Source organism: Sciurus vulgaris (genome assembly GCF_902686455.1).
Source record: "Sciurus vulgaris genome assembly, chromosome: 3".
Classification (NCBI taxonomy): domain Eukaryota; kingdom Metazoa; phylum Chordata; class Mammalia; order Rodentia; family Sciuridae; genus Sciurus; species Sciurus vulgaris.
The window spans coordinates 5,066,606-5,182,327 of NC_136463.1; the positions used below are offsets into that span (position 1 = coordinate 5,066,606).

General features: G+C 50.8%; 3 protein-coding genes and 1 pseudogene across 8 annotated transcripts; 2 read left to right on the forward strand and 2 right to left on the reverse strand.

Annotated features, from left to right (window-relative positions):
• Positions 1-22,680: 22,680 nt before the first annotated feature.
• LOC306658503 (inactive rhomboid protein 2-like) lies at positions 22,681-29,321 on the forward strand (the record flags this gene model as incomplete). The annotated part of the gene is given in 18 exon segments (XM_079135560.1): positions 22,681-22,696; positions 22,699-22,787; positions 23,158-23,194; positions 23,197-23,272; positions 23,405-23,464; positions 23,466-23,597; positions 24,651-24,762; positions 24,991-25,007; positions 25,009-25,063; positions 25,238-25,399; positions 25,713-25,822; positions 25,961-26,024; positions 26,113-26,207; positions 26,353-26,428; positions 26,606-26,706; positions 26,880-27,033; positions 27,722-27,974; positions 27,977-29,321. Coding segments are annotated over 18 exon segments (1,773 nt in total). The 3' UTR covers positions 28,141-29,321.
• Positions 29,322-29,565: 244 nt separating this feature from the next.
• LOC306656787 (serotonin N-acetyltransferase-like) lies at positions 29,566-31,038 on the reverse strand (annotated as a pseudogene). The gene is made up of 3 exons: positions 30,877-31,038; positions 30,476-30,630; positions 29,566-30,139 (listed from the first exon to the last, which is right to left on the reverse strand). The product of its transcript is annotated as a serotonin N-acetyltransferase-like (transcript).
• A 13,826-nt stretch (positions 31,039-44,864) lies between these two features.
• On the forward strand, positions 44,865-106,532 carry UBE2O (ubiquitin conjugating enzyme E2 O). 3 transcript variants are annotated; one of them, XM_079134679.1, is made up of 18 exons: positions 44,865-45,342; positions 93,078-93,137; positions 93,302-93,412; positions 95,910-96,007; positions 96,556-96,619; positions 97,228-97,371; positions 97,711-97,820; positions 97,960-98,110; positions 98,363-98,835; positions 99,262-99,416; positions 99,626-99,738; positions 99,836-99,964; positions 100,592-100,681; positions 101,529-102,225; positions 102,523-102,659; positions 103,991-104,194; positions 104,283-104,340; positions 104,451-106,532. In XM_079134679.1, the coding sequence occupies exons 1-18, from the start codon at positions 44,920-44,922 to the stop codon at positions 105,119-105,121; spliced, it is 3,888 nt and encodes a 1,295-aa protein (XP_078990805.1). In that variant the 5' UTR covers positions 44,865-44,919; the 3' UTR covers positions 105,122-106,532. The 3 variants fall into 3 exon arrangements, with proteins under 3 accessions (XP_078990805.1, XP_078990807.1, XP_078990806.1); XM_079134681.1 differs by having other exon boundaries at positions 97,960-98,035; XM_079134680.1 differs by having other exon boundaries at positions 97,270-97,371.
• Positions 106,533-107,429: 897 nt separating this feature from the next.
• SPHK1 (sphingosine kinase 1) lies at positions 107,430-114,631 on the reverse strand. Of its 3 annotated transcripts, none has more exons than XM_079134683.1 (6): positions 113,168-114,631; positions 109,640-109,846; positions 109,152-109,304; positions 108,976-109,070; positions 108,777-108,892; positions 107,430-108,502 (listed from the first exon to the last, which is right to left on the reverse strand). In XM_079134683.1, the coding sequence occupies exons 1-6, from the start codon at positions 113,175-113,177 to the stop codon at positions 107,719-107,721; spliced, it is 1,365 nt and encodes a 454-aa protein (XP_078990809.1). In that variant the 5' UTR covers positions 113,178-114,631; the 3' UTR covers positions 107,430-107,718. The 3 variants fall into 3 exon arrangements, with proteins under 3 accessions (XP_078990809.1, XP_078990810.1, XP_078990808.1); XM_079134684.1 differs by lacking the exon at positions 113,168-114,631 and adding an exon at positions 111,937-112,068; XM_079134682.1 differs by lacking the exon at positions 113,168-114,631 and adding an exon at positions 110,143-111,240.
• Between the last annotated feature and the right edge of the window lie 1,091 nt (positions 114,632-115,722).

The following is a 115,722-nucleotide window of genomic DNA, read 5'->3' on the forward strand; positions in this document are numbered from 1 at the left end:
CCCGGTTCCCACTCTGGGCCAAGCAGAGTCCACCTGGAGGAGACCAAGAGTCAAGAGCTGTGGGGGAAAAAGCCCCAGGGGTGTCTTGATGATTCCTCTGAGACCCCAATTTTCCATGCCCAGCAGTTGAAACATCCCTTTATCCAGGCACTTGTGCAAGTAAGTGCGTTTTCTTGTGGTTTTGATGGTGTCTTTTCTCAGCTCCTCCTCTGCACTTAAAGACTGCCTCACAGAGCGGCATCCCTGTGTTCTTCTTTCTTGCGCACTGGGTTCCCGGGGGACAGCGCTGAGCCTGGAAATGCAGGTAGCAGGTGCCGAGGGAGAGCGCCGCAGCGACCCCTGCTGGAAGCAAGGTAGCAAGCCGGCAGAGAAAGAGGGGCGGTGCTGGCCTCGGTCCCTCTCTTGGGAGGGATCCGGAGCTGGGGAGCCTTGGAGATCAGGACAGGTTTTGTTGTTGTTGTTGGTGGTGGTGGTGGTGGTGGTGGTAGTGGTGGTGGTTGGGTTTTTTAAATTTGTTATTTTTGTTTGTTTTTTGGTACCAGGGATTGAACTCAGGGGCACTTAATCACTGAGCCACATTCCCAGCCCTCTTCAATATTTTATTTAGAAAAAGGAGGCCGGGGGTCTAGCTCAGTTGGTAGAGTGTTTGCCTCACAAGCACAAGGCCCTGGGTTCAATTCCTACCACTGAAAAAAAAAAATAGAAAAAGGGTCTCACTGAGTTGCTCAGGGCCTCGCTAAGATGCTGAGGCTGCCTTTGAACTGTCAATCCTCCTGCCTCAGCCTCCCTCGCTGCGGGGATTACAGGCGTGCACTACTGCGCCCAGCAAGGACTGTGTTTTTGTCCTGCACCAATTCGGGGTGAGGCAGCTTCTTCCAGCTGAAGGCAATTCCTGGAGAACACAGCTGGGAACCATCAGCCTGGGGCCAGCTGGGAAGAGTGGTCTGGAATCCCTTTCTCCAAGTGTTCAAGAGTCAAGTTAGGCCAGAGGTAGTGGCGCTCACCTGTAATCCCAGAGGCTTGGAGACTGAGGCAGGAGGATCGCAAGTTCTAAAGCTGGCCTCAGCAATTTAGAAAGATGCTGTCTTAAAATTTTAAAAAGGGGGGTGGGGTTGTTGGGGATGTGATTCAGTGGTTCAAGCGCCCCTAGGTTTAATTCCCTGGTACAAAAATATAAATAAATAAGTAAATAAGTAAACCAAGTTAGTGGTGTGTTCACACCAACGGGCCATTGCTGGGGTGATAAACCGTGTGATCCTGAACCTACCCATTGTCCTCCAATCCTGGCCCACACTCTCCTGTTCCTGCCTGGGACCTACCTGAGCTCTTCCAGGGGAGAGCCTCCTGCAGGTTGTACTGTGATTGAACCCTAGTTGCTGGTCTGTGCAAGGAGGGGAGGTGGAACAGATACCCTGGGAGGGGACAGCATGTGTCTCCCTAGGAAGACTCCTTGTCTCCAAGCAAGGAGGGGGCCACACCATGAGGGTCCCGAAGGTTCAAGAAGACCCTAGCACTTTAAGACTCCTGAGTGTGGCCACCCAGCTACCCTAGGTGTCTTGGAGTCTCACTTTTCCCAGCCAAGGTCCTCCCTGGTGCCATGGCCGCCCTAAGGTTCAGAATGGCTTAATAAGTCATTCTTATGGAGACTGGAACCCTGTTCTCAGCTTCCCTCTGTGCCCTGGCGGCCCTCTGGCCTTTACACTTTGCTTTCAACTGGCAGTTCAACATCCGCAGTCTGTTGTTGTCTTTCTCTGATGCCCCAACAACAGCCATGGACTCTGCAGTCCCTCTAATTACTGTGTCGACCTTCGCTTCCCAGCCCCAGATGCTGCGCCCTCCCTGTCTTCCCTCCCACCCATCCCCACTCACTGCTGGTGACAGTCAGCATTTGTATGCTACAGAGTGTCAGAATGATCCATATTGTACCTGCCACTAGTGACAGGTCCTTGTTAGCTGGAGGGTGATCCAGCTCTGAAACTCCGTCTAGAGTGTTTCCTAGGCCCAGGCACCTATGGTTATGTAGGTCAGATTCCCCAGGAGGCAGACTTTAAGGCTCTGAGATTTGCCTGGAGGAGCTGATTGGAGAGAGCTGTCCAGTCCTCACTCGTGAGGGAGTGAAGAGGGGACAGGGAGAGGTGGAACTGAGATGAGGTGTTTAGCTGCAGCAGAGGCCTTGCTGAGCCCGAGAGGTGCTCTGAAGTCCAGACGGCCCTCCGCGGAGGTCCTGAACGGGGCAAGGGGGCCAGGCTTTGCTTGGGTAGGTGAGACATCGGCTTTGAGCCAAGGGCAGTCCTTGGCAAGAGGTGCAGCTCGGGGCTACCAGCAGCACACGCTGGCTGGGCGGCTGGGGAAGCAGTTCCTTAAATCTGAAGGGGTGGGGGTTTGTGCTGGGTATCACAGGGTCTACTACATGCCTGTCCCCCAGTGAGCTTTCAGCTCCCCCAAATGGAAACCATGTTGAAAGTATGGGCCGGATGTAGGGATCTATTAGCTGGTGCTGATTCTTCTGCGGAGGAGAACAGCACCTAGGGCTGGGTGGGGACCTTCCCTTACCTGCCTCTTCAGGCAGATTCCTCAGGAACCTTCCAGAATCTCCTGCAAGGGAAGTGTCAAAGGCAGGGAAGGGTTGCTACCTTCTGAAGGAAGCTGAGCATGTGCAGCTGCTTTGCCCAATAGGAGGCTCATCCACAACCTTAAATTTTCTAGTAACCCCAAGGAGAACCAAGAGGACTGGGATGTAGCTCGATATAGTGCTTACCTAGCAAGCACAGGCTCTGGGTTTGATCCCCAGCACTGCAAAACAAAGCAAAACCAGATGAACTTGATTTTCATTTATTTTATTTAATAATGTGTATATAATATTGCCATTTCAACAAGTAATCAATTCGCAAACTAATTGGATGTTTTATATGCATAATATATAGATGTACATTTTCTTACGCTTACGCACATGTCAATTCAGACTGGTGTCATTGTGAGCGCTCTGGAGCCACAGGTGGTCAGAGCAGCAGTCTGGGGGAACAGGGATCTAGAGGCTTAAGGCAAAGGGAGCGACAGGACATGTGTGTTTGTGCACATGAGTCTTTCCAGGGTGTGGCTGAGGACGCTGAGAGAAGAAACCTGACGTGTGAGGAGAAGATGGCGTGTACTCTGTCACCCAGGAAACACCCATGAGAAAGAGGCAGTGCTGGGGACAGGGCCCTGGCTTGGCGCCTTGGGAGTTGGTAGCAAGTCGGGTGGCACAGTCAATGAGCAGGTTTACCGACTCCCTGCATCTTGTGCCTGGATCTTCAGGAAAGAGCCGCCAATCCTGGGCTGCTTCTACTGCTCCCCCTTTTTGCTGTTGCCCCGGCACAATGTTTTGCCGGGGGGATCGCAAGCCATCCTCACAGCAGCAGTCAGAAGGGCCAAGCCCTTGATCTGGGCTCTGATCTGAATGGGCTGCTGAGTGACCTTGGGCAGGACCAGTGGTTCTCCCAGGGCATCGGTACAAGGAGGGATGCAACTCCAGGAGCAAGAAGAGCCCTTTTGACTCTAAAGCCCATGAATCTCCAGTGCCCCCTGGCTGGAGCCTCAGGAGAAGCATTTCTCCTGCCAGCCACAGGGAGGTGTGGGGGGCTCTCCTCCCACTTCGCCTTCCCAGCACCTTCCCAGCAGAAGTCCCAGGTGCCTCCTAGAGGCCAGACACCTGCTTCAGGGTGGGAGGAGCTCTATGGGCTGACTGGACTCAAGAGGCGCGGCCACCAAGCAGGCTGTGGCTCCTCCAGGGGGCAGTGTAGCACCCTCTGGAGAGGCGCCCGGTGGCTAGTTGAGATAGGGACCTGACCGGGCCTGCTTCCGCCAGATCAGCTAGCTAGGCTGCTGTCCTGCTGCCTACTGCACAGGACCTACCCCCACTCCACCCTCTCCACACCCACGCAGCTGGGGCAATAGAGAATGGCTCTGTTTCAGGCAGGCACATCTGTAAATGAGTAACATTCTCTGTCTATGGGCTGGATGTTGGGGTCCTGAGAGGAGGGAGTCTGTTCATTAGGGAATGAAGCTTTGTTTCTCCTTCCTATACCTCAACAATAACGAACATAAAAACTAAGCAGCTGCTTCAATCCACACTCACTCCACTACCTGGGTAGAGGATTGTGGCTGGGGGCTCAGGATCTGAGAAGGAGTCTTAAGCCTTGTCCCAAGCATCTCAGGTCTGAAAGGCACCAAGGAGAGATTCTCTCTTTCTCTCTCTCTCTCTCTCTCTCTTGATTGGAGATTGAACTCAGGGGCACTTTATCACTAAGCTACATCCCCAGTTCTTTTTTATTTTTATTTTGAGACAGGGTCTGACTAAGTTGCTGGCCTTGAACTTGCAATCCTCTTATCTCAGGCTCCTGAAGTACTGGGATTTCAGGCATGTGACACCTGGCCCAGGGAGGCTCTATCTCTAAAGTGGTTCAGATGCAGCTCAGTCAGGGAGCAAATGGAAGGTTTTGAGATCGCACAGCAGGGGAAGGCCAAAGAGTACTAGTCTCCAGCTTCAACTCTCTGCATATACGTGGGGGCAGGGATGGGAAACTGACCAAAGGGAGGTACAGGAATCTTAGGCTTTGACATCCACCAATATGACGCATCATCGAGTGCCAGTGCTTTGCCAGGCACTGTACTAGGCACCAGGGTCCTTATACACACAAATACGACGTGATCCAAATGATCAGTTTAGTCTAGTGAGGGAGAGATCAGCATCTGAAATCAAGGACTCTCACCTCCCACCTGGCGGGTTCCTGATGATCTATACAAAGCACTTAGTATAGTCCCCCGGCATGAAGTTACAGCTCAATAAGTGGCAGCTATTATTAGCCATTATTACCAGAAGCCACAGAATAAACACAGCAAGTCTTCCTGGAGTGCCAGTTTTGCTCAATGATTAGGGAGGAAAGGACATTTTTTTTTAAAGTATTAAAACAACCAACACAGGCAAAACACACAGGTTTTTGACATCAAACACAGATTGGGGTCTGCCTTGCCCTAGCCCATCAGCCTATTTGCTTACTCCACCCCCAGGGACAGGTGGACACATGAACTTCATTTGGGAGGTCCTCAGAGGGAATTCTGAAGAAACAGCCAACTAGAAAAGTCCCTTGGAGTTATCACTATCCGCGATCTCAGGCACTGGAGTCCTGGGGTCCTGTGTTGGTAAAATGGGGCTAACAATGCGGTATGCACAAGAGTGATAACAACTGAAGTCACCTATGTGACAAGAGCCTGGCACAATGGCTGGTCAATATGTGTTCTTAATGAACGTTAGGTTATCAGAGGTTGATGAAGCAGGGCTAAGGGGCCCGGGAAGTGGCCCCGGAGCTGCTGTTAGAGCTTAAACCCTCCGGGGTTTTGTGGGGTAGGAGCAGGGAGCTGTGTCCTTCCTGCAATGGTTTCTTACGGCCATTCTAGACTGTGGTCTTGTGACTAGAACGAAGGTTTCACAGCTCCAGCTCTGCTAAAATTCAGGAGATGATGGAAGGTGAAGAAAAGCAGGTTTATTCAAAGCTGGCCTTGAGGAAGAAAGCAGAGACCTTTTTCTGTCTTGAATCTTCATCTTCAGGGGGCACAGGCACATGGACAGCCTTTATAAGAGGAGAGAGGTTTGGTGCAGCAAAAAAGCAGGGAACACACATGTGCGGATTTAGCTAGGCTGTGCTAGTCAGAAACCCATCACAGTCTCAGTTTCCCTGTGGTCTGCTGGTGCAGAGGACAACCTCTCAGCCTCCATCGTCAGGAGGAAACTCCAGGTACAGAAAAGCAGTTATTAGGAAGTTGCTTTCAATTTTGAAGGAGCTCTGTTTCAGTCTTGGTTGAAAAGGCCAGGATTTGAGAACCCAGATTTCCTCTAAATCATATTCAACCCCCTCTTCAGCTTTTAGTCTCTGTTTTCTTCTATACTTATGAATTTTCTAAGATTTGGGTTCATTGGCAACCTGCCTAAGCCCAATATTACATCAATGCTCTATAAGTACTTGGTCTAGGGCTTCTTGTGTACCCAGGCTGCCATCTGTGCTTTATGCATGTTCTTTTAATTTTTCTATGAATGTAGTTCTGTATTCCCAGCAGCTTATAAAGTACCCAAAGAACAGGGTTCTGCATCTTTTGAAGAACCTAAATTCTGTAATATCAAACCACCTCTAATCTGACATTGATGGTCTTGTAGAAAAATGTGGAAAAATTATTTTGACTAAGAAAGATTTGGGCCAGTTTTTGAGTCTTTATTATTATTATTATAGCATTATAGTCATGTACAGTAGTTGGGTTCATCCTGAAAAACTCATACATGCATGGACATCAATTTCAGTTAATGATTGAGTTTTCTTGATTTCTTTTTAAGAACCCATTATGAATCCTTTCTCTAAGAATGTATCTAAAACTTTTAGAACTTACTTAAGTGATACGTTGAATTAGTAGAATTACTATTTATATTTTTAAATGGCAATATGGATCCTAACATAAGCATAACTGAATAACAACAGCTCTGGCAGTCTGAAATTTAGTTTAGGCAGAGGGTTTTGAAGCTTTTTGGGGGGAGTGATATGCCAGGTATTGTTCTACTTCATTTAATCCTCCCAACTGCTGCTATTACCCTATTTTACAGATGAGAAAACCGAGGTAAAAGAAGTTAATTTTCTTGCCTGCCTTTATAGATTGGTAAAGTAGCAGTGCCAAAAATTGGAATCCATAGCTCCTACACTCAACTACCTCATATTCTGCCTCTTGTCATGTATAGGAGGCCTCTCAGAGCTTTGAATTCATCTAAATGGGTTTGAAGCCAACCACTGAAGCTGATACTTGCTTTTATTTATTCATTCTCTCTCTCTCTCTCTCTCTCTTTCTCTCTCTCTCTCTCTCTCTCTCTCTCTCTCTTTCTCTCTCTCTCCCTCCCTCTCTCCCTCCCTCCTTCTCTTTGGTATGGGGTATTGAACCCAGGGGCATTTTACCACTGAACTACATCCCCAGACTTTTTCACTTTTTTTTGAGACAGGGTCTTGGTAAATTACAAAGGACCTTGCTATATTCCTGAGACTGACCTCCAACTTGTGATCCTCCTGCCTCAGATCTCTCAAATTGCTGGGATTACAGGCATGCCCATGCACCACCGAGCCCATCACTAGCTTTTCTTTCTTAATTGTTGTTGTTGTTGCTCAGGATGGACTTGAGCTCAGGATCCCCCGGCCTCAGCACCCTCAGGCATCACCACGCCTGGCTCCTTTTCACTTTTCTCTGGGCCTCTTTCACCAGCCCCTGGACCTAAGAGGTCATGACCTTCCCAGCTTTGCTGGGAACGCCCTAGTACTCAGCATACGCTCTTCACAGATTTATTATAGCTTACAAGCTGCCTTAGAGTTGCTTTTTTGGCTATTTAATGTGCATTTTCTTTGTCCTTCCAATTAGACTGTAAACACCTAGAGGACAGGGACAATATCCTCCTTCCTTAACCTTTGCTGTACCTAGGACTAGGATGGGACGCCAAGACAGCTCATTAAAAGTTGTTGACAGTCACTTGACCGTCTTCCTCCCCGCCTCGGCCACGCCCCTTTTCCTCGGTGGCCACTCCACTTCTGCCCCGGGTCCCCGCCCCTTCACGCTCCCCTTACTTTTATCCCCAGGGCCTCAGCCCTCCTTCGTGGAGTTCATCCTCCCAACAGCCCCCTCCCCTGCCCCGCAGCATCTTCAGCGTCCCCTAGCGACGAGTTGCCGGCTCCTAGCAACCGCATCCCGGTTCCCTGACGACGGCGGCACGTAGGGCCACGTCAGCGCGCCGCGGCCACGCCCCCGCGCCGCTGGCCCCGCCTCCTCGCGCCTCGTCCGCCGCCGCCGCCGCCGCGCCCGAGACTCGCGCAGAGCAGTTATGGCGGATCCCGCAGCCCCCGCGCCCGCAAGCTCCCGCGCCCGCCCAGGCCCCAGCCCCAGCTCCGGAGGCGGCCCCCGACCCCGGCCGCAGTCCCCGCCCCGGCCCCGACGCCGACGCCAGCCCCGGACTCGGCCTCCGGGCCGTCCTCGGACTCCGGCCCCGAAGCCGGCTCGCAGCGCCTGCTGTTCTCTCACGACCTGGTGTCGGGCCGTTACCGCGGCTCGGTGCACTTCGGACTGGTGCGCCTCATCCACGGCGAGGACTCGGACTCGGAGGGCGAGGAGGAGGGCCGCGGCAGCTCGGGCTGCTCCGAGGCCGGGGGCGCCGGCCACGAGGAGGGCCGGGCCAGCCCGCTGCGCCGAGGCTACGTGCGCGTCCAGTGGTACCCGGAGGGCGTCAAGCAGCATGTGAAGGAGACCAAGGTGCGGCGGGGGGCGGGGACCGGGCTGGAGGTGAGGGAGGAGGGGGTCGGCTGCCGGGGCGCGCGGCCGGAGGCTCTGCCCGCAGCGGTGCCACTGCAGTGGCCGCGGTGGGAGGACAGCCTCGGCAGAGGGTGCGCCCCATGCACAGTCACTGCGCCAGCCTGGGCGCACACGCCAGCTGGGCACCGCCGGCCTGGGACCCGGCCCTGGGCTTCCCGGCTCGAGGGGGAGGGGAGTTGCGATCCATGAGATGCTATGGTGTCAGCCTCTGAATGATAGACGTGGACCGGCTCCCGTGGGGACCTCCTCAGGCTCTGAGACGCGTTCGGCATTACACCAGTGCGGCGTTTTGCTGACCCCCAAGGAGCTCGGTGCTGCATTGTGCATCCAGAAAGGAAGGCCGTGCTGGGTCGGTGCGGGAGGGGTTGTTGGCATTCCAAAACAAAGATAGAGGTGAAAATGCCAGTCGATGTAAAAACCCAGGAAGTTCTCTGAATTGCAGAATGCATGATGGGGAAGCAGCAACCCAACCTCTTTTTGTTTTACCTTGCTGCCTCATTGTAATTGCTGCGGGGAACTTTGTGAGTGAAATCATTTACAATCAGAACCATGATATTAATAGTGCTGGGGAAGACTGTGACAGCTGTGACTGGGATCGATGACTCCTAGTGCATTTGGACTTCTTGAAAAAAAAAAAAAAAAATTATAGAATCATGGATAGAGAAGGATGACCAGTTTGGAAACCTGCAGGGTTTTTCTTGGCCTGAGACTGTTAAGCAAATATCCAACTCTCATAAGGCATCTGAATGAGGGTGGTGAATATAGCAGTTTTTACAAACAAAGAGGTTTATGTCATACACCTGAAACCTTGAACTAAGGTTGGTTTGGTGGCTTGTTTTCCTGATTGTGAATTCCTATCAGTGATTCACACCACACAAACACACCTCTGTATCTCACACCCCCTTCTTCTTCTCCTCCCTCCCCTCTCCTTCAAGAAAACATGTTTTTTTGTTTGTTTGTTTTGCAGTGCTGGGATTGAACCCAGGACCTAGCACATACTAGGCAAGTGCTCTACCTCTGAGCTGCACCCCCAGTCTCAAGAAAACATTTCTCAGCATGAATCAGGCCTGCACTGTATTAGGTCCCTGGGAGGTTGAGATGTCTGATTTCAAGGGAGGCACTTTAGAAGTGCATCTGGGTTTCTCATACTGGGAGACAAAGGCTACAGAGGAATAGGGCTGAGTGCCACACTACAAAGGGAGTGGTGACAACAGCTTGGACAGGAAAAAGGCCCCACTCCCTAGAAGAGCCTGTAACCCATTTCCTAGTGGCAGAAGTGACTGCTGACACCAGCAGGGTCTCTTTTGCACTAATGCCCATACATCCACAGCTACAAGTTCACACTCCCGAACCAACTTCCCTTGAGAGAAATACAAATCACGAAACAACTTCTCTGACTGGGAAAGAAAATTATAAGTTCATCCATAAAAGTATTGGAAAGTATAACATTTTGCAGTAGAATATATATTAAAAATCGCCACAAGTATTGTGTTGGGAAAAGATGATTATTGCTCCTTATACTGTGTGTGTCTTCCGAGCAGATGGTCACTGGTAGTGACTTTCTTAGATTTTAAAATGTTTTTCACCCCCCATCTTTAGAGGTTTGTGACTTTTGGAACGCAGCTCATTTGACTTCGGAGTCCTGTGCCCTGTGTGCCAGGTCCTCCTACCCTGGAACTCAGAGAGACCGGCCCAGCCCACTGCGGGGAGCTGCAATGTTTATCAGTTGTTATTCCTGTTCATCTTGACTTTAGTGGTTAACTTTGTTTACAGTTGTCCACATCCCCCCCACCCCATGTGTAATTATACAAAGTTTGGCTTAAAATGCCCATTTTGGAGTTAAATAGAAAACAACTTTAAGGGATCTGCATAAATAGATTTCTTTTTTTTTAAATTTAATATATATTTTTAGTTTTAGATGCATACAGTACTTTTAGTTTATTTATTTTTATGTGGTGCTGAGAATTGAACCCAGTGCTAGGTAAGCCCTCTATCACTGAGTTACAACTCCAGCCCCCTAGATGGATTTTGAAGCTGCCCTTTGGTGACTTGCTTTGTGTTTGTTGGAACCTATTCTCTGTCTCTGGTGTTGGTATTTTCTTTGCCTTTGTAGTTTCTGTAGCGTCTGCATGTAAAGAAAGCTAAGGGACATGGGGATTTGCGGGAAGTTGTGGAATGTAGTGCCCAATTAAGGGTGGCAGGTCCCAGATCTTTCTTTAAGGGCTCGAGAGTAAGTTTGTTTTGGTTCTTTAAAAAAAATTTCTTTTTCAGTCGTGTGTATGTGTGTGAGTTTATTCCTGGTAGGTAGCTGTCACCATAATCTATAGGCACAGATGACTCTGGTCAGCTGAATATCCTCTATTGGCCACTAATCAGTGTGGTAGCGTGGGTCCTGGGACCTTGCAGCACTGTGGTTCAGGGAGATTTTTCTTATCACCTCCCTTTCCTTGTGCATCCCATCAAGGTGGCAGCGTGCTGTGAGGAAAGACAGTAGCCCAAGACAAGCATTTAGGTCCTGGTTCCTGCGCATCAATCTAGGTTATGAGATCTGAGAGCCAGCAGTCAGTAGAATAAACTAGTGATATTTTGGAGAAACTTGTTTTTTATTAAAGTTGCCACTTATTGGAATCTTTTTCAGTAGTGTTCATTTGATGTGGAGTGTTCTTAGGTACTGGAACATTTTTGTAGTTTTCGTGTTCAATTGAAGGTAATGAGTAAAGGCTTAATTTTAGTTTTTGAATATAAGGGTTGTGTGTGGTGCTGGGGATTGAACCCAGGACCTTGCATATGCTGGGCAACTGCCCTACATGCCCAGCCCAGTTTAATGTTTTAGTGATCATTTTTACAAAGAGAGATGAAAAGATGGCAGCAAGCCCTACTCTTCCCTCTACTTCCATGAAATTGAGTAGCAGAAACAAAGTCAGTTCTTCCACGAAGCTGTGGGATTTATAGTTGTGTTCCTGAGACTTCTGGTAGCCAAGGTAAAGCTTCTGGGACTTAAAAGAAGTCTGCAGCCAGTGCCTCTTATACTCTCTCTTCCCTCCCATCTTCTGACCCCTTCAGCCTGATAGCCCTTCTGTCCACTTGAAACCCTTCCCATTTGGCATGGATCTCCTCTTCAAAGGCTTGTCCCCTCCCCATTGCTGGTCATCCTTTGAGTAAAGTTTTGGAATAAAGCCAGATGCTGACAGCTTCTTAAACCATCCTGAGCACCAAGTAGACATGGCGGGTCTTCGTAGTCTCCACCTGCTTTGCTTGGTCAGAGCAGCCACTTCTGAGGAAAGAACAGTAGTCAAGGTCAGCTTTCCTTCTGGAGGGGCCTGTTTGTGCTTTCACCTTTTGCTTTTCCCATCTCCTGTGCATTGTCTTTTAAGTTGCTCAATATTTAGGGTCTCCCCAGGTTTAAGTGTCTAAGTTAAAGCTATTTGTGATCATCCTGCTTTTGTGAGGAGGCAGTGTGTGTGTGTGTGTGTAGCATCCCTGATGACAAGTCCCTTGGGAATTGGCTTTTAGTTTATTTTTGGCTCCTCCTCAGGCCAGCATTTCCATGGGGAAAGCTATTTAGGTGTGGCATCATAGCATGAGAGGTTTGTCTCATTTGTCCAGGTGCTGGGCCCATTAAAATCAATTGTTCTCAGTGATATAATAGGAATAAGTTATGTAAGGTTAACCAAGATGCAGGACTAAGTGCTTCTAAATTGCATTTTATTCAGATAGGATCACAGCTTGGAGACTCTCAACAGCTGTTCTGTGATTTTATTCTTTGTCCCTTTGGTTTCCCCTCTTCTAATTCCTAGGCTCAGTACCCACATGGTGTGTCTGCCTGACTCAAGGGCCTTTTCACCTGATGAGGGTGCATGTATTATCTGCAAAACTCTTGGGTGCTCTTCTGGCTGGAACTGCTCTGAATGACCTTGGCCAAGTGTCTGCTTCATTTTCTCCTGCATTGAAATCTGAGGTCTCTCTTCTAGCCCCTGAAATGAGCCTGCACAGATGGGGTAACCAGAACTGTAGCTGTGTTGCCCCTGGAATGGCCACTTGGTTATCAGCAGACAATTCTGACGTGGACCATCTGAATCAGAGCTAACCCTGTCCCTCCAGGACTTTGCTTCCCTGCATCACAGGGTGGTGCTACACCAAGAGACACCTTGTGAAACGGAATTAAGCCTCTGCCTAGTAGTACTCACAAACCTCATACCTCTGCTACTTTGTAAGAAATATAGTAATGCACCTGTAAATAACACCTGCCACCCTCCATCCAAGAGGGAGTGGAATGAATATTTACCTAGGTTTGTTTGTATGCTTTCCAGTGTACAGCAGACTTCTTTTGAAATTCCCTCAAAGACAGATAATGAGATTATGAATTACCAGGATGGCAGAGTACTGCTTTTAAGGGAACAGGTCTAACATTATAGACTCTACTATGTGCCAGGCACTCCAAGTGTCTTGTATGCTTTATTTATGCTCACAACAACCTTAACAGTGAGGTGCTGTTGTTAGCCTCATACTTCAGAGGAGGAAACTGAGGGATGAAGAGGTTAAGTAACTTGCCCACTGTCACACCGCTGATAAGTGGAGGAACCTAAACACAAGTTGAAGTAAACATTGCTTGTTCTCACCTGAGAATAATTAGGTTCAGGATTCATACATGCTTGCTGTACCTGACCAAGTACCCTGATCAAACAGGAGTTACAACTGGTCGACGTAGTCATCCAGTCTTTAAACATGAACGTCTTAGTAGAGCAGGAGGCAGCCACAGGGGAGGAGGGAAGGAGGGTGCGAGAGACTGGGTTGGGAGGGTTGGTGGTGGGCAGGAGGGGGAGATTATGGGCAGGGGCTGGCAGGGAGGAGGGCCTATTGCCGCCACGTGCTGCTGTGTCCACACTTTCCATTCCCTGCCCTCATTCATTTCAGAATAACTGTCAAAAACTCATTTTATCTCTTGACTGCCCCAGAACACTGAGTGAAAGCAGCTCTGGTTTGATGGATTCCAGCACCGGCCTCCACCTCCACCTCCTGGAGCAAAACTCACACGAGTGTGGAGACGCCCAGTAGCTGGCGTTGCCCGGTCAGTTGGAAGTGGTCCAGTGCTGGCTGGTTGGTAGTCCCGCCTGCCATCGCAGCACTTCAGGAGCCTGGGGCAGGAGGATCACAGGTTCAAGCCCAGCCCGGGCACCTTAATGAGACCTGTCTCAAAAAAATAAAGGTTGGGGACTGTGGCTCAGTGATAGAGCACCTCGGGTTTGATCCCCAGTAACAACACATAAAGTAGTCAGTGTCAGGAACTCCAGCTTGACCCCCTGTCCCCTCTGCCGCTGACGGTTATCATCCTGCTGGGACTGCTGAGTCATGGACAGGGCCAGAAGGATTCCTGGAGAGGCTCCCCCACCTCAGCTCGCCAGCTCGCGTCCCTTTCCTTCAGTGTCCTGCATTCTGCGTGTTTTTGCTTCAGGACATTTAAGGTCTTTTTGTACCTTCCCTGTCCCATTTCACTGTTGTTCCTGTTCTTGTTCCCTTTTTCATTTTCCTGTTTTATCAAGAGGAACTTTCTCCCTCTCTCTGTTTCACTCTTTAAACTGTTTACAGCTACTGGGCCTCATGGAATCCCCTGGAACCTGTTCAGGGTCAGTACTTTTAAAAGGGGTGCAGTTGTCATGTGTAATGTGAATTGCCATTACAACAGCGCTGGCACATGATCAGTGTCAGCTGCCCCTGGTGGACCCTTCCTAGTTGGGGTCAGGGCATAATGTGAGCTTCTGCTCTGGCCCACGGGAGCTTTCCCAGTGTTGAGCCTGCTTCTGCTAAGAAATAGCAGAGCCAGCAACTAGTAATGTTTATTGAAGGGCTTGCCAGTTTGACGATGTGCTATCGTTGGCCTATCCTAGTAGGATTTTGGTGTTTAACTATTAGCTCCTTCAGGTGGACTCAGTTTGTTTGGGCAGCAGCCACCAGGCCCAGGAAAGGTCGGGGGGCTTCAGTGCTACAGCATCCACATTGTAGCGGTTTCTTAGCCCATTCAGGATTGCTTCTGTTCTGACATCTCAGCCACCGTCAGGGGTCTGTTGGGAACCACCTGGCATATGCGTTTAGGGAAGAGAGAGCAAATGCTTATTGGAATGTTTTTGTACTCAGAAAAAAATTGAGTCATGTTAATGGATAACTATCTGAGATTATCTGCTTTCAGGGTCATTTGCCTTTCCACCTATTGTACTGACTTTGTTGAATGGAGCCTCTTCACTTTGCGTTCAGGTGACCCAGAGGTCCCCTGGCACAACCGTGTTCTTTTAAAGCAGGATTGTGAAAAGCAGTTTTCTACGTTTTAAAATATTTTGGACAAATGATAAACCACTTAAAAGTATTCACCTGGCAATAAGTATTGAAAGTTGAATGTCACTTTGGGGTTAAATCTTGTTGATTAATTTGGTCAGGGGAATTGTTTGGCGTTGTTTTTGCCCGTTTTGAGAGGACTGCATCAGCAGCCTTTACTATTCTGCAGCTGGGTCAAGGGAGTGAGACACTCGCCAGGTCACTTTTGGTTTAAATTGATAGCATTGCCATATCTGGGAAACAGTCTTGACTGGCAATTTCAAGTGAAAAAATTAAGATACTGAGTCATGCTTTGGAAAGAAAGAGCCAGTTAATCCTATCTGACAATAAGATGAAAATTCCCAGCCAGCACTGACAGAGATTTCCTGCAGGCACCCTCAAAAAAGAGCGTCCTTCATTTGCATCCTGCAAGTGAGAGCTGGTCTTTGACACAGTGCAACTCTGACAGTCTTCCTCTTGGTGTAATTCTGATTTTTTTTTGGAGGGGGGAGTTGCGGCTGGGTGCGGGCTGGTGAGACTGTTCGCTGGACTGTGTTTGCTAGCCCCTGAAGTGCAGGTGGGAAGTTTATAGACCTATCAAATCATGTCTCTCTGTGTGGCTTTGGAGAGCATCAGACTTGGCACATGCAGTGCTAGAAGCATCTTGTATTTATCTGCTTCTTTAATTACTTAAGGGATTTTGAGGGCCCTGAAGGTTGATGACATCATCTTCTAGCCGAGGAGGGAAAGCATCTGTCCCTGCTTTGGGGGCATCCCAGGTACTCTGCAGGTAGAAATGAGTATCTGGCTCCATTTCCCCATGACCTGCACTCCCTTTGACCTCTGATACCCTAAACTGTACTGGCTTCCTGAGGGTGTGAATGCCTGCTGTCTTCCTGGTCCCACTGCCCTTTCTGACATTTTCTCAGCCCGGTTCTTCTTTGGACCTGTCTCCGTCTTCTGGGGTTTCATTTTACCTGACTATACCAAAGTTTTCTTTTTGCCCTTATCTTATTCTGTTACCCCAGATGTGAGATTTTCCCCAGCATCTGCCCTCTCTTTCTCATCTCTCCCTGTTGTTGTTCGATTTTTTTAGTGCACCTGCTGCCTGCATTTAGATGACTCCACATCTGCATCACATTCACAGCTGCCTGATTGATAGCTCCATCAACCATCTAGAACTTCACATTTTTGTGGTGTACAACTGGGATTGTGCTATCCTCCCCAGCCCAAATCTGTGGAATATTTTTTTAAAATCCCTCAGCTTTTTAATATGAAAAAATTCAAACTACAGAAAAATTGAAAGACTAAGCCACTGATTACTAACTGCCAACCATCATGAAGTCAGCAGCTGTCGACATGCTGTACAGCTTATCTGTGTGTATGTGTGTAAATATGTTTCCTCCTGAGCCGTTTCTGTTAAGAGCAGGCATGATGCACATCACCCCTCAGCACTTAAGCTCACATCTTCAAAAAATCAGAACCATCTTTGGCCCCCCTTATAATTTGCCATCAGTGTTTTTTCAAAATGCCTCTTACATCCTGTGCTGTGTTCCCCTTTCTAGAACACTGGTTTACTCTGACTGCTGGACTGGTGTGACCTTCTCCCTATCCAGCCCCTCTTTTAGCCCAGTGACTGGAACCACCCGCTGACCTCCCAGATGGCTGCTTGGTCCCTGTCAGTACCCCTTGTCCATTGTTGAGGCCCGCTTACCTGTAGTCCTGCTGCATCCTGCCTCTTCATTGACTCCAGCTAGGCTGGCTGCTGTTCCTGCCTGTATACCCTATGGCACCAATCCATGTTCTCTCTCCTGGACTGGGAAACTCTTGAGGAGGAGAGACAGCAAATCTGAAATTATGCACGTGGAGAATTCTTTTTTTTGGGTGCTGGGGATCGAACCCAGGGCCTTGTGCTTACAAGGCAAGCACTCTACCAACTGAGTTATCTCCCAGCCCCAAGATTCTTGAGAACATTTGAAAGACCAGAGTTTACTCCTTCCCGTTTACCTGTGAAGTATTCTTTTGTAGCATCATCTTTGTCTTCTTTCAGACACCTGTGGTCTGTGCTGGAGTTGTGTGAACCCCTTAACAGCGGGCCCTGCCCCTGGTATTGGTAAACTGACCCTTGTCAATTTGTTGCTCAAACTGTGCTCTTTTGAGAGCACAGTGAAAAATAACACTGCACATATGGGCATCTTAATACTAGGAAGAGCACATTAATCAAAAACATACTGTATTGTAGTTTACTATTTTAGCAACCTCTATCAGGAGGCTCCTAGGCCTAGTGTGTTACACAGAGGGCTAGGCCAGGGCTGGTTGAGCTGAGAATGCACCCATGTTTGGAGTTAAGCTCCAGCAGAATTTGAGACACTCTCCTAACCACAGGGCCAGGAGCCTGGGCTGGGTGACAGCTGAGGCTGTGTCCGGTGAAAACTCTGCCTGGTTGTCATGCTCTGGGTCACCAAGTCCTCAGCATTAAGCTCTGAGGATCACCAGTTTGACATTTCAAGAAGCCCAAGTTCTAGCTCTTGCAGTAACTGCCAGGTCCAGGTGGGAGCACCCAGCCTCTTATCCAGTGGGGAGAATGCCCGTCTGTTGTGCCGAGCAGTCATAAACCCTCCTAAAAGCACTTGGCAGATGCACGCGTGTGTTCCGGAGGGGTGATCACCTAGTCCTCACCTGAGGGGCATGGTGCCCCTGCTGGAAGAATACCAACCCAACTGCAGGTGAACCAGGGCAGTGTCTGGGGCTTCGTGCTCTGCTTGAGTCAAGACCCTGGTGGAAGGGCTGGGCTGGGGCTCAGCGGTAGAGAACTCGCCTAGCATGTGTGAGGCACTGTGTTCGATCTTAGCACCTCATAAAAATAAATTAATTAAATAAAGGAAAGACTCTGGTTGGGGCAGAGGCAGAGAGTGCCATCAAGAGTTGCAGTGGTTATACCAAGCCTGTCGCTTTGAAGAAACCTGGAACCATGTATTTAAAATCGGGTGACATGGTTTGGGACTGATGCTCAGGGGTAGGGCCCCTTGTCTAGCACCTGTCAGGCCCTGGGTTCAATCCCCAGCACTGTGCAAAAAGGGAAAGATATAACCCCCCTGTTTATCCATGTATCAGTGGTGGGAGAAGTGAGGAGAACATGTATAAATACAGTCTAGACTAGCACCTCTCCAAGGCACTGTCCATACCATCACATGGGGCTCTCTTTATGTCTAACAAGCACTCAGTGCTGCTGCTGGTTGGGACTGCCCTCTGAATGCACTGATCATGTATAGTTCCTTCAAAAAATAGGGACTGTGGCCAGGCACAGTGGCACCTGCCTGTAATCTCAGTGGCTCGAGAGACTAAAGCAGGAGGATCGTGAGTTCAAAGCCAGCCTCAAGCAATTTAGCAAGGACCTAAGGAACTTGGCAAGACCCTTTCTCTAAGTAAAATACAAAAAGGGCTGGGGAGATGGCTCAGTGGTTAAGCATCCCTGAGTTCAATTCCCTGTACCAGAAAACACCTGGGATGACAGTAGGTGTTGGTTTTTATTTATCTTCCCCCAAATTCTAGTAAGTAATTGATTTGAGGTCTTCTCTTCTTGTTTTCCCAGTGCCAATTTAATGAACCAGAAATTGTCAAAGGGTCACAGAAGGGCAGGAAATTGATGAGGTGACCCTAATAATCAGGCGGCTCTTTCTGCTTCCTCCTCCCCTCCCCATTGCTTGCTGACAGTTATATTAATACCCCAACTGTTCCTAAGAAGGTTCACTGAATTTCATTTCTTTTTAGGATTGGAACACTGAGCTAGTATTAGCAATATAGTGCGAGCAATCCAAGAGGAAAATGTTGTTCACCATTTTAGTGAAATTGCTTGATCCAACCAGTCTTGGTGGACTCCTGCTTGAGGCCACGTTAGCATTAACCTGTGCTTCCCATGTGCCCCATTTTAGAGAGGGAGGGACTGAAATCCGGAGAGTGCCTATGACTGCCCAAGGCCACGGAGCTAGGAAGAGACAGAGCCCAGATTTGAACCTAGGATTGTTTGTGCTGCAGAGTTCACTAGCTATACAGCTTCCCCTTGCAACAAACCAGATGCTGTGGAGAGTGGAGATACTCCTCTCCCCTCTAGGTCAGAGACCCACCAGACTTTCTAGAAAGGACCAGTATTGTGAACATTACAGGCTCTACTGTCTCCTTCACAGCGACTCAACTTTGCCATCATGGCACACAGGCCCCAGAAACAAGCAAAACAGTGGCAGGCTATGTTGCAGTAAAACTTATTTTTAAAAAAAAAAAAAGGTAGCAGCTGGATTCAGCCTCCAGGTTGTAGTTTGCCCACCTCTGCAAACTACAGTAGAAATGTAATGTGACCAGTAGAAATGTAATTGAGCCTTGTCTGAAAAAGTAAATAGGAATGGGCAAAAGTAGTTTTATTATTTTGCTTGGCCCAAAGATTTCACGATATTAACACTTAATCCGTATGAAAAGTGCTAACAAGGTACTGTACATTTGTTTGACCACAGTGGCTGCTGTATTGCACAGCACTGCTCCTCAACCCTAGTCTGGTAGGAGCGAAGCCACCCTCTGATCCCTCATTCAGCCTTACTTCCTTGATAGCACCTGGCAGTATCTGAGATGGTACTGCCCCATGTCTTGCTCACTGTCCCCCATCCAGAAGGCAAGGGAAGTGCTCTGCTGCATACCTGGTGCTCTGGAGACCTGAGTGGGTCAGTGTGTGGCCACACACAAGTGGCAAGAGCTGAGTCCAGGTGAAGGGTGTTAACATGGTGGAGGCGGTTAGGAGCAGTTTTCTTGGGGGTGGAAGAGAAGTGCCTGGAAAGCAGTGGTAGAGGGACACACACCTAGACCAGAAGATTAGTTTGCACAAAGGCAGCTGAGTCCAGAAGTTGGTGGGACAGGGTGGAGAAGTGGTGCACTTGAGCACTTCCTCACTTGGGCCCCAGAGCCTCTTCAGCTTGCAGATCCTTGAGGACCCCAGTGCACTCCCATTTCACCGTATGAGGAGTTGGGACAAGTTCGGAGCCCAAGACCTCCAGCACACTCTGTTAGCTTCTAGCGGTGGTGTCGCCACTCCACACGTTGTGAGGTCTCTGAAAACAAGCGCCTGGGAACTGTGAGAGAATGGAGTGTGAAAGACAGCTGCCTCTTGGTGTTGTCTGGGAAGAGCTCTGACTTCAGACCTCCTAAAAGGTCTCTGGACCCTGAGCCCAGGTCTTGAGCACCACTGAACTGGTGGTGGATGGAAGCGGGAGAGTGCAGATGACAGTCTTCACTGACACTTCTGGGTGCTGCTGTGTTACAGGCCCTGTGTGCACTTTTTAAAGCTTCACTGGCAGAGCCTGTGAAGCAGGTGTGTTGTTTCCCAGATGAGGAGAGCTCTGAGCTCTGCCCAAGGTCAGGAAGTGAGTGGAAATGCTCAGGTCAAACCCTGGCTGCACCCATAGCCACCTGATCAGCTGACCCTACATCGGATCATATTTGCTGTGTGGCACGCGGGTCTTTGATGACAGGCACAGGAGCTAAGGATTGTATTTTTACAAAACAAGATGTGTCTCCAAACTTGCTGTCAGTGATCTGACTGCAGTTCACAGGTAGATTGGGTGGAGGAGCTGGGGAGACAGCAGATCAGTTAGGAAGTCTTTGTGGTGTTAGCTGAGCTTTTTTAGGTACCTTTATTTGCATGACAGCACATACCTGCGTGGCATGAAGTGTTAGAAGTACTGATTTTTCAAATGCAGTGGCCCTAAGTGTGAACCAACCCCTTTATCTAGTATCTAGTGGAGAAGTGACCATCTGTTCCAGAGCAGGAGGAGAAGCTGAACTTTGTTGGGGGTTACTGATAGATTGAATGGGTTTTTTCAAGCATAATTTGATGATGCTCAATTTGACCATGGGATCTTAACTCCCCAGTAAAATTGGGACTGTGTAGAATGGAAGACAATTGTAATCAAGCTTTGAATTAGAGCAGTGTGTTAGAGGTAAAGATAAGGTGGTTGGGAAGGTTTTTCAGATGGGCTCCAAGGCATGAAGGGTGTTTAGGGACTAGCAAACATTTTGCTGCCTGGCGCGCAGCACAGTCCAGGAGTGTGTGGAGAGGAGGGAGACAGGGCAGAATCATAATGCCATCATGCTGGGCCTGTTGACAATCAGGAGAGAGATGAGGAACCCCAAGATTTCTTTTCTTTTGTCTTTTTAATTCTGTTAAAATAAATGAAACAAAATTTACCACCTTCGTATGTGTGTATGTGTGACAGAGGTGGGGGGACAAGAGGGAAGGGAGAGAGAGAGAGGGAGGGAGGGAGGGAAGGAGAGAGAGTGCTGGGGACGGAACCAGCGGCCCTGCGCACGCTTGGCAAGCACTCTATCCCCAGCCCGCTTGTTAGCCATATTTAAGTGAAAAGTTCAGGGGCAAAAGCAAGTGGTTTCTTGACATTGCTGTACAACCGTCACACCATCCCCAGAACCTTTTCATCATCTCATCTGAAACTCTGTAACCATTGAACAACTGAGCAAATCACTAGTTTATATCTTTTAGAAGATATAAAGTAGGAGATGTTCATGGTAGACACGTGGTCATTACCATAGGGAGTGACACAGGGAAACACAGCAGACTCCGGCTGTAGTGTGTGGTCAGGTTGGTGTCCCATAGAAACAGCAGTGTGGTCAGAGGACCAGGGCAAGTGGAAGCTTCTGTGTGGAATGTTCTGTGAACCGATGATCTGGAAACCAACATGATGAGAGTTACCTTCCTTGGAAATGGGTGTTCATTGCGTGCCCTGCTTTCTTCTTATTGCTGTTCTGTTTCAAGCCCTAATCATTGTATTTTTTAAACATTTTTTTAAATTTATAGAAGTTACAAAGATCCTACAGAAAGTCCTCGCCCAGCTTCCCCACATTGAATTCTTACATACAGTGGTGTCTTTGTCAAAAGTAGGAAATTAACATTGGTCCCCCACCATTACTGAATTGCACACTTTGACTTGGATTTGTGTCTGCTGTTGCCCTGTTTCTGCTCCAGGATCCCATCCATGATGCTGCATTGCATTTAGCACAGTTGCCTTTGCATGTGGGGAATTACCCTCCTAATGGCTCTTTCCATGTCATACTCTGCTTTGGGAGTTAGCTTTTCTGAAGACTTGTTCAGGAAGGTGGGTTCTGGCCAGTAGCTTCGGATGCCAGAGAAGGGGTCATGTCAGACACTTTCTAAGAGGCACATTAGAAATTTCAAGCAATCTGGGTCCCAGTTTGAGGTAGGAAGTGGCAGCTAGGGTTGGGACGTGGGCCTTGCTCTTGGAACCTGGAGTCAGCAGGCCAGGAAAGCCCAGGTTTAAGGGACATTTTTCAGTATCTAATGATCTAACACTGAAAAAAATCCTGAGATCTTTTGTCTTAGGCTTGTAATTTTTTTTCCTGATTGCTGAGTTACTTTAACACCCATAATACAGGTTGAGTATCCTTCTCTAAAATGCTTGGGACCAGAAATGCTTGATTTTGGAGTTTTTTGGATTTGGAAATATTTGCATCTATGCAAAATATTCATTGAACATCCCTAATCTGAAAAATTCAAAATATGAAATGCTCCAGAATCCAAAACTTTTTTTGGGTGGGTGGGAGGGGGTGTACTGGTAATTGAACCCGGGAGTGCTCTACCACTAAGCCACATCCCCAGTCCTTTTTATTTTTTATTTTAAGCCAGGATCTTGCTAAGTTGCTGAGGCTGTCCCAGAGCTTGTGATCCTCCTGCTTCAACTTCCTGACTTGCTGGGATTATAGGCACATGCCATAGAATCCAAAACTTAAGTATCATGCTAGTATTAGAATTTCAGACCATTTCAAATTGTGGGACTAGGGAATTCAACCTGTATAAAAAAAAAAGAAAGCATCTACAAAAATTGGTTTTAAAAAAAGGTACCTATAATTCTACATTCAAGGATAAGTGGCCTTTTTGTATGTGTGGAGCAGGGTGGTACTAGGAATTGAACCCAGAGCTTCATACATGCTAGGCAGATGCTCCAGCGGTGCCGGTGATCAAACGCAGCTTTGCCTATCCCAGCTTCCTGGAGGAGGATGCAGTCGATGGGGCAGACACTTTCGACTCCTCCTTCTTTAGTAAGGCAAGCATGGCGTGTGGGCCCTCAGGACAGGGGATGGGGCAGCCTGGGAGCTGGGAGAGGTGACCTTGGCCTTGATGTGTCCTGCCTGGAGCCCCTAAAAGAGTCAAAGGCCCCTTGGTCCATTAGTGTAATGGAGTGCATCCTGCATGGGGCTTGCTGTTGGGCCCCACTTTCTGTCAGCCAAGCAGGGACTTTGGTGGGGACAGTGCCCTCTGGGAAAGTCCCCCTTAGGACTCACAGGCACATGGCTTCCTCTGCCATCCTGAAGAGCCTGTCTGTCCAGCCTGGTTCTGCCCTTGAACTGGCATGTGGGGGGACAGTAGTTTGGACAGTGACTACTTACACTGTCTTTTTGTGTCCCTCCCCCCAGGAAGAAATGAGCTCCATGCCCGATGATGTGTTTGAGTCTCCCCACTCTCTGCCAGCTACTTCCGAGGGATCCCACAGTCGGCCTCCCCCGTCACCCCCGATGGGGCAGATCCTCTGTGAGTCCCTCCCCCAGTCCAGCAGCCCAGCAGCCCAGCTCGGGGCTTCACCAGGCCTTGTCCGGCCCCTTTGAAGCCCATGGTGAGAAGGGGGGTGTGGGGATGTCAGGCTGAGAGCCACCGTCCCCACAGGAAGGAGTGTGGCCGAGCCCCAGTTGTGGCCCCCAGGCGTGGCAAGCGCATCGCGTCCAAAGAAGCACTTCGCCTTTGACCGGAAGAAGCGGCACTATGGCCTGGGCGTGGTGGGCAGCTGGCTGAACCGCAGCTACCGCCGCAGCATCAGCAGCACGGTGCAGCGGCAGCTGGAGAGCTTCGACAGCCACCGGTGAGGCTGCGGGCAGCCAGCAAGGGAGAGGGGCAGGATTCCCGGGCCCCAGGACACTTCCCTATTCATTCAGCAAGTGCTTTGTGGCGTCTTGGGGCCAGGGGGGTGGTGAGCATGCATGCAGCCTGGGGGGCCCTCAGAGCTTCCCTCCTCTCCATCTCCTGCTTCTGGACCCGTGTCCTGCGCCCAGCTCCAGATGGCTGTCCATCAACTAATGTTGATTGAGGGCCACCACACACAGGCCCCAGAACAGAGCCCCCAAGAGAAGGGGTCAGAGAGGAAAGGACGGGTCAGGGGAAGCGTTAGACGCTGGAGCCAAGCTCAGCATGGTGGCGTATGCCTGTAATTCCAGCAGATCCAGAGGCTGAGGCAGAAGGATCACAAATTCAAAGCCAGCCTCAGCAACTTAGCAAGACCCTAAGCAACTTAGGGAGACCTTGTCTCAGAAACTAAAAAGAGCTGGGGATGTGGCCCAATGGTTGAGTGTCCCCTGGGTTCAATCTCTTGTACTAAAAAATAAAAAAAGAAGCAGCTGGAGCCCAGAGTGAGGCAACTAGAGGAGGCCAGACATAGACGTCTTGAGGGAAGCCAGAGACTGGGGAAGGCAATTCTCTCGGTGTGTGATTGACAGTGTGATCTGATAGACATTGGATCCCAAGTGTCCTGGAGAAGATAGGGAGTGGAGGTGGACAGCTGGTGGGGAGGGTGCCATCAGCACGAGGTCAGCAAAGAGAAATGGGTAGGGCCTCCCAGGCAACAGAAAGGGCACATGCAAAGGCCCTGGGGCTGCAGGGACCAGGTTGTGTTCCTGGAACTGCAAAAGGTGGGTAGACAGGCAGGAGAGGTGGGCCTGAGCCACAGGGCATCATCGTCAGCAACCGGCTGATTTTGGATGTTATCCCAAAGGCAGTGGGAAGCCATTGAAATTTTTAAGCTGGAAATGCATGTTACAAGCTGCTTTGAAGGGCGAATTGGGTGAAACAAAGTCGAGAGCCCAGTGGCAGCCCCCCAGAGCAGTGGGCTGGGCTGAGTTGACCTGGCCTCTGTCCACAGGCCCTACTTCACCTACTGGCTGACCTTCGTCCACATCATCATCACGCTGCTGGTGATTTGCACCTATGGCATTGCACCCGTGGGCTTTGCCCAGCACATCACCACCCAGCTGGTAAGTCGGGCTCCTTCCTGGTGTCCCAACCTCCCCAAGAGGCTTCAGCACAGTGGGCACCAAATCTGTCCTGCCATAAGACCCTGGCCTAGGCAGGAGGGGCTTGGGGCTCACCAGAGCTTGGCCTCTTCCCAGAGACTGTGCCCTGGGGACACTGTCCCACTCGTTGCCCTCCCGGCCACGCCAGGGCGCTTGCTCTTCTGACCACCTCTCGCACTACTGCAACAGGTGCTGAGGAACAAAGGTGTACGAGAGCGTGAAGTACATCCAGCAGGAGAACTTCTGGGTCGGGCCCAGCTCGGTGAGGCCCCGGCTGGGCGGGACCCCCCGAGCAGGAAGCCCGCGTCCTGTCACCCCAGCTGCTCACCAGCTTGCGGCCCCCTCATCAGGGGAGACTCTGAATGGAGTGGAGGTGCGGTGGCGGGCCCCTCCTGTGTCTGGGACCCATGTCACCAGCTGCCGCCTCCACCCACAGATCGACCTGATTCACCTGGGAGCCAAGTTCTCTCCCTGCATCCGGAAGGACCGGCAGATCGAGCAGCTGGTGCTGCGGGAGCGAGACCTGGAGCGGGACTCGGGCTGCTGCGTCCAAAATGACCATTCAGGCTGCATCCAGACCCAGAGGAAGGACTGCTCGGTGGGACAGCCCCAGGGTGGTTCTGTACCACTCTGCCCCTGCTGGCCTGGGGCAGGGGCCCTTTAGGAGCAGTGACACGTTCCCTCCATCCTCTTCTCCGCCCCACCAGCCCTGCACCCCCACAGGCGCTCTGCCAGCACAGGGGCATCCCCAGCCCAAGAGGCAAAGCCAGATGTCGAGGGCTAGCGAGAGCGGAGGTCTGGGAGGTGCACCTGAGCCCTGGGGAAAGGGAAGAAGGCCCTGACCTGGAAGGTCCCCTGCCCGCACCGATGGGCTGGCCTTGCCACAACATGACCAGACCTCCACCCTCCAGGAGACTCTGGCCACTTTTGTCAAGTGGCAAGATGATACTGGGCCCCCCATGGACAAGTCTGACCTGGGCCAGAAGCGGACATCAGGGGCTGTGTGCCACCAGGACCCCAGGTACAGCCTGGAACCACCCACGGGTCGAGAGTGGCCCATAGCTAGGCTGTCTGAGCTTCCTGCTGGGACACTGGTTAGTGGACATGACTGGTTCCCCAGCCCCTCCCTCATCTTGCCCAACCTGGCCTCTGCCTCCAGGACCTGTGAGGAGCCTGCTTCCAGTGGTGCCCACATCTGGCCTGATGACATCACCTTGTGGCCGGTGAGCATCCCTGGGGAGAGGTGGTCTGGGAAGGGCTGGGGTGGGTTCCAGTCGATCAGACCTGCTCCCCCTTGGTGCTCCTTTGCAGATCTGCACGGAGCAGGCCAGGAGCAACCACACAGGCTTCCTCCACGTGGACTGCCAGATCAAGGGCCGCCCCTGCTGCATCGGCACCAAGGGCAGGTGAGCCACCCGCCCAGAGCTGCAGCTCCCGTGCTGGGCTGAGTCTCCACTTCCTACCTGCTATGGCCAGTGCCGGGCTCCAGCCTAGGTACACTGGGGCTCTTCAGCGTCCTGATGTCCCACTTTTTTCTTCCTGTCCCCACAGCTGTGAGATCACCACTCGCGAGTACTGTGAGTTCATGCACGGCTATTTTCACGAAGAGGCGACACTCTGTTCCCAGGTGGAGTGAGGTCTTGTGGGGAGGCCCTGGGCTGGGAACAAGGGCTGTCATCCTGGGCAGAGGAATCTGGGCTCTGCTGCCTACAGAGGCCAGGCCTGTGCACTCCTTCCTGCTCTGGGGCCTCAGACTCAGCCTGCCTCCGGGGACAGCACTGACCCCCACGTGCCCCCACCTCAGGTGCACTGCTTGGACAAGGTGTGTGGGCTGCTGCCCTTCCTCAACCCCGAGGTCCCTGACCAGTTCTACAGGCTCTGGCTGTCTCTGTTCCTCCATGCTGGGTAAGAGGCTCCTGACTGCTCCCCAGCCACAGACCTCTGTGACGGCTCCCAGCTGGCCCCCAAAGAAAGGCTCTGAGCCAGGGCACAGCGGCCCCCTGTAGAGCTGCTGCTCCCCATGTGCTTGGCACCTGTGCAGACGTGGAAGGCTGATGCCTGATGTGTCCCCGCCCCAGGGTGGTGCACTGCCTCGTGTCTGTGGTCTTCCAAATGACCATCCTGCGGGACCTGGAGAAGCTGGCTGGCTGGCACCGGATTGCCATCATTTTCATCCTCAGCGGCATCACAGGCAACCTCGCCAGCGCCATCTTCCTCCCATACCGGGCAGAGGTAGGGACTTGGGGGACAGGGACAGGGAAGTGGGACAAGACCCCCTTGTAGAGCCCAAAACTTTGTGGCATATGGCAGCCAGCCCCGCTGCTCCCTGCCCCCCCACCTGGGATCAGCTGGAGGGACACAGGGTCCCTCCTGTGCCAGGCTTAACAGCAGATGGACAGCTAAGCTGGGGGCTTATCAGTGTGTCCCTTAATCCAGGGAACAGTGATACTCTTGAGTCACCAGGGATCACAACCCCCTCCCTGCTCAGCTGTCACCTCCAGAAAGACCTTCCTGAGCTGCTGTCCCTCGTCCTGTCCCTTACCCTGTCCGTCCTATCTGCTTCATTTCACCTTCTACCGTGACCTGCCTGATGGCGTATTAAGAATCCACAGACCTGAGTCTTTGGAAATGTCCGTGCATGGCTGTTCTTGACCTGCAACTGTAGCTGTCCTTTGACCTGTTCAGCCTAACTGTTCGCTGCTGCGCTTGGTCACCCCCATTGCCTCTCCCTCCCCTCTGTGTGCAGGCCTGTCCTGCTAACTGCGCAGGCCCATGCCTGGCAGGGACACAGCAGGTGCTGTTTGCTAAAAGGTGAAAGTGACCGGTCAGCCCTTGAGCTCCCGGCTGGCCTGCCTGGGAGTGGGGTCCTTGGGCTGTGCTCCCTGCCTGGCACCGGGTGACATGCCTCCGGCCTGCCCAGGTGGGCCCGGCCGGGTCGCAGTTTGGCCTCCTCGCCTGCCTCTTCGTGGAGCTCTTCCAGAGCTGGCAGCTGCTGGAGCGGCCCTGGAGGGCCTTCCTCAACCTGTCGGCCATCGTGCTCTTCCTCTTCATCTGCGGCCTCCTGCCCTGGATCGACAACATCGCCCACATCTTCGGCTTCCTGAGCGGCATGCTGCTGGCCTTCGCCTTCCTGCCCTACATCACCTTCGGCACCAGCGACAAGTACCGCAAGCGGCACTGATTCTGGTGTCGCTGCTGGTCTTCGCCGGCCTCTTCGCCTCCCTGGTCCTCTGGCTCTACATCTACCCCATCAACTGGCCCTGGATCGAGTACCTCACCTGCTTCCCCTTCACCAGTCGCTTCTGTGAGAAGTATGAGCTGGACCAGGTGCTGCACTGACCCCGGCCCAGCAGGTCTGGGCGCACCTGCCACCCACTGGGCACTGACAACAGGGGCTGCAGAGCCCTGGGGTTACTGGCCCGGGGCCCACTCCACCTGGCAAGGTGGCTGTGTGGACAGTCGGCAAAGGCAAGCTTCCTGGGAGGGAGACCCTCGTTTCTCGGGCCTGTGTTCTTGGCCAGGGCTTAGGGACACCCAGGACACCTGTTTCTCCAAGGTTCAGACCCCAGCTTCCTCCCCACTCCCTGCTATAGGGTCCATCTACATGCTCGCCTGGAGCCCAGGGCCTTCTCCCCATGGTCAGTGTGTGATGCCCTCCCGGGACATGTGGCTGCTCCCTATTGTCCCCAGGGCTGGGGGCCCCACCACAGCCCCCCTTCCTGTTTCTCCCCGCTCCCTGCCCTGAGCCTGTCACAAGCTCCCGGGTCGGGAGGGGCTATCGTGTGGGGCAGAGAACAAGCAGACGCACGTACATGGGGCCCCAGGACCCTCTGCTTGTTCTCGGCAACAGGCTGGACCCCCAACCCACCCTCCAGCCCACGCTCCACTTCCTCATGCTGCCCTTTAGGTTGGCTCTGATGACAGGTGTCCCTGCTGCTGCCGGGCTCCTGAGTAGGGGTGGGACTGAGCCACCACAAAGGCCGCCTCCCAGGGCTCGCTCAGGTCTGTTTTATTGTTTTTTGTTTTGTTTTTACCAATTTATATTATGGTCCTAATTTTTTAAAGTAACGCTAACTTTATATGGATGATGTCTCAAATGTATTAAATGAAACTCTTCATGGAAGCCTTGTCTTAACGGAGACCTCAGGTAGAATGGAATCTGGAACTTTCAGGGGTGAGAGCATCAGCCATGAGCTGTGCAGAGGCAGTGGCTTGGCCCAGGGGACAGTAGGAAACTCATGGGACTTCAGGGACTTAGTTACCAAAATCCCAGATTAGGGTCACGAGGAAGATTTAAGTGGGGCCTCTGTGAGGACCAGATCACATCCTTAGACCTCAGGGCTCCCCACGCCAGCCTACTCTGATTTTGGTCCAGGGCAATGAGGGGGCTTTCCATGTAGAGCATGGCTTGTCCTGGCAGAAACAGTCCTGGGAGACAGCAGGACACTTGTCCATCACTCCAGGCAGAGGACAGGTTCATTCACTGTGCCTGTTCCACACCCACAGACTTCACACCACATCAAAGCCACCAGGGAGGCAGGGGACATAACTGCTTTATTACTAGGGGCTGAGGAGCCAGTGTAGGTGCTGGTGGGCGACTGAGGAGAGAAGAGAACCTAGGGAGTTGGACACACAGAGTGCCCAAGGACTCGGGGGCAGGGTCCCCGTGGGCTGTGCTCCTCACTACTCCCATCCCAGGGGTGGAGGGCAAAAAGGTATCCATGAGGCTGGGGAGGATAAGGACCTCAAGCGTCAGGAGGCTAGGGACCTAAGAACACCTCCCACCACTCCATTTACCAACCCACCCTCCTCTTGGGTCTTGGGCACAGAGTTTGGAATGCAGAAGTTCTAGAGGGTCCCATGAGGACCGAGGACACAGCATTCCCTGCTCTGAGCAGCCGGGACCAGGTGAATCCACTCCCGCTCCTCAGGCCTCTCCCCTCCACACTGAGTTTGGAATCACTGTCTCCCTTCACTCTCGGGTGAGAGCCCCCAACCTGCCTCCCACATCTCCCACAGCCACGCGGGCAGCCGCCTCAGCAGCCGCTGTTCCTGCGCAGGGAGGCGTGGCCCCGCAGGGAGCACTGCAGCTCGGTGAAGGCGAGGGAGCCCGCGGAGATGGCGCGCCCACGGACTGGAAGCCAAACTTCTCGTAGAAGGGCACCAAGGCCTCCTCGCACATGAGCACGGCCCGGCGCACTGCCGGCTGACCGCCCAGGTGGTGCAGGTAGCGCCACAGCAGGACGGAGCCCTTGCCCTGCTGCCGGGAGGTGTGGTGCACAGCCAGCACGTGCAGGTGGGCTGTGCGCCCCCCGGGCCTGTGCAGCCTCAGCGACTCCTGGGGTAAACAGGGGTCGGGGTCCACGTCACCTCTGCTGCCAACTCCCCCCACCCCCTGACAACCCAGCACAGGCCCAGAGCTGACGTCCCCTGAGTGCCTCTGGTCAGGGATTCCTTCCCATCCATGAAGGACCCCAAATTGGGAGCTACATCCCCAACCCCATGCAGGAAAATTCAGAAGTCCTCTGAGGCCCCAAGGAGCTGGGCTGGGTGCTCTTGCCTTGGGAGGGGTCTGTGGCTTGTACTCCTCTCTGGTTCTGGAAGAAGACAGCCCCACCCTGGCCAACCTCTCCTAGAACCTTCTGGAAGCTGGGCATCACAGCTTGACCCTCACCTGAGTGAGCCTCTCCTCATCCCACAGTGAGCCGATGATGAAGGCCACAAGGCGGCCCTCTTGAAACCAGCCCAGGGACAGCTCTGGACACAGGGTCAGGAAGTGCCGGATCTCGTCCAGGTACAGGGGGCAGATGCCCGAGACAGAGATAAAGGCTGTGGCAGGAGGCACGGGTGGGTGACTTGGTGTTCACTATGCCACTTGCCCACTGTCCACCACACATCCAGTGGCCACTTGTGCACCCAGGAAAGCAGGTGACTCAGGGCTGTTGTTTCCCCCACTTTCTGGAATGCACGCACATGGTCTAATCCTCTGGGATGCAGCCCATAAGACCAGGACACAGGAGAAGACAGCGGGGCCAGCTTAGAGCATCCACCCTGACCCCACGTGGGACTGCTCACCTTCACGCTCTATCTCAAACACACTGACTGCATCCTCCAGCGTGAGGCAGCGAAACTCGCTTGCTGGGATGTGTGTCGCCGCTGGCAGCCTGGGGACTCTGAGGCCCCAGGTGGCAGGCTCAGGGTCTCAGGTTTTAGGTGGCAGATGCTCTTGATGGACATCCTGGCTGCTGGCACTTACCTGGAGTGTCCCAGCTTCAGAAATGGCCTACTCAGCTGAGGAGGGTCCCCACCTATCAGGGAACAGTGAGGGTTAGGGGTCTGGTCCTCATCTCCATCTCCAAGGGGCAGGTCAAAGAGGCGGTGCATCTGGCCTCCTTTGTAACTGAACTCAGGTGGAGCCAGCCCCCCAAACGATGGGCTCCTCCCTCAGGTGCCTGGCCCTGGAGCCGATTCCAGAGACTGCAAATATTTCTCTCCTCCTCCCTCCCTGCAACCAGAGTACACTCCCAGCAGTCCGCCAAACCTCCAGATCCTGGTCTCCCTGTCCTCCAGGTGCATCTGAGCCTCAGGAGACCATGGGAGGGATGGGCAGGGCTCAAAGGAGTCTGCTGCCCAAGGGAGTGGGGGTGGGAAGGCTCATGATACCTCTGACCCCTTCTGCAGCTGTGGGGTGGGTGGGCGCCCAGTTCTCCCACACTGCCATCCACTGGGCTTGCCTTACCTGCCAGATGGGAATCTCTGGCCCGTTGGGGTGAAATCGGGAGACTAGGAGCTTTTTAGGCAGCCTCAGCCCTCAGTCCTAGAGAAAAAGCCCTCAAATCAAAGCAGCCCCTTAGGGAGCCCCATGTTTACCCAGATGGCCTTAGACTGGGCCAGCACACACAGAATGGGGAATGTGACTGGCTGAGGGAGTCAGGGGCTGCAGCGGGCGAGGGGCCACCAGCAGGCATGGATGGTGCACCTCCTGCCCCCACCCCCAGCTCACCCAACATGCTTGTGTGGGCACCTTGCCTTTCTCCCCTGACGCCCTGCAGATACACAGTCTTTAGAGGAGCTCATCTCTTCCTTTGCTGCAAAGACACTTAAAAAGCCCAAGACTGAGAGCCAGGGGCAGGAGGCCCACTTACCAAGACTGTGGGGAAGGGCCCCAGCATCACCTCCGCAGAGCCAGTCACCCTGGGGCCCGGTCACAAGCACAGAGACCAGGAGAATCCAGGACTCCTGGCTGCAAGGCGGTTGCAGCAGGTGTCCTGGGGCAGCATGTGATCTCCTCTAATCCCTCAACCCCACCTCCCGCATTACACCAGGCAGGACGATGCCAGCCGGGCTCCGCTGCTTCAGGGTGGCCATGTCCTGCAGAGGGCAAGCGTCAGCACTGGCACGGTGGGTGCAGAAGGGATTACCAGCAGCCAAGTGCACCCTGGGGTTTGGGGAAGAGCATCGGGCTGAGCCCCAGAGGTCCAACTCCAATCCCTGCTCTGACCCAACCTGCTGGACACCGACTGACCGGCACTGACCCTCCGTTCCTCAGAGGCCAGCTCTCCTACACCTCCAAGGGACCTTCCTGTTTGGGCAGCTTGTGGTCTGTGCTACCATTTATAGCACCACTTGGGGCTGCACCCTGGGTAAATGGCTGCTGCGAATCACTGGCAGCCCGGGGTGAGCACTAACCCCATCTCATAGAGAGGGAAACCGAGGCGCAGTCCCACTCCTCGTGTGCCAGGCTGAAGGCTGAGAGAGCAGGAAGGTTCCCAGCAGCACTTTGCATAAAACTTCCAAACTGGAAACAACCTAAATGCCCATCACACCTCACGTCCTGGTGTTCCATTCCGCACCCCCAGTCACACCAGCCCATTGACAGGAGCCACACCGAGGCTCCAGGATGGAGTCCGACCCACATTAGGACCATGGGGGGCGGCCACACAGAGGGGATCCTGGTAAAGTTACATAAATATTCAGGAAATTGCTCTGTCTCACATCTTGACTCCAAAACTGTCTGACTGCCTTGACCCTGGCTCCACTTGCTCAGTCAGCACCTGGGGTTAGCTTTCCCTCTGGAATCCAGGCCCCTCTCTCTGTCCTTCACATGGCTCTGGCTCACACTCCATCCTGCCTCCCTTCTCTGTCTGGAGCTGCTCCTGTCCCTCCTTCCATCAGCTCTGCCCCCTCAGTGCAGTGTGGATCCCCTGGCCACCCCAGGTTCCCCCCGGGGCCCAGAGCTTCCTGTCCACAGGTGCATTCCCACTACCCACCACAGAGGGCGCACCTTCCTTAACCAGGATCCTGAGGAAGGGACTATGGCGCCAACCCTGCTTGGCATAGGCTTAGCTCCTGAGCTTGGAGATACCCAGGACCAGTCCAGACACTCCTTCCCACCCTCCACATGCATATTTTCTCTCTGTGGGGTCTCTTCTCCCAGGACCACTCTTGTTGTCAGTCCCACCAGAAGCACCCCCACCCCACCTGCCCCAGGTACTGCTGGAACTCATCATGTTGACCACTGCGGGCTACCTGGCTTCCCATCTTTCCCCTGCTGGGGATCCTCCGACTTCTCAGGTTGACCAGAGACCTCCTCAGACTTAGCCTTTGGGCCTGGTAGGGGAAACACATTCAGAACCTCAGTTGGGCACCCCAACTCTAACCTCCAGGGTCCCCCAAAAGGCCTTTGTCCTTTCTTAGTCCCCAGTTCCATTGCTCCCCAGGTGGCTGATCGCAACCAGTCAGAGATGCCCCCGGGGGACACTCTTCCTCACATCCCCTCTCAGGGACCAGCCACATAGCCCGCTCTCTCTGGTAAACACCTCCAGACACATGGGACCTCAGAGAACAAAATGAGGCAGGATATTAAACGTGGTAACACTGGGAAATCCAACCTCACCAGGGGCGGGAGAGGGGAGGAGAGGGCTGGGGAAGGGAAAGCGATGGGCAGGGCGTCCTGGTCAACAGAAGAGAGCACACGACTGACAATGGGGGGGATGAGAGGAGCGCAGGTGATACGTAGAGAGACAGGGTGCTCCCAAGTGCGATGACCTAAGGACTCTCCACGTCAGGATGACAGCACTCCTCTCTAGCTCTGAGGCACTTCGGCACAGACGGCCACCTCCCAACGCTGGGGCACTGGGGCGACCTCCCCACAAGGGACTGTGATCAGATTCATCGGACCCACGAGTAGGCTTGCTGGATTTAGCAAATAAAAAGTACAGATGCCCAGTGAAACTTGAGTTTCAAATAAGTGATGAACAATCTTTTTAAGTAGAAGTCTGTCCACGCGATACTTGGAACATGCTTGAAAGTACAAAATTACTGTTCATCTAAAAGACAAGTCCCACGGGGCTCCTGTAGTCAATCCGGCAACCCTATTTGTGAAGTCTGGGAAAGGGAAAGGCAGTAGAGAGCAGGGCGAGCGTGGTGAGGAAGACCGGAAGAAGCTGTGGCACGTCATGGCTGGAGGACTGAGCCCTGGACGGTACCTGTCGCTGCAAGTCCTTCTGACCTGATGCCACGCCAGCTCTCCCTACTCCAAACCAGTGGTTCTCGCTGCAAGTTGGAATCACCTGGGAGCTTCAACAAGTTCCCACACTTGGGTCACCCCCAGAGATTCAAATTCCAGGACGGGAGCTGGGAGCTCCCCAGTGACCAGAAGCTTGGCGGGGCTGAGAGTCCATGCTCAGCTCTCCGGCAGCCTCCTGACTGCGATGGCATCCTGTTTGTCTCCCTTGTTGGGAGACAGAGTCTCAGTCACCACAGGTGCCCCAGCCACCGTGCACACAGCTGGGGCTCCAGACTTTTTAGTCTGGGCCACTTTCTCCGAGTGGAGTCTGGGGTAGAGGTCGAGTGTATGAAATGCACCAAGAGTCACCCAGCTGATACACTGCTGCAGGTTATGTGGGGTACCCCAGAATGCCCTGCCAGGGGCAAGTGGGGGACAATGTGGATTCCAAAAAGGACCCCTGGAAGCGAACAACAGAATTCCACAGAGGTGCAGACCCACCTTACAGCACCTGTACCCTGCATTCCCCTGGGACACCATCCCTTGCAGCTGAGGGCCTCCACCTACTCCACCTGCCATGGCTGCCTAGGGGAGGGTTTCAAGGCTCTGCTCAGGCTCAGGGGACCAGAGAAGAGTGCCATTCCTAGAGTGAAGCCCGATATGCTAGGAAATCCAAGGTTTCTGTTCTTGGTGCCTCACCCACACATGCCACCTCAACCTGCAATCGCCCTCCCCCACCCTGCCCATCGGGTTTGGACAGGGTTTGAGTCTCTCCCACAAAGGCTCACATGCTGGAACTTGGTCCTCAGTGCAGGAGTGTTGGGAGGCACTGGGACCTTTATGAGGTGGGTCCTAGTGGGAAATAATTAAGTCATAGAAGGCGCTGCCCACAGAAGGAATTGATGCGGTTCTTGTGGGACCCTGTTTGTTCTCCTCGGAGGGTTATTACAGAAGCGCACACCTGGCCCCTCCCTGGTCTATCTCTGGCTTGCTCTCTCACTGTGGCATCTCTTTTCTCATATGTGCCCCCAACATGGTGTGATATTGTATGCCATGTCCTCACCAGAGGACACCCAAGTTGGACTTTCAACCTCCAAAACTGTGAGCCAAAAACCTCTTGTCTTTATACAATACTTAACCTCAGGTATTAACACAATGGGAGGTGAACTAGTAATACACTCACCACCTAAATCACTCCTGTGAGAGTCTTCAGTGGAGAAATCTGATGGACCCTGCTCAGCACTCATCATGCTCCACTTTGCTAGGGAGAAGTGCCATGGGGAACCATTCAGTGATTCCTCCAACTGGGAATGAAATGGGAAGCTCCTAATAACTGCACAGGGTGTGCTGGTAAAAATGGAACTCTCCTGTACAAGCTCCCCTGTCTGTAGGGCCTTGGGCACTGCTGACCATACCTCCCTCTTGAAACTCCCTTCTTCCCTGGTTCTCTTTATCCATCTTCTTCCTGATTCCTCTCCTGTCTATCCATTAAAATGTAATATCCCCAGCTGGGCACGGTGGTGCACCCGTATAATCCCAGACACTCAGGAAGCTGAGGGAGGCCAAGGCCAAGCTAGGCCACTTAGTGAGGTCCTGTCTCAAAAAAAAAAAAAAAAAAAAAAAAAAAAAAAAAAAAAATGGCCTGGAGATGTAGCTCAGTGGTAAAACACCCTTGAATTCAAGCCCCAGTACCCCCACTGCAAAGTTAATATTCCCAAAGTACAGAAGATTCTTAAGGCAGTGAAAATACTACATATGGTATTAAAGCAGTGGATACATGTCACTATGCATTTGTCCAACTCTAGAAGGATCAATACCAAGAGTGAACCCTAATATAAACTCTTCACTTTGGGTAATGCTGTGGCACTGTTCGTAGATTGTAATAAACACTCTGGTGGGGGCTGTTGATAGTGGGTAGTCTACAGGGAGTAGTAGTATACAGGAAATCTATGTATCATCCATTCAGTTTGCTGGGAACTTAAAACTGATCTAAATTTAAAAAATCCATTTTCTAAAAGTTAACATCTCTGGGCGTGATGGCATATGTCTATAATCCCAGCAACTTGGGAGGTTGAAGCAGGAGGATGGCAAGTTTAAGGCCAGCCTGAGGAACTTAGTGAGATCCTGTCTTAAAATAAAAATACAAAGTGCTGGGGAATGTAGCCTAGCGGTAGAGCACCCCTGGGGTCAATCCTCAGTACAAAAAAAACAAATAAATATCAAAAAGTCAACGTCCCCTTCAGGGACGTATGGATAAACAAGTCGAGGTGTAAACATACGATGGCATCTCACTCAGCCATTTAGGGGAGTGAAGTCTGATACAAGCTGCAACCCGGATAGACCTGGGAAACCAAAGGCAGCCGTGCATCGCCACAGGAAAGCTGAGGGCTAGTTTTCAGGATGCCCACGACTGGGCAGAGGAGCCCCTAACAGGAAGAAAGACGAAAGGGAATGATCAGGACATGTGCCAGGATTCAAGGGACAGGGACAGGATGGTCAGCAGCATCAAACGTGGCCACGAACGGGGAAGAGATCTCAGATTCTGAGAACAAGGAGGCCTTAAAGAGTTCTTCCAGGAGAGAGGGATGGGTGGGGAGGCCAGGTGCAGGGCGTAACCTTGTGGTGCGGGCAGAGGTGGCAGGCACAGGAAAGGCCTGCAGCCCCCGCTTCTCCTGGGCACAGATGCTGCAGCAGCTGCCCTGGAGCCTATGCAGGGGGCCAGTGAGGGAGGACTGCCCCAAGGCCCCCGAACTTCACCGGCATGTGTCAGCTGCCCGGTTCCCACTCTGGGCCAAGCAGAGTCCACCTGGAGGAGACCAAGAGTCAAGAGCTGTGGGGGAAAAAGCCCCAGGGGTGTCTTGATGATTCCTCTGAGACCCCAATTTTCCATGCCCAGCAGTTGAAACATCCCTTTATCCAGGCACTTGTGCAAGTAAGTGCGTTTTCTTGTGGTTTTGATGGTGTCTTTTCTCAGCTCCTCCTCTGCACTTAAAGACTGCCTCACAGAGCGGCATCCCTGTGTTCTTCTTTCTTGCGCACTGGGTTCCCGGGGGACAGCGCTGAGCCTGGAAATGCAGGTAGCAGGTGCCGAGGGAGAGCGCCGCAGCGACCCCTGCTGGAAGCAAGGTAGCAAGCCGGCAGAGAAAGAGGGGCGGTGCTGGCCTCGGTCCCTCTCTTGGGAGGGATCCGGAGCTGGGGAGCCTTGGAGATCAGGACAGGTTTTGTTGTTGTGTTGGTGGTGGTGGTGGTGGTGGTGGTAGTGGTGGTGGTTGGGTTTTTTAAATTTGTTATTTTGTTTGTTTTTTGGTACCAGGGATTGAACTCAGGGGCACTTAATCACTGAGCCACATTCCCAGCCCTCTTCAATATTTTATTTAGAAAAAGGAGGCCGGGGGTCTAGCTCAGTTGGTAGAGTGTTTGCCTCACAAGCACAAGGCCCTGGGTTCAATTCCTACCACTGAAAAAAAAAAAATAGAAAAAGGGTCTCACTGAGTTGCTCAGGGCCTCGCTAAGATGCTGAGGCTGCCTTTGAACTGTCAATCCTCCTGCCTCAGCCTCCCTCGCTACGGGGATTACAGGCGTGCACTACTGCGCCCAGCAAGGACTGTGTTTTTGTCCTGCACCAATTCGGGGTGAGGCAGCTTCTTCCAGCTGAAGGCAATTCCTGGAGAACACAGCTGGGAACCATCAGCCTGGGGCCAGCTGGGAAGAGTGGTCTGGAATCCCTTTCTCCAAGTGTTCAAGAGTCAAGTTAGGCCAGAGGTAGTGGCGCTCACCTGTAATCCCAGAGGCTTGGAGACTGAGGCAGGAGGATCGCAAGTTCTAAAGCTGGCCTCAGCAATTTAGAAAGATGCTGTCTTAAAATTTTAAAAAGGGGGGTGGGGTTGTTGGGGATGTGATTCAGTGGTTCAAGCGCCCCTAGGTTTAATTCCCTGGTACAAAAATATAATAAGTAAATAAGTAAACCAAGTTAGTGGTGTGTTCACACCAACGGGCCATTGCTGGGGTGATAAACCGTGTGATCCTGAACCTACCCATTGTCCTCCAATCCTGGCCCACACTCTCCTGTTCCTGCCTGGGACCTACCTGAGCTCTTCCAGGGGAGAGCCTCCTGCAGGTTGTACTGTGATTGAACCCTAGTTGCTGGTCTGTGCAAGGAGGGGAGGTGGAACAGATACCCTGGGAGGGACAGCATGTGTCTCCCTAGGAAGACTCCTTGTCTCCAAGCAAGGAGGGGGCCACACCATGAGGGTCCCGAAGGTTCAAGAAGACCCTAGCACTTTAAGACTCCTGAGTGTGGCCACCCAGCTACCCTAGGTGTCTTGGAGTCTCACTTTTCCCAGCCAAGGTCCTCCCTGGTGCCATGGCCGCCCTAAGGTTCAGAATGGCTTAATAGTCATTCTTATGGAGACTGGAACCCTGTTCTCAGCTTCCCTCTGTGCCCTGGCGGCCCTCTGGCCTTTACACTTTGCTTTCAACTGGCAGTTCAACATCCGCAGTCTGTTGTTGTCTTTCTCTGATGCCCCAACAACAGCCATGGACTCTGCAGTCCCTCTAATTACTGTGTCGACCTTCGCTTCCCAGCCCCAGATGCTGCGCCCTCCCTGTCTTCCCTCCCACCCATCCCCACTCACTGCTGGTGACAGTCAGCATTTGTATGCTACAGAGTGTCAGAATGATCCATATTGTACCTGCCACTAGTGACAGGTCCTTGTTAGCTGGAGGGTGATCCAGCTCTGAAACTCCGTCTAGAGTGTCCTAGGCCCAGCACCTATGGTTATGTAGGTCAGATTCCCCAGGCAGACTTTAAGGCTCTGAGATTTGCCTGGAGGAGCTGATTGGAGAGAGCTGCCAGTCCTCACTCGTGAGGGAGTGAAGAGGGGACAGGGAGAGGTGGAACTGAGATGAGGTGTTTAGCTGCAGCAGAGGCCTTGCTGAGCCCGAGAGGTGCTCTGAAGTCCAGACGGCCCTCCGCGGAGGTCCTGAACGGGGCAAGGGGGCCAGGCTTTGCTTGGGTAGGTGAGACATCGGCTTTGAGCCAAGGGCAGTCCTTGGCAAGAGGTGCAGCTCGGGGCTACCAGCAGCACACGCTGGCTGGGCGGCTGGGGAAGCAGTTCCTTAATCTGAAGGGGTGGGGGTTTGTGCTGGTATCACAGGGTCTACTACATGCCTGTCCCCAGTGAGCTTTCAGCTCCCCCAAATGGAAACCATGTTGAAAGTATGGGCCGGATGTAGGGATCTATTAGCTGGTGCTGATTCTTCTGCGGAGGAGAACAGCACCTAGGGCTGGGTGGGGACCTTCCCTTACCTGCCTCTTCAGGCAGATTCCTCAGGAACCTTCCAGAATCTCCTGCAAGGGAAGTGTCAAAGGCAGGGAAGGGTTGCTACCTTCTGAAGGAAGCTGAGCATGTGCAGCTGCTTTGCCCAATAGGAGGCTCATCCACAACCTTAAATTTTCTAGTAACCCCAAGGAGAACCAAGAGGACTGGGTGTAGCTCAATAGTGCTTACCTAGCAAGCACAAGGCTCTGGGTTTGATCCCCAGCACTGCAAAACAAAGCAAAACCAGATGAACTTGATTTTCATTTATTTTATTTAATAATGTGTATATAATATTGCCATTTCAACAAGTAATCAATTCGCAAACTAATTGGATGTTTTATATGCATAATATATAGATGTACATTTTCTTACGCTTACGCACATGTCAATTCAGACTGGTGTCATTGTGAGCGCTCTGGAGCCACAGGTGGTCAGAGCAGCAGTCTGGGGGAACAGGGATCTAGAGGCTTAAGGCAAAGGGAGCGACAGGACATGTGTGTTTGTGCACATGAGTCTTTCCAGGGTGTGGCTGAGGACGCTGAGAGAAGAAACCTGACGGTGAGGAGAAGATGGCGTGTACTCTGTCACCCAGGAAACACCCATGAAAAGAGGCAGTGCTGGGGACAGGGCCCTGGCTTGGCGCCTTGGGAGTTGGTAGCAAGTCGGGTGGCACAGTCAATGAGCAGGTTTACCGACTCCCTGCATCTTGTGCCTGGATCTTCAGGAAAGAGCCGCCAATCCTGGGCTGCTTCTACTGCTCCCCCTTTTGCTGTTGCCCCGGCACAATGTTTTGCCGGGGGGATCGCAAGCCATCCTCACAGCAGCATCGAAGGGCCAACCCTTGATCTGGGCTCTGATCTGAATGGGCTGCTGAGTGACCTTGGGCAGGACCAGTGGTTCTCCCAGGGCATCGGTACAAGGAGGGATGCAACTCCAGGAGCAAGAAGAGCCCTTTTGACTCTAAAGCCCGAATCTCCAGTGCCCCCTGGCTGGAGCCTCAGGAGACATTTCTCCTGCCAGCCACAGGGAGTGTGGGGGCTCTCCTCCCACTCGCCTTCCCGCACCTTCCCAGCGAAGTCCCAGGTGCCTCCTAGAGGCCAGACACCTGCTTCAGGGTGGGAGGAGCTCTATGGGCTGACCTGGACTCGAGAGGCGCGGCCACCAGCAGGCTGTGCTCTCTCCTCCAGGGGCAGTGTAGCACCCTCTGGAGAGGCGCCCGTGGCTAGTTGAGATAGGACCTGACCGGGCCTGCTTCCGCCAGATCAGCTAGCTAGGCTGCTGTCCTGCTGCCTACTGCACAGGCCTACCCCCACTCCACCCTCTCCACACCCACCAGCTGGGGCAATAGAGAATGGCTCTGTTTCAGGCAGGCACATCTGTAAATGAGTAACATTCTCTGTCTATGGGCTGGATGTTGGGGTCCTGAGAGGAGGGAGTCTGTTCATTAGGGAATGAAGCTTTGTTTCTCCTTCCTATACCTCAACAATGACGAACATAAAAACTAAGCAGCTGCTTCAATCCACACTCACTCCACTAGCCAACCTGGGTAGAGGATTGTGGCTGGGGGCTCAGGATCTGAGAAGGAGTCTCAAGCCTTGTCCCAAGCATCTCAGGTCTGAAAGGCACCAAGGAGATTCTCTCTTTCTCTCCTCTCTCTCTCTCTCTTGATTGGAGATTGAACTCAGGGCACTTTATCACTAAGCTACATCCCCAGTTCTTTTTTTTTTTTTTTGAGACAGGGTCTGACTAAGTTGCTGGCCTTGAACTTGCAATCCTCTTATCTCAGGCTCCTGAAGTACTGGGATTTCAGGCATGTGACACCTGGCCCAGGGAGGCTCTATCTCTAAAGTGGTTCAGATGCAGCTCAGTCAGGGAGCAAATGGAAGGTTTTGAGATCGCACAGCAGGGGAAGGCCAAAGAGTACTAGTCTCCAGCTTCAACTCTCTGCATATACGTGGGGGCAGGGATGGGAAACTGACCAAAGGGAGGTACAGGAATCTTAGGCTTTGACATCCACCAATATGACGCATCATCGAGTGCCAGTGCTTTGCCAGGCACTGTACTAGGCACCAGGGTCCTTATACACACAAATACGACGTGATCCAAATGATCAGTTTAGTCTAGTGAGGAGAGATCAGCTGAAATCAAGGACTCTCACCTCCCACCTGGCGGGTTCCTGATGATCTATACAAAGCACTTAGTATAGTCCCCCGGCATGAAGTTACAGCTCAATAAGTGGCAGCTATTATTAGCCATTATTACCAGAAGCCACAGAATAAAACAGCAAGTCTTCCTGGAGTGCCAGTTTTGCTCAATGATTAGGGAGGAAAGGACATTTTTTTTTAAAGTATTAAAACAACCAACACAGGCAAAACACACAGGTTTTTGACATCAAACACAGATTGGGGTCTGCCTTGCCCTAGCCCATCAGCCTATTTGCTTACTCCACCCCCAGGGACAGGTGGACACATGAACTTCATTTGGGAGGTCCTCAGAGGGAATTCTGAAGAACAGCCAACTAGAAAAGTCCCTTGGAGTTATCACTATCCGCGATCTCAGGCACTGGAGTCCTGGGGTCCTGTGTTGGTAAAATGGGGCTAACAATGCGGTATGCACAAGAGTGATAACAACTGAAGTCACCTATGTGACAAGAGCCTGGCACAATGGCTGGTCAATATGTGTTCTTAATGAACGTTAGGTTATCAGAGGTTGATGAAGCAGGGCTAAGGGGCCCGGGAAGTGGCCCCGGAGCTGCTGTTAGAGCTTAAACCCTCCGGGTTTTGTGGGGTAGGAGCAGGGAGCTGTGTCCTTCCTGCAATGGTTTCTTACGGCCATTCTAGACTGTGGTCTTGTGACTAGAACGAAGGTTTCACAGCTCCAGCTCTGCTAAAATTCAGGAGATGATGGAAGGTGAAGAAAAGCAGGTTTATTCAAAGCTGGCCTTGAGGAAGAAAGCAGAGACCTTTTTCTGTCTTGAATCTTCATCTTCAGGGGGCACAGGCACATGGACAGCCTTTATAAGAGGAGAGAGGTTTGGTGCAGCAAAAAAGCAGGGAAACACATGTGCGGATTTAGCTAGGCTGTGCTAGTCAGAAACCCATCACAGTCTCAGTTTCCCTGTGGTCTGCTGGTGCAGAGGACAACCTCTCAGCCTCCATCGTCAGGAGGAAACTCCAGGTACAGAAAAGCAGTTATTAGGAAGTTGCTTTCAATTTTGAAGGAGCTCTGTTTCAGTCTTGGTTGAAAAGGCCAGGATTTGAGAACCCAGATTTCCTCTAAATCATATTCAACCCCCTCTTCAGCTTTTAGTCTCTGTTTTCTTCTATACTTATGAATTTTCTAAGATTTGGGTTCATTGGCAACCTGCCTAAGCCCAATATTACATCAATGCTCTATAAGTACTTGGTCTAGGGCTTCTTGTGTACCCAGGCTGCCATCTGTGCTTTATGCATGTTCTTTTAATTTTTTATGAATGTAGTTCTGTATTCCCAGCAGCTTATAAAGTACCCAAAGAACAGGGTTCTGCATCTTTTGAAGAACCTAAATTCTGTAATATCAAACCACCTCTAATCTGACACTGATGGTCTTGTAGAAAAATGTGGAAAAATTATTTTGACTAAGAAAGATTTGGGCCAGTTTTGAGTCTTTATTATTATTATTATAGCATTATAGTCATGTACAGTAGTTGGGTTCATCCTGAAAAACTCATACATGCATGGACATCAATTTCAGTTAATGATTGAGTTTTCTTGATTTCTTTTTAAGAACCCATTATGAATCCTTTCTCTAAGAATGTATCTAAAACTTTTAGAACTTACTTAAGTGATACGTTGAATTAGTAGAATTACTATTTATATTTTTAAATGGCAATATGGATCCTAACATAAGCATAACTGAATAACAACAGCTCTGGCAGTCTGAAATTTAGTTTAGGCAGAGGGTTTTGAAGCTTTTTGGGGGGAGTGATATGCCGGTATTGTTCTACTTCATTATCCTCCCAACTGCTGCTTATTACCCTATTTTACAGATGAGAAAACCGAGGTAAAAGAAGTTAATTTTCTTGCCTGCCTTTATAGATGGTAAAGTAGCGTGCCAAAAATTGGAATCCATAGCTCCTACACTCAACTACTCATATTCTGCCCTTGTCATGTATAGGAGGCTCTCAGAGCTTTGAATTCATCTAAATGGGTTTGAAGACAACCACTGAAGCTGATACTTGCTTTATTTTATTCATTCTCATCTCTCTCTTCTCTCTCTTCTTCCTCTCTACTCTCTCTCTTTCTCTCCTCGCTCTTGTTCTCTCTCCCATCCCTCCCTCTCTCCCTCCCTCCTTCCTCTTTTGGTATGGGGTATATGAAACCCGGAGGCATTTACCCTGACCTACATCCCCAGACTTTGTCACTTTTTTTTGAGGACGGGGTCTTGGTAAATTACAAAGGGACCTTGCTATATTCCTGAGACCCTGACCGCCACCTTGTGTCCTCCTGCCTCAGATCTCTCAAATGCTGGGATTACAGGCAGGGCCCAATGCACCACCGAGCCAATCCCTAGCTTTTCTTGCTATAATTGTTGTTGTTGGTTGCTCAGGAGTGACTTGAGCTCAGGAATCCCCCGGGCCTCAGCTACCCTCAGGCATCCACGCCTGGGCTCCTTTTCACTTTTCCTCGGGCCTCTTTCACCAGCCCCTGGACCTAAGAGGTCATGACCTTCCCAGCTTTGCTGGGAACGCCCTAGTACTCAGCATACGCTCTTCACAGGATTATTATAGCTTACAAGCTGCCTTAGAGTTGCTTTTTTGGCTATTAATGTGCATTTTCTTTGTCCTTCCAATTAGACTGTAAAACCTAGAGGACAGGGACAATATCCTCCTTCCTTAACCTTTGCTGTACCTAGGACTAGGATGGGACGCCAAGACAGCTCATTAAAAGTTGTTGACAGTCACTTGACCGTCTTCCTCCCCGCCTCGGCCACGCCCCTTTTCCTCGGTGGCCACTCCACTTCTGCCCCGGGTCCCCGCCCCTTCACGCTCCCCTTACTTTATCCCCAGGGCCTCAGCCCTCCTTCGTGGAGTTCATCCTCCCAACAGCCCCCTCCCCTGCCCCGCAGCATCTTCAGCGTCCCCTAGCGACGAGTTGCCGGCTCCTAGCAACCGCATCCCGGTTCCCTGACGACGGCGGCACGTAGGGCCACGTCAGCGCGCCGCGGCCACGCCCCCGCGCCGCTGGCCCCGCCTCCTCGCGCCTCGTCCGCCGCCGCCGCCGCCGCGCCCGAGACTCGCGCAGAGCAGTTATGGCGGATCCCGCAGCCCCCGCGCCCGCAGCTCCCGCGCCCGCCCAGGCCCCAGCCCCAGCTCCGGAGGCGGCCCCGACCCCGGCCGCAGTCCCCGCCCCGGCCCCGACGCCGACGCCAGCCCCGGACTCGGCCTCCGGGCCGTCCTCGGACTCCGGCCCCGAAGCCGGCTCGCAGCGCCTGCTGTTCTCTCACGACCTGGTGTCGGGCCGTTACCGCGGCTCGGTGCACTTCGGACTGGTGCGCCTCATCCACGGCGAGGACTCGGACTCGGAGGGCGAGGAGGAGGGCCGCGGCAGCTCGGGCTGCTCCGAGGCCGGGGGCGCCGGCCACGAGGAGGGCCGGGCCAGCCCGCTGCGCCGCGGCTACGTGCGCGTCCAGTGGTACCCGGAGGGCGTCAAGCAGCATGTGAAGGAGACCAAGGTGCGGCGGGGGGCGGGGACCGGGCTGGAGGTGAGGGAGGAGGGGGTCGGCTGCCGGGGCGCGCGGCCGGAGGCTCTGCCCGCAGCGGTGCCACTGCAGTGGCCGCGGTGGGAGGACAGCCTCGGCAGAGGGTGCGCCCCATGCACAGTCACTGCGCCAGCCTGGGCGCACACGCCAGCTGGGCACCGCCGGCCTGGGACCCGGCCCTGGGCTTCCCGGCTCGAGGGGGAGGGGAGTTGCGATCCATGAGATGCTATGGTGTCAGCCTCTGAATGATAGACGTGGACCGGCTCCCGTGGGGACCTCCTCAGGCTCTGAGACGCGTTCGGCATTACACCAGTGCGGCGTTTTGCTGACCCCCAAGGAGCTCGGTGCTGCATTGTGCATCCAGAAAGGAAGGCCGTGCTGGGTCGGTGCGGGAGGGGTTGTTGGCATTCCAAAACAAAGATAGAGGTGAAAATGCCAGTCGATGTAAAAACCCAGGAAGTTCTCTGAATTGCAGAATGCATGATGGGGGAAGCAGCAACCCAACCTCTTTTTGTTTTACCTTGCTGCCTCATTGTAATTGCTGCGGGGAACTTTGTGAGTGAAATCATTTACAATCAGAACCATGATATTAATAGTGCTGGGGAAGACTGTGACAGCTGTGACTGGGATCGATGACTCCTAGTGCATTTGGACTTCTTGAAAAAAAAAAAAAAAATTATAGAATCATGGATAGAGAAGGATGACCAGTTTGGAAACCTGCAGGGTTTTTCTTGGCCTGAGACTGTTAAGCAAATATCCAACTCTCATAAGGCATCTGAATGAGGGTGGTGAATATAGCAGTTTTTACAAACAAAGAGGTTTATGTCATACACCTGAAACCTTGAACTAAGGTTGGTTTGGTGGCTTGTTTTCCTGATTGTGAATTCCTATCAGTGATTCACACACACAAACACACCTCTGTATCTCACACCCCTTCTTCTTCTCCTCCCTCCCCTCTCCTTCAAGAAAACATGTTTTTTTGTTTGTTTGTTTTGCAGTGCTGGGATTGAACCCAGGACCTAGCACATACTAGGCAAGTGCTCTACCTCTGAGCTGCACCCCCAGTCTCAAGAAAACATTTCTCAGCATGAATCAGGCCTGCACTGTATTAGGTCCCTGGGAGGTTGAGATGTCTGATTTCAAGGGAGGCACTTTAGAAGTGCATCTGGGTTTCTCATACTGGGAGACAAAGGCTACAGAGGAATAGGGCTGAGTGCCACACTACAAAGGGAGTGGTGACAACAGCTTGGACAGGAAAAAGGCCCACTCCCTAGAAGAGCCTGTAACCCATTTCCTAGTGGCAGAAGTGACTGCTGACACCAGCAGGGTCTCTTTTGCACTAATGCCCATACATCCACAGCTACAAGTTCACACTCCCGAACCAACTTCCCTTGAGAGAAATACAAATCAAGAAACAACTTCTCTGACTGGGAAAGAAAATTATAAGTTCATCCATAAAAGTATTTGGAAAGTATAACATTTTGCAGTAGAATATATATTAAAAATCGCCACAAGTATTGTGTTGGGAAAAGATGATTATTGCTCCTTATACTGTGTGTGTCTTCCGAGCAGATGGTCACTGGTAGTGACTTTCTTAGATTTTAAAATGTTTTTCACCCCCCATCTTTAGAGGTTTGTGACTTTTGGAACGCAGCTCATTTGACTTCGGAGTCCTGTGCCCTGTGTGCCAGGTCCTCCTACCCTGGAACTCAGAGAGACCGGCCCAGCCCACTGCGGGGAGCTGCAATGTTTATCAGTTGTTATTCCTGTTCATCTTGACTTAGTGGTTAACTTTGTTTACAGTTGTCCACATCCCCCCCACCCCATGTGTAATTATACAAAGTTTGGCTTAAAATGCCCATTTTGGAGTTAAATAGAAAAACAACTTTAAGGGATCTGCATAAATAGATTTCTTTTTTTTTAAATTTAATATATATTTTTAGTTTTAGATGCATACAGTACTTTTAGTTTATTTATTTTTATGTGGTGCTGAGAATTGAACCCAGTGCTAGGTAAGCCCTCTATCACTGAGTTACAACTCCAGCCCCTAGATGGATTTTGAAGCTGCCCTTTGGTGACTTGCTTTGTGTTTGTTGGAACCTATTCTCTGTCTCTGGTGTTGGTATTTTCTTTGCCTTTGTAGTTTCTGTAGCGTCTGCATGTAAAGAAAGCTAAGGGACATGGGGATTTGCGGGAAGTTGTGGAATGTAGTGCCCAATTAAGGGTGGCAGGTCCCAGATCTTTCTTTAAGGGCTCGAGAGTAAGTTTGTTTTGGTTCTTTAAAAAAAATTTCTTTTTCAGTCGTGTGTATGTGTGTGAGTTTATTCCTGGTAGGTAGCTGTCACCATAATCTATAGGCACAGATGACTCTGGTCAGCTGAATATCCTCTATTGGCCACTAATCAGTGTGGTAGCGTGGGTCCTGGGACCTTGCAGCACTGTGGTTCAGGGAGATTTTTCTTATCACCTCCCTTTCCTTGTGCATCCCATCAAGGTGGCAGCGTGCTGTGAGGAAAGACCAGTAGCCCAAGACAAGCATTTAGGTCCTGGTTCCTGCGCATCAATCTAGGTTATGAGATCTGAGAGCCAGCAGTCAGTAGAATAAACTAGTGATATTTTGGAGAAACTTGTTTTTTATTAAAGTTGCCACTTATTGGAATCTTTTCAGTAGTGTTCATTTGATGTGGAGTGTTTCTTAGGTACTGGAACATTTTTGTAGTTTTCGTGTTCAATTGAAGGTAATGAGTAAAGGCTTAATTTTAGTTTTTGAATATAAGGGTTGTGTGTGGTGCTGGGGATTGAACCCAGGACCTTGCATATGCTGGGCAACTGCCCTACATGCCCAGCCCAGTTTAATGTTTTAGTGATCATTTTTACAAAGAGAGATGAAAAGATGGCAGCAAGCCCTACTCTTCCCTCTACTTCCATGAAATTGAGTAGCAGAAACAAAGTCAGTTCTTCCACGAAGCTGTGGGATTTATAGTTGTGTTCCTGAGACTTCTGGTAGCCAAGGTAAAGCTTCTGGGACTTAAAAGAAGTCTGCAGCCAGTGCCTCTTATACTCTCTCTTCCCTCCCATCTTCTGACCCCTTCAGCCTGATAGCCCTTCTGTCCACTTGAAACCCTTCCCATTTGGCATGGATCTCCTCTTCAAAGGCTTGTCCCCTCCCCATTGCTGGTCATCCTTTGAGTAAAGTTTTGGAATAAAGCCAGATGCTGACAGCTTCTTAAACCATCCTGAGCACCAAGTAGACATGGCGGGTCTTCGTAGTCTCCACCTGCTTTGCTTGGTCAGAGCAGCCACTTCTGAGGAAAGAACAGTAGTCAAGGTCAGCTTTCCTTCTGGAGGGGCCTGTTTGTGCTTTCACCTTTTGCTTTTCCATCTCCTGTGCATTGTCTTTTAAGTTGCTCAATATTTAGGGTCTCCCCAGGTTTAAGTGTCTAAGTTAAAGCTATTTGTGATCATCCTGCTTTTGTGAGGAGGCAGTGTGTGTGTGTGTGTGTAGCATCCCTGATGACAAGTCCCTTGGGAATTGGCTTTTAGTTTATTTTTGGCTCCTCCTCAGGCCAGCATTTCCATGGGGAAAGCTATTTAGGTGTGGCATCATAGCATGAGAGGTTTGTCTCATTTGTCCAGGTGCTGGGCCCATTAAAATCAATTGTTCTCAGTGATATAATAGGAATAAGTTATGTAAGGTTAACCAAGATGCAGGACTAAGTGCTTCTAAATTGCATTTTATTCAGATAGGATCACAGCTTGGAGACTCTCAACAGCTGTTCTGTGATTTTATTCTTTGTCCCTTGGTTTCCCCTCTTCTAATTCCTAGGCCTCAGTACCCACATGGTGTGTCTGCCTGACTCAAGGGCCTTTTCACCTGATGAGGGTGCATGTATTATCTGCAAAACTCTTGGGTGCTCTTCTGGCTGGAACTGCTCTGAATGACCTTGGCCAAGTGTCTGCTTCATTTTCTCCTGCATTGAAATCTGAGGTCTCTCTTCTAGCCCCTGAAATGAGCCTGCACAGATGGGGTAACCAGAACTGTAGCTGTGTTGCCCCTGGAATGGCCACTTGGTTATCAGCAGACAATTCTGACGTGGACCATCTGAATCAGAGCTAACCCTGTCCCTCCAGGACTTTGCTTCCCTGCATCACAGGGTGGTGCTACACCAAAGAGACACCTTGTGAAACGGAATTAAGCCTCTGCCTAGTAGTACTCACAAACCTCATACCTCTGCTACTTTGTAAGAAATATAGTAATGCACCTGTAAAATAACACCTGCCACCCTCCATCCAAGAGGGAGTGGAATGAATATTTACCTAGGTTTGTTTGTATGCTTTCCAGTGTACAGCAGACTTCTTTTGAAATTCCCTCAAAGACAGATAATGAGATTATGAATTACCAGGATGGCAGAGTACTGCTTTTAAGGGAACAGGTCTAACATTATAGACTCTACTATGTGCCAGGCACTCCAAGTGTCTTGTATGCTTTATTTATTGCTCACAACAACCTTAACAGTGAGGTGCTGTTGTTAGCCTCATACTTCAGAGGAGGAAACTGAGGGATGAAGAGGTTAAGTAACTTGCCCACTGTCACACCGCTGATAAGTGGAGGAACCTAAACACAAGTTGAAGTAAACATTGCTTGTTCTCACCTGAGAATAATTAGGTTCAGGATTCATACATGCTTGCTGTACCTGACCAAGTACCCTGATCAAACAGGAGTTACAACTGGTCGACGTAGTCATCCAGTCTTTAAACATTGAACGTCTTAGTAGAGCAGGAGGCAGCCACAGGGGAGGAGGGAAGGAGGGTGCGAGAGACTGGGTTGGGAGGGTTGGTGGTGGGCAGGAGGGGGAGATTATGGGCAGGGGCTGGCAGGGAGGAGGGCCTATTGCCGCCACGTGCTGCTGTGTCCACACTTTCCATTCCCTGCCCTCATTCATTTCAGAATAACTGTCAAAAACTCATTTTATCTCTTGACTGCCCCAGAACACTGAGTGAAAGCAGCTCTGGTTTGATGGATTCCAGCACCGGCCTCCACCTCCACCTCCTGGAGCAAAACTCACACGAGTGTGGAGACGCCCAGTAGCTGGCGTTGCCCGGTCAGTTGGAAGTGGTCAGTGCTGGCTGGTGTGGTAGTCCCGCCTGCCATCGCAGCACTTCAGGAGCCTGGGGCAGGAGGATCACAGGTTCAAGCCCAGCCCGGGCACCTTAATGAGACCCTGTCTCAAAAAATAAAGGTTGGGGATGTGGCTCAGTGATAGAGCACCTCGGGTTTGATCCCCAGTAACAACACATAAAGTAGTCAGTGTCAGGAACTCCAGCTTGACCCCCTGTCCCCTCTGCCGCTGCGGTTATCATCCTGCTGGGACTGCTGAGTCATGGACAGGGCCAGAAGGATTCCTGGAGAGGCTCCCCACCTCAGCTCGCCAGCTCGCGTCCCTTTCCTTCAGTGTCCCTGCATTCTGCGTGTTTTTTGCTTCAGGACATTTAAGGTCTTTTTGTACCTTCCCTGTCCCATTTCACTGTTGTTCCTGTTCTTTTCCCTTTTTCATTTTCCTGTTTTATCAAGAGGAACTTTCTCCCTCTCTCTGTTTCACTCTTTAAACTGTTTACCAGCTACTGGGCCTCATGGAATCCCCTGGAACCTGTTCAGGGTCAGTACTTTTAAAAAGGGGTGCAGTTGTCATGTGTAATGTGAATTGCCATTACAACAGCGCTGGCACATGATCAGTGTCAGCTGCCCCTGGTGGACCCTTCATAGTTGGGGTCAGGGCATAATGTGAGCTTCTGCTCTGGCCCACGGGAGCTTTCCCAGTGTTGAGCCTGCTTCTGCTAAGAAATAGCAGAGCAGCAACTAGTAATGTTTATGAAGGGCTTGCCAGTTGACGATGTGCTATCGTTGGCCTATCCTAGTAGGATTTTGGTGTTTTAACTATAGCTCCTTCAGGGGACTCAGTTTGTTTGGGCAGCAGCCACCAGGCCCAGGAAAGGTCGGGGGGCTTCAGTGCTACAGCATCCACATTGTAGCGGTTTCTTAGCCCATTCAGGATTGCTTCTGTTCTGACATCTCAGCCACCGTCAGGGGTCTGTTGGGAACCACCTGGCATATGCGTTTAGGGAAGAGAGAGCAAAATGCTTATTGGAATGTTTTTGTAGCTCAGAAAAAAATTGAGTCATGTTAATGGATAACTATCTGAGATTATCTGCTTCAGGGTCATTTGCCTTTCCACCTATGCTGACTTTGTTGAATGGAGCCTCTTCACTTGCGTTCAGGTGACCCAGAGGTCCCCTAGGCACAACCGTGTTCTTTTAAAGCAGGATTGTGAAAAGCAGTTTTCTACGTTTTAAATATTTTGGACAAATGATAAACCACTTAAAAGTATTCACCTGGCAATAAGTATTGAAGTGAATGTCACTTTGGGGTTAAATCTTGTTGATTAATTTGGTCAGGGAATTTTTGGCGTGTTTGCCCGTTTTGAGAGACTGCATCAGCAGCCTTTACTATTCTGCAGCTGGGTCAAGGGAGTGAGACACTCGCCAGGTCACTTTTGGTTTAAATTGATAGCATTGCCATATCTGGGAAACAGTCTGACTGGCAATTTCAAGTGAAAAAATTAAGATACTGAGTCATGCTTTGGAAGAAAAGAGCCAGTTAATCCTATCTGACAATAAGATGAAAATTCCCAGCCAGCACTGACAGAGATTTCCTGCAGGCACCCTCAAAAAGAGCGTCCTTCATTTGCATCCTGCAAGTGAGAGCTGGTCTTTGACACAGTGCAACTCTGACAGTCTTCCTCTTTGGTGTAATTCTGATTTTTTTTGGAGGGGGGAGTTGCGGCTGGGGTGCGGGCTGGTGAGACTGTTCGCTGGACTGTGTTTGCTAGCCCCTGAAGTGCAGGTGGGAAGTTTATAGACCTACAAATCATGTCTCTCTGTGTGGCTTTGGAGAGCATCAGACTTGGCACATGCAGTGCTAGAAGCATCTTGTATTTATCTGCTTCTTTTAATTACTTAAGGGATTTTGAGGGCCCTGAAGGTTGATGACATCATCTTCTAGCCGAGGAGGAAAGCATCTGTCCCTGCTTTGGGGGCATCCCAGTACTCTGCAGGTAGAAATGAGTATCTGGCTCCATTTCCCCATGACCTGCACTCCCTTTGACCTCTGATACCCTAAATGTACTGGCTTCCTGAAGGGTGTGAATGCCTGCTGTCTTCCTGGTCACTGCCTTTCTGACATTTTCTCAGCCCGGTTCTTCTTTGGACCTGTCTTCCTGTTCTGGGGTTTCATTTTACCTGACTATACCAAAGTTTTCTTTTTTGCCCTTTATCTTATTCTGTTACCCCAGATGTGAGATTTTCCCCAGCATCTGCCCTCTCTTCTCATCTCTCCCTGTTGTTGTTCGATTTTTTTAGTGCACCTGCTGCCTGCATTTAGATGACTCCACATCTGCATCACATTCACAGCTGCCTGATTGATAGCTCCATCAACCATCTAGAACTTCACATTTTGTGGGTGTACAACTGGGATTGTTGCTATCCTCCCCAGCCCCAAATCTGTGGAATATTTTTTTAAAATCCCTCAGCTTTTTAATATGAAAAAATTTCAAACATACAGAAAAATTGAAAGACTAAGCCACTGATTACTAACTGCCAACCATCATGAGTCAGCAGCTGTCGACTGCTGTACAGCTTTATCTGTGTGTATGTGTGTAAATATGTTTCCTCCTGAGCCGTTTCTGTTAAGAGCAGGCATGATGGCACATCACCCCTCAGCACTTAAGCTCACATCTTCAAAAAATCAGAACCATCTTTGGCCCCCATTATAATTTGCCATCAGTGTTTTTTCAAAATGCCTCTTACATCCTGTGCTGTGTTCCCTTTCTAGAACACTGGTTTACTCTGACTGCCTGGACTGGTGTGACCTTCTCCCTATCCAGCCCCTCTTTTAGCCCAGTGACGGCACCACACGCTGACCTCCCAGATGGCTGCTTGGTCCCTGTCAGTACCCTTGTCCATTGTTGAGGCCGCTTACCTGTAGTCCTGCTGCATCCTGCCTCTTCATTTGACTCCAGCTAGGCTGGCTGCTGTTCCTGCCTGTAATACCCTATGGCACATCCATGTTCTCTCTCCTGGACTGGAAACTCTTGAGGAGGAGAGACAGCAAATCTGAAATTATGCACGTGGAGAATTCTTTTTTTTGGGTGCTGGGGATCGAACCCAGGGCCTTGTGCTTACAAGGCAAGCACTCTACCAACTGAGTTATCTCCCCAGCCCCAAGATTCTTGAGAAACATTTGAAAGACCAGAGTTTACTCCTTCCCGTTTACCTGTGAAGTATTCTTTGTAGCATCATCTTTGTCTTCTTTCAGACACCTGTGGTCTGTGCTGGAGTTGTGTGAACCCCTTAACAGCGGGCCCTGCCCCTGGTATTGGTAAACTGACCTTGTCAATTGTTGCTCAAACTGTGCTCTTTTGAGAGCACAGTGAAAAATAACACTGGCACATATGGGCATCTTAATACTAGGAAGAGCACATTAATCAAAACATACTGTATTGTAGTTTACTATTTTAGCAACCTCTATCAGGAGGCTCCTAGGCCTAGTGTGTACACAGAGGGCTAGGCCAGGGCTGGTTGAGCTGAGAATGCACCCATGTTTGGAGTTAAGCTCCAGCAGAATTTGAGACACTCTCCTAACCACAGGGCCAGGAGCCTGGGCTGGGTGACAGCTGAGGCTGTGTCCGGTGAAAACTCTGCCTGGTTGTCATGCTCTGGGTCACCAAGTCCTCAGCATTAAGCTCTGAGGATCACCAGTTTGACATTTTCAAGAAGCCCAAGTTCTAGCTTCTGCAGTAACTGCCAGGTCCAGGTGGGAGCACCCAGCCTCTTATCCAGTGGGGAGAATGCCCGTCTGTTGTGCCGAGCAGTCATAAACCCTCCTAAAAGCACTTGGCAGATGCACGCGTGTTTCCTGAGGGGTGATCACCTAGTCCTCACCTGAGGGGCATGGTGCCCCTGCTGGAAAGAATACCAACCCAACTGCAGGTGAACCAGGGCAGTGTCTGGGGCTTCGTGCTCTGCTTGAGTCAAGACCCTGGTGGAAGGGCTGGGCTGGGGCTCAGCGGTAGAGAACTCGCCTAGCATGTGTGAGGCACTGTGTTCGATCTTTAGCACCTCATAAAAATAAATTAATTAAAATAAAGGAAAGACTCTGGTTGGGGCAGAGGCAGAGAGTGCCATCAAGAGTTGCAGTGGTTATACCAAGCCTGTCGCTTTGAAGAAACCTGGAACCATGTATTTAAAATCGGTGACATGGTTTGGGACTGATGCTCAGGGGTAGGGCCCCTTGTCTAGCACATGTCAGGCCCTGGGTTCAATCCCCAGCACTGTGCAAAAAGGGAAAGATATAACCCCCCTGTTTATCCATGTATCAGTGGTGGGAGAAGTGAGGAGAACATGTATAAATACAGTCTAGACTAGCACCTCTCCAAGGCACTGTCCATACCATCACATGGGGCTCTCTTTATGTCTAACAAGCACTCAGTGCTGCTGCTGGTTGGGACTGCCCTCTGAATTGCACTGATCATGTATAGTTCTTCAAAAACTAGGGATGTGGCCAGGCACAGTGGCACATGCCTGTAATCTCAGTGGCTCGAGAGACTAAAGCAGGAGGATCGTGAGTTCAAAGCCAGCCTCAGCAATTTAGCAAGGACCTAAGGAACTTGGCAAGACCCTTTCTCTAAGTAAAATACAAAAAGGGCTGGGGAGATGGCTCAGTGGTTAAGCATCCCTGAGTTCAATTCCCTGTACCAGAAAACACCTGGGATGACAGTAGGTTTGGTTTTTTATTTATCTTCCCCCCAAATTCTAGTAAGTAATTGATTTGAGGTCTTTCTCTTCTTGTTTTCCCAGTGCCAATTTAATGAACCAGAAATTGTCAAAGGGTCACAGAAGGGCAGGAAATTGATGAGGTGACCCTAATAATCAGGCGGCTCTTTCTGCTTCCTCCTCCCCTCCCCATTGCTTGCTGACAGTTATTATTAATACCCAACTGTTCCTAAGAAGTTTCACTGAATTTCATTTCTTTTTAGGATGAAAATGAGCTAGTTATTAGCAATATAGTGCGAGCAATCCAAGAGGAAAATGTTGTTCACCATTTTAGTGAAATTGCTTTGATCCAACCAGTCTTGGTGGACTCCTGCTTGAGGCCACGTAGCATTAACCTGTGCTTCCCATGTGCCCCATTTTAGAGAGGGAGGGACTGAAATCCGGAGAGTGCCTATGACTTGCCCAAGGCCACGGAGCTAGGAAGAGACAGAGCCCAGATTTGAACCTAGGATTGTTTGTGCTGCAGAGTTCACTAGCTATACAGCTTCCCCTTGCAACAAACCAGATGCTGTGGAGAGTGGAGATACTCCTCTCCCCTCTAGGTCAGAGACCCACAGACTTTCTAGAAAGGACCAGATTGTGAACATTACAGGCTCTACTGTCTCCTTCACAGCGACTCAACTTTGCCATCATGGCACACAGGCCCCCAGAAACAAGCAAACAGTGGCAGGCTATGTTGCAGTAAAACTTTATTTTTAAAAAAAAAAAAAGGTAGCAGCTGGATTCAGCCTCCAGGTTGTAGTTTGCCCACCTCTGCAAACTACAGTAGAAATGTAATATGACCAGTAGAAATGTAATTGAGCCTTGTCTGAAAAAGTAAATAGGAATGGGCAAAAGTAGTTTTATTATTTTGCTTGGCCCAAAGATTTCACGATATTAACACTTAATCCGTATGAAAAGTGCTAACAAGGTACTGTACATTTGTTTGACCACAGTGGCTGCTGTATTGCACAGCACTGCTCCTCAACCCTAGTCTGGTAGGAGCGAAGCCACCCTCTGATCCCTCATTCAGCCTTACTTCCTTGATAGCACCTGGCAGTATCTGAGATGGTACTGCCCCATGTCTTGCTCACTGTCCCCCATCCAGAAGGCAAGGGAAGTGCTCTGCTGCATACCTGGTGCTCTGGAGACCTGCTGAGTGGGTCAGTGTGTGGCCACACACAAGTGGCAAGAGCTGAGTCCAGGTGAAGGGTGTTAACATGGTGGAGGCGGTTAGGAGCAGTTTTCTTGGGGGTGGAAGAGAAGTGCCTGGAAAGCAGTGGTAGAGGGACACACACCTAGACCAGAAGATTAGTTTGCACAAAGGCAGCTGAGTCCAGAAGTTGGTGGGACAGGGTGGAGAAGTGGTGCACTTGAGCACTTCCTCACTTGGGCCCCAGAGCCTCTTCAGCTTGCAGATCCTTGAGGACCCCAGTGCACTCCCATTTCACCGTATGAGGAGTTGGGACAAGTTCGGAGCCCAAGACCTCCAGCACACTCTGTTAGCTTCTAGCGGTGGTGTCGCCACTCCACACGTTGTGAGGTCTCTGAAAACAAGCGCCTGGGAACTGTGAGAGAATGGAGTGTGAAAGACAGCTGCCTCTTGGTGTTGTCTGGGAAGAGCTCTGACTTCAGACCTCCTAAAAGGTCTCTGGACCCTGAGCCCAGGTCTTGAGCACCACTGAACTGGTGGTGGATGGAAGCGGGAGAGTGCAGATGACAGTCTTCACTGACACTTCTGGGTGCTGCTGTGTTACAGGCCCTGTGTGCACTTTTTAAAGCTTCACTGGCAGAGCCTGTGAAGCAGGTGTGTTGTTTCCCAGATGAGGAGAGCTCTGAGCTCTGCCCAAGGTCAGGAAGTGAGTGGAAATGCTCAGGTCAAACCCTGGCTGCACCCATAGCCACCTGATCAGCTGACCCTACATCGGATCATATTTGCTGTGTGGCACGCGGGTCTTTGATGACAGGCACAGGAGCTAAGGATTGTATTTTTACAAAACAAGATGTGTCTCCAAACTTGCTGTCAGTGATCTGACTGCAGTTCACAGGTAGATTGGGTGGAGGAGCTGGGGAGACAGCAGATCAGTTAGGAAGTCTTTGTGGTGTTAGCTGAGCTTTTTTAGGTACCTTTATTTGCATGACAGCACATACCTGCGTGGCATGAAGTGTTAGAAGTACTGATTTTTCAAATGCAGTGGCCCTAAGTGTGAACCAACCCCTTTATCTAGTATCTAGTGGAGAAGTGACCATCTGTTCCAGAGCAGGAGGAGAAGCTGAACTTTGTTGGGGGTTACTGATAGATTGAATGGGTTTTTTCAAGCATAATTTGATGATGCTCAATTTGACCATGGGATCTTAACTCCCCAGTAAAATTGGGACTGTGTAGAATGGAAGACAATTGTAATCAAGCTTTGAATTAGAGCAGTGTGTTAGAGGTAAAGATAAGGTGGTTGGGAAGGTTTTTCAGATGGGGCTCCAAGGCATGAAGGGTGTTTAGGGACTAGCAAACATTTTGCTGCCTGGCGCGCAGCACAGTCCAGGAGTGTGTGGAGAGGAGGGAGACAGGGCAGAATCATAATGCCATCATGCTGGGCCTGTTGACAATCAGGAGAGAGATGAGGAACCCCAAGATTTCTTTTCTTTTGTCTTTTTAATTCTGTTAAAATAAATGAAACAAAATTTACCACCTTCGTATGTGTGTATGTGTGACAGAGGTGGGGGGACAAGAGGGAAGGAGAGAGAGAGAGAGGGAGGGAGGGAGGGAAGGAGAGAGAGATGCTGGGGACGGAACCGCGGCCCTGCGCACGCTTGGCAAGCACTCTATCCCCAGCCCGCTTGTTAGCCATATTTAAGTGAAAAGTTCAGGGGCAAAAGCAAGTGGTTTCTTGACATTGCTGTACAACCGTCACACCATCCCCAGAACCTTTTCATCATCTCATCTGAAACTCTGTAACCATTGAACAACTGAGCAAATCACTAGTTTATATCTTTTAGAAGATATAAAGTAGGAGATGTTCATGGTAGACACGTGGTCATTACCATAGGGAGTGACACAGGGAAACACAGCAGACTCCGGCTGTAGTGTGTGGTCAGGTTGGTGTCCCATAGAAACAGCAGTGTGGTCAGAGGACCAGGGCAAGTGGAAGCTTCTGTGTGGAATGTTCTGTGAACCGATGATCTGGAAACCAACATGATGAGAGTTACCTTCCTTGGAAATGGGTGTTCATTGCGTGCCCTGCTTTCTTCTTATTGCTGTTCTGTTTCAAGCCCTAATCATTGTATTTTTTAAACATTTTTTTAAATTTATAGAAGTTACAAAGATCCTACAGAAAGTCCTCGCCCAGCTTCCCCACATTGAATTCTTACATACAGTGGTGTCTTTGTCAAAAGTAGGAAATTAACATTGGTCCCCCACCATTACTGAATTGCACACTTTGACTTGGATTTGTGTCTGCTGTTGCCCTGTTTCTGCTCCAGGATCCCATCCATGATGCTGCATTGCATTTAGCACAGTTGCCTTTGCATGTGGGGAATTACCCTCCTAATGGCTCTTTCCATGTCATACTCTGCTTTGGGAGTTAGCTTTTCTGAAGACTTGTTCAGGAAGGTGGGTTCTGGCCAGTAGCTTCGGATGCCAGAGAGAAGGGGTCATGTCAGACACTTTCTAAGAGGCACATTAGAAATTTCAAGCAATCTGGGTCCCAGTTTGAGGTAGGAAGTGGCAGCTAGGGTTGGGACGTGGGCCTTGCTCTTGGAACCTGGAGTCAGCAGGCCAGGAAAGCCCAGGTTTAAGGGACATTTTTCAGTATCTAATGATCTAACACTGAAAAAAATCCTGAGATCTTTTGTCTTAGGCTTGTAACTTTTTTTTCCTGATTGCTGAGTTACTTTAACACCCATAATACAGGTTGAGTATCCTTCTCTAAAATGCTTGGGACCAGAAATGCTTGATTTTGGAGTTTTTTGGATTTGGAAATATTTGCATCTATGCAAAATATTCATTGAACATCCCTAATCTGAAAAATTCAAAATATGAAATGCTCCAGAATCCAAAACTTTTTTTGGGTGGGGTGGGAGGGGGTGTACTGGTAATTGAACCCGGGAGTGCTCTACCACTAAGCCACATCCCCAGTCCTTTTTATTTTTTATTTTAAGCCAGGATCTTGCTAAGTTGCTGAGGCTGTCCCAGAGCTTGTGATCCTCCTGCTTCAACTTCCTGACTTGCTGGGATTATAGGCACATGCCATAGAATCCAAAACTTAAGTATCATGCTAGTATTAGAATTTCAGACCATTTCAAATTGTGGGACTAGGGAATTCAACCTGTATAAAAAAAAAAAGAAAGCATCTACAAAAATTGGTTTTAAAAAAAGGTACCTATAATTCTACATTCAAGGATAAGTGGCCTTTTTGTATGTGTGGAGCAGGGTGGTACTAGGAATTGAACCCAGAGCTTCATACATGCTAGGCAGATGCTCTACCACTGAGCTGTATCCCTCTACCTCAAGGATAACTGTTTGTTGTTGTTGTTGTACTGGGGGTTGAACCGATAGGCCTTTTACCACTGACCTACATCCCTAGCCCTGTTGTTATTTTGAGACAGTCTCGATAAATTGCTGAGGACTGGCAGGCATGGTGGTGCACGCATGTAATCCCAGAGGCTTAGGAAGCTGAGACAGGAGGATCTCAAGTTCAAAGCCAGCCTCAGCAACTTAGTGAGGTTCTGAGCAACTTGGTGAGACCCTGTCTCAAAAAATGAAAAAGAGTACTGGGAATGTGGCTCAATGGTTGAGCGCTCCTGGGTTCAATCCCTGGTACCAAAAAAAAAATTGCTGAGGATTTTGCTAAGTTATGCAGGTTGGCCTCAAACTTGCAGTACTCTTACCTTAGCTTCCCCAGTTGCTGGGATTACAAGTGTGCACCACTGCACATGGCTAACTGCATTTTAGTACATATTTCAGTGGATGGTTACTCTCGTCATTTTAAAGCATATAAATGTTTCCGTTTAGAAAATCACATACTGTGCTAACTCTAGCCTTCTCATACGATCTCTTTACAAACTATACGAATGAGTCAGATTCCAAAAGACTGTTTGCAGGTGTTCAGGAGGGCACTTTGCACTACCTACAAAGAAGATATAGTCTTCTCTCTGTGGATTAGTGTTCTACAAGGCATCTTTCCCAAACAGACTGTGTCACCTGCATTGAAACCTGTCAGACTTATTGCAGTGCAGATGCCCCCCACTCCCAAACATTGCAGGTTACCCAGGAAAACCCTCTGTAATTGCCTGGCATCTTCCCTCACCTTGACATTACCCTGATTCTCATAGGCCTGAACCAAAGGAATCATTCCCCAGTTGTGTTTTAAAGACAAAGAACATCAGTATCAAGAAGTCCTTTGCCGCTGTGACCTTACTCAGACTGGGTCTCAGTGCCAAGCCTTCTGCAGGGCTACAGGAACAGGAAGCTAAGGGTGTGCTCATCACTGCCTGGAGCTTGGGGCTTTGCTGCTCATGGGTCACCCTCTGGCACCTGTTGAGGGTCCTGCCACAACCCTTGCAGAGCATGGTTGATACCGCACACCTGTGGGCCACTCTTTGTTGGCCACTCATCCTGCATGCTCTGGAGTTGCCGTGGTGTTCTTCCTGCCTCCTCCTCTTTTTTTTTTTTTTTTTTTTTTTTATTTTATATATATATATTTTTTTAGTTGTTGATGGACCTTTATTTTATTTATTTATATGTGATGCTAAGAACTGAACCCAGTGCCCTACATGTGCTAGTCAAGTGCTGCACCACTGAGCCCCAGTCCCAGCCCCCTGCCTTCTTGTGACATCATTTGTACTTCAGGGACCTTCATAATCAAATTCCTTCCTGGGCAGCAGTTTGAGCACACAGTGCCTTTGCTCTTTTCAGGTGCAGTGGGGTTAGTGTTTATTAAACATACAGAGTGAGTACTTGGCACAGATAGGAAAGGCTAGTGGATTGCCCTTTTTCAGGATTCTGGCTTTGGTCCTGTCCACAGTGCTCCTGAGTTGAATGTTCACAGGCGAGGTGTTTCTGTGTCAGGAAACTTCCTGCTTCAGAACAGTTGTTTGACAGACTTCTGAATGTATATCATGAATATACATTCAGAATGTATTCAGACTTCTGAATGTCTTATCAGAGGGACAACTGCAGATTTCTTTAACATTTCACTTTTTTGTTTTTTCTTTCTCTTTCTTTTTTTTTTTTTTTTTTTTTTTTTTTTTGATACTGGGGATTTAACCCAGAGGCACTCAATCTCTGAACCATATCCCCAGCCCTTTTGAATTTTTTAATTTGGAGACAGGGTCTTGCTAAGTTGTTAGGACCTTTTTAAGTTGCTGAAGCTGACCTCAAACTTGGAATCCTCCTGTCTCAGTGTACCGAGTCACTGGGATTATAGGTGTGCACCACCACACCCTGCTAACCAATCTCCCTTGACCAGTTAATTTGTTTTCAATTTTAAATAACGGGATTTTAATGTTACATTTTTATTTTATAATTTTACATCTTTGCATCTTTTGGTTTCTTAGGATAAATTCCTAGATGGAGTATACTAGGTACATTTAAAAGAACTTTGATTCGGGCTGGGGATGTGACTCTGGTAGAGTGCTTTGCCTAGCACATGTGAGGCACTGGGTTCAATTCTCAGCACCACATAAAAATGAATAAATGAAATAAGGCGATATGTCTGTCTACAACTAAAAAATATTTTTTAAAAAGACCTTTGATTCATTTACTTTCCACTGTCTCAGAACGTTTCCTGCATGAAGATGTGACAGTGTACACAAGGTCCCCAGCTAGCTGGCAACCTCAGGAAGCTGGTGGGGCCTTCTGCTGACTGTACTCTGCTCCCGTGTGCTGGGATGTTTTGGGGGGGTACAGGCTGGTCTGTTGTGCCGTCAGCCCAGGGAACGTGCCTGCACACAGGGTTGAGCCAGAAGGGGCAGGTGGTACATGGGGTTGGGATGGGCGTGCAAACCTGTGGTTGCCTGGTGTCTGCAGATAGAGCACAGACTCCTGTGGTTGTTGGGGGTGGAATGAGAGGTTCTTGGCAGAGCCCGGACCAACAGTGACTGCTGCCTAGGTAATACTTTAGCTCCACTTCCCTTTCCCCGATATGGGCAAACAAATATGATTGAAAATAAGATTGAAGGTTTAGGGGGAATACTGCTAATTTTCTGCCCCATGATACTGTGGTTTTTTTGTTTGTTTGTTTTTGTTTTTTGCAGTGCTAGAGATTGAATCTAGGGCCTTGCTCATGCTAGAGAAGTACCATCCTGCTATACACCCAGCCTTGTTTTTTAACAGATACATAAAAATATACATATTAAAGGGGTACCATGTGATGTTGCAATACATGTATACATTGTATAATATTTGTCAGGTTAAACATGTTTCTTTATACATTTATCACTTCTTTCCATCATTTTTTGCAGTGCCTAGGCAAGTGCTCTATTGAGCCCTAATCTCAATTTTAATCTCTATTTGTATATATATACATGTATCTCTATATATTTGAATAGCTAATATATGCAAATCACACAACATTCAAAAGGTTTGAAAGACTATGTAGTGAAATATTTGTCTTCTTTCTTTCATTTCCCTCCTTGATAGACACTGACTAGACCTTTTCTATGCATATTCTAGTGTGTGTGTCTAAATTTTGTTTTTGTTTTATTAATTTGGGTTGGGGTCTTGCTTTGTTGCTAGGCTGACCCCAAACTCATGGGCTCATGTGATCTTCCTGCCTCAGCCTCCCAAGTAACTGGGACTATAGACACTCTGCGTCTATCTTGTATTTTAATTTTTTCCATAAGTAGTAACTTTGGGTACAGCTCTTCTACACTTGCAGGGTCATAACGTTGGATTCAGACAAACCTGGGTTCATCTTGAGACTTTCTCTTTATTCGTGCTGTGGCAGTTCCTGTCTGACTTGGTGTATCTTGTCCTTCAGGGCCGTCTAGGCATGGTGCTTCCCTTCTCTCTGAAGTGTCACCCTTCGTGCCAGACTGCTCAGTTGGACCCAGGATACTGCCACTCGAGGGAGAGGCCAGCTCTGCTCTTTGTGGGATGGTGTAGGAATCCAGTATTCCTTCTGGGTGCTCCATAGTCCTCCTGGGACAGGGCTTCTCCACAGTCAGAGGGTATCACTCAGGGCCAGTGGGGGAATGGGACTCAGGGCTATTTGAATCAAAAGACCCTGTGAGGGGGGATTCTTAAAAAAAAAAAAAAAAAAAAAAAGAAAAGCTTAAATGAAAAAGTACTCCCAGAAACATCCCCAAGTGCCTTTCTACTTCATCTCAGCACTTTGCCCCGGTTAGAGTTGCTCACTTGGTTAGGGTTCGAGCTGGGGACACCCCTGAGCTTCTCACAGAAGATGGAGCCCCATGAAGAGGGTTCCGTTTCCTCTCCCAGGATGAGGAGTCATCCTAACGAGAGTCCAGTGAGACGTTCCTCAGCTGACACAGCTCACAGTAGTAGGGTCATGACTGTCCTTAACAGTTTCCAGGGAGACATGTAGGCCCAGTAATTACCTAGATAGGACTGTTCCTTCACATCGAGTGTCCCCGGGCCCTTAGCCTCACACTCTCTCCTCTGTGTTGCCCTCATCAGAGCAGAAGGGCATTTTCAGCTGTCAGGTGCAGCTGCAGGTGGCACCCGAGCCTGAGCCCAAGGAGCCGTGGCTGTGTATAGATGTCAGCGTTCACGATGGGACTGGACAGGGTGACTGTTGGACCTCTTTATTTTATAGTCAAAGAACTGAAGACTTCAGTGGCTCCGTGGTTTAGATGACGGTTAATAGTAGCCACGAACAGGGCTGGGGATATAGCTCAGTTGGTAGAGTGCTTGCTTCACATGCACAAGGCCCTGGGTTCTAATCCCTAGCACCACCAAAAAAAAAAAAAAAATAGTAACCATAAACAGACAAAAGACTAAGACATAGGAAAAAAGAGTAGAGGAATCCCATCAGATCTGAGATGGGCAGGTGTTAGTTGTGCTGATTGTAGTTTCCTGCTGATTTTGTTGAGATGGGTTCTGATATTTGACTTGAAACACAGACTCTAATACAGAGATTTGATGTGGCTCTATCTTAAAAAGAAAGCAGAAAACATCCTACTAAAAACCATGAAACCAGGTAGAATCACTAACACAGCTCAACGTGGATTGTCCTAAAACAAATAAATAAAATAGGTTTATTGAGATAATTTACATCCCTTTGTAAAAGGAATTTGTAAAAACTGCCTTTGTATAGTATGTACTTCAGGTGGCTTTTAGTATATTCAGAGACTCGCATGGCTGTCACCACTGTCCATTTTAGGACATTTCATCACCCGTATGCATTAGCACTTTCAGCCCTCTTCCCTTACCCTCCCAGCCCTTGGTAACCATGTTCCATCTGTGACTTTGCTAGTTCTGGGCATGTCACATAAATAGATGGATATGACACAGAGCCTTTTGTGTCTGGCTTCTTTCATTACCTTGATATCTTTTAAGGTTTAACCATGTTATAGCACAAAGCAGAATTTTATTTCTTTTTATGACCAGGTGATATCTCATTTGCATGAACATTCCAAATTTTGTGTGTCCTTTCATCAGTTGATACACATTGGTGGTTTCCACTTTTGAGCTGTTCTGAATAGTGCTGCTCTAAGCATTCGTGTACACATTTTTGTGTGGGCATGTAATTTCAGTTCTCTTGGGTATTATACCCAGCAGAATTTGTTTACCTTTTTGAGCAGTTGCCAAACTGCTTTCAAAGTAGTTGCACCGCTGTGCTGATGAAGGGCTCCTGTCTCTCCATCCTCACCAGCACTTGTGATGGTCAGTGGCCTTGTTTACAGCCATCCTAGGGGTATGAAGTGGTATTGCACTGTGATTTTTTAAAAATTATTTATATTTATATTTTTAGTTATCGATGGACCTTTATTTTATTCATTTATTTATATGTGGTGCTGAGAATCGAACCCAGTGCCTCATACATGCTAGGCAAGTGCTCTACAACTGAGCTCAACCCCAGCCACTGCACTGTGATTTTTATTTGCATTTCCCTAATAACTAATGATATTAAGCATCTTTTCATGTCTTATTAGCTATTTACATATCTTCTTTGAAGACTTGTCTGTTCAAATAAATTGTTTGCCCAGTTTTTAATTGGGTTATTTGTTGGCTTGCTTATTAGACCTCGGATTTGAACCTTCCCTGCCCTATAAAGTCTGACAGGTGGGCCTCCTCTGGTGGTAGGTGCCCTGCTAGTGTCATTGGGATCTGTTTCAGGCGTCTTGCATTATAATTGTATGTGACCCTCTTTCCTACTTAAATACACTGTAGAGGATTTCAGGTCCTTAAAAACTTAAAAGCCCTCAGTCTTTCAAGCAACGAGGTCTAATTATTTCAAATATGGGCTCCACGACCTCTCTGGGTTGAGAAAGGAGTTGCTAAATAGGCCTTAGACAGTGGGCAGACTTTCAGATGTTTACCTGCTCAGTAGTATGACAGGCACAGCTTAAGTTTTTTGAAGGCAGAGATCATACCATCTGTGTCTTTTGAGTCTCTTGTAGTGTGGATTCCGACACTTCTTAAGCAGAGGGACGAAGTCTTTGTCGATGGACAGGAATGTACATCAGTAGCTGAGTGGGTGCTGTAACAGTTTGGTGGTTGAATACATGGTTGTGCCACACTAGCTGCCATTGCTTTACCCGTCCTCTGTCCTGCTCCATCACAAGCAGTGTGAGCCGTGTGATCTCGGCTGAGGGACACATAGCACTGCTGTTTGTCTTTGGTGACTTATTCAGTGGTTGCTTTTAGTTTAGTGTTTGAGAATCTGATTTAATTTTGTAAGTGCGTAAAATGTTTATTACCCATGTCTGCTGCACAACATGACAGGTGGTCTTTTCCATCAAGAGCCCAGCTTTGTCCTGGACTGTGCTGTCATGGTCAAATCATAGCAGTATGTGGAATTTAAAATTTCCTTGACATTTGCAACAACAAGCCATTTCTAGGAGCAGACAGGAGACCCTTTCAGTGTGGGGGGTTGTCTAAAGGATCTCTGCTCTTTTCCCAGCTGTTCAGATCTCAGAATAGCACACGAAAGAGCCCACCACACATAAACAGTCTCTCCACCGAGTAGGTGTCTAAGGGAAGGGTTTCTTAGTTTTGAATTTGTGGTTTTCTGGGTTTTGTTGACTAATTACCATCTCTCTTTCATCTTCAAATATGTCCTGTGGTTTTATGTAAGTACTTTGCAGAATTAAGATTAAAAATCTCTGGTAGCCAGGCGTGGTGGCATGCTCCTAAAGACCCAGCCACTGGGGAGACTGAGGCAGGAGGATCCTTAAACCCAGGACTTGGAGACCAGCCTGAGGAGCTAGCAAGACCCCATCTCAACCCCATCTTTAAAAAAAAATAAATAAATCTCTGCTTGACATACTTAAGGCAAACAATGGATTGAACACATTGATTTATACCCATTTCCTCCAGAAAGGTATAGATATATCCTAACAAAAGAATTTTTCAAATATATAAACCCAAAAAGACAAAGAATGGGTGAGGAGACAGTACCAGACAAAATATTTCACATTTTTGGAAGATGGAGGTGAATGGAAACTGAGCAGAAGAGGACAAAGTGCTGGTGCTGGGAGGGCAGTGAGGAGCGCGGCCTGCAGCAGGGGTGCTGTGCCCTGCAGCCACCTGCCCTTCTCTGGGGCAGCGTGGGAATGAGTCTTGCTAAATTGCCTAGGCTGGCCTCAAATTCATGGTCCTCCAGCCGCAGCCTGGAGGCTCTGGGATTACAGACCTGCGCCACTGTGCCCAGCGGCTTCCTCGCTTTTAAAAAGAGTGGGCAGCCAAAGATCACTGGGTGTACTCAGAAAGCTCCCACCAAGAAAGGAATAAGTCAGAACAGGCAAAGAGAAGAATTTATCTCAGAGGAAACAGTTAATTCTGCAAGGAGAAACCCAGAGAGCATGTGGATGGTACTTTCAGAGAAATTAGAGCCATTTTTATCCAGTAAATAAACAGGATGGTGTTAAAGTCAGAATGAGCTGGGCATGGTGCCATACGCCTTTAAGTCGTGTTCGGGAGGCTGAGGTAGGAGGGTCGCAAGTTCAAAGGTAGCCTCTGCAACTTAGTGAAGCACTAAGCAACTGAGTGAGACCCTGTCTCTAAATAAAAAAGGGCTGGTTTGGGGCTGGGCTTGTGGCTCAGTGGTAGAGCACTTGCCTAGCATGCTTCAAGCACTGGTTTCAAATCTCAGCACCACATATAAATAAATAAAAATAAAGGTCCATCAACAACTAAAAAATTTTTTTAAAAAAAGGGCTATTTCAGTCCCTAGTACCAAAAAGAAGTCATAATGAGAGAGTTCTGGAAATTAAAAACATTTTGGAAATCCAAGATGACAGACTAGAGGGAGGCTGCATTCCTTGTCACTCTGTGGCTCGGGATTCAAGCGGAGCAAAATCTGTTTTCTGTGAGGCAGTCTTTGCTGCTCATCAATCCTCTGCTGTTTACCCCATTCCGTCCACCACAATTCCCCGCCATCTTCCAGCATATCGCCTACTTTTGAAGCAGATTGCTCACTGACTGCCACCTAACATCCATCATTTGCCAGTTTGCCTGCCCATCTCCTGCCTTTCACCTACCCATCACCCACTGCCCAACATCCACCTGCCAATCATCTGCCGTTAGTCTGCAGAATGCCAATGGATTGCCTGGTTATACATGACTGCGGCAATTTTGGGACAACAGCCAGGACCTGCAGGTTTGCCGTGCAGCCACCCCATCTTGGGGCATGGCCAACTTGGTCTGGGGACTCAGGCCAGGGCCTGGAGGTAAATTGGGGTGCCTGCAGGTCTGGTTGCACCTGAGGTCTTTCTGTTTGGTGTGGTAATGGCTGCCATCTGGCTGCCTCTTTGCAGGGTTGCTCCTTTGTGTGAGCACATCCCTGGTGGTCTCTCTGCAAGTTGAAAGGGCACTGAGATCTTGGGACTGCAGCAAGGCAGAGCCTAGGGAAGCTGAAGCTCAGGTTCATCAGATTGCAGCTGGGTTTGTGTGGGCCAGTTTGAGTCTGACAAGCCTATGGAAAGCTGGAGACTAGGGGCAGTTCCTTGCGGGGAGCACAGGTTAAAGAAACTGGAGAAAACGGGGCTCTCTCCAGCTTATTAAATCCTGAAGTGTACAGGACAGAGGGGCCAGCTAAAACGGGTGGGAAGATTGGAAGAGGGGGTGAGGGTGTCTTGCTATGGGCTACCCACCCAACTAGTCTGGCACCCACTGGACTGGAGCTAACATCAAACTTCAGACCACCCCACCTATTGGTGGAGAAGGGAAACTTAGAAAAATTTTGAAATCCAATGGAAGCAATCATTCAATTTTCCATTGAGACTTTCCTCTTTTTTTGTTTCCCTCTCTTTGACACTTCTACCATCTTTGAATCCAAATATTTTTCATGCATCAATTTATTGAGGAATGGGATGTCTGAATAGTATATGACAGTTTTGTTGTGTATTCTTATATTTTTACCTTAAAAAAAAAAAAAAAAACCTGTACATATTTTTTTTCTCTCACCTACCTGGATTCTCTTTCTCACTTTTCTCGTACTAACAACCATCCTTTATTAATTCATCCCTCATCCTTACTATAAATTTTTATCTCTATCTTTTCTCCCTCTCACGTAAATATCACATCTTACACTACTTCTGTTCCCTCATTTTTCATCATTTGAAATGGTAAACCTGCCTAGCAAACTTACTGTTTATATTGTAGACCATAATTGAACACTTCATTTCTGTCGATCGTGACAAAACTGTAAACACCTTAATAGGAGCCATTTGGTTTAAGGTGGTATATTGTTTGCATTGGGTGTTGTTGATACTGCTCTTCCTTAAAGATGAGGAACTGGAAGTCTTCAGGGACACTAAGGACTACAGGTAGAATCTGTACTACCTCAGCTCCATACCACTAGATGAGAAGACACACAAACAACATGAAAAAACAGGGGAACAAAGTGCCTCAAACAAATCAAGATGTTCCAACAATAGAATCCATAGGAGACACAGCAGAAGAAATGTTAGAGATGGAGTTTAGAAAATACATAGTTAGATTGATCTTCAAAATAAAGAATAATATTGGAGAGAAAATATCATAACAAAGTAGATTACTTGGAAGATAGAACCTCAGACAATGAAGACAAAATATATACTCTTGAAAATAAAGTCAGCTACACAGAGAATATGGTAAGAAACCATGAATAGAACTTCCAAGAAATATGGGACAATATGAAAAGACCAAATTTAAGATTTATTGGAATAGAAGAAGTCATAGAGATACTAACCAAAGTAATGCACAATCTTTTCAATGACATAATATCAGGAAACTTCCCAAATCATAAAAATGAAATGAAAAATCAACTACAAGAGGCTTACAGGACCCCCAATGTACAAAATTACAGCAGACCCACACTAAGGCACATTATAATGAGAATGACTAACATACAGAAAAATTATAGAATTTTAAAGGCTATGAGAGAAAAAAATCAAATTACATATATGAGGAAAACAGTTTGAGTCTCAGCTGATTTCTCAACCCAGACCCTCAAGCCCAGGAGGTCCTGGAATACCATCTATCAAACTTGGAAAGAAAATGGATGCCAACCGAGAATTTTATATCTAGCGAAATTAAGCTTCAGATTTGAAGATGAAATAAAAACTTTCCATGATAAACAAAAGAATTCACAATTAGGCAGCCTGCACTACAGAACATTCTCAGCAAAATATTCCATGAGGAAGAAATGAAAAAAAAATTTTTTTTAAATAAAATAAGAACAATGAAAACCAGCAAAGGGAGGAACTACACTAAAGGAAAGGTCAATCAAAGGAGGAACTAAGTCAAGTTAAAAGAAAAAAAAAAAAAGTGGCCAGGAACACAAATCATATCTCAGTAACAACCCTGAATGTTAGTGACCTAAATTTAGCAATCAAAAGACAAGAGACTGGTGGATTGGATTTTTAAAAATGACCCAACAATATGCTGTCTTCAAGAGACTCATCTCCTAGGAAAAGACACCCACAGACTGAAGGTAAAAGATTGGGGAAAATCATATCACTCACATGGACTGCGTAAACAAGCAGGGATTTACATCTCATATCAGACAAAGTGGACTTCAAACCACAGTCAGAAGGTACAAAGAGGGACATTTCATACTGCATAAGGGAATCACACATCAACAAGATGTAACTATTGTAAATACATATGCCCCAAACAATGAAGCATCTACATTCATCAAACAGATCCTTCTCAATCTCAAGAATCAAATAGACCACAACACAATAATACTGGGTGACTTTAACGCACCTCTCTCACCACTGGATAGATCTTCCAAACAAAAACTAAAAAAGAAACTATAGAATTAAATGATATAATCAACGATTTAGACTTAACAGACATATTTAGAGCATTTCATCCATCGTTGAGTGAATACACTTGCTTCTCAGCAGCACATGGATCCTTCTCTAAAATAGACCATATGTTGTGCCACAAAGCAACTCTCAGCAAATACAAAAAAAGTAGAAATACTACCCTGCATTCTATGAGATCGTAATGGAATAAAACTAGAAATCAACAATAAAATTTGGACACAAACCCAAATAAATACAATTTTCTCATACTAGACAAAGGTGCCAAAAATATGCAATGGAGAAAAGATAGCCTCTTCAACAAATGGTGCTGGGAGAATTGGAAATGCATATGCAACAGAATGAAACTAAACCCATATCTCTCACCATGCACAAAACTAAACTCAAAATGGATTAAGGACCTCGGAATCAGACCAGAGACCCTGCAGATTATAGAAGAAAAAGTAGGTCCAGATCTTCAACATGTCGGCTTAGGACCAGACTTCCTTAACAGGACTCCCATAGCACAAGAAATAAAAGCAAGAATCAATAACTGGGATAGATTCAAACTAAAAAGCTTTCTCTCAGCAAAGGAAACTATCAGCAATGCGAAGAAAGAGCCTACAGAGTGGGAGAATATCTTTGCCAATCATACTTCAGATAGAGCACTAATCTCCAGAATCTATAAAGAACTCAGAAAACTCTATTCCAAGAATACAAATAATCCAGTCGACAAATGGGCTAAGGAAATGAGTAGACACTTCACAGAAGATCTACAAGCAATCAACAAACATATGGAAAAATGTTCAACATCTCTAGTAATAAGAGAAATGCAAATCAAAACTACCCTAAGATTCCATCTCACCCCAATTAGAATGGCGATTATCAAGAATACAAGCAACAACAGGTGTTGGCGAGGATGTGGGGAGAAAGGTACACTCATACATTGCTGGTGGGACTGCAAATTACTGCAGCCACTCTGGAAAGCAGTGTGGAGATTCCTTAGAAAACTTGAAATGGAAACACCATTTGACCCAGCTATCCCACTCCTTGGCCTATACCCAAAGGACTTAAAATCAGCATACTACAGAGATACAGCCACAACAATGTTCATAGCTGCTCAATTCACAATAGCCAGACTGTGGAACCAACCTAGATGTCCTTCAATTGATGAATGGATAAAGAAACTGTGGTATATATATACAATGGAATATTACTCAGCCAAAAAGAATGATAAAATTATGGCATTTGCAGGCAAATGGATGAAATTGGAGAACATCATGCTAAGTGAGATAAGCCAATCTCAGGGAGCCAAAGGACGAATGATATTGCTAATAAGTGGATGATGACTCATAATAGGGGGAGGGAAGGGTTAGTGTTAGGGTTAGAGTTAGGGTTAGGGAGGGGGGCAAATATGGAGGAAGGAAGCACTGTATAGAGGGAAAAGAGGGGTGGGAGGGGTAGGGGGAAGGGAAAAAATAACAGAATGAATCAAACAACATTACTCTGTAAATTTATGATTACACAAATGGTATGCCTTTACACCATGTACAAACAGAGAAACAACATGTATCCCATTTGTTTACAATAAAAAAAAAAAAGAAGGGGGGGGAGGGGTGAACTATGCAGGAGATGAGTCAGGGCTATGCCCCCTTGTCCTTGATAGATAAGGTTCCCTGGCAGTCACCCATTTCTCAGACAGATATCTCTTAAGAGCATTGATAAACACTGTAAATAAACAGTATGTCCTGTTAAAAAAATAAAAAATAAAAAAATAAAGTAGAAAAAAAAATAAAATTTTAAAAAATAGAAACTACTCCAACCCCTGGAGACTAAATAGTATGCTGTTGAATGATGAATGGATAAAAAAAGAAATCAAAGAGGAAATAAAGAAAATACTTAGAGGCAAATGAGAACACCAATACAACATTATCAAATCTCTGGGATGCTATGAAGGCAGGGTTAAGAGGAAAGTTCATTGCATTGAGCTCATACATTAAAAAAATAAAAAGTCAACAAATAAATGACCTAACGTTACATCTCAAAGCCCTAGAAAAAGAAGAACAAATAAACACCAAAAGCAGCAGAAGACTGGAAATAACTAAAATCAGAGCTGAATCAATGAAATTGAAACAAAAGAAACAATTCAAAAAATTGACAAAAAGTTGGTTCTTTGAAAAAATAAATAAAATTGATAAACTCTTAGCCACACTAACAAAGAGAGAGAACTCAGATTACTAAAATCTGTGATGAAAAAGGAAATACCATAACAGATACTACTGAAATGCAGAAGATAATTAGAAACTATTTTGAAAATTTATACTCAAATAAAATAGAAAAACTTGAAGACATTGACAGATTTCTAGAGACATATGATCTACCCAAACTCATGCAAGAGGACATACACAATTTAAACAGATCAATTTCAAGCAAAGAAATAGAAGACACCATCAAAAACCTACCAACCAAGAAAAGCCCAGGACCAGATTCTCAGCCGAGTTCTACAAGACCTTCAAAGAAGAATTATTACCAATACTCCTCAAATTATTCCATGAAATAGACAAGGAGGGAACCCTTTCAAACTCATTCTGTGAGGCTAGTATCACCCTGATACCAAAACCAGACAAAGACACATCAGAAAGAAAACTTCAAACCAATATCCCTCATGAATATAGATGTAAAAATTCTCAATAAAATTCTGGCAAATCACATTCAAAAATATATTTAAGAGATAGTGCACCACGATCAAGTGGTGTTCATCCCTGGAATGCAAGGTTGGTTCAACATACGGAAATCAAAAAAAATAATACATCACAATAGCCTTAATAGACTTGATAATAGACTTAAAGACAAGAATCGTATGATTATCTCAATAGATGCAGAGAAAACTTCGACAGAATACAGCACCTCTTCGTGTTCAAAACACTAGAAAAACTAGGGATAGTAGGACCATACCTCAACATTGTTAAAACAATCTATGCTAAGGCCCATGGTCAACATCATTTTAAATGGAGAAAACCTGAAAATGTTCCCTCTAAAAACGAACAAGACAGGGATGCCCTCTTTCACCACTTCTATTCAACGTTGTCCTTGAAGCCCTAGCCAGAGCAATCAGACAGACAAAAGGAATTAAAGGGATATGAATAGGAAAAGAAGAATTCAAACTATCACTATTTGCCAACAACATGATTCTATATTTAGAAGATCCAAAAAATTCCACCAGAAAACTTCTAGAATTCATAAATGAATTCAGCAAAGTAGCAGGATGTAAAATCAATACCCATAAATCAAATGCATTTCTATACATAAGCAACAAATCCACGGCAAGGGAAATTAGGAAAACTGCCCCATTCACCATAGCCCCGCAAAAATAAAAATAAAATACTTGGGAATCAATCTTAACAAAAGAGGTGAAAGACCTCCACAATGAAAACTACTGAACACTAAAGAAAGAAATTGAAGAAGTCCTCAGAAAATGGAAAGATCTCCCAAGCTCTTGGATAGGCAGAATTAATATTGTCAAAATGACCGTACTACCAAAAGTGTTATACAGATTCAGTGTAATTCCTATTAAAATCCCAATGATATTCTTCATAGAAATTGAAAAAGAAATCATGAAATTTATTTGGAAAAATAAGAGACACAATCCTTAGCAAGTGAAGTGAAGCAGGAGGCATCACTCTACCAGGCCTTAAAATTATACTACAGAGCAATAATAACAAAAATGGCATGGTATTGGCACTAAAATAGACACACAGACCAATGGTACAAAATAGAAGTCAGAGACCAACCCACATAAATATGGTTATCTCATACTAGATAAAGATGTCAAAAGTATATATTGGAGAAAAGAGCCCGTTCAACAAATGGTGCTGAGAAAACTGGAAATCCATATGTAACAAAATGAAACTAAGCCTCTGTTTCTCATCTTGCACAAAAATAAACTCAAAGCGGATCAAAGACTTAAGCACTAGAACAGAGACTCTGCCCGTAATAGAAGAAAACATCAAGTCAAATCTTCATCATGTTGGCCTAGGACCTGCCTTCCTTAACAAGATTCCTAAAGTGCAAGAAGTAAAATTAAGAATCAGTAAATGGGATGGATTCAAACTAAAAAGCTTCTTCTCAACAAAGGAAACAATAATTCAAAGAGAGAGCCTACAGAATGGGAAAAAATCTTTTTGCCACAGGCACCCCCAATAGAGCATAAATCTCCAGGATATATAAAGAACTCAAAAAACTTAACCCCCCAAAAATAAATAACCCAATCAATAAATGGGCTAAGGAACTGACGAGATACTTCACAGAAGTAGAAATACAGTCAATCAACAAACATGAAAAAATGGTCATCATCTCTTCCAATTAGAGAAATGCAAATCAAAACTGCTCTAAGATTTCATCTCACTCCAGTCAGAATGGCAGTTATCAAGAATACAAGCAATAATTAGTGTTGGTTAGGATGTGGGGAAAAGGTTGACTCATACATTTTTGGTGGGACTGCAAATGGTTCAACCACTTTGGAAAGTGGTATGGAGATTCCTAAGAAAACTTGGAATGAAACTACCATTGAACCCAGCTGTTCCACTCCATAATGTGTCTATTCTATACCCAAGGGACTTAAAGTCAGCATACTACAGCCATTCCACCACATCAGTGTTTATAGCAGCTCAATTCGCCATAGCGAAACTGTAACCAACCTAGATGCTCTTCAACAGATGAATAGATAAAGAAAATGTGGTACATATACACAATGGAGTATTACTCAGCCTTAAAGAAGAATGAAACTATGGCATTTGCAGGTAAATGGAAGGAACTGGAGAATATCATGCTAAGTGAAATAAGCCAATCCCAAAACACCAAAGGCCGAATATTTTCTCTGATAAGTAGATGCTGATCCATAGTGGGGGGTGGGTAGGGAAGAATGAAGGAACTTTGTACAGGAGGGAGTAAGGGGAAAGGTGGGGTGGATGGAGGGGGAAGGACAGTAGATTGTGAGACAGACATTATTACCCTATATACATGTATGAAAAGAATTTTTTAAACAAAATATCTGTCAAAAAAAGTTAATGAGGAGCTCAAGAAATAGCTCCTCATGGAGAGCGTTCGCCTAGCATGCGGAAGGACTGCGGTTCGAATCCCAGGCCGCTCAAATGAGAAGAAAAGAAAAAAAAAAAAATTCGCAAAAAAAAAGTTAATGAAAATAAATAAAAGTTTTAAAAAATTAAAAACATTTTTCAAAAGCAAGTTGACAAAGGTTCCTAGGAAATAGAATTAAAAATCCAAAATCTAGGGAGTCTATAAAGAGAAAGGGAAAACAAAGGACAGGAACATATCAGAGAAGTAGAAATGCTTCCAGCAGTGAGAGTCACTGTTGTGAAATGGTGACTGGAAGGCGGCAGCCAGTGGGGTGGTGGGATCGAAGAACACTGGGGTGGAGCTTCAGACAGAGGAAGCCTCACCTGCAGAAGGGTGGGCGGAGCAGACCTCTGGGTCCGGAAGACTGCAGCCGAGCTGGGGTCGCAGTGTGGTGGGTGGAGCTCCAGAGCCCGCTCCCCTGTCGTCATGCAGAAATGCCCTGAAGAAGAGACAGGAGGACCTGGAGCATATACCGAGCTTATCGGAAAGAAAGGGGACAACCACCAGAAATCAAGCAGGAACTTAAAGCCAGGGCAGAGTGGGTGGCTCCGGGGTCTTCACTGGTGGACAGATGGGTCCTAAGGGTAATAGAGGCTTGGCTTTTAATGAAAGGTAAAGCCTGGGCTGAAATGTAAGTCCCCTCAAAGGGCCATTCCCAGGTAAAGCAGCACAGGAACATCTCCCCCATGCAGCCGGAGAAAAGGCCAGGGGGCGTGGCATTGGGCCACACTGGATGGGGCTGCACAGGTCCGTGAGCCAGGGAATGGTCAAGTGTGAGGTCCACAGCCACGTGCCCATGTGTCGCGGAACTCCGAGTCCGGCGGCTAGCCGCACCCTCGCAGCTCCTTGCAGAAATAAGGCAAAATCTCTGAAGAGTGAGCCTTCCACATGCGGGCCTCCGGAGTGCCGCCATCCTGCAGATGGTGACTTGTCCTTGGAAGCTACAAACTTGTGGAAACTGGAGGTCTGAGTCAGCCACCACGAGAAACAGGAAGGTTTCCAGCACAAAGGCCTCGGTAATAGAGGGGACGAGGGCTTGATGTTTAAAGTGACACAGTGGCAAAAGGAGGAATGGAAATCAAAGGAAAGAATAAGACACAATATATTAAAAACATTTTTTAAGAGAATAAAACAAAGCCCCTAACTGTAATCATTAAGTTAAAAGCCCAGTGGAAATGTTAAATAGCAAGCAGCATAAATTCTCTAGAGAACTGTGTGAGCCAGTAAGTAGATCTGAAGACGTAATGAGAATCCTGCACAGGGATGGAGAGATGGTAGTTGGGTAGAGAAGTTAGAATGACTGGCCCCGAAGGGGTCTAACAGGAGCTCCCAAAGGAAAAAGAATGTCTCTTAAAAGCAGCTTGAGAGAAAGGCAAATGACCCCGAGGTCAGTAACTCTGCGGACTGAGAGCAGAGGCCAGACCACAATGGAATAAAGTCTTAGAGTTGTTGGCTTCATTTAAGTAACAGCCTTAAATTATCATTTGGCAGTGAGGACAAATAAAAACATTTTCACACAGAGAAAAAGCTACCTGTGCACCAGCAGACCGCAGTGTAGCCAGGAAGAAGGGATCTCGGTGCTGGAGGAAGAGTGGCACGCAGAGACCTGGAGAGGTCTTATAGATCAGCGACGGTCAGTAAATTGGGGAGGGTTAAAGATTAAAGTCCTGGCAACTCGTAGAAATGAGAGGGCCATGATTTGAATTCATACTTCCTGAGATCTTTGACCCCTGTCAAGAGTGAGGAGGAGGGCCAGGAGTGGTGGCACACACTTGGAATCCCAGTGGCTCAGGAGGCTGAGACAGGAGGATCATGAGCTCAAAGCCAGCCTCAGCAATGGTGAGGCCCTCAGCAACTCAGTGAGCCCCTGTCTCTAAATAAAATACAAAATAGAGCTGGGGATGTGGCTCAGTGGCAGAGCGCTTGCCTGGCACAAGTGAGGCACTGGATTCAACCTCAGCACCACATAATAAATAATGTGTCCCATCTACAACTAAAAAATGTATTTAACGGGGCTGGGGTTGTGGCTCAGTAGTAGACGTTTGCCTAGCACGTGTGAGGCACTGGGTTCAATTCTCAGAACCACATAAAAATAAATAAAATAAAGGTCTATCAACATCTAAAAAAATTTTTTTTAATATACATATATATTTTTAAAAAGAGTGGGAGGGATATCGAGTTTCTTGAGACTTTGAGTCAAGTAGACATGTTCAGTGTTTAAGGGGACCACCTAAAAGAATAGCAGTGGAATCCAAAGCTTTCAAACCCACAGAGGGAAGAAATAGGGAATTAAAAGCCCAGATCATTCATATAAAAGAAAGAGCAAGTAAAAAGCGTGGTAGATAGAAAGCCCTAAATGTAATAGAAATAAATCCACGTGGGTCACAGAGAATAGACTAAAGGTGCCGGTTAAGACATGGTTCTCAGACTGGAGGACAGCAGAGCAAACCCCTCAGCGCTGAGGAAGTTCCATGCCCCACCACAACACAGGCAAGCAAGGGCAGAGGCAAGTCCTCTTCAGGCGTTGGAGGACTTAAGAATGGGGCCCCGTGGGCCTTTCCTGGGGTTTGGGAGGGCGGGAGGGCAGGCTGTCCATCAGCATCCAGGAGGTTCTCTGGGAACCAGGAAACAGGACCTGACGCAGGTGACCAGCGAGTGCACTTCTGCAGGAGAGGCTTCCACGGGAGAGACAACCAGAAAAACCCGATCAGCTAGGCCATGGTTAGAAAAGTTCCAATGGGAATCTGGCAAAATGGGCACTGTGTGTGCAGGCAGTGCGAGGAGGACAGTGTGTGCAGAGCGCCATTGGCCTGCTGTGGCCCTGCGGCACCACACAGACGAAGGTGAAACATCTGTGACCGGCTCAGAATTCCAGAGCAGACGTTGTTTGGATATGTGGAGGTAAATGCAGGTTGAGCATCTCTAATAATAAATTTGAAATGCTCCAGAATTCAAAAGTCTGAGCGCTGACGTGTGGCCATGAGTGGAAGAGGCCACACCCGACCAGTTGGAGCGCAGTGCAGGTGCACTGAACTCCTGCATGGGGTCCTGGGGGCGCCGGGTGCTTGCCTGTCCCCAGGGAATCTCATCGTGCATGTTGTCTGAGGGATCCTCGGCCTGTAGTCAGAAGGCTGCGGAATTCGAGGTTGCTACCTCAGGGTTGAGAGCATAAGGTGAGGGACTGCTGTCTTTTGTAATGATTTTTTTTATTTTTATGTATATTACTTTGATAGTATTAAGTAGATTCTCTCAGGTGTGGTCGCTCACGCCTATAATCCCAGTGACTCAAGCTGAGGCGAGGATCATAAATTAGAGGCCAGCCTCAAATTTAATGAGACCTTATGGAAATTTTTTAAAGATGGGAGGGGGTTCCTGGGGACATGAATTCATGGTTAAGCCCCTGGGTTAAATCCCGGTATCCCACCCCCAAATTAAGTAGATTCCTGGGTTGGGGATATAGCTCAGTGGTAGAGTGCTTGCTAGCATGCATGAAGCCATAGGTTGATCCCAGTACCTCCCCATCAAATCGAGCTGGTTCTTTTTAAAGAACTTACTGTAAGGGCTAGCGATGTAGATCAGTGGTAAAGCACCCTTTAACTGGGTTCAATCCCTGGTAGCCCCACACCACAGCCACTGAGGCTTCTGTTCACACTACCCACAGGACCACTGAGCCAAGGTCATCAGGGGTATCATTCCTAGGGCACTGGATCTCAAGTGCATGGGGCATTGCTGACCAGTCTTCCTTGACACGTCCTCATGCCTGGGCTTTTCCTCCAGGATGTCTCTAGTGACTCCTTGGGTCTATCCTGTGTTCCAGGATGTGTGGTGAGCAGTGCCCACCAAAATCTAAACCCCATGGGACAGACAGGAGAGACGGAGGTACTGCAGCAAAGGGAACAGTGAGCCCTGTGGAGAAACGAATGAGGAGTGGCTCTACCAGGGGCTGTCGGAGAAGGCTTTTCTGGGGATGACTTCTTTTTTCTTTTGGTTTTGCAGTACTGGGGATTGAACCCAGGGGTTCTACCACTGACCTGCACCTCAAGCTCTTTGGGTTTTGCCAGGTTGCCAAGGGCAACCTTGACCTTGCAATCTTCCTGCTTCAGCTTTCTGAGTAACTGGATTGCAGGCATGTGCTACCACACCCAGCTTCTGAGCAGACTCGGATGCATCTGCCTGGGGTCCATGGAAAAGCCATGACTGTTCTCTCAGGCAGCTCCGGCTTCTCCTCAGCTGGCCTGAATCCTCTCACCCTGCTCTTGACTGTGGTTTCCTGATGTTTCATTAGCACCTGGCATAGGGTCTGCCAACCTAGTAGATATCTAGTTTATTGAGTGACTGAATGACTGAGTAGATTATTGACTGTAGAGCAGGTGAACATCATATCATAAATGAGAAGAAGCCAACTACGGGGTGTGCAGACTTGCTACAGGGCAGTTCTGTGTCTGCCAAGCCCCTGGGGGAAGAGAAATGACACTTGAGCTCAGGCTCAGGTTAAATGGTAGATGCCTCCTGCTCACAGCCTCTCTCTGTCCTTCGTGTCACGTGGACTTTGGGGCACGGTATCTGCCTTTCATGACAACTCTCCCCACTGATGAATGAAGTAACTAAAAGTTGGGAAAGCATGAAGGAAGGGTGGGCATGTGGTGGGGACAAGAGGGAACCTTTGTGGCACACCCGCTGTGGACCATGCTTCTGTGCTTAGCACACAGAGCGGAACCCTGGAAGCCCTGACTGTGGGCCTGCCTACACCCTCCTGTGGCATGGTTGTCCCTTGAAGGAAGGACACAGCAGAGACATCTCCATCTGTTCCATCTTCCTGCACTAGGGGTTTGTGGTCCTATTGGTTCATTGGAGGAGGAAGGACTACTTCCATGTAGTCTGGTATTGCCTCCTTTAGACCCCACCCAGGGGCTGAGGGAGATAGATGCAGCCCAGGCAGGAGAGGAGAGCTGTCATTTACTCCATAGAAGAAGGTACCGCCCTTCCCGCCCATGTTGCCCTTCCACCCACCAGCTGTAACCTGTTAATGCATCTCAGTGGCGCTAGCTACTCCAGCCTTGGGACTGAAGAGAGTCTCTCAGAACCTGCTCTGGCAGCATCCCTGAGGATGACTCAGGGCCTCCTCTCTGGAGGGTGGAGACCATGGTGCCGGCCACAAACTTAACAGAGGCTATCACTTCATTTTACAGTGTTCTCTTGTAGTTGGACTCAGCTCTAGGGAACGAGCAGCCCTGCACCTTTCCCACGTCTGTCAGAGAGGAAGGGCCTTAGAGACGAGTGCACGGTACCGATGGGTGTTTCCTCCCACCTCTGGTTCAAAATCGGTGGTGGCGAGTCTCTCTACTTTGTCAGCCAGGCCAATCACTGTGAGCTGCTTCATATTTAAGTTTAAATTTGCTGGGAATCATAGCTTAGAAGGCAAGTACTTGACCCCTTCCTGACCTAATTCTGGTGATGTGGAGCTGAAGGAAGGGAAGACACTAAGTGAAGGTCAGTGTTGGGAGTCCAGGAGGGTGAGTGGCAAGGCCGTCCGCTGGCTCAGCAAGGTCAGCTCGTCCTTGGGCTCCTGTGGCTGGGGCTGTCAGCGGTGAGGGCAGGCCTGTTTTGCAGGCTGTTGGGACCATCACCGAGTGGTGCACGACTCCAGCTTGCTGTCCCTCCAGGGGCCTTGTGTCCCCTCTTCCTTGCCTTTCTGCGCCCTTACCAAGGAACAGAAACCCTGGTGGTAACTTGCTGCGCTGTCCTGCAGTGGTGCGGGGGGCAGGAGTGGGGGGAACAGCCTGCTTTGACCTGGTGGTTCTGGTGTGTCATGAAGCCTGCCTGTTCTTGGGTGTGGCTTCCCCTGCCTACTTGGGGTTTGCTCAGCCACCTTTCTGGGGAAAGGTCTGGTACAGTCTTCCCTGACTACTGGAACTGATCTGAAAGCACAGGAGTAGAGCAAAAGGGTCCAGGAGAGCAGGACTCCGCACCTCACTCCCTGCGCCCAGCCCCCTTCAGTGGGACCTGGCCCTGAGGAAAGCACGGCCTTGGATCAAGGCTCTCGTGTATTATTTTTACTGCCTTTTCCTACCATATTTGCATTTTTAAAAATAGCAGTGCTGAGTGAACCTTTTCCTTGTGAGTCTGTGGAAGCTAGGATGATGCATCTCTCAGATCGAGGCTATCGATTAGCCGCCAGTTTCAGCGTCTGGAGCACCCAGGGTGCAGGTGAGGCTGAGTCCTCGCCTGCTGTAGAAGGAGGCAGCAGCTCCTTGCTGCTGGGGCTTGCTGACTGGTTCCTAGTCAGGGCAGGGGAAGGAAGTGACAGGAGCACCTGTGAGGCAGGGTCCTGGGCGCTGCTGAGGATCTGGCAGCGGGTAGCATCCCCCGCCAGGGAATGCTTTCTCGGCTCTGGGGTGCCTGTGTGTGCATAGTGCCACGCTTCACGTGCTGGCTGGCCCGCTCCTGCTGGTACCCAGCTCTAAGTGTGGGCTCCCTTGGCATGGGCCCAGAAAGCTGCCTTCCCAACCATGTCCCCTGGGCTCCAAGAACTGTGCTGGCTGAACCTGCTCCCTGCCACTGAGCAAGCACCTGGCCTGGACGAGACTCTGCGCTCAGCCAACAGGGTTGAGCCTCAAGGCGTCCCAGAGCCCTGGGCTTTGTTCTTGGTATCTGCTTGGGAACCGGCCCAGGGTGGGTTTGGGGCCACATCTGTTAGAGGCTTGCTACTCATTCATTTTATTGCTACTCATGTGTTGTGTATCTGTCCCATGCGCTAAGCCACTGGAAGGTTCTGTCCAGGGATGCCGAGTTGTGGATATCGATGGAGTCTCCCTGCGCTAGTTATTTGAAGCCATTGTGCTTTTACACCTTGGTGCACAGATTTCTTTGAGCTTTTTAAAATTAAAATTAGCCAGGAGCTGTGACTCACACCTGTAAATCCCAGACTCAGGAGACTGAGGCAGTAGAATCACAAGTTCCAGGCCAGCCTGGACCACTTAGCCAGATCCTATCTCAAATTTTTAAAATAGGGCTGGGGATGTGACTGAGTGTTGGAGCACTTACCTATGACGTGTGAGTCTCTGGGTTCAATCTTCAGTACCTCAAACAACCAGTAACAATGCAGTTCCACTGGGGATTCTAATAAACAACCACCCTAAAATTTGTTCTTCCTTCCAAGGGACCTTTTGGGGGCTGCCTCCATTTTTTGCTTCAGAGTCTTGCTAAATCAAATGTATAGATTCCTCCCTATTTTCGTGGGCCTGATTTGTTGCCCTTTTGCAGACCAGCAGCACAGCAGCGTATGGTCATCCAAACACCACCTTGTGGTTGCTGGTTGCAAGGCAGGGGCAGGAAGTCTAGACGTGGGATTGTTCAAGTAAATTGTATCTGTCATTCCAAGCCCGCCAGGTCTGTGGGGAGTTCCATTGTGAGACCAAAGAGCCCTCTGGAGACCATGTACTGCCAGAGGAAGGAAAGTTTGTGCGTGATTGTGTAGGAAAAAATCATCAGAAAGCTGGGTCCTGGGGTTTGGTGCTGGAGTTTGGTGCTCTGCCTGTCCCCATCTCAGGCATGGAACTGAGTGTGAGGCTCACTCCAGGCCAACTCAGTTCTGCCCTCCCCACTGCGTGTACATGTCCTCTGCCCCTAGTGCAGATAGGACCTTCTCCTGAGGAGCCCAGGGGGTCCTGCACATGCTGTTGCTGTGGCTGAGAGCCCTTGCAGAGCTCCGTGCTGAGCAACTAAGCGACTGCAGGCACTCTGAAGCACCTTTACTCAGGCTCTGCCCGAACCCCGTTAGTGGGGTGCGTGTGTCCCTGCTCATAAAGCTGAGGGAAAGAAAATTTTGACACACAAGCAAGAAGGTAGGTGATACTCTGAGAGTTCTTGAATTGTCTTCAAGCAGCTCCCCTGGTGTGACTAAAACCCCTCTGTGTCACCTGAATCACCAGGCTGCATGTGTTCACTTTGGTCTCTTGTCTCATTCTTTGTAAATGTTATTTCCCATGCATTTGGCTTCTCCAGCCGAGCTGTTAGTTCCTTGGGAGAGAAACTGTGTGGGGTCTCGCCAGGCCCTGCCCTGGTGCTCTGTCTCAGGAACCACCTCAGGCAGTGATGACAAGAAGTCCTTTCTTTTCAGTTGACCAGCTTTGGAAATGACAGGGGACAGACTCTCCAAATGAACAGCCCAAGTATGTAGGGCACAAATGTGGCACTGAGGTAGGAAGAGGTGCTAGGCCGGTAGCAGTCAAGTCCCCTGGAGCTCTGGGACCTTGGAAGAGCTTGTCCAACCCAGTACTGCCAGTCCCTGATGAGGTATCTGGTGCCCAGGGTGGACGTGGCACCCTCAGCATATGTAGCTGGGGAGTGGCAGCCTCAACAGGACCTGGCTTTTGTGGGCCCTGCTCAGACCCTGGTTCCTTTGTGCCCCACTGCCCATATCTCCCCCATGAGGGTGGCCTCCATGTGGTTGGCCTCATCTGTGGCACCTGTGCAACTCAGCAGGTCCTTCTCCCGTCTGATTATACTTTTTAGTTAGTGTTTTCATCCTGGCTCACTGTCCTGCGATGCTTTGGTTGTGCCTTGGGAGAAATGGAGGTGACAGGATGGGCAAAGTTCCTGGACTTGGTGATCCAACAAGAAGTGACATCAATGCCCAGGAGCCATTTTGGTCAACCCCAAAGTCTCCAGGCCATCTGGTGCTCCAGTAATGCCAGTACCCCTGATGGTATTCATTTCATCGGCCTGGAAATAGTAACTGCAGGTGTTGAGAAGCCAGTAGAGGCTGGTGCAGGTTCAGGGAGGGTGCGTTTCTCCACATGGGGTCCCTGGTGCCCGAAAAGCCCTGCCCACTGAACTAGAGCATGGCCGCTGCAGGAGAATGCAGGTTCCCCCAAACGAGGTTTTCCCAGAAGCATCTCAGAGGGATGCAGCCCCATTCAGCAATTTCCTTTCTCCTCCCGTGGTGTCTTTAAAGCACCAACCAGATGACCAGGTTTAAGGTTATGTGTCAGGATCACTCTGGGAACTTTTCCCAAATACCTCTTTTCAGATGATTGTGCTGGGGACAGAGTGAGCAGTGGACCTGAAGCAAGGCCCTTAACAGCCCCCCACCATACCCACCCTGCTAAGAGCTACCACATCTGGGGACATGTGTGCACACAGATCACCTAGAGACATGCAGATTCCCAGGCAGCAGGTGGCACCTGAAAGGCTGTACTTCTAGTTAAGTTGGGAAGAGGTGGGGCTGCCAGGCCAGGGGCCACACATGTCTGATGAAGATGAGCAAAATAGGGCTCTGGTTAGTACCTGGGTGACCTTGGACAGGTCACTGACTCTCCAAGCTGCCCAGCTGCTTTTGTGGAGTGAAAGCAAGGGAGCAGTGCCTCACCAAGGGTCAGAAGAGGCAGAGATGCACAAGGGCTCTTCCCTGGCACAGTGCAAGTTCCAGAAGAATTAGTTCCTTGATTACCACCCTAGATGACCTCAGACAGGCAGGATGGGTGCAGAGGCAGTGGGCGCTCTCTGAGCCTGGGCACTTGGCCAGCCCCTGCTTACTCCTGGGGATGCCTGGCAACTGTAGGACAGCAGCCCGTCACCTGTAAAATGGTCCAACCAGGTCCTCTGGTTAGGTGCTGATAGTGCATCAGGCTGGGCAGAAATACCTGTGGAGACATGCCGTGGAAGGCCTGCTGCACACATCCATACACATATCAAACACCACAGCATTTCAGAGACCAGCCTCCATGCCCGGGCCTCCTGCTGGTCTCCTGCCAGGGGCAGCTCCCTGTCCTTCCCCTTGTTTAGCAGACAGCTGGACTCAGGCCTCTCTCTGCCCCTGGCAGTCCACACCTCCTGGCCATTCCAGCAGGTTGGCATTGCAGGTACAGTTTCTAGGCGGTGATGGCACTGTGCCACATCACACCCTACTGCAGGCTTCCAGTGTGTGGTGTGGGGCAAGAGGGTCCCTGGGGAAGGCCCTGCCCTGGAGTTGAGAGTACTAGGGGAATAAATGTCATTTTGTCCTCCCCATCTAAAATAAGTTCTCTAAAGCCAAGGCACATTCCCATTTATGTGCGTGTGGTGTTATCCTGAGTCTATAGGAAGTACTCAAAGTCCTGTGGACTCCATGGACCTCGTTCTCAGAGCTTTTGGGGGCTGTCTTCTGGAGCACATGATTGGTGGGATGTTGTAGCTGGGGACACCATTTGTTTTACTTCCTCCCTTCCCTCCCCCAAGCATGTGAGGCCCTCTGGCCACATGTTTTGCTGGTAAAGGCTTCTGTCCTCAGGTGGGCAGGTGCTGATTGCTGGGTTAGCAGAAGCTTAGCCACATGATGGTCACCTGCTCTGAGAAAGTCCTTACACTGGCACCAGCTAGAATCCCTGACCAGTCAAACCCTCAATCGTGTGAACTACAGTTAGCAAGAAGCTGGAAGAGGGGCCAGCTCCACAGGAAGCCCCATTTTCTGCACTCCTGATTTTACTGTTCTGACTGACACAGTAACATTTGAAGTAAGGCCACAGTTACAAGTTTCCACTAGTGTCTAGGTGTGAGTGTGTAGGTGCCGGTTTTGTGTGTGCTTGCCTGCAGGTGGCCTGTGTGCTGATGAGAGGGGATATCTCTCCCTTGGCAGAACTGGCCGAAACCCTAGCCAGAGAGAACTCCTGGGGCAGGACATGAGGGCTGAGCACACACTCGGGCCGGGTGGGGATTCTCAAGCTTCTTGACAATGACCCACAGTAAAACAAACATTTCTGGGGTGACCAGGGCACGTGTCCTTGGTGGATGCACCTGAGAAGGCTCCTGGCCTGCACTGCCCCACTGCACATGTGGAGCCCTGCAGACGCTTCCTTTTCTTCAGTGTTGCTCATGGCCCGCTAGCTCCATCCCATGCCCACCAAAGGGACATGGCCCATGGTTTGAAAGCTGTTGCTCAGGGACTGTCCCTTCTAGGATTTCCACCACTTTTTCAGAAGTCCACATCAGGTTAAACTTTCTGATTTGGCAAGAGTGGCAAGGGTCTCAGGCCACCGTATTGCAGGAGCACTGGGGGTGAATGACCCCACCCCTGTCTGGATGCCAGATTCTTGTAAATCCTTTTAAGACAATATACAAGGTATGTTGCTTATTGTACGTTTGTGTTCTTGTCCAGCCTGTGGTCTGTGGGTGGCACTAAAAAAGATTGAGCCTAGGCTTCAGCAGCGTTCCTGTTGAATGGTTTCCTCTGCCCACCCCACACTGAGTTGGGTGTCTCCATCAGAGGAGTGTCTGTGTGCTCTGGCACAGTGCCCCACAGCCTGTGCCGTCGGGCAGCCACTCCAGGAGCCACACCCATCTGCAGGCAGTATAGTGGGGCCCGTCAAGCTCAGGGACAGCAGAAGAACCAGGGGGACCTTCCTTGGTGCCCGCAGCCTTGGAGGTGGGAGGGTGAAGGGAGGACTGCTGGGAGCTCTGGGTCCTCTCTGTAGAAGGAAGCTCTTCCTGGCCCACTCACCATTGTCTCATGTCATCCTTCTCTATGTCTAGGACTCAGACCCAGCTCAGACTATATGGGGTGGTGGGGCAGAAGAGGTAGTGTTTCTCTGATTTTTTTTTTTTTAACCCTTTAGGAAGTAGCAAGTTGGAATTTTAAAATTCCTAATACGGGTCTGGTCTCATATTCCCTTCAGGAATCTGTGTTTTGAGGCTGCCTGGGTAAGCAGCTTTTTTCCTGTGTGTCTGCTGGGTTTCCAAGTTCTCAGGCCTGGTTCAGTCCAGTGAAGGTAAAACCTCACTCTTTGAGCAAAACCCAAACTAGGGGCCATTGCAAACTGTCCCCAACTTTCTTTTCACTCTCCAGGGACCGCGTGTGGACTGGCCGTCAGCTTGGCCTGCTGCTGGGCCTTTTGTGTTCGTAACTATTCACACTTGTGAGCTGAAGATCTGGCACTGATAACATCACTAATCCCCAGGAAAAGTAGGGTGGCTAACTTCTGAGATTGAAGAGCACCACATCTCTGGGCCTTCCCTGGTGTTTGACACAGTGGGTGACAGTGATGTGGCTGGTGGTTCCCAGCCTTGAGATACACATGCTCAGCCTCCTGGAGCCCTTCCTTTGGACTTCCTTCAGCTCTCTTGGAATGAGGAGCCCCTTCAGTGTTCCAGATGCTGGTGCTAGTGACCAGGTACAGGCCAATTCTTACCCCCGGGCAACTCTTGGCCTCCACTCAGCATGCCAGCTTCAGGGCCACCCACTCCTACAGACACATGCAGTTCAAGAACAATTCAGGTTAAGTGTTTGGTTTAACTTCCTTCCTGTCATCAACCTTGGTTTGCCTTTTCTATTCTTGGAATATAGACATAAATTTCAGTTCTGCTGTCGTCAGCCAAAGTCAGTGTTATGAATGAGGGTCTGGGCCAGAAATCACAGGACAAGCTAGCTGCTCCTGGTGTCTTGTCAGGGACAGGCCTCCAGATTGCCTCTCAGAATCAGTGTGCATCTCGTAAGGAGGTTGGTGGCTTAACAGAACAGGCATCTGATGAACTCAGTTCAAATGGGGGAAGGACAGAAGTGCCCATCTGCCCTCCTGAGTGGCCCATCTACCCGTCCCTTGCCATTCGGATTGCTTCCTTATTTAAGCTCCTCTTCTCTATACCTCAGAATGTCTCCAGGAATCCCATACTGCAATTTTTATGTGTCATTTAAAAAAATAAAGGGGAAATGCAGAAGAATGTATCCAGCGGAGGGAGGTCCTTTGACCCATCTGGTCTGCACTGTGCTGATCTTGGCACCTTTGTCCCTGAACAGCCTCAGGGCTCCTCAGCCTGGGAGTGCTGATGCTCTGGTCAGATCATCCTGTGCACTGTGAGATGTTCAGCAGCACTTCTGGCCTCCTCCAGATGTGACAACCTAGAATGTCCCCATTTCCCCAGATGTCCTTTGGGGGCATGATGGCTCCCAGTTGAAGACCCCTGGGCTAACTGTTCTCCTTGCACCCTTTCCGTGTTTGCCCAACAGCCAGATGATCTGGTTACTTTGCTCAGGCCTGCAGGGGCTTCCGCCTGCTCGGAACAGAATCTCCAAGGCCCAGGTGACCTGGCTGCACTTCGCCTGCTCTTTTTTCTTTTTTTTAATACTTTTTTTAGTTGACAGTGGACCTTTGTTTTATTTATTTATATTTGGTGCTGAGAATCGAACCTAGTGGTCGCACGTGCCAGGCCAGCTCTGCCACTGAGCCACAACCCCGCCCCTCCCGCTCTGGAAGCCCTGCCGGCCTCCAGACGTGCTCACTCTGCCTGGGTCTCTATGACTGTTCTTGTCTCTGCTTGGAAAGCTCACTCCCTTATTTCATCCAGTTCTCTGGTCAAATGTCACTTCAGAGTGCCCACTCCTGACCAGTCATTTAAAGTAACTCCTCTGTGTCCCCCCTCCCTTCCACATATGGCCTTGTTTCTCTGTACAGCTCTGAGCACCATCTGACCTGCACCTGTCGGCTTCCCTCCTGTGCTGGAATGGGGGCCTGAGGAGGGGCTGGTCTCCCCAGCGCCTGGCACATGAAACGCTCCATCAGCACTGGCCAGACAGCAGGCTCCTTGAGACCCAGCTCTGCTCCCCCACAGCAGAGACCAAATTCTCCTGCTTCAAGAGGAGGCATCAGGGACCACCAGTCCCGAGGCCCCACTGGGCAGCCCCCTTTCACAGAAGTAATCCATGTGCATTTTGAACTACCCAGGACCCTTCCCACATAGAAATAATGTTAGCATGCTAGTGTCTTGTCTTTCTTGTCCTTTTTCTGTTTAGAAACCTCTGACCACTGTGGCTGTCCAGAAAATGGTAGACAACAGCTAACCTGCTCTGAGGTTGTTCAGAATTCTAGAACCTGTGACAGTTGAAATCTACCACCTCCCACCTCAGCTCGCCTCCCCAGTAACAGTGTTTTTAAAATGACATCCAGGGTGCTCTTTAATGTAGGGTTAGGGGTTTGTTTCACAGCCTTGGTTTTACACTGGAACCTCTTTCTCCCAGAGCAGGCATGGTACCCTCTAGTGCTCACCTCCCAGGGTACCCGTGGTTTGGGTACCACTCTTGACCTTTTAGGGCATAAGGGGTAGTGGAGGGCAAACAGTCAACCCTTCCTGGCCCAGGGGTCTTTATGACAGCCATGGTCAGGGGCCACCACAACTACCTTGCAGTAGCTCCAGAAACATTTTATTGCCATAAGACTCACTTTCTTTGAGAATGTGTGGATCTTCTAGAATAAAATACTTTTTATCCTGTTCTTGTCTCTGCAGCTCTGGGGGTAGAATGAGGTTCTGTGTGTGTGTGTGTACATGCATGTGCAGATTTGGGGACAGAACCCAGGGCCTTATGCATGCTGTAGGTAATGCTCTGTCACCAAGCTGTATCACCCCCACCCAAGGATAACATTTTTTTTAATGGACCCTTGAGCCAGGCAGGCTACTGAGTTCAAGACCCAAGTCCACCCACAAGCTGTGTGACCTTGAACAAGTTGCTAGCTTCTGCTTTTGGTCTCCATTTACTTATCTTTAAAAGGGAATAAGTGCAATGATAGCAATAATACTTCATAGAGTTGTGTCAAGTCTGTAGACAAGATGCATAAAGTGCCTAGAAACTGTCTGGCATACAGTAAGCACCTGGTATCGTCAGGAGGCAGAGGACTGCCTGCTCCCCAGCTCTGCACAGTGGTTCCTTCCAGAATGGGGACTCGGAAAGGCCGTTGCAGAGCCGGGAAGCAGGCAGCACCCAGCAGGCACAGATGGGAAGGGGGTCAGGGGAACTGTGCAGTGCAGTGGCCCTGGGTGGGCAAACACAGGCGCAGTGGGGGAAACGTGTGCAGTGCCGGCATGGCAGTGAGGAGGGAGGCTTGCCCAGCCCTCGCAGACTCCTGTGTCTGCAGCCTGGGGTTCCCAAGGGGGAGCCTGTGGCCAGTGTGGTGGCGCTCATCCTCCTCTTCCCCATCATCCTTCCCACTACTTCCAGCGCCGTCAGGCATGGGGAACGGCAAGACCTTGTTAGGAGAGCCCCTTGAAGACAGCTCCCGGGAGGAGCCCAGCCACGCTTGACAGTCATGCAGGAGGCCTTGCTCCTTTCAAGCTCCTCCCTGGGAACATGCTCTGCCTGCCCCGCTGGTCTCTGGCCTCGCCCTGCTGCCAGCTTTCACCCACTGTTGTGTTCCTGCTTCTGCCTCGGTGCACAAACCTGTTTCCTCCGTGCCCTTGGGGACGTGGAGCTGGGCAGACTGTGATGTGGGAGCTCAAAGTGGTCCAGGCCGGGGCCTGGCTGCTTCTCCCTTTCCTGGCACCTTTCTCAGGTTGGCAGAAAGTCCCCAGGGGACATGCTCTGCAGACTGAGCTTGGCCCGGCCCTCAGGGTCCTTCCTGCCCATAAGACGCCATCCCTTTCCCTTGGATTTCCCATGCCACAGTTGCTTCTTTCTGTGACAGCTTAGACCCCAGTTGTGGCTTTTCGACACCTGAACTGTGATGTGGGTTTGAGATAGTATAGGGCAGCACAGAAAATGCCACACTCCAGAGCAGAGATTGGGGTGCACAGTGCTCTGGCACAGAACACTTCCACGTTAGGTAGAAAGGGACACTGGCATTTCAACACGCCCTCACAGCCTGGGGGTCTTAGAGCAGGGGTGAGAAGAGCCTGGCCTGTCGGGTGGTGGCTGCAGACAGGAGCCTCACCCATGACTTCTCAGCATCTGCCAGGAGGACTCCATTGAACCACTGGTCTCATCATCTGGAACAGGACCTGGGCTCCCTGTGGGAATTTCTGTACTGTGGTTGATGGCAGATTTGATGTTTCCCTTTACTTCGTTGTAAGTCACATCCTGCTAATAGAGTTTGTTTTATTTGTCATTGTCAAAATTTCAGTGACCTTGAAAAGAAAGACCTAAAAAAGTCTTCCTTTTGTAACACTGCGGCTCGGCTTTTGTGATGGTCGTCTTTCTGAGCTCCAGCAGCTGAGAGCAGAGACTGCTACCAAAGGGTGTCTAGTTAAATGGCATTTGAGGCAACAACTCTCCCAGTCCTAAGGTTAGGGGGGCTTGGAGGTGGGCAGATTCAGAGGCCCACCCATTCCTGTGAGTCAGTGAAGCATCACAGGAGTGGCCCAGGTTCAGGGGCCCAGCAAGAGGGAAAAGACAGGCTGGTCTAGTGTAGAACCCACCCCTGCCTAGGCTGCTGCGGGACCCAGCAGCTGGCAGCAGGAGGAGTGGCAGCTGTGGTCACACGGGTGGGTCAGGTGCCTGCGGGCTTGGCCGGGTCCCGCAGCCAGCCAGCCCCAGAACTCCTGAGCAGCCCACAGGGCTCTGCAGTGCCTTAGATGAGGAACAGGCTGCAGCTGGCAGGAGGGATAACCCAGATTAGAATGTGGTGCAGTGAGAGCCCAGCCTCAGGGTGACCCACCACAGCCCACATCGGGCTGGCCCCTCTCCCACTGTCCCTCTTGCACTAAGGTGAGGCTTTTTGTGGTCTGTCATTCAGCCACACCTAGAGATCAAGAATACCTCCCGGAGATCCCTCAGAAAACCTGGAATGTACTCACCATTTGACCCAGCTAGCCCACTCCTCAGCCTATACCCAAAGGACTTAAAATCAGCATACTACAGAGATGCAGCCACATCAATGTTCATAGCTGCTCAATTCACAGTAGCCAGACTGTGGAACCAACCTCGATGTCCTTCAATTGATGAATGGATAAAGAAACTGTGGTATATATATACAATGGAATATTACTCATCCATAAAGAAGAATAAAATTATGGCATTTGCAGGCAAATGGATGAAATTGGAGAATATCATGCTAAGTGAGATAAGCCAATCTCAAAAATCCAAAAGGCGAATGATCTTGCTGATAAGCAGATGATGACACATAATGGGGGGTGGGAGGGGGGCAAGAATGGAGGAAGGAGGGACTGTATAGAGGGAAAAGAGGGGGGGAGGAAAAAATAACAGAAAGAATCAAACATCATTACCCTATGTAAATGTATGAATATGCAAATGGTATGCTGTTACTCCATGTACAACAGAAACAACATGTATCCCATTTGTTTACAATAAAAATAAATTTAAAAAAAGAATACCTCCCATGACCTAGTGCCTGCGTTTGGGGGGTAACGGTGACTACACATCACTGGGAACGGCTGGGCGGAACACGTCCCTCTGTGGATCTGGGAGCTGCCTTAGCCGGGCACTTGGCTTGTGACTTAGCAGTGCAGGTGGTGCAGTTCAGAAGCTGAAAGAAAAATGCATCGTGTGGAGGCTTCCCCATCCTCCTCTCACGCCTGTGTTTTCTCTTTTACAGCTGAAGCTAGAGGATCGCTCTGTGGTGCCCCGGGACGTGGTCCGGCACATGCGCTCCACTGTGAGTCCGGTATTCTCACCCTAGCCTGGGCCTCAGGACAGACACCTCAGGGACTTGAGCTTCCCCGCCCAGGCTCTGTGCAGGAGAGCTGCCTGGCTCTGGTGGGGGCTGATTCGGATTGTCTTCTGTGGTGGCCTTACCCCGAATTCCTTCTCCCTCCCCAGGACAGTCAGTGTGGCACTGTGATAGACGTCAACATCGATTGTGCTGTCAAGCTCATTGGCACCAACTGCATCATCTATCCCGTCAACAGCAAGGACCTCCAGCACATCTGGGTGAGTGGCCTCTTCCTGACTTCCCAGCTTTGTGGTTCTCTCAGCAGTGGAACATCTGTGTTCCAGCTCGCTGACCTCTAGTCACAAAGCCCCGTGGTCCCTTGGCCACCTGGCTCCTGGCAGCCTTGTCACAGCTACCCAGACACCAGGTTGGGTGTCTCCCTGCCAGCCCCAGCACAGTTGCCACTGGCATTGTCTTTACTGGTTTTCTTTCTCCTCTAGCACTTCCTACCCAAAAAAAACAAACAGATTTCTTTTCAATATTTATTTTGTGAATGATTTGAAACTTACATAAAGGTATAAATTCCTGTGTTGCCCTCATCCAGCTTTCTCAGCTGACAGCACATCCCCCCTCCTTCCCCACACACACTCTTTCTAGTCTGTCTTCTCTGAACCATTGAGAGCAAGCTGCTACTGGCACGATGCCTGTCACCCCTGAACAATATGGTATGCTTTCCAGAAACCAGGACACTTTCCCGTGTAACCCCCACACAGCCCACATTGTCACTTTACTTCCATCTTCAGTTCCCGTTCACTGTCCCAAAAATCTTTTTTCCTTTTCTAAACCAGGAACAGCTCTTCGGTCTCTCTCTCTTCCACATCCTGGACAATGGTGCATTTAGTAGTGTGACCCTCACCCTGGGTCTGTGTGATGTCATCTCATGACTGGCCTGGTTCTGGCATGCTCAGTAAGACTGCCACTACCAACCTTTGGTTTCTGTGTCCAGCCACTACCACTGGGGAAGGTCACTGTGTTCCCTGGTCATGGTGGTGGTTACAGGTTCTCTCCACCATAAAGTCATCATTTGCCCCTTTTTAAGTGGTGATATTTTGTGGGGAAATATTCCAAGATTATGTCAGTACCTGGTACTTACTAAACTCCAATCCACCATCCTTAGCCTGAGTAACAGCTCCCACTAAGCCAGCCACCACTCCAGTGGTCACTAAGTGATGATTAGGAAGCCATCAGTCTCATACCAGCTGACATTCTGTTTGGAAGTGCTTCACATACTGCCCCATTTATTTATTTATCATCTTTTTTGTTTGTTTGTTTTAGCAGTGCTGGGAATTGAACCCAGGGCCTGGTACATGCTAAGCAAATGCTTTCCCTCTAAATTTCATCCCCAGACCTATTTATTCATTATTTATATCAGTGTGGACTCTGTTTTATTCAGCTGATTGTAATCCATTACTACCTTTTCTTGTTTTGTTGCCTAATTGTCCCGGATTTTGCTAATGGAAGCTACTTCAGGCTGACTTGGGGTCCTTTCGTGGAGGGCAGGACTGGGGCTTGAACTCAGGGTTGCCTTTTCACTGAGCTGCACCCTCAGCCCTTTTTATTTTATTTTGATACAGGGTCTCACTAAGTTAGGCAGTCTGCCCTTGAACTTGTGATTCTTCTGCCTCAGCCTCCCTAGTAGCTGAGATTTTAGGCACATGCCACTACTCCCAGTTTTTTTTGTATTCTTTTTCCATATCCTTTTTTTTTTTTTTTTTTTTTCTTAAAGTTCTTTCTTATTTTCTGCCACAGCAAGATGTTCCTAGCTCATTTATATATTTTTTTCTCCCTGCTCCCTGCAGCCAGCCAGGAAACCAGGAATCAACCATTTCTCCCCAAGAAGCCTGGTTCCTTTCAGAGGAGAATGGCATTTTAAAAACTAGGATCTGGGCCTGGGGGTGTGGCTCAGTGGTAGAGCGCTCGCCTAGCACGTGTGAGGCACTGGGTTTGATCCTCAGTACCACATAAAAATAAATAAATAAATAAATAAATAAAAGGCATAGTGTCCATGTACAACTAAAAAACTAAAAAAAAAAAAGGATCTGAGGTGCTGAGGTGTAGCTCAGGGGTTGAGCATTTGGCTGGCATACATAAGGCCCTGGATTGGATACCCAGGAATCAAACAACAAAAAATACCCAAGAAGCTAATGTTGGATGCACGGTGTGCTGATTGCCACAGACCCCCTTAGGAGAGTACTGTGAAATACACGTGTGTGACATGCCCATGAGGTACACACACACCTCAGTGTGTCAGCACCTGCTCTGCCTCTGCTTGGAAATGCGTGCGTTCATCTTGACACCTCCATTTCAATTGATCACCTCCTTTTTTGCCTTCTCCCCTCTGTGTTGGTGAGCACCTCCTTCAGCTGTGAGAAATAGGGTTTTTGATATCCTGAATGTACTGACCTATTTACTAAGCCCTTTGCTTACGTGTCCACTCAGCCAACCTCCCAGCTCTGTGGTGGTCTCCTGCCTGCTAAGACTCTCCCAATTCCCACACCACCGCCACTGCCTCGCTGAGAAGAGGGTTGGGGTGCAGCTTGAAACTCTTGGGGGATGGCCTGCTGATGGCACTTGTTTCATCCAGTAGCCGACTGGTCCAAACAATAAGCTGTCCAGAGCCCTTCCCCCCACCGTCTCAGTGGGGCACAGAGGAACTTGTGCCCTGGCCATCAGCAGTGTCTGCTGTCTCACTGCCCCTGTGCCCTTGGTCTGCAGCCCTTCATGTATGGGGACTACATCGCCTATGACTGCTGGCTGGGGAAGGTCTATGACTTGAAGAATCAGATCATTCTGAAGCTATCCAACGGTGCCAGGTAGGTATCTCCCACCAAGGAACCACCAGCTTGGGAGGAGCACCCTGCTGGAAGGAGCGCAGGAGGGTGTTTTCTCCTAGGTTGGACCTAGGGCAGTGGCAGATGTTGGAGGTATCCAGGCCTGAGCCCCATGCTGTCCTCTACATTTCTTGTGACCTAATTCTGCTCAGTTGCTGGTATATCTTGGTTTGGTGAAACACCTTCCTTTAGGATGTCTGCCAGGAACCAGTTTGTTTTTTTTTTTAAACTAAACCAGTTTAGTTTTTTGTTTGTTTGTTTGTTTGGGTGCTGGGGATCGAACCCAGGGCCTTGTGTTTGCAAGGCAAGCACTCTACCGACTGAGCTATCTCCCCAGCCCCTAGGACCAGGCTTTAGACACGTTAATGGCAGTGCACACTCAGGTGGGGCTTCTCAGAGGTTGAGCTGTTGTGGGAAGACAAATGGTACCATGCCAGGCGTGTGGATATCTTGGCACCTCTGTACTACCACTGATCAGTGCTCAGTTGCTGTGTTCCTGGAGGAGACCAAGCGTCTGTCCACTGTTTCAGGTGCTCCATGAACACAGAAGATGGCGCCAAGCTGTATGACGTCTGCCCGCACGTTAGCGACTCGGTAGGTGTGCTGTGCAGAGCAACTTCGCTTCCTCCTTGGCCGTCCGGCCCTAGAAGGGAGGGCTACTGGAGAAAGAGCTGGAGCTGGCCCAGACTAGAAGGGGCAGTGTGCACCAGTGCATCTGGAAGTTTGGGCATAGGCAGAAAGTATCAGAACTTCTCTTCGCATCCATGTTCACTTTTTATCTCACCCTTTTAAAGTCTGTGTTAGGCTATAGGAAGACTTAGTCCACTAAGACCTATTAGCACAGCAGTATATGGATATGGTTTACACGGGGTGGGAGTTGCTCATTTAAACAAGGCTGGGGACCCCCACTCTCTAGGGCTTTCATTTGGAAATGTGGCCCCTACCCAGCACATCAGCACTGCCCAAGAGCCTGTAAGGAACATAGAGTAGTCTGCAGCAGCACTCTAGCAAGATCCTTGGTGATTTGTTTGCACCCAGGGCTGGTGAAGTGCTGCTCCTGAGCTGCAGGACTTGTAGGGAGTGTGAAAACCTGTGTAGGTGCAGGCTTCTGCTAGTGAAGTCTGACGGGGGCAGGTACAGGGAGCACTGTCCCCAAGGAGGCCCCACTCACAAGGACTTTCCTCTGGCCCTAAATCCTGCAGGGTCTCTTCTTTGATGATTCCTATGGCTTCTACCCGGGCCAGGTGCTCATCGGCCCTGCCAAGATCTTCTCCAGTGTCCAGTGGCTGTCAGGGGTCAAGCCTGTGCTCAGCACCAAGAGCAAGTTCCGAGTGGTGGTGGAGGAGGTAGGGAGTGGGGTCAGGGCAGGGAGTCTCCCTCTGCGCCCTGGAGCTGAGCTGCTGCCCACTTCTTGCTTGCTGCTTAGCACCAGACTCTGTTGATCCAAAAGGGCTGTGAGGATAAAGGGAACCCAGGGTCTGTTCAGGAAGTGGCCAGCATGCAGAAGTCCCTCCACTTCCCCTACACAGGCTGAGGGAGGGTAGCCTCTGACCAGCATGGGGTGCTGTGGTGTGTCCACATTAGTGTCTTCCTCCTCAGGAGGTCCCGGGGACCCTGGGCAGCTGGGTAAGGAAAGCATCATTAGACCCTGCCCTGACTGTGGCCCTGTGTACCTCTGTCCCCAGGTGCAGGTTGTGGAGCTGAAAGTTACTTGGATTACCAAGAGCTTCTGCCCAGGAGGCACGGACAGCGTCAGCCCCCCACCCTCTGTCATCACTCAGGAAAACCTAGGCAGGTGAGTGCACCCCCACCACCAGCAACCCCAGGGGCACACCCTGGGCAAGCCTCTGGGCCCCAGCCACAGATGCATGGGAGGGCCAAAATACCCCTGATCTCTCAGATGTCCAGCCCAGCCCCTGCTTTCCTGTCCCCAGGGTGAAGCGTCTCGGATGCTTTGACCATGCTCAGCGGCAGCTTGGGGAGCGCTGTCTGTATGTCTTCCCAGCCAAGGTAGAGCCGGCCAAGATTGCCTGGGAATGTCCAGAAAAAAACTGCGCCCAGGGGGAGGGCTCTATGGCCAAGAAGGTATGTCCTTGGACTGGGGTTGGTGGGCATTTGAGGAACTGGCCTTGAGCCAATTCCACGGCCAGGAAGGATGGTCTGTGCTTAGGCCTTGGGGGGAAGCCCTCAGGACCGTCGAGGGCCACTTAGGTGTGTATAGCTGTCATCCCTCAAACAGCCTGAGGCCAGGCTGGCCCAGGCATCCCACAAGCCCGGGGCAGGGCCCAGCACCTGCTGCTCTCCACAGTACCGCTCCCCCCTGCTCTGCCCTTGCAGGTGAAGCGCCTGTTGAAGAAGCAGGTTGTGAGGATCATGTCGTGCTCCCCGGACACCCAGTGTTCCAGGGACCATTCCATGGAGGACCCAGACAAGAAAGGGGATGCCAAAACCAAGAGCGAAACTGGGTCTGCTAGCCCCGAGGAGCCACCTGACGGGTCTTCCAGCCCCGTCGAGATGCAGGACGAGGGCTCAGAGGAGCCCCACGAGACAGGCGAGGCTCTGCCGCCCTTCCTGCTGAAGGAGGGTGGAGACAACGGGCTGCACTCGGCAGAGCAGGATGCAGATGACGAGGCTGCTGATGACACGGACGACACCAGCTCAGTGACCTCCTCTGCCAGCTCCACCACTTCCTCCCAGAGCGGCAGCGGCACAGGTCGCAAAAAGAGCATCCCCTTGTCCATCAAGAATCTGAAGCGAAAACATAAGAGAAAGAAGAATAAAATAACTCGTGACTTCAAGCCAGGGGACAGGTAAATGCAGAGCGTGCTCGCCCCAGCCCCCAGCCCCAGCTCCCAGCATCCAGCCCGAGACCTCACAGCGAGCCCCAGGGCCTCGGCCCGTGCGTGTACGGGAGCACACAGGGTCTGTGAGCCTCCTGACAGCTCATGGTGTCCCCCAAGATGACACGCCGTGCTCGGTGCGGTTCCTGGTGGACCAGAGAAGTCTGGGATTGGTCTGGAGGTGGAATGGTGTCCGTGGCCCCAAACCTGGTCTTCTGGGACCACAGCATTGGGGTGTGGGTGGGTGCCTGTGTAGACCAGGCACTCTCACCTGCCCACCTGGGATTCAGACCTTAGAACTCCAAGCCCCATGGGCAGAGAAGGGGCCAAAAGATTCCCTGCCCTTCCCCAGAGGAGCTTTTTTTGTGGTCCGGCTCATTTTCCTGCACCTGGCAGGGTGGCAGTGGAGGTGGTGACCACGATGACCTCTGCTGACGTGATGTGGCAGGATGGCTCCGTGGAGCGCAACATCCGCTCCAACGACCTCTTCCCAGTGCACCACCTAGACAACAACGAGTTCTGCCCCGGAGACTTCGTGGTGGACAAGCGAGGTAGTGCCAGCTGTGGGGGCAGCCAGCAGGCAGCTGCACACAGGGCCTCTGGGGGTGCTAGGAAGAGTGGGCATGGGGACCTCGGGGCCCTTGCTAAGCTGAGGTCAGAGCAGAGGCTGCACTTTGAGGGCGGAGGAGGTCTGGTTTTAGATACAGTGGCAAACGGCCCCAAGGATCCCTAGCTGGTTATGTCCCCCCTGGTTCCCTAGTCCAGAGCTGCCCAGACCCTGCTGTCTATGGCGTGGTGCAGTCTGGAGACCACATTGGCCGCACCTGTATGGTGAAGTGGTTCAAGCTGCGACCGAGTGGGGATGATGTGGAGGTGAGTGTGTGTGTGTACAACCCCTGCTGCTTCCTTCAGCTGGGCTCTGGGGTTGGCGGAGGGCCCCTGACTCACCACAGCCGGTCCTATGCCCCAGCTCATTGGAGAAGAGGAAGACGTGAGTGTTTACGACATTGCTGATCATCCTGACTTTCGGTTCCGCACAACTGACATCGTCATCCGCATTGGCAACACCGAGGATGGGGCTCCCCACACAGAGGATGAGGTACATGCCCAGGTTCAAGTTTTGAACTACTGCTTCCTGCCTGTATGCGGCTGCAGTCCCTGATGGTGCCACAAGATGGCTCCTGGAGACGTGACCTGAAAGTCTGCTGGGCTCAGGGTCCTGGGCAGGCAGACCTGCTGCTCAGCCCTGACACTCAGGACTCAGGCTTCCTGAGGCCTGTGTCGTGAACTCTGGGAGTACGGAGCCAAGTATCTCAGAGCACAGGCGAGGCTTGGTAGGTGGAGCATGGGCTGGACTTAGAAGAAATCACAGGAACGTGGGATGGGGTTAGGGCAGGTTCCAGGCAGAACAGTAGGGGCAAAAGTCTGGAGGCAGGGAAACCTATACCGAGAAGGGAGAGGAGCCCGGAGAGGCCAGCATGCTGCCATCTGGGAAGGCAGCAGTGGGGGCTTATAAGAGCCATATTAAGTGCTCCCTGCCAGGCGAAGGAGTGGCCCCAGTGGATGTGTTTGGAGCGAGAGCTCCCACACCTGAGCTTCCCCCGCAGGTGCCTGTGTCCTTGGTCCTCTCCCCCTCATCCCTTCCACTGCCAGAGCTCCTTCAGAATGTTCTGACCCTTGCCTCTCCCAAAGGGCTGCCTCTAACTCTGGCCCTTTTGCCCAGCAGCCATCAGTGGGCCAGGTGGCCCGTGTGGACGTCAGCAGCAAGGTGGAGGTGGTGTGGGCTGACAACTCTAAGACCATCATCCTGCCCCAGGTGAGTCTGGCAAGACGGAACCTCTGAGCTCACGACTGCGGCCACCCAGGCTGGGCACTCCAGCCCATCTGTTGTCCTGAGAGCCTGAGATGGCTCCCCAGTGCTTCCCCATCGAGCCCAGGCGAGGGGCGGAGGCCCTCCAGACCACCCAGTGCCTGTGGGTGTTCACAGACCTCCAGGACTTAGCTGGATTCTCCCTGTGCTGAGAAAGCTCACATTACTCCTCAGAAGAAATACGACTTTCCTACAGTGCTTCAGGACACCCAACAGATAAGGAAGGGAAGGGAGAGGCTGGCCTCGTTCCAGCCCTGCTGCTGGGGCTGAGCGCCAGGGGTGACCTGGCACCCTGCACAGCCCAGCTCCCCTCCCCTGCTGCCCTTCATCTTGGCGACCTTTCCTGGAAGGGAGCGGGCCAGCTCACCCTCCCCTCGTGTCACACCTCCCAGCCCAGGGAGCAACCCTGCAAAGGCCACCCTGCCCTCTTGCAGCTGGCCTGAGTCTTTGGGACTCAGGTGGGACTGGGTTTGCTCAGCTTACCTCTGGGCCCCTCAGCCACGCAAAGATGCTAATAACCATGAGCACAGAGCGGGAGAGGAGGTTGGTGTGGGTTGGTATGGGCTGTCAGCAGGGCTTGGGGTCCCTACTGAGGGGGAGGGTGGGACAGGCAAAGGCCCCTCCCAGAGACCTGGGGACAGAGAGGCTCCAGATGCAAAGTGAAGAGCAGAAAAAGGGGGAGAGTGGAGTGGAGTCCCCACGGTCTCCTGGAGGCCCATCCGTAGTGAGGACGGGGACCCCAGAGCTCCTCCCTAGTATATCTGAATCACCGTTGCGCTTCCCTCCGCCCCAGCACTTGTACAACATCGAGTCTGAGATCGAGGAGTCAGACTACGATTCCGTAGAAGGCAGCACCAGTGGAGCGTCCTCAGACGAGTGGGAGGACGACAGTGACAGCTGGGAGACGGACAATGGACTGGTGGAGGATGAGCATCCCAAGATAGAGGAGCCCCCCATCCCACCCGCAGAGCAGCCTGTGGCTCCTGAGGAGGACAAGGGGGTGGTGATCAGCGAAGAGGCGGCCACAGCTGCCATCCAGGGTGCCGTGGCCATGGCCGCCCCCATGGCAGGGCTGATGGAGAAGGCTGGCAAGGACGGACCCCCTAAGAGCTTCCGGGAGCTAAAGGAGGCCATCAAGATCCTGGAGAGCCTCAAGAACATGACCGTGGAGCAGCTGCTGACAGGCTCCCCTACCTCCCCCACTGTGGAGCCTGAGAAGCCAACCCGGGAGAAGAAGTTTCTGGATGATATCAAGAAGCTGCAGGAGAACCTTAAGAAGACCCTGGACAACGTGGCCATCGCAGAGGAGGAGAAGATGGAGGCCGTACCTGACACAGAGCGCAAGGAGGACAAGCCTGAGGGGCAGTCACCAGTGAAGGCTGAGTGGCCCAGCGAGACCCCGGTGCTCTGCCAGCAGTGTGGTGGCAAGCCCGGCGTCACCTTCACCAGCGCCAAGGGCGAGGTCTTCTCAGTGCTGGAGTTTGCACCCTGTGAGTCAGCCCTCTCCCGGCCTTCGCCTTCCTACGCAGGACTCCCGTTTGTGTTAAAACATCTGAGGCCAGGTGGTTTGTCCCCTCCCAGCCCCCACTCATGCCTTAGGGGACAGCCATTCCTAGTGGTCACACTCCTGATGCCAGGAGCGGGTAGAGGCACTTGGGCCAACTCACCTGTCTACAGGCACGCCAGGCAGCTCTCCCTGCAGGCCACACCTCCCGTGGCAGCAGCCAGGTGGCAGCTGGAGCTGCCAGGCCTGCCCTCAGGGACTGACTGTTCTCTTTCCCCTACAGCGAATCACTCTTTTAAGAAAATCGAGTTCCAGCCCCCAGAAGCCAAGAAGTTTTTCAGCACAGTACGGAAGGAAATGGCACTGCTGGCTACCTCACTGCCCGATGGCATCATGGTCAAGACTTTTGAGGACAGAATGGCAAGTGGGCTCATGTGGGCTTGGCATGGGGGCCGTGGAGGCACAGTGCCCAGCCTTGGGTGCCTGTACCTCAAGGGCTGACTGGCACCTGAGTGACCACCTACCTGCCTTCTTTGACAGCTCAGTCAGACAAGGGCTGACAGTCATCAGCCACACGGTCTAGACCAGGTGGTTCTTTCTTTCCTCCCTTCTTTAAAGAATTAGCTTGAGATTATGCAATTACCTGAGTCTCCTCCTCTTTCTAAAGACTCAGCACATTACAGAGAAAGCTGACATGGCCGTGGGCCAGCCCTCACCCCCTTTCCCCAGATCCTGGGCCTTCTCTCACTCCCGGAGGTTGAGCTTCGGTGCGTCGCCCACACAGCCTCTGAGCAGTCTGCATTCTCGCGCTTTGCCGCCATGCATGGTGTTTCTACGACTTATATTCACAAAGAGCAATGCATCCTACAAGTCCCGTGTAACTTGCTCTCTCCACTCAGCACAGTGGTTCTTGGGATCTACCCTTGTGGTTCATTTGACCCTGTGTGTCCCTCTGTTTTGCGTGTTCCATGCCCTGCCCCTGCCCTGCTCCTGGGCGGGCCTAGCATTTGAGTACTGTTGATGGGAGGCATCTTGCGGACTGGGCAGGCGCCTTCTCTCTGCCAGCTCCCCTCCTCAGCAGACCTTTTCTGGGCCTGCAGTGTGAGGCAAGCACTGTGCTAGATGCTGACTATTGAGTCTGAGGCCCTAGCTTGGGTTGAGCCCTGTCCTGGACCACAAGGGCCAAAGAAAAAGAAACAGGGACCTGAGAGTTAGGAGGAAGAGCCTGCTCAGACAGGCCCAGGCTGGCCGGCAACAACAGCAGGGCTCGGTGCCTCTTGAGATTTTAATAACACTTTGTTGCTCTTGTGTTTAGGTAAAATTCATTTAGAAAACTCCAGTCTGTCTCAGCTCCACTAAGGGAAGAAGGGAGCACTAGTTGGTGGTGTTTTTTCCAAATCTCAGAAGCTGGTAGGGTGCCTGAGAGGACCCTGTCACTCCAGCTAGGACTTGACCCTCTCTGTCCTTCCTCACTCACCCACAGCGTGGCCTGGGCAGTTGATGCACACACACCCCACACACCCCTACCCCTCAGGACTTGGCAGCGGGCTTCTCTGTGGTCTCCAGTTCTTAGGTTCCATCCTCCTGGGAATGAGACCCGCACCCCCAAAGCAAGTGCTGAGGTGCTTGTGCGCAGCGCCTCTGGGCAAGTGTCAGCAGAGCCAGACTGCTGCTCCTCCTGGATCTGCACCGTTCCCTGGAGGCGTGAAGCCAGAGCCCCTGTGCCAACCTTGGCCCTCCCTCCCTCCTAGGACCTCTTCTCAGCCCTGATCAAGGGCCCCACTCGAACCCCCTATGAGGATGGCCTCTACCTGTTTGACATTCAGCTCCCCAACATCTACCCGGCCGTGCCCCCCCACTTTTGCTACCTCTCCCAGTGCAGTGGCCGCCTGAACCCCAACCTGTATGACAATGGGAAGGTGTGTGTCAGCCTCCTGGGCACCTGGATTGGAAAGGTGAGTACCGTGCCAGCATCCCCGTGAAAATGCGGGGGAATGGGCGCAGGTGTCTGAGGTAGACTCAATGGTGCTGTGTGTGTTTCAGGGCACCGAGAGGTGGACGAGCAAATCCAGTCTTCTCCAGGTGCTCATCTCCATTCAAGGTGCGGTTGGGCTGTGCAGTGGACAGGGACTGGTGGAAGGTGGCCCACTGGCCCACTCCTTGGGGGTGGCCAGCAGGCTTGGCCTGATGGGCTGCCCCCGCCCACTGCAGGTCTGATCCTGGTGAATGAGCCATACTACAACGAAGCTGGCTTCGACAGTGACCGGGGCCTGCAGGAAGGCTACGAGAACAGCCGCTGCTACAATGAGATGGCGCTGATCCGGGTGGTGCAGTCCATGACCCAGTTGGTACGGCGGCCGCCAGAGGTCTTCGAGCAGGAGATCCGGCAGCACTTCAGCACTGGCGGCTGGCGGCTTGTGAACCGCATGGAGTCCTGGCTGGAAACCCACGCCCTGCTGGAGAGGGCCCAGGCACTGCCCAATGGCATCCCCAAGGACAGTGGCTCACCAGAGCCTCCTGCTGCAGCTGAGCTCTCAGACTCCGGCCGTGAAGAACCTGAGGATGCTGGGCTGGCCCCCGGAGAGGCCTCTCAAGGCTCAGACTCGGAGGGTGGAGCCCAGTGCCCTGCCTCGACTAGCAGGGACCGCACAGACCAGGCCTCGGAGTCAGCGCCCGACGCGTCAGTGCCACCCAGTGTCAAACCAAAGAAGCGGAGGAAGAGCTACCGGAGCTTCTTGCCTGAGAAGAGTGGCTACCCTGACATCGGCTTCCCACTCTTCCCGCTCTCTAAGGGTTTCATCAAGAGCATCAGGGGCGTCCTGGCGCAGTTCCGGGCTGCCCTGCTGGAAGCAGGCATGCCTGAGCGCACAGAGGACAAGTAGCCGCCAGCCCCGGGAAAGGAGCATCACCGTGGGAGAGGCCAGCTGCTGCCTGCTCACTCCCCCCCCCGAACCTCCCCTCCTCCTCTCTCCTTCCATCCCCAGTGCGAGCCCCCCAACCCTCTTCTCCCCAAGGCAAGTTTGATGCTGAAGTGTAAGAAGTGTCCCGAAATGCTGCGTTTCTATTCCGAAGCGATAAATGGGCAGGTCCCCTGTGGCAAAGAAAATCGGAACCTTGTTGCGATTTTCCACTTATTGCCCAGGCAGAATGTCCCGGTACTTGCTCCCTTGCTGTCCCCTTCTCAGGTCAGAGGCGGGGTGTTCTGGGGCTCGGGGACCCTGCAGCAGGGCAGGAGAGTGGATGTGCCTTGCATGAAGTGTGGGCTGCTCCTGCAATGTCCCCGGTCCCTTTCAACCTCTTCAGTTGGACTGTAGCCTCCCCATGTCCCAGACCCTCCTGCTGCCTCCACCACTGGATGTGCCCCTAGTCCCCTAGCGTCGACTATCCCATGGGAGCTGTAGCGCTGTTGCTGATGCCCAGCTCGGCCCATTTGCCACATTATAGCCTTTAGGCCTGTTGAACTTGCTCTCTAAGAGAGGTTGGGACCGGGCTAGGTTCAGGGGGATGCCCGGGAGAGGCGGTAGTCTCACGCACCAACGTGGAGTTGGGGACAGGGAGCTGATGGGGAACAAACTGCTGTAGGTGCCTTGTGCTTTCTGTCCGTGGCTGGTGGGGCAACAGCAGCTCGGGCCCAGGACCCACCTGTGGGCACTGCGGTAGGCGCCTGCTGGCCTTCCAGCCTCACCTCTGGCGAGGGAACAGGAGCTGCAGGGCAGGCGCGAAGGCCTCTCCCCATCCCGTGGCACAGGCCTCTCTGGGATGAGGGCTAGGCCTCCGTCGGCCTCGTTGACGAACTCTGCAGGCTCATCCAGAGAGGAAGGGAGGCGGCAGCAGCGCCCAGTGCTCTCCTGAGACAGGCCCAGAGGTTTACAAGTTTTCTAAGCTTTTGATAATGTGAAGCTCCAGGTTAAGAGGATGCTGTTGAGCACACTGCAGCTATATGTAATTTCTGGTGTATGTATGTAATATTTAAGGTTGGAGAAAACAAATCTCAAAAGCAAAGATATTAACTCTTATTAGAAAAAAAAGACAAAAAAAAAAAAAAAAAAAAGCCAAAGCATGATGCGTCTTGTCAGCCTTAAGTGGGCTCCACACCTGTGCTGTGCGAGGACCACCCAGGCAGCAGAGCCACGGGAAGAGCGGAGCTGGACCACACGCGTGGCCTCACTGGGCATCCTCAGAACATCCGAGTGCCTGGTGGGGCTGCGCCTCGGAGTCGTGTGGAGATGTGAATGCCTACTGCTTACAATATCTGTATAAAGTGCTGTGTGATTAAACTTTTTTTTACTTGCATTTTTTTTTTTTTTTTTGTTTGTTTGGCTCATTAACAAGACAAGGTGACACCATTAAACCTGCCTCTGCCATTCATCTGAGCTCCATTGCCTTTCTTGCCTTTCTTCCTCCCGCCAATGCTCCTCACACACTGCCTCCCTGGAGGGAAGGGTGTGGCAGCAGGGCCTGGCTTCCCTCTGCCTGAAGGCTGGTGGCCTCCCCAGTGGTAGGAGCCAGAGGCTGGGAGGCGGGGCCTATTCAGTGCCTTGGGGCTGGGCTCCATTCCTGGCCTGCATGGCATTCCTCAAGAGCCAGTTCTCAGCAGTGTCTGCCTCTGCAGAGCTGTGGTCCCAGCAGCCTACAACTGGCCCCTTCAGCTATTTCCAGTTCGGGGAGAGCTGACATCACAGCATCTGTCAGCAAGCAGGTATCATCCTCCTGGGCTGCAAGCCAAAATGGTTGCCCAGTTGGGAGATTGGCATCTGCTCCTCCCTGCTTCTTCCTTTTAACTCCTGCCCAGCTCCTGCAGGAGGAGCAGTGGGGAAGGGCTGCCAAGTGAGCCTGGTAGGCTAAGCACCCTCGGGTGCCTTCTGAAAGCTGCCTTGCTCCCTGTGGTTTCCCCAATGTCTTTAACAAGACCGTTTCCTTTCCTGTTCAACCCACACAGGGATCCAGCCACATTTGCTGACCAGCTGGCTGTGTGGCCCACAGCCAGAGGCAGGAACGAGGAGTCTCCATCTTTCCAGTTGTGAGGTCAGGTGATCTGCAAGCTCCAAGGCTGAAGGTGCTCTCCTGTGTGCCCATCGCCAAGGTGGCTGTGCCATGCACTGTCCATTAGGCAGCGTTAACATTGAATTCTGTAGCCTTGACTGGAGCAAGATCCCATTCCCTCCCTAGTCCCCAGGACAGTATCAGCAGGCTGGGAATGTCACTTTTATTTGAGTTTAATCATGGGACAGCTTCCAGACAGAAGTACCTTCCACAGACAACTGGCCCAGCCAGCAGGGCTCCTGCCCATGGCCTTGTTCTGACCTCTGGTGGGTAGAACCTGAACTCCCAAAACTTAACCTCTACCACCTTCCTACCCTTTTCCAGAGGAGGCCCCATCAGCTCCAAAAGCTGTGGACAGGTCCCTCTGTCCTGGGGGAAGGACAGGGTCCCAAGCTCAGCCTACACACAGTAGACAAAGGCACAGCAGGCCCATGGGTCATAAAGGCTCCCCTGGAGGTGGCATCTGCTGGGATTCCTGGCTAGGTGGGGGACCCCTGCAGCCACCACTGACCATCCAGAAGTAGTCTGGATGCACTTGGCCCTGCACAGCCTCACTGACCATCAACTCCCCATCCACAGCAAACACACCCCTCCCATCCTTAGGCTCCAGGCGGAAGGCGACCACGGGCACATGCACCAAGTAGGGGCAGTCATACTCCATGTGCTTGCCCTTCTCCATGGCCAGGAAGAGGCGCAGCAGCATGGCCCTGGACACCCCTGCTCGCACGTAGAACAGATGCATAACACCAGCTGCACAGCGGCCCATGGGCGCAGCGAACATCTCACTGCCCAGGTGGGTGTGCAGCAGCGCCAGCACCAATACAAAGTCCTGGTGGGGTACAACTGTCCAGTGAGAGGGCACTGGCTCCTCCAGAGGAACAAGGTATGCGTCCACAGGGCCCTGCTGCATTGGAGCAGGGGAGCTGGGCATTTTAGAGACGGCGCTTCCTGCGGGGAGGTATGCCAGTTGCCCTCGGTAGGTGCGCAGGGCTGCCAGGCGCAGGAAGGTCCCCAGAGTGAAGCGCATCTCCCCCAAGCGCCGATACTTCTCACTTTCCAGGTCCACGTCAGCAATGAAGCCCCAGGCCAGGCTGAGCACAGAGAAGAGGCGCAGGCCCGAGGCGGTGTGCAAGGACAGCAGGTTCATAGGCGACAGGAGCCGCTGGCACAGCAGCTGCGTGCAGTTGGTCAGGAGGTCCTCATTAGTCACCTGCTCATAGCTGCAGGGGAAAAGGTCTGATGGGGCAGGGGAGGAGCCCCATGCATCCTCCCCTTCCTCCTCCTCCCTTTCGCTTGCAGGCAAAGCAACATGTACTCCCTAGGGAGTTAGCAGGGGCAGTACAGAGAACAGGTGGGCCGGCCAGGAACAGGCCCCAGAACTGAGAGCCAGCCTCTGGAGGGATAAGGTGAAGTGGAATTTACTCCTACATTCGGGAACTCAGAAAACCTGACACCCAGGGGAAATGGAGACCCACTCTGGCCCTGGGTTCTCACCCAGCATAGTGGTTCAAGGAGGCTGCCAGAGCATTGCCAGACCCTGCTGGGAGGCTACACAAGGGTTTCTGGATGGCGGTCTCCCAGTCCGGCCGCTCCATGAGTCCATTCACCACCTGTTGGAGCATGACTCCTCAGCCCTGGAAGCCCCACCGGACCCATGTCCCAGCCCCGGGCCAGCCTCTGGAGCAGGCCTCACCTCATGCATCAGCCCATCCCCAGACATGACCACCAGAGCATCCCAGCGGCCCAGCTCCTCCGCCCGCACCAGTTCCCGCGCGTGGTTCCTCCTCTCTGTAGGAGACATGCAGTTCTCAGGGCTGGCTCTGGCAGGCGACGCTCCCTGCACCTCCGCCAGTGTGGAGGAAGACTCACCAGTGAGCATCAGCATGAAGGAGACTTCGGCCTGGGCCAGAAGGGGCTGCACGAGGCTCTGGAAGAGCTGCAGGGCCTTGCCCTTGCCGCCGCGCGGGTTCAGCAGCACCAGCACACGGCAAGGCCGGGGGAGCAGGCCCCCGGGGCCTCCCACTACAAAAACAAACCCGAGAAGGCCGCGTCCCCAACCGGCCACTAGGGGGCCGAGAAGAGCAACAAGGGCACCGGGGTGGAAACGCAGCGCCGGCAATACCCGGCTACTTAACCCAGTAAAGCCCAACGAGAGGACACGATCTCCCGAGAGGAGGTCCGGGGTGGGGCGCGCACTCCTGATTCCCCTCTCCTTGACTCAGGCCCGGTCGGCTTCCGGTCTCGTGGGGGAAACTATTTCTCTCCAGAGTCCCCAAACCCTCTCTTTCGGAGTTCCAATATTATTGGCGAGGGAGAGAGGATCCCCTACAGCTCTTTCCAACCAGACCCCCACAAACCTGGATCCATAGCCTCGTCCGGCGGCTCCAGCCGCCAGGGGGTCCCCGGCGCTCTTGCGGCGCTGCCCCCGGTGACCGCGGCTCGTGCTTTCAGCTCCTTATCGGTGCTGCCCAGGAGGGCGTCGCGGGGCTGGCTGTGGGGCTCGCCCTCCCCGCCCGGAGCCGGGGCCGTGGGGGTAACCGCGTCATTCCCTGCAGCGGCCAGATCTGCGGGGAAAGAGGAGACAGAGCTGGAGGAGTGAGTCCAGGGCAGCAGCTCCTTGTGCGGGAGGCGGCGCCCACCTAGATCCCGGGACCACGCTCCTGGATCGCTATAAGCCCCTGGAGTCCAGGACCTAGCTTTCTGGAAGTCCAGAGAGCCGACGTCCGATGCCACCAACTGAGTCCCCAATACCCCGAGGAAAAGGGTCTCTTCCCGGAGGCATTCCTCTCTGGGGCTTTGCGTTCCGGCCCGAGGGATGAGTCAGAGCCCCACGGCTCTCTCCGTCGGACTAGCTTCTCACCCTGTGGGGCTGCCAGGGAGAGGGGAGTCCAGTTGCGCAAAAATCCCAGAACTTGAGCAGACATCGCGAGGCACGAAGTGCTGAGCGAGGATCCCAGTCTCAGCCGGGTCACCGCGTCCCCTGCCCCGAGTTTCAGAGAAGCTGGGGCCTCGGCACGCCTCCGAGAGCTCTGCTCCGCCGCGTTGCGCGCTGCGTTCGTGCGAGCAGCCTTCGTCGCGCAAGAGCCGAGCCCGAGCTGAGCCGACAGCTACCGCCTGCCTTGCCGGAGCGCGAGTGGGCACAGGGTCTCGCGGTGCGTGGCCCAGTTCCCCGGGGCCTCGCGAGGGCGGGCCGCCCAGGAGCTACCAGCCACGGGAGGGCAGGGCGGGCGGCCCTACCCAGTCGGTCTGGTTTGCTGGGGAGGCGACAGTGCCGTGCCCTATAGTGGCCTGGGGCGGAACGAAGCTTGTTCTGGGCTCAGCCCCGCAACTGAGTGACAACTGAAGCGCCAGGCTGGCACAGACTCCCGGGTCTCGCTGCCTCTGGCCTCAAACTTTTCGCTCAACTTCATCGCGCGGCGCCACGGAGCTGGGAGGGCTCTCCGTTTGGGCGCCCGGCCTAACCACGCCCCGCGTTGCCCCAGCTAGCGGAGGTGGAACTCAAGCTCCGTGTGGATCCCGGCCCCGGCTCGGGGCCCCACCGCACCGCCCCCAGCTCTCCCGCACCCACCGCTCGGCCACGCTCAGGTTCTCGGCCGAATCCTGGGAAGCGGATGCGCACTCCCGCCGCTCATAGTAGCGCCGCCGAGGGACTGGAGGATCACTAGGAGAGGCGTGGACACAGCGTCCCTGGCGCGCGAAGGTGAGCTCGCCGCACAGGCGAGATGCAAGCCCCGCGCGTACTCGTCTGGGTGCCAGAAGTTTGAGTGTGCACCGGGCGCATGCGGCTTTGCGCTCTGGGACGAACCTAGACTGCGCCTGGAAGCCCCGCGAGCTACCCGCAGACCTATCCACGTTGCTCGAAGCCAGGATGCCGTGCCCTCTTTGCGCGCCCTTGCCTAGCCCACCCGGAATTCCAAGTCCGGTCCCAGCCTGGCGCCCATTGTTCCGAGCTGGGACATCTCACCAGCCACCCGCGGGCTCTTTTCTTCCTTCCCACGTCTCCCGCGGAGGGCTATTTTTAGCTTCCTGACTGCCGCTGGGCCACCCAGCCACAGCGAGCCCAAAGCCGCCTGGCGTGCCGTCCCGAGTAGATAGGGACTGGCCTTGACGGCTCCGCGTCAGAGTACGCGGTCAGGAGGAGGGAGCTTTGTCAGCAACCCCAAAAGTTGGAACCTTTCCCTGGGAACACCATCGAAGCTCACCTGGGCCAGAGAAGCTGCCCGCAGCGAGCAGTTCAGGTCCACGTTCCCCGCCCGCTGGAGAGGAGCCTGGCAGTGTGGAGGGCCTAGGGGTCCAGATCGCGATGGAGAGGCAAGCTTGGAGGGCGTGTCCCCGCCGCCCCCGCCCCTCCCGCTTCCTCCGCTGGAAGACGCAAACGCGCCGGGGAGTTTCTGCTTCAATTGGCAAACCCGCACGCGTCTGTCAGTGTCTAATGTATTTCGCGGCAAGTGACCTGAACGTGTCCGTGAACGGCTCGAATTAAATCTCTGGAAGGTCATTGGCGGAGACTGGGAGGAAGACGTTGCCAAAGCCGAACTGATGACCTGACCAGGTAGGGCCACACTTGGGAGGGGGACCCACAGGAAACTCAGTCCAGGCCCTGGCTGCGGAGAACCCACGTTCCCTCGCCGGCCCCCAGCCGACCCACACACACCTCTCTTCTATAGCTTCTTAAAGTCGAGAAGAGGCTGGCCCAGGAGGAAAGCAGAGCCAATTAGCAGGGTGGCTCCCTGAATTCGGGCACTCCTCGGTGGTGTCTTCTCTTCCAGAGGACCCCACAACCAGACCCCTCTTCCCAACACCTGGGGGTCCCCGGGCGGGGCACCCAGGATGGGACTCGCGCTCCTGGAACCCGCGGCTCCGCACGGTCCTGGCAGTGTGCGCTTCCTCCCTGCGCTGTCCGGGTGCAGCCCGGGCCCGGTCCTGGGCGTCCCGAGAGCGTTCTGAGAAGGTGACTCAGCGACGCGTTCACGGGTGGAGAAACTCCGGGAAACAAGAACCAGGGGGAAGGAGCAGGGGCGTCATTACTCACTCCCAACGCCGCGACGCGCATCCGCGGAGATTGAGTCCTGCACCCCGGTCCCCCTACGCCGCCACCCCTGGAATCCCGCTCAGGCGGGGGAGGGCAGCGCTGCAGCCGCAGTGCCGCGGTCATGCGCCGCAGGAATGCGAGCACGGGCTGGAGGAGGGTCTCCGCTCGCGAGCCGGGAGCCAGGTCTGCCCGCTACTCCCTTCTCCCCTCTTTTTCCCTCCCCTGTCCTCCAGGGGCCGTTAGGGTTCAGGTCCGGACTTTGGCGCCTAGATGACCAGGGTAGGAAGCTGTGCTCGCGAGATCTCAACCTTGGAACGGACCTGCTGCGGAGACCGGCGGGGCAGTCCCCCCTCCAGCTTCCTGGCTCAGAAGAACATTTCTATCAGGCCTGACAAGCCGCAGTTGTTAGCAGCTGAAGAGGGGAAACTGAGGCACGAGGAGGGGAAGACCTGGCTGTGCGTGAATTCTTAGTTATAAAACCCGCCTGGAAAAGGACCTCCCTTTTCCTCTCGGGCCCCAGGCTGGAACCCCTGGGTCCTAGGGCTGGCGAGAAGGGGCTGCAATTGACTGGAAACAGCTGGCGTTGCAAGGGGGAGGCAGCGCAGCCTGCTGGGCTCTTTATCCCTCCCGCCTTCTGAGGGCCCAGTGGGAGGGAGGCAAAGGGCAAAGCCCTCTGGCCCTGGTGCCAGTCTGCACAATGATTCCTCTGTCCTCCTTGGGCCTCCCCGCCCCAAGTCCTCCACTCTGCCCCGTCTCATTCTTGTCATTCACCTCCCCCCATCTCAGTGCCTCTTCCAGACCCCTTTCCCTTTCTGCCTGTCTGAAGAACTTCATCCCATCTCCAGAAACTCACCCATCCACATTCCTGGCCCAAGAGACAGGATTGGACAGAAACAAGAAGCATTCTGCTCTTGCCCCTTGGGGGAACTGAAACTTTGGAAGTTTACTCAAGCAACCAAACCCTTTTCCAACAGAGCTGAGTAGCAAACCCCCAGCCCTGCCCCCAGCCTAGGAGGCCAGGCCGGGATAGGCTGGTGGCCTCCCGCTGCCCAACTTTCCCCGGATATTGGTCTGGTGGACTGCTTGCTGCAGAGCCGCCCTAGAAACCCAGCCTTCACAGAGTCTCCAAAAGAGGAAACAGCCCCAAGCCCTGCCCAGGCTTCACCCCGCAGGTTCTGATGAAACAACCAGTTACTGTGTTCAGCAGGGCCCACCATGCACCTGGCATCAGGCTTGGGCCAGCCAGGGGGTCTGACTTGATTGCCAATGTAGGACTGGCCTCACAGGTATTACCTGTCTCACAGGTGTGAAAGGAATTGTTTTGCTCTCTCCCTCAGCCTCCCCCTCCTGTGGGCAGCCTCCCTAGGGAGACACACCTGCTGGAACCCCACACTCATGCTTTTTTAAGAGGAAAAAAAGCAGGCATTCACTAGGCCAGGTGGTACATGACTTGCTTTTATTAGGAGAGGATTCCTGTTATCTCACCCTTCCCTAAGGCTCCCTTCCCTGGGTGAGTGCAGCTACCCAATTGCAGGGCCTCCAGGCCTCTCTTAGGCTCAGGTTCTTGCCCTTTTTATAGTAGTTTATTGCCAGGAAGGTTGGAAGGGAAGGGAGGTGTCCAGTTCGGCAAATTCTTTTTAAGACTTGTGTTTTAGGACCACCCTAGATATGGCTTTCCATTCTGTTTCCTAGATATTCTTTCCAAGTTGACCATGCCCACCCAGTGTTGGTGTCACATGCCACTTGTGGAGGATCTGGAGGAGCAGACTGGCCACACGGGATTCCTGGCTGCTTGCTGGAGTGTGGGCTTTGCCTTGGTTTCTGTTTGTGTGGTGGTGTGACTACTCTGGTTGTGTGTGGGGCAACTCTAGCTTCAAGCCTTGGGTGGTCTTCTCCTCATGGACGTCCTTGCTGAGGCTGGGGACCTGGTCTGTGCTGGGCTTTTGGGCTCTGCCTCCCACACGCCCTCATCTTCAGGCTTGGGGACCCTGACTGCAATTCAGGGTCTTCAGCTTGCACCCACTGTGCTCATACCCACGGTTGTTTTAGCTGCCTGCCAGCGTCTGGAGGCATCTGCATCTGTTTCCTGGTGGCTCAGACAGAAATTTACTGGCTTGGCTCAAAGGCGTCAGCAGGGTTGGTTCTTTGGAGTCTCTGCGGGAGATTCTGTCCGGTGTCTCTCCTGGCTTCTGGTGGTTTTTGCTGGCACTCTTTGATGTTCCTTGTCTCATCTCTACACCACCCTGATTTTCACCCTCATCTTCACGTGGCATCTTCCCTGTGAAAGAGTTGGCTGAGATTTGTTTGTCTGTGTGTGTGCGCGCGTGCGCGCGCACTCACTCACTCAGTGCTGGGGATAGACCCTCGGGCTCTGCCAAACCGAGCTCAACCCCCAGCCCAAGATTCATTGTCTAGATTTAGATGTGCTCTGCATTATTTTCTAAGGGCATGTTCTCCCTCAAATGTAAGTGACTGGGAGGGAAAATCAATAAGTTGGAAGGACCCTTATGTGAACCAATGTTTCAGATTTTCTTTTTTGTTTTTTTAAATATTGCAGTACAGGGGATTGAACCCACAGTGATCTAACGCTGAGTTACATCCCAGCCTTTAAAAAATTTTTTTCAGGTTGAGATAGGATCTCACTAAGTTACCCAGGCTGGCCTTGAGCTTGTGATCTTCCTGCCTTAGCCTCCTGCCTCAGCCTCCCCAGTAGCTGGGATTACTGGCATGCACCACTGTGCCTGGCTTCATGTAACAACACTAGGGGGTCTTGAAAGAGGAAAATCCTAGGCGCTGTGCATGCTTCTGTAGGTACCGGAGGAAGGCCGGGTGTGGAAGCCAGGCCTGCCCTCCTCTCAGCGCTGCTAGGGTGCAGTCTGCTGGGAGGAGTTTATATCAGTTGACAGCCCGGCTCCCACACTGTCCCAGCTACCTTGACCTTCAGATCCTGGCTCCTACCTTGGCTTATGGCAACCTCAGTTTCCGGAGCAGATGGGTTTGTTCCCCAGGCCTTGGAAGAACAAAGCTGAGTTTTGTGTTGAATGGTGCACTAGGTTCCTATTACTGCACAGATTTGTCTTGTTTCCAGAGGTCGGAAGTCCACAGTGGACTTGTAGGACTGTGTAGCCCGGCCTTTTCTCCTAGGAGCCACCTGTGTTCCTCGGTTCAGGGCCCTTCCTTCACCTGGAAAACCTGCAGCATCTCAGCATCAGATCTTATCTCTAGCTTCTGTTTCAGCCCTTAAGTCTTCTCTCACTCTGGCCTGCCTTTGTTACTGTAAGGTCCCTGAGATTACATTGGCTCCACCCAGATGGCATACGATAATCTCCCATCTCAAGATCTTTAATCACATTTGGATTGTCCCTTTTGCTATATAAGGTCACATGTTCATTCATGGATTCTAGGGAT

Excerpts from the sequence above, each read along its gene's own strand:
- UBE2O (XM_079134679.1), top strand. The coding sequence starts at position 44,920 with ATGGCGGATCCCGCAGCCCCCGCGCCCGCAGCTCCCGCGCCCGCCCAG. Across the intron at positions 99,739-99,835 it reads CGAGTGGGGATGATGTGGAG|CTCATTGGAGAAGAGGAAGA; the intron begins GTGAGTGTGTGT and ends CCTATGCCCCAG. Across the intron at positions 99,965-100,591 it reads CTCCCCACACAGAGGATGAG|CCATCAGTGGGCCAGGTGGC; the intron begins GTACATGCCCAG and ends TTTGCCCAGCAG.
- SPHK1 (XM_079134682.1), bottom strand. The coding sequence starts at position 110,206 with ATGTCTGCTCAAGTTCTGGGATTTTTGCGCAACTGGACTCCCCTCTCC. Across the intron at positions 109,847-110,142 it reads CTCCCTGGCAGCCCCACAGG|ATCTGGCCGCTGCAGGGAAT; the intron begins GTGAGAAGCTAG and ends CTTTCCCCGCAG. Across the intron at positions 108,893-108,975 it reads GGGATGGGCTGATGCATGAG|GTGGTGAATGGACTCATGGA; the intron begins GTGAGGCCTGCT and ends ATGCTCCAACAG.